General features: G+C 42.0%; 5 protein-coding genes and 1 long non-coding RNA gene across 7 annotated transcripts; 2 read left to right on the forward strand and 4 right to left on the reverse strand.

Moving 5' to 3' along the window:
• Nucleotides 1-24,644: 24,644 nt before the first annotated feature.
• On the reverse strand, nucleotides 24,645-32,452 carry LOC141802435 (uncharacterized). The gene is made up of 2 exons (XM_074685998.1): nucleotides 32,162-32,452; nucleotides 24,645-26,176 (listed from the first exon to the last, which is right to left on the reverse strand). Exons 1-2 carry the CDS (start codon nucleotides 32,328-32,330, stop codon nucleotides 24,846-24,848), a joined length of 1,500 nt encoding a protein of 499 aa, XP_074542099.1. The 5' UTR covers nucleotides 32,331-32,452; the 3' UTR covers nucleotides 24,645-24,845.
• A 7,015-nt stretch (nucleotides 32,453-39,467) lies between these two features.
• LOC141802445 (uncharacterized) lies at nucleotides 39,468-42,638 on the forward strand. The gene is made up of 3 exons (XR_012599482.1): nucleotides 39,468-39,835; nucleotides 42,179-42,310; nucleotides 42,420-42,638. It is a non-coding gene; the product is annotated as an uncharacterized LOC141802445 (long non-coding RNA).
• Nucleotides 42,639-46,167: 3,529 nt separating this feature from the next.
• On the reverse strand, nucleotides 46,168-55,280 carry LOC141802432 (uncharacterized). The gene is made up of 2 exons (XM_074685993.1): nucleotides 54,960-55,280; nucleotides 46,168-49,791 (listed from the first exon to the last, which is right to left on the reverse strand). Exons 1-2 carry the CDS (start codon nucleotides 55,060-55,062, stop codon nucleotides 47,678-47,680), a joined length of 2,217 nt encoding a protein of 738 aa, XP_074542094.1. The 5' UTR covers nucleotides 55,063-55,280; the 3' UTR covers nucleotides 46,168-47,677.
• A 3,934-nt stretch (nucleotides 55,281-59,214) lies between these two features.
• On the reverse strand, nucleotides 59,215-67,238 carry LOC141802433 (uncharacterized). Of its 2 annotated transcripts, XM_074685996.1 has the most exons (3): nucleotides 66,967-67,238; nucleotides 62,507-62,657; nucleotides 59,215-62,470 (listed from the first exon to the last, which is right to left on the reverse strand). In XM_074685996.1, the coding sequence occupies exons 1-3, from the start codon at nucleotides 67,067-67,069 to the stop codon at nucleotides 60,664-60,666; spliced, it is 2,061 nt and encodes a 686-aa protein (XP_074542097.1). In that variant the 5' UTR covers nucleotides 67,070-67,238; the 3' UTR covers nucleotides 59,215-60,663. The 2 variants fall into 2 exon arrangements, with proteins under 2 accessions (XP_074542097.1, XP_074542096.1); XM_074685995.1 differs by having other exon boundaries at nucleotides 59,215-62,657.
• A 9,136-nt stretch (nucleotides 67,239-76,374) lies between these two features.
• Nucleotides 76,375-84,090, reverse strand: LOC141802438 (uncharacterized). Its single transcript, XM_074686001.1, has 2 exons — nucleotides 83,736-84,090; nucleotides 76,375-77,882 (listed from the first exon to the last, which is right to left on the reverse strand). Exons 1-2 carry the CDS (start codon nucleotides 83,899-83,901, stop codon nucleotides 76,807-76,809), a joined length of 1,242 nt encoding a protein of 413 aa, XP_074542102.1. The 5' UTR covers nucleotides 83,902-84,090; the 3' UTR covers nucleotides 76,375-76,806.
• A 9,092-nt stretch (nucleotides 84,091-93,182) lies between these two features.
• Nucleotides 93,183-102,985, forward strand: LOC141802434 (uncharacterized). Its single transcript, XM_074685997.1, has 2 exons — nucleotides 93,183-93,515; nucleotides 100,682-102,985. Exons 1-2 carry the CDS (start codon nucleotides 93,362-93,364, stop codon nucleotides 102,232-102,234), a joined length of 1,707 nt encoding a protein of 568 aa, XP_074542098.1. The 5' UTR covers nucleotides 93,183-93,361; the 3' UTR covers nucleotides 102,235-102,985.
• The last annotated feature ends 37,110 nt before the right edge of the window (nucleotides 102,986-140,095 follow it).

Consider the following 140,095-nt stretch of genomic DNA (forward strand, 5'->3'; position numbering starts at 1 on the left):
GATCCCACAGGTGCATCAGTTCTGGCCACTACACACTTCTTTGGTAGCCTGCACCAGCACTTCCAGGCTCAGCATGTTCTGGCAGGGTGCAGTCCTCCCGTGCTTTGTACCTTAATTTCTGTATTGATCTCTTTTTTTAGTTCAGTTCGTTTTGCTTCAGTTGAGAGTACTTTTGAATTTAAATTTTGTTAAGATATTTATCCTTTTATGACATTAAAACCATACATCTCCATGTCTATTTTATGGCCTAGAGCTTGGGTTGATAAAGGGTGCTGTTGCAGTTGCTGGATCTCAGGTATAGCCCTTTGCTGGCTGCATTCCTGAGGCCAACTGCAACAGCTGCTTTGGCTACCCGTCTGAGGGGACCATGTTTTGGGGTGCTGTTGCAGTTGCTGGATCTCAGTTATAGCCCCTTGCTGGCTGCATTCCTGAGGCCAACTGCAACAGCTGCTTTGGCTACCCGTCTGAGGGGACCATGTTTTGGGGTGCTGTTGCAGTTGCTGGATCTCAGGTATAGCCCTTTGCTGGCTGCATTCCTGAGGCCAACTGCAACAGCTGCTTTGGCTACCCGTCTGAGGGGACCATGTTTTGGGACGCTGTTGCAGTTGCTGGATCTCAGGTATAGCCCTTTGCTGGCTGCATTCCTGAGGCCAACTGCAACAGCTGCTTTGGCTACCCGTCTGAGGGGACCATGTTTTGGGGTTGTCACAGCCTCCTTCCACCTGGTCTGCTGCAGTTTTTTGTTCTTCCATCTCTGTGTATTGTGTACTTGCAGGCCCTGTCAGGGGCGTTAATGCGCAGGTGGATCCCACAGGTGCATAAGTTCTGGCCACTACACACTTCTTTGGTAGCCCGCACCAGCACTACCAGGCTCAGCATGGCCTGGCGGGGTACAGTCCTCCTGTGCTTTGTACCTTAGTTTCTGTATTGATGTCTTTTTTTACTTCAGTTCATTTTGCTTCAGTTGAGAATACTTTTGAATTTAAATTTTGTTAAGATATTTATCCTTTTATGACTTTGAAACCATACATCTCCATGTCTATTTTATGGCCTAGAGCTTGGGTTGATAAAGGGTGCTGTTGCAGTTGCTGGATCTCAGGTATAGCCCTTTGCTGGCTGCATTCCTGAGGCCAACTGCAACAGCTGCTTTGGCTACCCGTCTGAGGGGACCATGTTTTGGGGTGCTGTTGCAGTTGCTGGATCTCAGGTATAGCCCTTTGCTGGCTGCATTCCTGAGGCCAACTGCAACAGCTGCTTTGGCTACCCGTCTGAGGGGACCATGTTTTGGTGGTGCTGTTGCAGTTGCTGGATCTCAGGTATAGCCCTTTGCTGGCTGCATTCCTGAGGCCAACTGCAACAGCTGCTTTGGCTACCCGTCTGAGGGGACCATGTTTTGGGGTTGTAACAGCCTCCTGCCACCTGGGCTGCAGCAGGTTTTTATTCTTCCCTGTCTGTTCATTGTGTACTTGCAGGCCCTGTCAGGGGCGTTTGTGCCTGGGTGGATCCCACAGGTGCATCAGTTCTGGCCACTACACACTTCTTTGGTAGCCTGCACCAGCACTTCCAGGCTCAGCATGTTCTGGCAGGGTGCAGTCCTCCCGTGCTTTGTACCTTAATTTCTGTATTGATCTCTTTTTTTAGTTCAGTTCGTTTTGCTTCAGTTGAGAGTACTTTTGAATTTAAATTTTGTTAAGATATTTATCCTTTTATGACTTTAAAACCATACATCTCCATGTCTATTTTATGGCCTAGAGCTTGGGTTGATAAAGGGTGCTGTTGCAGTTGCTGGATCTCAGGTATAGCCCTTTGCTGGCTGCATTCCTGAGGCCAACTGCAACAGCTGCTTTGGCTACCCGTCTGAGGGGACCATGTTTTGGGGTGCTGTTGCAGTTGCTGGATCTCAGGTATAGCCCTTTGCTGGCTGCATTCCTGAGGCCAACTGCAACAGCTGCTTTGGCTACCCGTCTGAGGGGACCATGTTTTGGGGTGCTGTTGCAGTTGTTGGATCTCAGGTATAGCCCTTTGCTGGCTGCATTCCTGAGGCCAACTGCAACAGCTGCTTTGGCTACCCGTCTGAGGGGACCATGTTTTGGGGTGCTGTTGCAGTTGCTGGATCTCAGGTATAGCCCTTTGCTGGCTGCATTCCTGAGGCCAACTGCAACAGCTGCTTTGGCTACCCCTCTGAGGGGACCATGTTTTGGGGTGCTGTTGCAGTTGCTGGATCTCAGGTATAGCCCTTTGTTGGCTGCATTCCTGAGGCCAACTGCAACAGCTGCTTTGGCTACCCGTCTGAGGGGACCATGTTTTGGGGTGCTGTTGCAGTTGCTGGATCTCAGGTATAGCCCTTTGCTGGCTGCATTCCTGAGGCCAACTGCAACAGCTGCTTTGGCTACCCGTCTGAGGGGACCATGTTTTGGGGTGCTGTTGCAGTTGCTGGATCTCAGGTATAGCCCTTTGCTGGCTGCATTCCTGAGGCCAACTGCAACAGCTGCTTTGGCTACCCGTCTGAGGGGACCATGTTTTGGGGTGCTGTTGCAGTTGCTGGATCTCAGGTATAGCCCTTTGCTGGCTGCATTCCTGAGGCCAACTGCAACAGCTGCTTTGGCTACCCGTCTGAGGGGACCATGTTTTGGGGTGCTGTTGCAGTTGCTGGATCTCAGGTATAGCCCTTTGCTGGCTGCATTCCTGAGGCCAACTGCAACAGCTGCTTTGGCTACCCGTCTGAGGGGACCATGTTTTGGGGTGCTGTTGCAGTTGCTGGATCTCAGGTATAGCCCTTTGCTGGCTGCATTCCTGAGGCCAACTGCAACAGCTGCTTTGGCTACCCGTCTGAGGGGACCATGTTTTGGTGTTGTCACAGCCTCCTGCCACCTGGGCTGCTGCAGTTTTTTGTTCTTCCCTCTCTGTGTATTGTGTACTTGCAGGCCCTGTCAGGGGCGTTTGTGCGCAGGTGGATCCCACAGGTGCATAAGTTCTGGCCACTACACATTTCTTTGGTAGCCTGCACCAGCACTACCAGGCTCAGCATGGCCTGGCAGGGTGCAGTCCTCCCGTGCTTTGTACCTTAGTTTCTGTTTTGATCTCTTTTTTTAGTTCAGTTCATTTTGCTTCAGTTGAGAATACTTTTGAATTTAAATTTTGTTAAGATATTTATCCTTTTATGACTTTGAAACCATACATCTCCATGTCTATTTTATGGCCTAGAGCTTGGGTTGATAAAGGGTGCTGTTGCAGTTGCTGGATCTTAGGATAAGCCCTTTGCTGGCTGCATTCCTGAGGCCAACTGCAACAGCTGCTTTGGCTACCCGTCTGAGTGGACCATGTTTTGGGGTTGTGACAGCCTCCTTCCACCTGGGCTGCTGCGGTTGTGTGTTCTTCCCTGTCAGTGTATTGTGTCCTTGCAGGCCCTGTCAGGGGCGTTTGCGCCTGTTTGGAACTCACAGGTGCATAATTTCTTGCCATTTCACGCTTCCAGGGTAGCCTGCACCAGTACTACCAGGCTCAGCATGGTCTGGCAGGTTGCAGTTCCCCTCGTTTTGTACCTTAGTTTCTGTATTTATCTCTTTTGTTAGTTCAATTCATTTTGCTTCAGTTGAGAATCCTTTTGAATTTAAATTTTGTTGAGATATTTATCCTTTTATGACTTTGAAACCATTCATCCCCCTGTCTATTTTATGGCCTAGAGCAAGGTTGATACAGGGTGCTGTTGTGGTTGCTGGATCTCAGGAATAGCCCTTTGCTGGCTCAATCCTGAGGCCAACTGCAAAAGCTGCTTTGGCACCCGTCTGAGGGGACCATGTTTTGGGGTTGTGAAAGCCTCCTGCCACCTGGGCTGCTGCAGATTTTTTTCTCCCCTGTCTGTGTATTGTGTACCTGCAGGCCCTGTCAGGGGCATTGGCGCCTGGGTTGATCCCCCAGGGGCATAATTTCTGGCCTTTACAGGCTTCCTGGGTAGCCTGCACCAGCACTACCAGGCTCAGCATGGCCTGGCAGGGTGCAGTCCTCCCTTGCTTTGTACCTCAGTTTCTGTATTGATCTCTTTTTTTAGTTCAGTTCATTTTGCTTCAGTTGAGAATACTTTTGAATTTAAATTTTGTTAAGTAATTTATCCTTTTATGACTTTAAAACAATACATCTCCATGTTTATTTTATGGCCTAGAGCTTGGGTTGATACAGGGTGCTGTTGCAGTTGCTTGATCTCAGGTATAGCCCTTTGCTGGCTGCATTCCTGAGGCCAACTGCAACAGCTGCTTTGGCTACCCGTCTGAGGGGACCATGTTTTGGGGTGCTGTTGCAGTTGCTGGATCTCAGGTATAGCCCTTTGCTGGCTGCATTCCTGAGGCCAACTGCAACAGCTGCTTTGGCTACCCTTCTGAGGGGACCATGTTTTGGGGTGCTGTTGCGGTTGCTGGATCTCAGGTATAGCCCTTTGCTGGCTGCATTCCTGAGGCCAACTGCAACAGCTGCTCTGGTTACCCGTCTGAGGGGACCATGTTTTGGGGTGCTGTTGCAGTTGCTGGATCTCAGGTATAGCCCTTTGCTGGCTTCATTCCTGAGGCCAACTGCAACAGCTGCTTTGGCTACCCGTCTGAGGGGACCATGTTTTGGGGTGCTGTTGCAGTTGCTGGATCTCAGGTATAGCCCTTTGCTGGCTGCATTCCTGAGGCCAACTGCAACAGCTGCTTTGGCTACCCGTCTGAGGGGACCATGTTTTGGGGTGCTGTTGCAGTTGCTGGATCTCAGGTATAGCCCTTTGCTGGCTGCATTCCTGAGGCCAACTGCAACAGCCGCTTTGGCTACCCGTCTGAGGGGACCATGTTTTGGGGTGCTGTTACAGTTGCTGGATCTCAGGTATAGCCCTTTGCTGGCTGCATTCCTGAGGCCAACTGCAACAGCTGCTTTGGCTACCAGTCTGAGGGGACCATGTTTTGGGGTGCTGTTGCAGTTGCTGGATCTCAGGTATAGCCCTTTGCTGGCTGAATTCCTGAGGCCAACTGCAACAGCTGCTTTGGCTACCCGTCTGAGGGGACCATGTTTTGGGGTGCTGTTGCAGTTGCTGGATCTCAGGTATAGCCCTTTGCTGGCTGCATTCCTGAGGCCAACTGCAACAGCTGCTTTGGCTACTCGTCTGAGGGGACCATGTTTTGGGGTGCTGTTGCAGTTGCTGGATCTCAGGTATAGCCCTTTGCTGGCTGCATTCCTGAGGCCAACTGCAACAGCCGCTTTGGCTACCCGTCTGAGGGGACCATGTTTTGGGGTGCTGTTGCAGTTGCTGGATCTCAGGTATAGCCCTTTGCTGGCTGCATTCCTGAGGCCAACTGCAACAGCTGCTTTGGCTACCCGTCTGAGGGGACCATGTTTTGGGGTGCTGTTGCAGTTGCTGGATCTCAGGTATAGCCCTTTGCTGGCTGCATTCCTGAGGCCAACTGCAACAGCTGCTTTGGCTACCCGTCTGAGGGGACCATGTTTTGGTGTTGTCACAGCCTCCTGCCACCTGGGCTGCTGCAGTTTTTTGTTCTTCCCTCTCTGTGATTTGTGTACCTGCAGGCCCTGACAGGGGCGTTTGTGCCTGGGTGGATCCGAGGGTACATAAGTTCTGGCCACTACACACGTCTTTGGTAGCCTTCACCAGCACTACCAGGCTCAGCATGGCCTGGCAGGGTGCAGTCCTCCCGTGCTTTGTACCTTAGTTTCTGTATTGATCTCTTTTTTTTAGTTCAGTTCATTTTGCTTCAGTTGAGAATACTTTTGAATTTAAATTTTGTTAAGATACTTGTCCTTTTATGACTTTGAAACCATACATCTCCATGTCTATTTTATGGCCTAGAGCTTGGGTTGATAAAGGGTGCTGTTGCAGTTGCTGGATCTTAGGAAAAGCCCTTTGCTGGCTGCATTCCTGAGGCCAACTGCAACAGCTGCTTTGGCTACCCGTCTGAGGGGACCATGTTTTGGGGTGCTGTTGCAGTTGCTGGATCTCAGGTATAGCCCTTTGCTGGCTGCATTCCTGAGGCCAACTGCAACAGCTGCTTTGGCTACCCGTCTGAGGGGACCATGTTTTGGGGTGCTGTTGCAGTTGCTGGATCTCAGGTATAGCCCTTTGCTGGCTGCATTCCTGAGGCCAACTGCAACAGCTGCTTTGGCTACCCGTCTGAGGGGACCATGTTTTGGGGTGCTGTTGCAGTTGCTGGATCTCAGGTATAGCCCTTTGCTGGCTGCATTCCTGAGGCCAACTGCAACAGCTGCTTTGGCCACCCGTCTGAGGGGACCATGTTTTGGGGTGCTGTTGCAGTTGCTGGATCTCAGGTATAGCCCTTTGCTGGCTGCATTCCTGAGGCCAACTGCAACAGCTGCTCTGGTTACCCGTCTGAGGGGACCATGTTTTAGGGTTGTGACAGCCTCCAGCCACCTGGGCTGCTGCAGGTTGTTATTCTTCCCTGTCTGTTTATTGTGTACTTGCAGGCCCTGTCAGGGGCGTTTGTGGCTGGATGGATCCAACAGGTGCATATGTGATGGCCACTACACACTTCTTTGGTAGCCTGCACCAGCACTTCCAGGCTGCTTTGTACCTTAGTTTCTGTATTGATCTCTTTTTTTAGTTCAGTTCGTTTTGCTTCAGTTGAGGATACTTTTGAATTAAAATTTTGTTTAGATATTTACCCTTTTATGACTTTGAAATCATACATCTCAATGTCTATTTTATGGCCTAGAGCTTGGGTTGATAAAGGGTGCTGTTGCAGTTGCTGGATGTCAGGTATAGCCCTTTGCTGGCTGCATTCCTGAGGCCAACAGCAACAGCTGCTTTGGCTACCCGTCTGAGGGGACCATGTTTTGGGGTGCTGTTGCAGTTGCTGGATCTCAGGTATTGCCCTTTGCTGGCTGCATTCCTGAGGCCAACTGCAACAGCTGCTTTGGCTACCCGTCTGAGGGGACCATGTTTTGGGGTGCTGTTGCAGTTGCTGGATCTCAGGTATAGCCCTTTGCTGGCTGCATTCCTGAGGCCAACTGCAACAGCTGCTTTGGCTACCCGTCTGAGGGGACCATGTTTTGGGGTTGTGACAGCCTCCAGCCACCTGGGCTGCTGCAGGTTGTTATTCTTCCCTGTCTGTTTATTGTGTACTTGCAGGCCCTGTCAGGGGCGTTTGTGGCTGGATGGATCCAACAGGTGCATATGTGATGGCCACTACACACTTCTTTGGTAGCCTGCACCAGCACTTCCAGGCTGCTTTGTACCTTAGTTTCTGTATTGATCTCTTTTTTTAGTTCAGTTCGTTTTGCTTCAGTTGAGAATACTTTTGAAATAAAATTTTGTTTAGATATTTACCCTTTTATGACTTTGAAATCATACATCTCAATGTCTATTTTATGGCCTAGAGCTTGGGTTGATAAAGGGTGCTGTTGCAGTTGCTGGATCTCAGGTATAGCCCTTTGCTGGCTGCATTCCTGAGGCCAACTGCAACAGCTGCTTTGGCTACCCGTCTGAGGGGACCATGTTTTGGGGTGCTGTTGCAGTTGCTGGATCTCAGGTATTGCCCTTTGCTGGCTGCATTCCTGAGGCCAACTGCAACAGCTGCTTTGGCTACCCGTCTGAGGGGACCATGTTTTGGGGTGCTGTTGCAGTTGCTGAATGTCAGGTATAGCCCTTTGCTGGCTGAATTCCTGAGGCCAACTGCAACAGCTGCTTTGGCTACCCGTCTGAGCGGACCATGTTTTGGGGTGCTGTTGCAGTTGCTGGATCTCAGGTATAGCCCTTTGCTGGCTGCATTCCTGAGGCCAACTGCAACAGCTGCTTTGGCTACCCGTCTGAGGGGACCATGTTTTGGGGTGCTGTTGCAGTTGCTGGATCTCAGGTATAGCCCTTTGCTGGCTGCATTCCTGAGGCCAACTGCAACAGCTGCTTTGGCTACCCGTCTGAGGGGACCATGTTTTGGGGTGCTGTTGCAGTTGCTGGATCTCAGGTATAGCCCTTTGCTGGCTGCATTCCTGAGGCCAACTGCAACAGCTGCTTTGGCTACCCGTCTGAGGGGACCATGTTTTGGGGTGCTGTTGCAGTTGCTGGATCTCAGGTATAGCCCTTTGCTGGCTGCATTCCTGAGGCCAACTGCAACAGCTGCTTTGGCTACCCGTCTGAGGGGACCATGTTTTGGGGTGCTGTTGCAGTTGCTGGATCTCAGGTATAACCCTTTGCTGCCTGCGTTCCTGAGGCCAACTGCAACAGCTGCTTTGGCTACCCGTCTGAGGGGACCATGTTTTGGGGTGCTGTTGCAGTTGCTAGATCTCAGGTATAGCCCTTTGCTGGCTGCATTCCTGAGGCCAACTGCAACAGCTGCTTTGGCTACCTGTCTGAGGGGACCATGTTTTGGGGTGCTGTTGCAGTTGCTGGATCTCAGGTATAGCCCTTTGCTGGCTGCATTCCTGAGGCCAACTGCAACAGCTGCTTTGGCTACCCGTCTGAGGGGACCATGTTTTGGGGTGCTGTTGCAGTTGCTGGATCTCAGGTATAGCCCTTTGCTGGCTGCATTCCTGAGGCCAACTGCAACAGCTGCTTTGGCTACCCTTCTGAGGGGACCATGTTTTGGGGTGCTGTTGCAGTTGCTGGATCTCAGGTATAGCCCTTTGCTGGCTGCATTCCTGAGGCCAACTGCAACAGCTGCTTTGGCTACCCGTCTGAGGGGACCATGTTTTGGGGTGCTGTTGCAGTTGCTGGATCTCAGGTATAGCCCTTTGCTGGCTGCATTCCTGAGGCCAACTGCAACAGCTGCTTTGGCTACCCGTCTGAGGGGACCATGTTTTGGGGTGCTGTTGCAGTTGCTGGATCTCAGGTATAGCCCTTTGCTGGCTGCATTCCTGAGGCCAACTGCAACAGCTGCTTTGGCTACCCGTCTGAGGGGACCATGTTTTGGGGTGCTGTTGCAGTTGCTGGATCTCAGGTATAGCCCTTTGCTGGCTGCATTCCTGAGGCCAACTGCAACAGCTGCTCTGGTTACCCGTCTGAGGGGACCATGTTTTGGGGTGCTGTTGCAGTTGCTGGATCTCAGGTATAGCCCTTTGCTGGCTGCATTCCTGAGGCCAACTGCAACAGCTGCTTTGGCTACCCGTCTGAGGGGACCATGTTTTGGAGTGCTGTTGCAGTTGCTGGATCTCAGGTATAGCCCTTTGCTGGCTGCATTCCTGAGGCCAACTGCAACAGCTGCTTTGGCTACCCGTCTGAGGGGACCATGTTTTGGGGTGCTGTTGCAGTTGCTGGATCTCAGGTATAGCCCTTTGCTGGTTGCATTCCTGAGGCCAACTGCAACAGCTGCTTTGGCTACCCGTTTGAGGGGACCATGTTTTGGGGTGCTGTTGCAGTTGCTGGATCTCAGGTATAGCCCTTTGCAGGCTTCATTCCTGAGGCCAACTGCAACAGCTGCTTTGGCTACCCGTCTGAGGAGACCATGTTTTGGGGTGCTGTTGCAGTTGCTGGATCTCAGGTATAGCCCTTTGCTGGCTGCATTCCTGAGGCCAACTGCAACAGCTGCTTTGGCTACCCGTCTGAGGGGACCATGTTTTGGGGTGCTGTTGCAGTTGCTGGATCTCAGGTATAGCCTTTTGCTGGCTGCATTCCTGAGGCCAACTGCAACAGCTGCTTTGGCTACCCGTCTGAGGGGACCATGTTTTGGGGTGCTGTTGCAGTTGCTGGATCTCAGGTATAGCCTTTTGCTGGCTGCATTCCTGAGGTCAACTGCAACAGCTGCTTCGGCTACCCGTCTGAGGGGACCATGTTTTGGGGTGCTGTTGCAGTTGCTGGATCTCAGGTATAGCCCTTTGCTGGCTGCATTCCTGAGGCCAACTGCAACAGCTGCTTTGGCTACCCGTCTGAGGGGACCATGTTTTGGGGTGCTGTTGCAGTTGCTGGATCTCAGGTATAGCCCTTTGCTGGCTGCATTCCTGAGGCCAACTGCAACAGCTGCTTTGGCAAACCGTCTGAGGGGACCATGTTTTGGGGTGCTGTTGCAGTTGCTGGATCTCAGGTATAGCCCTTTGCTGGCTGCATTCCTGAGGCCAACTGCAACAGCTGCTTTGGCTACCCGTCTGAGGGGACCATGTTTTGGGGTGCTGTTGCAGTTGCTGGATCTCATGTATAGCCCTTTGCTGGCTGCATTCCTGAGGCCAACTGCAACAGCTGCTCTGGTTACCCGTCTGAGGGGACCATGTTTTGGGGTTGTGACAGCCTCCAGCCACCTGGGCTGCTGCAGGTTGTTATTCTTCCCTGTCTGTTTATTGTGTACTTGCAGGCCCTGTCAGGGGCGTTTGTGGCTGGATGGATCCAACAGGTGCATATGTGATGGCCACTACACACTTCTTTGGTAGCCTGCACCAGCACTTCCAGGCTGCTTTGTACCTTAGTTTCTGTATTGATCTCTTTTTTTAGTTCAGTTCATTTGGCTTCAGTTGAGAATACTTTTGAATTAAAATTTTGTTTAGATATTTACCCTTTTATGACTTTGAAATCATACATCTCAATGTCTATTTTATGGCCTAGAGCTTGGGTTGATAAAGGGTGCTGTTGCAGTTGCTGGATCTCAGGTATAGCCCTTTGCTGGCTGCATTCCTGAGGCCAACTGCAACAGCTGCTTTGGCTACCCGTCTGAGGGGACCATGTTTTGGGGTGCTGTTGCAGTTGCTAGATCTCAGGTATAGCCCTTTGCTGGCTGCATTCCTGAGGCCAACTGCAACAGCTGCTTTGGCTACCTGTCTGAGGGGACCATGTTTTGGGGTGCTGTTGCAGTTGCTGGATCTCAGGTATAGCCCTTTGCTGGCTGCATTCCTGAGGCCAACTGCAACAGCTGCTTTGGCTACCCGTCTGAGGGGACCATGTTTTGGGGTGCTGTTGCAGTTGCTGGATCTCAGGTATAGCCCTTTGCTGGCTGCATTCCTGAGGCCAACTGCAACAGCTGCTTTGGCCACCCTTCTGAGGGGACCATGTTTTGGGGTGCTGTTGCAGTTGCTGGATCTCAGGTATAGCCCTTTGCTGGCTGCATTCCTGAGGCCAACTGCAACAGCTGCTTTGGCTACCCGTCTGAGGGGACCATGTTTTGGGGTGCTGTTGCAGTTGCTGGATCTCAGGTATAGCCCTTTGCTGGCTGCATTCCTGAGGCCAACTGCAACAGCTGCTTTGGCTACCCGTCTGAGGGGACCATGTTTTGGGGTGCTGTTGCAGTTGCTGGATCTCAGGTATAGCCCTTTGCTGGCTGCATTCCTGAGGCCAACTGCAACAGCTGCTTTGGCTACCCGTCTGAGGGGACCATGTTTTGGGGTGCTGTTGCAGTTGCTGGATCTCAGGTATAGCCTTTTGCTGGCTGCATTCCTGAGGCCAACTGCAACAGCTGCTTCAGCTACCCGTCTGAGGGGACCATGTTTTGGGGTGCTGTTGCAGTTGCTGGATCTCAGGTATAGCCCTTTGCTGGCTGCATTCCTGAGGCCAACTGCAACAGCTGCTTTGGCTACCCGTCTGAGGGGACCATGTTTTGGGGTGCTGTTGCAGTTGCTGGATCTCAGGTATAGCCCTTTGCTGGCTGCATTCCTGAGGCCAACTGCAACAGCTGCTTTGGCTACCCGTCTGAGGGGACCATGTTTTGGGGTGCTGTTGCAGTTGCTGGATCTCAGGTATAGCCCTTTGCTGGTTGCATTCCTGAGGCCAACTGCAACAGCTGCTTTGGCTACCCGTTTGAGGGGACCATGTTTTGGGGTGCTGTTGCAGTTGCTGGATCTCAGGTATAGCCCTTTGCAGGCTTCATTCCTGAGGCCAACTGCAACAGCTGCTTTGGCTACCCGTCTGAGGAGACCATGTTTTGGGGTGCTGTTGCAGTTGCTGGATCTCAGGTATAGCCCTTTGCTGGCTGCATTCCTGAGGCCAACTGCAACAGCTGCTTTGGCTACCCGTCTGAGGGGACCATGTTTTGGGGTGCTGTTGCAGTTGCTGGATCTCAGGTATAGCCTTTTGCTGGCTGCATTCCTGAGGCCAACTGCAACAGCTGCTTTGGCTACCCGTCTGAGGGGACCATGTTTTGGGGTGCTGTTGCAGTTGCTGGATCTCAGGTATAGCCTTTTGCTGGCTGCATTCCTGAGGCCAACTGCAACAGCTGCTTCGGCTACCCGTCTGAGGGGACCATGTTTTGGGGTGCTGTTGCAGTTGCTGGATCTCAGGTATAGCCCTTTGCTGGCTGCATTCCTGAGGCCAACTGCAACAGCTGCTTTGGCTACCCGTCTGAGGGGACCATGTTTTGGGGTGCTGTTGCAGTTGCTGGATCTCAGGTATAGCCCTTTGCTGGCTGCATTCCTGAGGCCAACTGCAACAGCTGCTTTGGCAAACCGTCTGAGGGGACCATGTTTTGGGGTGCTGTTGCAGTTGCTGGATCTCAGGTATAGCCCTTTGCTGGTTGCATTCCTGAGGCCAACTGCAACAGCTGCTTTGGCTACCCGTTTGAGGGGACCATGTTTTGGGGTGCTGTTGCAGTTGCTGGATCTCAGGTATAGCCCTTTGCAGGCTTCATTCCTGAGGCCAACTGCAACAGCTGCTTTGGCTACCCGTCTGAGGAGACCATGTTTTGGGGTGCTGTTGCAGTTGCTGGATCTCAGGTATAGCCCTTTGCTGGCTGCATTCCTGAGGCCAACTGCAACAGCTGCTTTGGCTACCCGTCTGAGGGGACCATGTTTTGGGGTGCTGTTGCAGTTGCTGGATCTCAGGTATAGCCTTTTGCTGGCTGCATTCCTGAGGCCAACTGCAACAGCTGCTTTGGCTACCCGTCTGAGGGGACCATGTTTTGGGGTGCTGTTGCAGTTGCTGGATCTCAGGTATAGCCTTTTGCTGGCTGCATTCCTGAGGCCAACTGCAACAGCTGCTTCGGCTACCCGTCTGAGGGGACCATGTTTTGGGGTGCTGTTGCAGTTGCTGGATCTCAGGTATAGCCCTTTGCTGGCTGCATTCCTGAGGCCAACTGCAACAGCTGCTTTGGCTACCCGTCTGAGGGGACCATGTTTTGGGGTGCTGTTGCAGTTGCTGGATCTCAGGTATAGCCCTTTGCTGGCTGCATTCCTGAGGCCAACTGCAACAGCTGCTTTGGCAAACCGTCTGAGGGGACCATGTTTTGGGGTGCTTTTGCAGTTGCTGGATCTCAGGTATAGCCCTTTGCTGGCTGCATTCCTGAGGCCAACTGCAACAGCTGCTTTGGCTACCCGTCTGAGGGGACCATGTTTTGGGGTGCTGTTGCAGTTGCTGGATCTCAGGTATAGCCCTTTGCTGGCTGCATTCCTGAGGCCAACTGCAACAGCTGCTCTGGTTACCCGTCTGAGGGGACCATGTTTTGGGGTTGTGACAGCCTCCAGCCACCTGGGCTGCTGCAGGTTGTTATTCTTCCCTGTCTGTTTATTGTGTACTTGCAGGCCCTGTCAGGGGCGTTTGTGGCTGGATGGATCCAACAGGTGCATATGTGATGGCCACTACACACTTCTTTGGTAGCCTGCACCAGCACTTCCAGGCTGCTTTGTACCTTAGTTTCTGTATTGATCTCTTTTTTTAGTTCAGTTCATTTGGCTTCAGTTGAGAATACTTTTGAATTAAAATTTTGTTTAGATATTTACCCTTTTATGACTTTGAAATCATACATCTCAATGTCTATTTTATGGCCTAGAGCTTGGGTTGATAAAGGGTGCTGTTGCAGTTGCTGGATCTCAGGTATAGCCCTTTGCTGGCTGCATTCCTGAGGCCAACTGCAACAGCTGCTTTGGCTACCCGTCTGAGGGGATCATGTTTTGGGGTGCTGTTGCAGTTGCTGGATCTCAGGTATAGCCCTTTGCTGGCTGCATTCCTGAGGCCAACTGCAACAGTTGTTTTGGCTACCCGTCTGAGGGGACCATGTTTTGGGGTGCTGTTGCAGTTGCTGGATCTCAGGTATAGCCCTTTGCTGGCTGCATTCCTGAGGCCAACTGCAACAGCTGCTTTGGCTACCCGTCTGAGGGGACCATGTTTTGGGGTGCTGTTGCAGTTGCTGGATCTCAGGTATAACCCTTTGCTGCCTGCGTTCCTGAGGCCAACTGCAACAGCTGCTTTGGCTACCCGTCTGAGGGGACCATGTTTTGGGGTGCTGTTGCAGTTGCTAGATCTCAGGTAAAGCCCTTTGCTGGCTGCATTCCTGAGGCCAACTGCAACAGCTGCTTTGGCTACCTGTCTGAGGGGACCATGTTTTGGGGTGCTGTTGCAGTTGCTGGATCTCAGGTATAGCCCTTTGCTGGCTGCATTCCTGAGGCCAACTGCAACAGCTGCTTTGGCTACCCGTCTGAGGGGACCATGTTTTGGGGTGCTGTTGCAGTTGCTGGATCTCAGGTATAGCCCTTTGCTGGCTGCATTCCTGAGGCCAACTGCAACAGCTGCTTTGGCTACCCGTTTGAGGGGACCATGTTTTGGGGTGCTGTTGCAGTTGCTGGATCTCAGGTATAGCCCTTTGCAGGCTTCATTCCTGAGGCCAACTGCAACAGCTGCTTTGGCTACCCGTCTGAGGAGACCATGTTTTGGGGTGCTGTTGCAGTTGCTGGATCTCAGGTATAGCCCTTTGCTGGCTGCATTCCTGAGGCCAACTGCAACAGCTGCTTTGGCTACCCGTCTGAGGGGACCATGTTTTGGGGTGCTGTTGCAGTTGCTGGATCTCAGGTATAGCCTTTTGCTGGCTGCATTCCTGAGGCCAACTGCAACAGCTGCTTTGGCTACCCGTCTGAGGGGACCATGTTTTGGGGTGCTGTTGCAGTTGCTGGATCTCAGGTATAGCCTTTTGCTGGCTGCATTCCTGAGGCCAACTGCAACAGCTGCTTCGGCTACCCGTCTGAGGGGACCATGTTTTGGGGTGCTGTTGCAGTTGCTGGATCTCAGGTATAGCCCTTTGCTGGCTGCATTCCTGAGGCCAACTGCAACAGCTGCTTTGGCTACCAGTCTGAGGGGACCATGTTTTGGGGTGCTGTTGCAGTTGCTGGATCTCAGGTATAGCCCTTTGCTGGCTGCATTCCTGAGGCCAACTGCAACAGCTGCTTTGGCAAACCGTCTGAGGGGACCATGTTTTGGGGTGCTGTTGCAGTTGCTGGATCTCAGGTATAGCCCTTTGCTGGCTGCATTCCTGAGGCCAACTGCAACAGCTGCTTTGGCTACCCGTCTGAGGGGACCATGTTTTGGGGTGCTGTTGCAGTTGCTGGATCTCAGGTATAGCCCTTTGCTGGCTGCATTCCTGAGGCCAACTGCAACAGCTGCTCTGGTTACCCGTCTGAGGGGACCATGTTTTGGGGTTGTGACAGCCTCCAGCCACCTGGGCTGCTGCAGGTTGTTATTCTTCCCTGTCTGTTTATTGTGTACTTGCAGGCCCTGTCAGGGGCGTTTGTGGCTGGATGGATCCAACAGGTGCATATGTGATGGCCACTACACACTTCTTTGGTAGCCTGCACCAGCACTTCCAGGCTGCTTTGTACCTTAGTTTCTGTATTGATCTCTTTTTTTAGTTCAGTTCATTTGGCTTCAGTTGAGAATACTTTTGAATTAAAATTTTGTTTAGATATTTACCCTTTTATGACTTTGAAATCATACATCTCAATGTCTATTTTATGGCCTAGAGCTTGGGTTGATAAAGGGTGCTGTTGCAGTTGCTGGATCTCAGGTATAGCCCTTTGCTGGCTGCATTCCTGAGGCCAACTGCAACAGCTGCTTTGGCTACCCGTCTGAGGGGACCATGTTTTGGGGTGCTGTTGCAGTTGCTGGATCTCAGGTATAGCCCTTTGCTGGCTGCATTCCTGAGGCCAACTGCAAAAGTTGTTTTGGCTACCCGTCTGAGGGGACCATGTTTTGGGGTGCTGTTGCAGTTGCTGGATCTCAGGTATAGCCCTTTGCTGGCTGCATTCCTGAGGCCAACTGCAACAGCTGCTTTGGCTACCCGTCTGAGGGGACCATGTTTTGGGGTGCTGTTGCAGTTGCTGGATCTCAGGTATAACCCTTTGCTGCCTGCGTTCCTGAGGCCAACTGCAACAGCTGCTTTGGCTACCCGTCTGAGGGGACCATGTTTTGGGGTGCTGTTGCAGTTGCTAGATCTCAGGTATAGCCCTTTGCTGGCTGCATTCCTGAGGCCAACTGCAACAGCTGCTTTGGCTACCTGTCTGAGGGGACCATGTTTTGGGGTGCTGTTGCAGTTGCTGGATCTCAGGTATAGCCCTTTGCTGGCTGCATTCCTGAGGCCAACTGCAACAGCTGCTTTGGCTACCCGTCTGAGGGGACCATGTTTTGGGGTGCTGTTGCAGTTGCTGGATCTCAGGTATAGCCCTTTGCTGGCTGCATTCCTGAGGCCAACTGCAACAGCTTCTTTGGCTACCCTTCTGAGGGGACCATGTTTTGGGGTGCTTTTGCAGTTGCTGGATCTCAGGTATAGCCCTTTGCTGGCTGCATTCCTGAGGCCAACTGCAACAGCTGCTTTGGCTACCCGTCTGAGGGGACCATGTTTTGGGGTGCTGTTGCAGTTGCTGGATCTCAGGTATAGCCCTTTGCTGGCTGCATTCCTGAGGCCAACTGCAACAGCTGCTTTGGCTACCTGTCTGAGGGGACCATGTTTTGGGGTGCTGTTGCAGTTGCTGGATCTCAGGTATAGCCCTTTGCTGGCTGCATTCCTGAGGCCAACTGCAACAGCTGCTTTGGCTTCCCGTCTGAGGGGACCATGTTTTGGGGTGCTGTTGCAGTTGCTGGATCTCAGGTATAGCCTTTTGCTGGCTGCATTCCTGAGGCCAACTGCAACAGCTGCTTCGGCTACCCGTCTGAGGGGACCATGTTTTGGGGTGCTGTTGCAGTTGCTGGATCTCAGGTATAGCCCTTTGCTGGCTGCATTCCTGAGGCCAACTGCAACAGCTGCTTTGGCTACCCGTCTGAGGGGACCATGTTTTGGGGTGTTGTTGCAGTTGCTGGATCTCAGGTATAGCCCTTTGCTGGCTGCATTCCTGAGGCCAACTGCAACAGCTGCTTTGGCTACCCGTCTGAGGGGACCATGTTTTGGGGTGCTGTTGCAGTTGCTGGATCTCAGGTATAGCCCTTTGCTGGCTGCATTCCTGAGGCCAACTGCAACAGCTGCTTTGGCTACCCGTTTGAGGGGACCATGTTTTGGGGTGCTGTTGCAGTTGCTGGATCTCAGGTATAGCCCTTTGCAGGCTTCATTCCTGAGGCCAACTGCAACAGCTGCTTTGGCTACCCGTCTGAGGAGACCATGTTTTGGGGTGCTGTTGCAGTTGCTGGATCTCAGGTATAGCCCTTTGCTGGCTGCATTCCTGAGGCCAACTGCAACAGTTGTTTTGGCTACCCGTCTGAGGGGACCATGTTTTGGGGTGCTGTTGCAGTTGCTGGATCTCAGGTATAGCCCTTTGCTGGCTGCATTCCTGAGGCCAACTGCAACAGCTGCTTTGGCTACCCGTCTGAGGGGACCATGTTTTGGGGTGCTGTTGCAGTTGCTGGATCTCAGGTATAGCCCTTTGCTGGCTGCATTCCTGAGGCCAACTGCAACAGCTGCTTTGGCTACCCGTCTGAGGGGACCATGTTTTGGGGTGCTGTTGCAGTTGCTGGATCTCAGGTATAGCCCTTTGCTGGCTGCATTCCTGAGGCCAACTGCAACAGCTGCTTTGGCTACCCATCTGAGGGGACCATGTTTTGGGGTGCTGTTGCAGTTGCTGGATCTCAGGTATAGCCCTTTGCTGGCTGCATTCCTGAGGCCAACTGCAACAGCTGCTTTGGCTACCCGTCTGAGGGGACCATGTTTTGGGGTGCTGTTGCAGTTGCTAGATCTCAGGTATAGCCCTTTGCTGGCTGCATTCCTGAGGCCAACTGCAACAGCTGCTTTGGCTACCTGTCTGAGGGGACCATGTTTTAGGGTGCTGTTGCAGTTGCTGGATCTCAGGTATAGCCCTTTGCTGGCTGCATTCCTGAGGCCAACTGCAACAGCTGCTTTGGCTACCCGCCTGAGGGGACCATGTTTTGGGGTGCTGTTGCAGTTGCTGGATCTCAGGTATAGCCCTTTGCTGGCTGCATTCCTGAGGCCAACTGCAACAGCTGCTTTGGCTACCCGTCTGAGGGGACCATGTTTTGGGGTGCTGTTGCAGTTGCTGGATCTCAGGTATAGCCCTTTGCTGGCTGCATTCCTGAGGCCAACTGCAAAAGTTGTTTTGGCTACCCGTCTGAGGGGACCATGTTTTGGGGTGCTGTTGCAGTTGCTGGATCTCAGGTATAGCCCTTTGCTGGCTGCATTCCTGAGGCCAACTGCAACAGCTGCTTTGGCTATCCGTCTGAGGGGACCATGTTTTGGGGTTGTGACAGCCTCCTGCCGCCTGGGCTGCTGCAGGTTTTATTCTTCCCTGTCTGTTTATTGTGTACTTGCAGGCCCTGTCAGGGGCGTTTGTGCCTGGGTGGCTCCCACAGGTGCATCAGTTCTGGCCACTACACACTTCTTTGGTTGCCTGCACCAGCACTTCCAGGCTTAGCATGGCCTGGCAGGGTGCAATCCTCCTGTGCTTTGTACCTTAGTTTCTGTATTGATCTCTTTTTTTAGTTCAGTTTTTTTTGCTTCAGTTGAGAGTACTTTTGAATTTAAATTTTGTTAAGATATTTATCCTTTTATGACTTTGAAACCATACATCTCCATGTCTATTTTATGGCCTAGAGCTTGGGTTGATAAAGGGTGCTGTTGCAGTTGCTGGATCTCAGGTATAGCCCTTTGCTGGCTGCATTCCTGAGGCCAACTGCAACAGCTGCTTTGGCTACCCGTCTGAGGGGACCATGTTTTGGGGTGCTGTTGCAGTTGCTGGATCTCAGGTATAGCCCTTTGTTTGCTACATTCCTGAGGCCAACTGCAACAGCTGCTTTGGCTACCAGTCTGAGGAGACCATGTTTTGGGGTTGTGACAGCTTCCTGCCACCCGGGCTGCTGCAGTTGTGTGTTCTCCCATGTCTGTGTATTGTGTACTTGCAGGCCTTGTCAGGGGCGTTTGCGCCTGGGTGGATCCCACGGGTTTATAAGTTCTGGCCACTACACACTTCCTTGGTAGCTTGCACCAGCACTTCCAGGCTCAGCATGGCCTGGCAGGGTGCAGTCCTTCCTCGCTTTGTCTCATAGTTTGCGTATTGATCTCTTTTGTTAATTCAGTTCATTTTGCTTCATTTGAGAATCCCTTTGAATTTAAATTTCGTTTAGATATTTATCCTTTTATGACTTTCAAACCATACATCTCCCTGTCTTTTTTATGGCCTATTGCCTGGGTTGATACACGGTGCTGTTGTAGTTGCTGGATCTCAGGTATAGCCTTTTGCTGGCTGCATTCCTGAGGCCTACTGCAACAGCTGCTTTGGCTACCCGTCTGAGGGGACCATGTTTTGGGTCGCTGTTGCAGTTGCTGGATCTTTGCTTGCTGCATTCCATGTGGCCAACTGCAACAGCTGGTTTGGGTGGGGTTGATGGATGGTTTTTTTAGAAGCACAGGGATCATTTAACATGTTTAATGCATCATTCATATGTGTTTGTTTTTTCAGCCTCTATCCTTAGCATCCTTAGCATCTGATAGCTTAAAATACCCACTTCATTACAATTTTTTTTTGGGTGTGTGTCTTTTAGGCGGTATTAGTTTTAATTCTCAATGAAAACAGAAATTATACTTTAAATGTTCGGGAACTGTAAAGGAAATGCAACAAGTATATTGTTCTGACACAAAGAGAGTAAGAATGAATCTTTCCTAAGAGGGGTTCTCTAATTTGGGGGACATTTCATGTCCATGGGATATACTAATTAATTCTATGAAGTATTGTTTACATGCAATGACCAATTTTACAGAGGGTCATTTGGGTGATATTTCACTTTTATTTATACAGAAAGTGAACAGGTTCTATTAATTATTCAACTAAAAATGCAAATCATGTATTGAAATTTGCAATGTTTGAGCTGATCCACTTTTCAAATGTCAAGTTTGCTCTTCAAACTTAACACAAGAATACATGTTAATGAATATTATTTTCAGTATTATTTGTTTAGAATAATCATTTAAACATGATGAAGATTTTTCAAAAATTATTTTAATAATGTATATGGATAAATAATTCATTTTGTGTGTTTCCTAGAAATCAGTGTAAGCCTTGTTACCCATTGTAAAAAGGCAGATAAATCAGCAATGGTCTCCTTCAAAGTCACATGACTTAAATCAATTTAAGTCACATCCTTTTTGGTGGGAACCATGAAGAATATGAGGCATGTTTCAGCTCCTCATCAATATTTCATCCAGATGATTGTCTGTACATAGGGCGCTTTAATTGTTCTTCAGGTGTGTTATCAACATTTTCTGCTGTTCTTACTATAGATGTTATAAAGACCAAACTGTGAAGAAAATAAGCAGAAATATGAGGGGATGGAGGTCAGATGGTTCGATGTTCAAGGTTTGCAGTTAGCACAGGGACAAAAAATAGAGGAAATGTCAGCTGTGTCATCTGTCAACCATGTCACCCATCACAAAATTTAATGTTGTAGAGACAGGTTTGTCTTGTAAACCATGTTACTTGTGATGTTTGTGCCGTAATTCTTTAAAATTTTGGCTAAATTGTGATATAAATGATGACATTTCTAGGGAGCGTAGTCTTGCATAGAAACGTTGAAAAACTGCGAATTCAGTGTATTATGGATTTATGTTGCAAAAATAGTCACAACTTTTGTCCATAACACGGTTGATAAAATCACAAAATGATGCTCAAAATTTTTTGGAACTTAATTTAAGAATTCATTTGAGCTTGAGCTTGCCAACTAATGAATTAAGTACATTCCAGGTCTATCATTTGCAATTAAATAGAATATGAAACAAAAATAAACATATTTTTTCCCCTTTTTTGTAAATCTGATATGTACCACTAATTATAGAATCACTCCTTAAAAGTTACATAAACTGGGTATTGATCTCTCTGTTATAATTATTTCACGATGGTTGTTTTCAGTATTTTGTGCTTCAAACCCACATCAAATCTTCTTTTAAACCCAGCTTTATGGCCTGTTTCAGAACCATCCTCATTGACTGTTTTCAGCTTGTCTTTTCTCTCTCATTAAACTCTGTTTGTGAAGTTTCATGTTGAGAAATTGGAGCTGCTGCAGCATCCAACCAGTGACTGATATCTCATATGCAGGCATGCTTGTCAGCGAAAAGACTGCTCTGATGTTTTCTTGACCAGCGCTCCTCCAATCAGTCTCCTCTCTCCTTGGAGCACAGTTATTGCTTTGGGACATCCTTTAATGTAAGTACCTGCAGAGAGAGAAAACTGCAGTTTATCGCTCAGAGACGCACCAATGGTAATCAGGGAAACTCAAAAGGTCCTGAGAGTGAAGATCAGGGAGGCTAAGGACAACTACAGGAGGAAACTGGAGCTGGATCCAAGTAAACCAAAGCAACTGTAATATAAAACAAGCAGTGAATACCATACCCTATTTTATTTTCAAATGTGTTTTTGCATGAATTTCCAAAATGGCTATGACTCTGTCAAGGTTGGGGCCTGACTGTAGAGGTCTGCAGCCAGACAGTCCTGACATCAATGTTAAGACTGGTGAAGAGCAGCCAAGACACATGGAAGCTGTGATCAAAAATCATCGTTATTCCAGCAAATGTTGATTTTTGAACTCTTCCTACATCAAAACATGTTCTGAAAAACACTGCATTTTTGATATTTAGACTATTTCTGAGATCATCTCAAGCTTTTGTCACTCTTTTCACTTCTTTGTGTTGCTAGGCCCTGCCCAAGTAGTTGCCTGTCGCAGCAGCTCTCTCTTCTTCTCTCTTCTCTTCTCTCTTCTTTGTTTCTTTGTTTCTTGTGATTTTTTTCGTCTCTTTTGCGTCATCTTTGTATTTGGAGTGGATCATTACTCTGTATGGTTCATTGTTGGTCATGGACACCAAACTTTTTGTGGCTTCAGTGATATTTTTACTACTTTTCTCCTGTGTTTGTCTGGAGATCCTACATGTAACCATGGCTGCATTGTTTACATGTAAAACTAGCTGTTAGCAGCCTGTAGCATGTCAATGCTAACTAGTGTAAGGCTTGATGATTTCACTCAAGGTGAGGAGGAGGAGGTGAGGATGACGTGCTGGTTCTCGGGTGTGAGCTGGGAGGTGAAGACGTGGACCTGTCCTTCCATCCATCGTTGTTGGGAACGTGGGATCTATCTCTGGTGGGATGGACGAGCTAGCTGTGCTAGCCCAGTGGCAGAGGGGGTGCCAGAGGGCAGAGTGGCATCGTGCTGTTCACGGACGTGGCTGACGGAGCTGAAATCTCACGCCGGCGCCACATTGAAGGAGCTTTGCCTGCTGTGGGCAGACAGGATCCAGGAGACAGAGACTGAACAGACTGCTGGGGAGGCTCAGTCCTGGACCCTGTGGAGGTGGAGACTGGCTGGGCTGGAGAGTGGTGGACGGGCTGTCTTCATCTATTTTCTTGTAGACCTTTTTGCACTTTCTGTACACTTTCTTACTTTTGTTTTCTTGATTGCTGCTGACTCCTGAATTTCTCCTCAGGGATGACTAAAGTATTTTCTTTCTCTTTCTTTCTTTCTTTCTTGATTTCAAGACAGCACTTTGAAACTGTAATCCACACCTTTTTCACCACTTGGCTGGATTACTGTAATACCTTGTATGTTGGGCCTAGTAGATCTTTCATTGCCCATTTCCAGATGGTTCAGAATACAACTGCACTTCTCTTACCTGGCATTCATAAATACAACCACATTTCCCCCATTTTAGCCTCGCTCCACTAGCTGCCCATAAAGTTTTGTGTGAATTTTAAAGTTCTTTTATTTGCTTTTAGATCTCTCCATGGACTTGCCCCGCCTATCTCTCTAAGCTTCTGCACCCGTACACACTTACCCGTTCTTTCAGGTCAGTAGATCAGCTGTTCCTGAGGGTGTCGAAAACCAAGCCGAAAATCAAAAAGTTTAGAACAAGTTACCGCAGAATGTTAAGTAAGCCTCTTCTCTGTCTTGTTTAAATCTCTACCGAAATCACATCTCATTTTCTAGCCTTTAGCAAACAATAGTCATAGATTTTATTTACTCATCCTAATTATTTATTTGATTGCTCTTCTTTGTGCCTTTTGATAAGGTTTCAGTTATTTTATGTTTCTATTTTATTTTACATTTTATCTCATTTTAACTGCTATGTATCTTACTGATTTTATTTATTTTTCTGTACAGCACTTTGGTTCACAGTGTCTTTTTTACATGCTTAAAAAATAAAGTTGGCTTGGATTTCTTGTTTTCTGCAAATTTAAGTTCTGGATGACAGTATTATTATGTGAAATTTGACAGGAAATGTTGTCAGTAGTTTATAGAATAAAACAAAATGTTTCTTTTCAAATGGAGAACTATAAAGCCCAAATCAGGGGAAATGATCATCATTTAATGGTCTCTTACTTTCTTCGGAGCTGTATATAGGTAACTATGTATTTTAATGCTGTAAATATTAGGGCTGTCATTTTAACCCGTTAATTGGATTAATTAATTACACCGCAAATTAACGCATTATAAAAATTAACGCCGATTAATCTGGATCCTAAAACCGCAGGTGTTCAAAGACGCACTTATTTTCAAATGTCTGGCATTTACAAACCGTTTGTCCTATTCAAAAGCTGTAAAAAAGTGGTGTTCTCGTCAGATTCTCAAATTTCCGACGGTCCCTGAATGTATCACACGTGACCTCGGCAACATGCTTGTCGACGTCACGGCAAGCATGGGGAAGCGAGAGTCATTTTTGTGAGACTGCCGGCCACATCTCGTTTATTCACACGTCCTTTTTGAAAATCTGCAGAAAATCAACCGTTTGCTCTAGCTCAATTCCGTAAAAAACAGGTAATTCTACACTCTTTACTGTATTAAACAAGCCCTGAATGATCAATATATATCCTGTATCTAAATCTTAAGAATTCTTTGAAAAGTTCCTTCCATCTTCCTAGTGTCATGTTTCAGCTTGGGGCCGCTCTGCACCAATGAGCAACAGTTTGTGTGTTCAGAGCATGTAAAACTGAAAATTCTTCACTCCTCTTTGATCCAAGACTTGAATAAAGTGTTTTGTACATAGTTCATTACAGTCTTTAGCAATTAGCCCTGGTTTTCCTGACCTCATAGAAGTATAGAAGTTCATATTGCAGTGAAAATTGAGTCCACATTGAGTAAAAATGTGGCAGACGCAAAAACCGTCCTAAAAATCAAAACAGCTTATCTTACGTGCAGGACTGTGTAGATATTGTAAAGCTAGAACCATTACACTTTTTTCATGTGTTCCTCATGCATCAGGGTACCTAAAATTGTGTTGTATATATTCCCACCTTATTTTTACATGTTTTTTTGTTAGTGTCTTTTAATGTAATTTTAATGTCCTGGAATTCATATTCTTCATTTTGGGACCTTAAGCAGATATGAGATTAAAATGTGATTAATTTCATTAATTAATTACAAATCCTGTAATTATTTGGATTAATTTTTTTAATCGCCTGACAGCACTAGTAAATATAGTTATGTAGTGTCTCGTAAAATACAAGGGCACACTAAACTGCATTATAAATAAAGACGTTCATATGTATCATGTTTACAGCCACACAAATTTATTTAAATATTAATATACCTTTCACAAACCTTCAATAAGTTACAATAACACATACTTAATAACTCTGAACACAATCAGAATCTGATTCATTCAGAGCAGCTGAATGAATCACCCCCAAACTGTGGGTCTCTGCGTGAAGCTCCAAAGTCTGCAATCTAACACCACACTCGGATTGCCTGAGTAATTTTTTGTTTATGAACACTGATGTGCAGTCAGACTCGGTTTGTGGTAAAATCCTTTTCCACATTCAGAACAGCAGTAGGGTTTTACTTTTGAGTGAACAACCATATGTGAAGTGAGGTTTCTTTTGCGTTTAAATGCTCTCCCACATTCAGCGCAGCTAAAAGGTTTTTCCTTTAAGTGAACAGATACATGTGAAACCAGCTTATCTATCTGGTTAAATCCTTTCCCACAGAAAGAACAGCGAAAAAGTTTTTCATTTGAGTGAATTAACATATGTGTCTTCAAATGTCCCGTTTGTTTAAAGGTTTGACCACACTCCAGACAGCAATGAGGTTTTTCTTTAGTGTGAATTAACATATGAGCATTCAGATTTCCTTTGTAGTTAAATCTTTTCCCACATTCAGAGCAGGTGAAGGGGTTTTCTTTTGAGTGAATAACCATATGTGCAGTTAGAGTTCTTTGGTGGCTAAATCTTTTACCACATTCAGAGCAGCTAAAAGGTTTCTCTTGTGAATGAGTGAACATGTGTCTTGTCAGTTTTCCTTTAAAATTGAATCTTTTACCACACTCAGAGCAGCTGTAAGCTCTTTCTTGGGTGTGAACAAACATGTGTGCATTTAGGCTTCCTTGTTGGTTAAATCTCTTACCACATTCAGAGCAGCTAAAAGGTTTTTCTTTGGTGTGAACTAACATGTGTCTGCCCAAATCTGTTTTACGGGTAAATCCTTTCCCACACTCTGAGCAGCAGAAACGTCTCTTTTCTGCCAGAGAAACTACATGATTAGTTTTACCAGGCTCAAGAAAACTGTGTGATGTTACAGTCTCTGTTGTGGTAGATTTAAAACTTTTAAGACAGTCTCTGGTCTCCTTCCAATCATCTGCCCCATCTTCAGTCCCTGATTCAGTACTTGAGGAGGCATCAATCTCTGATCCAGTATCTAGGGAATCTTCACTTTCTGATCCAGTGTCTGAGGAGTCTTCGATCTTAACCTCAATCTCTGGTTGGAAATTTCTTTCTGGATCTGAGCTCCTCTCTGGTTCTGGTCTTCCACAGTCCTCTCCACCAGCTGCTGTTTCCATATGGTCAGTTAGTCTCTGATGAAGCAGTGAGGACTGAGGTTCCTCTCCATCATTGTCACTCTTCATATGGACTGAAGGAAACAGGACGTTGGTATCAGCCTCCTCCAGTCCTTGAAGCTGGTCTCTGCCCTGACCGATCCACAGTTCCTCCTGTTCCTCTTTAATGAGTGGGGACTCATTATCCTCCTGGTCTGGATAGGGGCTCCACTCCTGCTGCTCAAGGGGAAGCTCCTCTTCCTTCACAATAACTAGCTGAACATCTGCAGGACACAGTGAACAAATATTAATGAGATATTAGATCATCTTCTTAATGGAAAAACAATTGTGAAAGAAAAACACTCAGGATCTTTATTTTTAGCACTGCTGCTGAACTGTAAAGACAATCTCATATACTGGACAAATGATTACAGGAGCCTCCTGCTTGTTGAGACATTGATCTGAAAGAAGAACAAAGTTCGGACTGACCATGACTCGAGTTACCATATTTGCTGTGAATATGAAGATAGTCTGCAACAAATAGGTTATTTCTTTGATATGATTTAAAAAGAAGACGAAAAAATGTTTTCGAATGAAAGCAAAACATAAAAACAGGTGTTCTGTTGTATATTTTTTTACTTTTCATTAATTATTTTCTCAAATCAACTTAACAGCAGCATATCTGTTGAGGGATTACTATCATCTAACTGCTAAAAAGAAGACAGGAGGGGCTTAGTGTTTAGGTCCCAACAGGTTTTGTGTTTCTTTCTAGGGCTGGGCGATATATCCAATTTACTCGATACATCACGATTTTTGCACTTAAGATGTATAAAATGACTATATCCCAACCACTGAGTACAAATAGTCAAGTTAATGTTTTCAACTCTCCTGCGCATGTGGGTTTTTATATTGGGAGAGGAGATTAAAAAGTTGCTTGCATGTCTCATCAGTTGCGGGTTGTGGGTTCTTAGGGCTTGTCTTCTAGAGTTTAGTTGCTAATTTGGGTTTGCTAAGCTTCCCGTATGATCCCTTCCTGATTCTCTTCCAGCTCTCTACAACAACAAGCAAACGGGACATTTTCTTGACTTTCAATTTTCTGCGCACTCTGCCCTCCCTCATTTGCTGTTCAGTCGTGGCACTCAGCTGTGCACTGCTCGAAGCATGATGGTAGAGGAGTTTAGCGTTATTTTCAGAGGTGTCCCAGTCCGATATTGATATCGGTCCGATATCAGCAAAAATACAAATAAGGGTATCGTATTGGAATGCATCTAAAATCTCAGATATAAGCACTCCGATGTAAGCAGTCCTTTCCAGACTTCGCTCCTGCTGTTTTTATTTGATCTATTTAGGTTATTTTCTAGGTCTTCTAATTTATTCTTTATTTTATTCAATTACTAGTATTTTTTATGTTTAATGTTAAAATTTCTGTTACCCATTGGTTAATAATAAATGGGTCAGTTTTTCCTCATACCTACTGTTGCTGACTACTGCTGTTTGTTTGAATAATATCACTTAATCAAGCCTTTTCTAACATGACAGACATACTAGAGAATAAGTAATAAAAGTATGAATGTTTAATGCCGATACTGTATTGGATTAATATCAGTATCGGCCAATACTCGATGCTGCAGTATCGTTATCGTATCGGAAACGAAAATGTAATATCGGGACATCCCTAGTTATTTTACAGCTAAATACCAAAATAATGTAAGCAGAGACATTTTCGGAAAGCAAATAAGGTTCTGTGGCAACACCACAAGTTTATACAAACGTGCAATAACACACCATAAAGAGCACTCCAAGCTGCAAAGTAAACAGAGTGAGGGGGTGAATCAATTAAAAAACAACCAGACCCCAGGCTAACAGATAGAAGTCACGAGCAAGATGAGCATGCGTGACCAACAATATCCAATATCAACACAGTCCTTTTTTCTTCACCTGCTTGTCCTGCTGCTGCCCTGTTCTTTTCATCATCATTACAGTCTAATTTGGCACCTTTTGCTGGCTCTCCCTCACCACTATCATCCTCCCTCTCTCCTTGTTTTTTTTTTTTTTAATCAATCAGTGATAGACCGCTTCATTTGTGGAAATAGTGAAACGCCTGTTGTTGTTGGGTGGTGGGCTGTCCCCCCAACGGCAAAACCAAAATTTAGAGTTTCCTCTCTCATAAATCAGGTCCATACCCTGATCTTTTTTTTTTTCAGACTTAATTGCCTGCTGGGATGTCATTTACCTGTGTCTTGTTGCGTTGGTATTTCTTGCACCCACACAGCAAAGTTCCACCCTGATGTGTTCACAGGCACACAAACACGTGTATGCGCACACACACACTAACAAGCTCACTCTGTATAGCATATGGCAAACAGAGAGACGGGAGACAAGGAAACCACCCCAAGATACATAGTAAAAACGTCCCCCATTGCTCATTACTTCTCTGTGAGGATGCAACACTTTCTCCAAGATGTAAATTAACTTTTATTGTTTTATTATCAGGCACTTAAACATCAGGAGCTGTCAGCCTGTCCAAGCCAGAGATGCAGAGCCTCTGTCAGCACGCAATGCGGCCAGGGCACAGCACAGAGATATTTCCTCATAAATATTCCTCAGCTATGGATTTAGTGATCTTTTCCCACAAAAGTATCCAATAACACAGCACCTCATGCAGTGAACTTAAGGTAAAGATGAGCATTTGCTGCCTGATATTTGATTTCACTGTAGAACAACAAAAACAAAAGTATGACGTGTCAACTGTTAAAATTTGCATCCATGAATTTGTATAACTGTCATTCTCAACTAGCCCTACATTGACTACAGTCAATGCATTAAAACCCATAATAACCAATAACTGACTGACTCAGCGGTAAGCAGTAATAACCTGTGATTGTTTATCTGTGTATATGTATATTTCAGTTACTTGTTTCACAATTATACGAATACTCACAGAATAAACTGGGTTGACAGTGGGATGATTGTGCATTAACCAAAACTGAGGTTGTAGGTTTAATTGTAAAATTGTTTTTTTGCCCAGCCCTATTACAATCACTAATTTGCCCAATTGGAGGAACAGCTCTGTTGACTGACAGGCAAGCGCCCTGTGGATGTCAGTGAGGGGGCTCAAAGTCTCCCCATTTCAAATTTATTTTTTTTATTTTATTGTTTATTTGACATGGACACGCAGTAACATTGATGCTGTGATGTTCAAATATACACAGGTCCCAGATGCACTACTGTAAGTGTTTATAGCACAGTGCTAATTTTCAACACCAGTCCATGGGAGGCTTTTATAGAGAAAAGAATGTACAAAAGATAATTAAAAAACAGAGATACCTAGACACAGTTCATTAAAAAGTGCATAAGAATTAAAATATCCAGAAAATAAGTTCTAATAATAATAATAATCTATATGTGGGAACAGTACTGTTGCTCTTTCAGCCATGATTTAATACCTTTGTTGAAACTTTTTAAGTTATTTAGCATTTTCATACCGGTAGGGAGATTATTCCAGAGTTTAGCTCCTGTGACAGAACAGGCCGATTGACCAAAGGATGTTTTGCATATTGGAATTCGACAGTAACCGTTATATATATAATAGAAGCCCGTGTGTTCGCTCAACTGGAGTTCTGATTCCTGCAAGCAAATTCACCAAGCACGGATGGAACTAGATAATGTAGGCATTTGTAAAACATTTTAAGATTACAGTAGGTAATGAAACTTTTAAAGCTAAGCATACTGTGTGACTCTAATACGAGACAGTAATGCCATCTAGCAGGTTTTTTGTCCATGATTTTTATTGTCTGGTTGTTTATGGATATGATTGGTTTTAAAGTTGTTTGCGAGGCTCGGGACCAGGAAGTGAGGCAGTATGACAGATGTGAGAATATCATAGCGTGCATGTAGAGTTTGGCTGTGTTTAAAGAAAGACATATTCTGATGATCCTGAAATAGTTTATATTAGATTTAACTTTTTTGCAAACATAGTTCACTTGTTTTTCAAACCGTAGGTGTGAGTCCAGGGTGATTCCTAAGTACTTTACATCATTAACCACATTAATAGGCTCATTTTTGATATAAATCAGGAATGATTCTCCGCGGTGTTGTTTATGTATAGAGAAACATATTGAGACAGTTTTTTTTAATGTTCAATGTTAGGTGAGAGGACTCAAGCCAATGTGCTACAGAGTGCTACTACTCATTTAAAGGGGACAGATCATGCTTGTTTCTCCTTTTCACTATGCCAGACTAGGATGCCTGTAAAGCATTTCTGCCCTCAGTTCAAGTCATTTAGTTCCTTCATTTCCCCACAATAGCGTTCTCAATATCCTCAGTTTAGGCCATTCTGAAGATCTCATTGAAACGCTCCGTTTCCAGAATGACCTCCAGTAACCTCGCAACGTCACAGCCCTTTGTGCTCTGATTGGTCAGTTCTATCAGAGGGGCGGAGGGGGTAAAGCCAGGGGGCGGTTTTTGCAGCATGGCAGTATTTACAAAATCGCCATATTGGATGGGGCAGACCGAGAGAGTTTGCTGTTTGCCAAAACTTCACCGTAAGGCATTGATAGCACTAATAAAATGGCAGAGTGTAGGATACGTCCTTTTGTATTGGACCCCGAGTCAGACCCTTACGGTTCTGCAGCTCAGGAGGAAGAAAATCCACCTCGACACAGATCATCTCAGGACGCTTCAGTGTGGTGAGTCAAAGCGGTACTGTAACATGTATAGTTTATACGTTTATACTCGGCTCTTGGTGGGTGTATCCCTCGGTGGCGGTTGTGTGACTAACTGACATCACAAAGGAGGAGCTGCTTTATCAGATTACTCCAATAAAAAGAAAGGATCCTCGTGTCGTCACAACTGTCGAAATCTCGCGGCCATCTGGCAATGACCTATTTTCAGAAGCATAAAAGCTCGTTCTAAGATATCAGAAAAAAAAATCTCGTTTTTTGAAATTTTGCAAATTCAGGGGGTGTACTGTCTTGTTTTTAACTTTATTATATTATATGTAAGTATTAACTCAGGCATCAGCATGATATGTCCCCTTTAATTGCTCTGCAGCTTTCTTTGTTGATCTAGTTGCTGTGTATAAGACCGTGTCGTCAACATACATTTGGCAACTGACAGCAGGACAAATTTCAGGTAGGTCATTGATATACATGCTAAAGAGCAGCGGACCAAGAACTGACCCCTGGGGTATCCCGATGCATGACAATATGGCTCCCATTGATGATAAGCTTGGTGGGTGGCATCACAGAGACAAAGAAGCCAAATGTTCATTCGCGCCTTCTCTGTGTGATTAGCTCCAACCAGCTAAACTCACAGATAACGACACACAAGCTGCATTTTAACCAGAGGGTCCAGGAATCTAAACTCCCTGGCAAAACATCTTACCTATGGCCCATTGTTTGAATGCATTTTCCTGGGGTGCATTGGCCTGAGTTGATCAAGTAAAACAAGACAATGACATGTTAAAAAAAAAACATTAAAGTAATTGCAAAAATTAACCGGCCAAGTAAAGAGCAGAAAGACAACAACGTATGCCATTCAGAAAAACTACACCTCAGGAGGAAAAGACAAGCCGCCATCTTAATGTGTAGCACTACAGTTAGCCTGTTAGCATGGAGGATATTCAGGCTGCGCTGGTTTTGATTGTTATTTATAGCCCTGTATACGGATTTGTTGACACTTCAGAGGAGACAAGCAAGAGAAGCAAAGTCTTCACCGGTCGAAGCCGTTTCAAAAAGCCTGAAACAGCGTCGACCGCAGAAACACTGAACCACTGGGCAGTCTCAGAGCATGAAGATGACAGAGATCGACCTGAGTCTCTGCTTCAGAATGAGAATAAGGCCTTTAATTGACGACGCTTCATAAACACACAACACAACACAACACATTAAGCATAACTGAACTAGGATGCAATCCCGAGAACTTCTTCCGTGATTCAACAGAATCATGAATCATTCGGTAAAGAAAATAACATCCTCATCAATATTTTTGGCAACTGACTGTATCTTGTGTATGTAGGCAATGCAAAGCGAACGACTCAGATATTTATTTTGTTTAGTTAGCTAATATTCGTAACACTAACTGTGTTTTGTCCACACAGAAACTTGTATAAACCTTCTGTTTTGTGTTGCATACAGTAAATCCACATTAGATTTCACATTCCCATAGGAGCCTATCGTGAATTAAACCGTAGTAGGTCAAAGCTTCCGTCTACGCACCTCAGCTTCTAGCTCTATTCCCCATATATTATTTTAATTTCAGAAACAAACCTCCTCTGTGTAGCATTGTCTCAGATATTGAAACCACATCCAACGCTTTTCTTTGGCACTGGAGCTCCTCTTCGTGTCCAGATGTTGTTCTTTGTTCACCGATGTCTCCGCTAACCGCCGTGAGCTTACGCCGCTCGGATATATCTTCAATATTCTGAAATCTGGACATCTCCTCACATCCTAGAGTCAAAGAAGAGAAAGAAAAACAAAAGCTGTCGTGTTTTTTCAGAGGTGATTTTCTGTGTTGGCTACAGTGAACCTTCTTCTTCTTGTTTTACATCGGGTGGCAACCAACGTTAGAGGTGCATTACCGCCACCTACCGTGCAGGGGTGTGAGCCAGAGGGCCCTGCTTGTTCCCGTTAGGAAATCTTCTTCTTCTTCTTCCGTAAGATTTCCGGCAGTGTGGACGCTATTTGCGTATTACTGCCCCCCACAGTTCAGAGCAAAATTGCACTCCTTAGAGTTCTCTCATATCCTCTGATAGAGGCCAGTGGAATGAAGGAAAGCCAGCACTCTCCTCTCCACAGCTCGACTCTCCTTTCCCCGACTGAACAGAGTTTTATAATCCAATGTGGAGATTCCGAATCCTTCCAGTTCTTCAGCCAGCTGATCTCTCTCTACCCTATATTTCTCACATTCAAAGAGGGCATGCACCACAGTCTCTTCTGTTCCACACTCGCATAGCCCATCTGGATGTTTCCCAACTATTTCTAGGCAGCTGGCCAGCCCACAGTGTCCAAATCTCAGTCGGGTCAGTTTGACCGTGTCTCTCCTGTCATTTCCCATATACACACTCTTTTTTTTGACAGATGGTTGTGCTAAGTAATACAGCCTCCCTCTCACTTCATTACTCCATTCTTCCTGCCACTGTTTTTCGAGCCCCTCCTTTATGACACTATAAAACTCCGGTTTGCCTAAAGGCATTTTAACATTTACATTTTCTCTCCGGAGCGAGTTCTTTGCGAGCTTATCAGCCACTTCATTCCCCTCTACACCTGAATGTGCTGGGACCCATAGGAACGCTACATCACACCCCCCTTTTTCTACCCTGAGCAGGCTTATCAAAACTTCATTTATGAGGTCAGCCCTGGCTTGTGATGTTCTGCTCCTCAAGGCCATCAAGGCAGCAGCTGAATCAGAGCAAATTACGACTCTGTCTGGCTTGACTTGCTCAACCCACCACAGTGACCAAATTATTGCCATGATTTCAGAGGCAAACACAGATGTCCCATTTGTTACACGAAAACCTTGATAGACTTGAGGGCCCGCCACAAATATTCCACACCCAGTTCTTTGACTGTCTGGGTCCTTAGAGCCATCTGTGAAGATCTGCAAATGCGCCCCCCATGTAGTGTTTAGGTAGCTTTCAACCTGCAGGCTAGTGATGCCTTCCTTCTGCTTCCAGTCTAACAGTGTTAAGTCCACTATAGGCTCTGGGAGCAGCCACATTGGCACAACTGACCAGAATGCATATATCAGGCCTTTGTCTTTGTCTAGTCCCACTTTCTCAGCCAATTTTCCAACTCCAGATAGGAAGTTTCCTTTGTTCCACCCACCAGAAAACTCCCTATTTTCATTTATTAGGCACTTGGCTGAGAGACTCAGGCTACTACCATTTAGTTTCGCCCAATAATGCAATCCTAGTTTGCTGCGCCTAATTCTAAGTGGCCACTCTCCCATTTCAACTAGCAGAGCAGGAATAGGCGTTGTACAAAAAGCCCCACAACATGTTCTTAAAGCCCTCGCTTGGACGACATCTAGTTTATCCAAAGTGGATTTTGCAGCAGACCCATAAACAAAACTCCCATAGTCTATTGCTGACCTGATCATTGCCTGGTATATCATGAGCATAGTGCCCCTCTCTGCTCCCCATTCACTACCAGCCAGACACCGAAGGATGTTTATCACCTTTTCACATTTACTCTGGATCTTTCCTATGTGGATTTTCCAGGTGAGTCTTTCATCTAGCCACATTCCCAGGAACTTGAATTCTTTAACCCGTTCTAAGGGGGCCCCATACAGTTTTAATTGTGTTTGAGGGACTTTCTTTTTAAAACCAAACACCATGAAATTGCTTTTAGTTACAGATATTTTAAAACTCCACTTATTTGCCCATTCCTCTATTGCTTTTAACCCTTCCTGTATTTTCTTGAATAAGAACTTCATATTCCTGCCTCTTTTCCATATGGCCCCATCATCTGCAAAAAGTGACCTCCCGAACCCCTGCCCCACATTTTTAAATATATCATTAATCATGATGTTGAAGAGAACTGGGCTGATAACTGATCCCTGTGGGGTGCCATTCTCTATGTCAACAGTCTCAGAGTAAGTTCCCCCCACTCTAACCTGTATTGTTCTTCCAATGAGGAAATCCTTAATCCAGTTAAGCATCCTCCCCCTTACTCCTGCATCGTATAGCTTAATTAATACACCTTCCTTCCACATTGAATCATAGGCTTTTTCAATGTCTAAAAACACTCCAACTAAAGCTTCCTTGTTTACCATGGCTTTTCTTATCTCAAGGTCCAGGACTGCTACAGAGTCCATTGTGCCTCTTCCAATTCTGAATCCATTTTGATAATCAACAAAAAATCCTCTTGTTTCTAAAAAATACACAAGTCTGTTGGTTACAATGCGTTCCATTATTTTGCACAGTACCGACGTCAGCGCTATTGGACGATATGAATCAGGCTTTGACGCATTCTTTCCTGGCTTCAGAATTGGAATAATTACAGCATGCTTCCATTCCTTAGGTAAGCTACCTGCCTCCCATATAATATTAAATAACATCAATAATTCTTCAAGCACAGTGTCATTTAGATGCTTGAACATCTCATAACACAGCCTATCTCTTCCTGGGGCAGTGTTGGCCCCGGCCTGGATAGCATCCCTCAATTCTTTAAGTGAGAAGAACAGGTTGAAGGAGTCCATGTTTTTATGACAATAACTTAGCTTCCATTTTTCTTGTCTTAATATTTCAGCTTTCCTCCTCAGCCCTTCTTCTCCTAATATAGCTGAGTTGTGAACTGCCTGAAATGCTTTAACAAGCATACTAGCTCTCTCTATGTTGCTTACAGCCTCCCTTGTTCCATCATTCAGAACTGGCATTATATACTTTTTAAATTTTCCTGACATTCTGTGAACTCTGAACCATACTTCCTTAATGGGAGTGTCAGGGCCCACAATACTTCCTACAACATCCTCTCTTGGCATCCTTAATAGTTCTCCTAGCAGCTGCTCTTAACCTTTTGTATTCTATTGCATTTATTAAAGAAGGGTATTTCCTTAGCTTTCTATAAGCCCTGTTTCTATTTTTAATGGCTGCACCACAGTCTTTATTCCACCAAGGAACAGTTACTCTGCCTTTGGGACTCTGTCTTAATGGAATTGAGTTTAGTGACGCTCTCAGCACCATTGAGCTAAAGGACTGATTAAAGGAGTCAATTGTCCCTTCACTTTCAACTTCCCCCACTAGGGCCGCTGTCTCCTCTTCAAACTTTTCCCACTGTGCAAAAGCAAAATTAAACACATTAGGTTTGTCATCTATTTCCTCTGTTAAATTCCTGCCAAACCTACTCCAAATAGGAAAATGGTCACTGCCCATAATGTTTTCATCTAAGGGTTCCCACTCCCCAACTCTAGCTAGCTCTGGTGATGCAAGAGTAAGATCAATACATGTCAATTTACCTGTCTCTTCCTGAATCCTGGTGGGCCTTCCATCATTCATGACTACTAACCCATGTCTATCTAAAAAGTTCTCTACTATTACTCCATTTCTGTCCCTCTTGTCACTTCCCCACAAAGGATTATGGGCGTTGAAGTCCCCTGCCCAGATTACTGGGGATCTTGTTTTTTCCATTATTTTGTCTAGCTCTTCCTGTATTATTAGCTCACAAGGATTGTAGAAATTAGCAACCGTGATTTTCCCCTCCGAACTCCATATTTCAATTAAAACACATTCAAGGCTGGAATCTGTGTCCACTACTTTGTGCTGAACTCCTGTTTTAATAAACACAGCACATCCACCACCAGTTGAGTCTGCCCTATCCTTCCTTACCCCCACATAGCCTTTTACAACGAAGTCTAAACAAGGTTTTAACCAGGTTTCTTGGATACATATCAGGTCTGGCTTATCCTCTCCATCGGCAACATATTTCTTGAGTTCTTGACCATTTGCGGTTAAGCTTCTTGCATTCCATTGCAAGATGACTAACATAAAAAATAGTTTAATCATCATTGTTTTCCCCTTCATCAACCTCAAATTCCTCAGTCTCCCTCTCCCGTGGCTTGGGTGTTTTAACCTGACTATCTGTCACAAATCTGTGCAGAACTGCAGGGTCATAGGATATTCCCAGAAACTTCCCTGCTGCCTCAACCACTGCCCTTGTTACATCTGAACAGCTCAGTTCTTTGCCTTTGGCAGCCCTGTAGCTGGTAGCATATACCACATCAACCATGAACGCCAGTAAATTTTCCTTTTTCATCACAATCGAATCTGATGGCACAGAAGAGACAGAGGAAACTGGGGACACTGATTGGGTCATCTGGGCATGAGAGCCTACATAGATGGATACTTCATCACTTCTTCCTTCCACCTTTTTAACAGCCTCTGCATATGAAATCTTATGCTGCTCTTTCACCTCCTGGACCTGCTTTGCCTTTTCAAAGTATGGGCATCCCCTGGAGGATGCCATATGAGTGCCTCCGCAGTTGCAACATTTTGTTTCAGTCACTTCACATTTTAACAGATCATGCCCGCCCCCACATTTAGAACATCTTTGAGTACCGCGACACGACGCAGCTACGTGGCCAAATCTTTGGCATTTAAAGCACCTAAGCGGAGGTCTCTCATATTTCTTCACTTGGAAGGACAGACAGCCAAAGAAAATTCTGGGCGGCAGACTATCCCCTTCAAAAGTTATCAACACAGGAGCATTCTGGTTTCCCCCTTCCTGTGCTTTGAAACGTTTAACCTCATTCACTTTTGCTCCTCTGATCTGCTCTTTCATCTCTGCCTCTGTGATGTCGGCACACACGCCATAAATCACTCCTTTGACCCCCTCACTTCTGTTTAGTAAGGATGCTTCCACACTTAGCCCCGCTATCCTTTTCACCGTGCCCGCTTTCTTTTGTGCATCTGCATTTTTACATGTCACCATAAGCTGACCATTCGCGAGGATCCTTGCCTCCACCTCACCCGCTCCCCTAAGAGATTCAGCAATTTTTAGTGGATTAACAGCTCTGAACCCCCCGGTCCCCTTTGGATCCTTCAGCTTGAAAACTACTTTTAGCTCATCCGTCTTCCTCATTTTTTCTCTAGTTACACCTCGTTCTTCCTCAGCGCCACGCTTGCGTCCAACTTGCAACCCCCCTTCCCCTCCCCTGGCCGTAGCCATGAACAGTCCTTTTCCTCCTCTAATCAATGCAACTTGTTCTGTACAGTTCAATGATGAGAGAGGTGAGAATATATCTGAAGTGTCAAAACAGTCCGAGATAGAATTCTACTCAACGGTCGCTCTCTGACAATCCAGTCAAACCGGCGTCCGACGTCACTTCCTGTTGTGCTCCAACCCTCCCCGTTAGGAAATTAAACGCATATTTACTTTAAACTTAATTCTGTTTATTAATTCTATTTGCTTAAAAAAAATCAAACACTGTTTTTATATTTTCCTAGAATAAATAACACTCTCATTTCTCTTTTCTTTAGATTTCTTAAAAGAATTTCTTGTTGATTATTATACCTTTCTTATCTGTCTCATCTCCCTGTTGGATGTTTTCCAATTAAATGCATGGTTTTATTTAATCCAGTGTGACCTATTCTTAATCTGGTCATAACTGTTTGTTCCCTGGTAGATTTTCCTATGATTTCCATTCTACCTGCTTTTTGCTTGATTTCATAAAGATGTTGTCCTTTATTACCTACATTGCAACACTTTTGCCATTAACTCATGATTCTGTTCTTTATTAATGCATTTGCTTCAGATTACCTAAATGTTATTTCCATTATTCTATAGTGTTTCAGTGCTTGTTTTGCAGGAAAATCTGCATTTTCATCCCCCTCAATGCCTCTATTTCCTGGTACCCACATGAATCTGACCATTGTCTCTTGATGGTATAATCTGAATGATGTTTCATAAATTCCACATAGATTATCTGGTCTACTGTGAGATGACATGGACTGTAGTAATTCAAGTGCTGATAATGACTTTGAACATACAATGATCTTTTTTAAATGTATTATGCTCTTCCCACTGTGGTGTCATTGCAACAGCTAGCATCTCAGCTGTATATACTGATAAATGATCAGATGTTCGTTTTTTGACAGTTACATTAAGACACGGTATAACAAAAACAGATCTGGTACTTCCATTTTTAGGCTCCTTTGATCCATGTGTTTATATTGCAATATGTAACTCATGAGCAGTTTGTAATCTTTTTTCCACTATCTCTGTCCATCTTCCTTTTCTTCTTTTCACCTTTTTATGCACAAAGAAGTCTATAATGACAGGAGATCAAAGCCATGTGGGTGTCACTGGGAAAGGAACAGTGGAAAAAAAAATTCCCCTTTAAGTCCCATTTCTACTGCCAGATTGCGCAGTCTGTCTTTGCTCCTCCACTTTTTTCCAAGCATGGTGCTGGAGCTACAGCAGGGTTGTCATGGACACTGCTGTAGCTGTCTGCTCCTCTTAGCCCCCACCCTCCTGCTCATTCTCCTGCTCCCTCTCATGGACAATGCTGAAGCTGTCTGCTCCTCCTAGACTCCACCCTCCTGCTCACTCTCATGCTCACACCTGTTACCCATTTGCTAATCACCTGCCAGTATTTTACCGAGTCAGTTTCTGTTGTTGCTGCCAGTTCGTTGTTAGTTCTTGTGCCTGCTTCATTCCAGCCTTTTTGTATTGTTTCAGCTTTGTATGACCTCTGCCTGTTTCTCTGTTTGGTAGTGATGGTGCGATGAAGCCTCATGAGGCATCGAACCACTTGAACCAAGTGGTTCAAGAAAGGGTTCATCTCTCGAAGCTTCATTTGCACACGAAACCTATGGAATGAATATCCTATCTTAAATCAAAAAAAGAGCATTTTAAATTGGTTTGAGAGCAGTGTTATATTGATTTCACGCTCAGATTTTGTGATATTGTCTCTCAAAACTATGCTCTTGCGCTCAAATTTGCTCTATGCGTGCTCAAACTGTCTCCTCGTGCTCAGTTATGCTGCGCATGCTCAACTGTGTCCTCGTGCTCGGTTATAATGCTGCGCGTGCTCAAACTGTGTCCTTGCGCTCGGATATAATGCTGCTCGCGCAGATTTCCTGCGCTCACACTCCGGTTCTTCCTCTCGCGCTGAGGGAATTTGTGCTCACAGATCTCTGGCTGTTTCCCAAAGCCAAGGTACCTTGCCTTGCCTTGGTCTGATGTGGGCGTGGGGTGGGCGTGGGCAGGCATCCACATCATCAGTCGCTGCCCAAGTGCTGTTCCAATGTCCATGTCCTCCGGAGGCATATGTCCTCCGTTTGGTTAGCATGTGGCTAATTGACCAAGGATACACAGGTGTATCCTTCGCTGCCTTGCCATGGCTATAAATACCCAACATGCAACGCGTGAATCTACAAAAAAGGAAAAAAAAATGGAAGGAAAAGACGCACCAGCGGAGGCGCGTGGTAAAACAAATTAAATGTAAGTAACAAAATATACCTCTGAAAATAACAACTTATACCATGTCCACCACTTAACTCTTTTGTGTGTCACTCACGTAACTATAATTACTGAGAAGCTGCACCTGCAGAGTGTCAATGATGTGACAAGTAAAAAGCAGAAAGTGTAGAAAAGTGGCAAGCTATGACAATATTTGAAGCCGTCTGAGCTCCTCTCAAAATATGCCTTTGTAGGCTGTTCCATTAGCATCTCCTTTTGAGCAGAGGCAGGACACTTGCCTTGGATTGGAAGGAAGTGGCTTCGGAGCCACTGCCTTCCAAGGCAAGGTAAGGCAAGGTACCTGGGCTTTGGGAAACAGCCTATGTGTGCACTCGAAATTTTTTGTGGATCAACCAATAGGAGGCTGACTAGTATTGACCAATCAGATTATCCCTGTTTGTTTATGGATGTGTTTGCTGTTGTTCACGGAGCGTCACATACGGGCGGGCACTCTTTCAACCTGGTTTATCAGCCCCTGACCTCCAGGGCAGTAATAAATGTGATTTCTTTATTTTTTTTGTCCAGTGTTTAAATCAAATATCATTCAATAAATACACGAGCACCCGTGTTTTTAACTGAAATGTATAGCTGCATGACACAGTGCTCTTTGCGGTGTGCTGGTGGAGAAAACAGTGTCACCATCATGAAGCTAGCGAGACAACAGCTCTCACAAAAAATGGACCAACAGAGTCAAGAAAATCAGGCAAGTTGTTTTGAATTCATTTTAATGAAAACTATATTGGGCTGTGCACTGAATATTTGATCATATACCTAGCATTATGTCTGAACAATACTACACCTGTATGACAGTCAATAAGCTTCCTTACCTTGATTAGCCAATGCTGATGATGACACTGAGCAGCATTATATCCAAGCGCAAGGACACAGTTTGAGCATGCGCAGCATTATAACTGAGCACGAGGAGACGGTTTGAGCACGCATAGAGCAAATTTGAGCGCAAGAGCAGAGTTTTGGGAGACAATATCACAAAATCTGAGCGTGAAATCAATATAACACTGCTCTCAAACCAATTTAAAATGCTCTTGATTTAAGATAGGATATTCATTCCGTAGAAACCACCTGCTGGTCAGGTATATAATCACAGGCAGTTATATCTTAACCACACAATGTGTGGTTCATTGAACTTCTGAGTCTGTTTTGGCTTTTGGGAACAACTGGTAATTACAAAAGTAAAATAAAATAAAAAAATTTCACTATTTTTTTTTAAATAATTGTTAGATAACTGATCTACATAAATGATCACATATTACACCGTACACGGTTTGACGACGCTGGTTATCAACCTCATAAGTGGATCCAGCTTGGCAATGAGCACGTGCCCGCATATAAGGCGGAGCCTGCTGCATCTGACCAATCATGAACATGGAGCAGTCTGGAGCGTCAGAGCAGGCCGGAGACAGAAGGACCGCATACTTCACACAGGAGGAGCAGGAGGTGATCATGAGGAAGTATGATGAGGTGAAACATGTAATTAACGTTAAAAGCAACACCGTCGCCACTGCTAAAGCACGGAAGGAGTGCTGGCAGAAAATTGCTGACAGTCTAAATGCGTAAGTGTAGTGCAAAAAAAAAAACATTTTGTGCCATTATCATCCTGAAATAGCACTGTTCAACATGCACTTTTACTGTAACATGCAACATACCTAATTTATTTCTTACATGAATTTATTCATTTGTTCATTCCTATCGTGTTTACATTTTTTGTGTGATATGTAGCCCACATGAGCCCTACATGAATTCCTGTCACACTTTTAATACGGGCGATAAAATATTGTCATGGAACAGAAGTGTTGGCATTGAGGATCTTATTACGGCAATGAGAGTTCTTCATTCTCTTTAACTACCTGTAGAAAGTGTCATGTACGACCAACCCCTCCCTGGAAAACCGGTGCCTTTCATTAAGGTGGTCATCCGAAAAAGAGAGTGGGTCGGGCTTAGATGTCCATAGGATCCTCTAAGAATGGACAACCCATTTTTTGGTGAGGGCTCATTGGTCAGTGGGCGGGGTTTTTATAGTCCGCGAGTTCAATCTGGAACTTAACCTGCCCCCGAGCAGGTTAGCCGTTCAGCACATGTTGCCATGGAGACTCGCCTCGCTGAGGAGTGATCCCGTGTCTTAGAACAGGAAATCCTGAACCTATCCTCAAAGCTATCTCGCTAGGCAGTAATCCTGCTTCGTAGAACAGGGCCCAGGAACAGGGTTGGGTAACACTGTTTTAGAGTGTTATTTTAGAACCACACACAATATATCAATCACAGATCTTATTGGGGAAATATAAAAGTTTTTTTTCTTTTTCTTCACAGAGATTGGGCAGTTTACTTCTGCACTGGCTCCTCATCCACCTGCTCACCTGTTTCTCATCCAGGCAATCAGCACCTGCATTTAAGATCTGCTCACAGACTGTCCAGTGCCAGAGTATTCCAGCTTTTCAAGTGGTATATGGTTGACTCTCTTCAGAGTTTTTTTGAGTTTCTGCAGAATTGTATCTACCTGGATTTGCCTTACCTGCCTTGTTTACTCTTTTTTTTCTTCCTTTTTCCTCAGTGCCTTCACATGCCCCTGCGCAACTGCCCAATTTCTGCCATACTCTCTCTGGATTCACACCAGCACCCATCCACGGATCTTCTCCTTTCGGACCTGGATTTACACCCCTCCTCCCCCTACTCACAATAAATTCTCTTTAACTGATTATCAGCCTTTGGAAACTGCTTTTGGGTCCAATTGAAACTACTGGTTGCTAACCATAACAATAAAAGCTTTATACACCAGATTAATACAGTCAGTGTTTGATAATGGGTGTGGTGTTTATGGATCAGCAGCAAGCAACACTTTTTATATGATTGTTACTTTATTTCTTTTCCAGCAAGAATAACGAAACAAAACACTTGTACCCTACTTATACATTAAGTACAAGAAAGTAAATGTAGACTACAACTACAACTACACTTCAAAAGCACACATCAAATTTAAAAGTTAGAAACTGTTTACAGTACTGTCAATCTCCAGTTTCATATTGTCTAAAACAAAACAAAACAAAAAAAACGTAAATGTGCAATCGGAAAGAAAATAAACTGTAGTTCAAAACAACGTGGGACAAAATTAAGAACAAAAAGATCACCAGCATGCTAGGTGAGCATGCTTTTTTTTTTTTGTTACAACAATTTTATTGAAATTTTCAAAAAATATAACAAAAGCGATGAACACAGACACAAACAAGACAAGACCATAACAGAAAACAAACTGAAATAGACAAACATTTAAAACCATAAAAGACAAATAGAGTTAGACATAAAGCACCTCATTTCCTCATCGTGCTCACTTCAAGGTTTTATTAACCTGCCTAGTCTATCAAATTTAAACCCAGTTTAGATAGGTGTGTTCAGTGTATCCAGTCCAGAGGGTTTCCAATTCAGGTAACAGAATTCTTGGTTAATACATCATATTGAAATATAGGAGAACCTCGATTCTAAGATGACCCCCATCTTTTCAAGATAAATCTTCAGAAAAAGACTCTGATATCCAAAAATTATTTTATTCAAAGCAAATATTTTTTATTGAAATTCTGAGAAAATCATTGAAATAACTTTCAGAGACTGCTTTCATTTTGACTTTGAATCCAATCACTAAGATCTGTGTTTTGAATGCAATTCTGATGACACCTCTGTTGATGGGCATGGCTTCGTTACGTTACTTGATAAACTCACACACTCTCATATCAGTCTCTTGCAAATAGCTGCTTTGCGGACCACGATAAGCTTTTTCTATTACAGATTGGATTTTTCAGATGCTGTTTTAGGACGCATGATCTTCGGACATTACACTCCGTACCTCCCTATTTTTGGCTGCCTGACAGTTATTGAAAGTCTCTGCTGCATTGACCATCATTATCTTGAAATTAACATGAAACATAACGTCTTCTTTCATAAGGCAGTTTAGCGTACCCTTGCAGTGGTGACTTGGACAGACTTAATTGTCACCCTGATTGCAGCAGGTGTATACAGAACTAATTTTTTAGCCACAATTTTTGGTATAAAGATACAGTGCAAAAACAGTGTCAAGATGCAAATAATAAAAAAAGCACAAGTGGTAAGGTGCATAGTAGTAGCAGCAGTAGTGCAGTTGAATATGTACTATGCATGCAGTACATCTGCTTTGGTGCCATTTTGGTCATTGATGCAGTGTGTGAAACCAAGTGAGATCAACTGTGACGTGCACCCTCCATAGTTGTGTTGTATATGAGAAGTGAGGCATGGCTTCCTGAAGTTAAACTATGATCTCTTTGGTCTTGTCCATATTCAGGATCAGGCTGTTGTTCTTGCACTGGACCACCAGCTGCTCCACTTCCGCAGAAGCCACAAAGTGGTTTTAGGTTTTTCAAGTACTACCTTACATTAAAGGTATACTTGGCAGTTTGATTTAGATACACTTTTTGTTATACTGGTTAAAATGATCTATATGTTCTGGTGGCAGCAATACATGATGTGTTCTTAAATGAGAGCGAATAATATCTACAGCAGGAGAAAAACCCAGGAAAACATCAGCCAATCACATTGATTAGGATTCAATCTGTTAAACCAATCAAATCCCGTCCTGACGTTTTGCCCTCCTCCTGCACGTACGTTTCACCGGCGCGCACTGCCCCTGACTTAATGCGTGTTCTTGAGTTTACACTGTACAGGTTCGTACTCAGCAGAAGAATGGTAGAGAAACTACCCATACCCCGATTACTAGTAACCGCTCCTCAGGCTAAACTTAGCAAGTAAAGAAAGACAGAGGCTTTCTTTTCTTTTTCTGTTCCCCTGCCTCTAACTACTGCCCCTCTCGCTCGACCTCGGGCCTGTCCCCTCTGACCCGATGAGGTACTTGGCTCTGGGCTGTAGTCTGGATTAGAGTCTAAGGCCCCGTTTACACGGAGACTCCCGCAAAGATTCTTCCTTTGTGTTTCCAAAAGCCACCCGCGTTTACATGAGGACGGCGTGAAAACGATCCGCGTTCATACGACTCCAGGAGGACAAGCAACAACGATGTAGTGGCCATGCCAGGCCAGTAGTTGGCGATGTGGACAGTAAGCAGCATGTATGTTGCTCGGAAATCCGCCATCATTGTTGTGGTTGTTCTTTCTTTTTCTGCCGTTTTGTTGTGTGAGACGGTTGGCAATCCAACCATGACGCGCATTACCGCCACCTACTGGCCCGGAATGGCTCAACTGGAAGCCTTCACCTGAAACTGCGAGTGCGCATGCGGTGATGTCAGCGTTTCACCCTGAAACGCTCTGCTCTGTGTTTACACGAGGCTGGATGGAGGAGCGGATTCAAATCTTTCCACCCTGGGGAGCGTTTTCAAAAGTTTGCGTTTTCACTGAAAACGCAATGTGGTCTCATCTAAACGGAAGGCCAAAACACAACGAAATGTTTGCGGAATTGACCGTTTTCGCCGTCATGTAAACGGGGTCTAATAAACTCTCACCACAGGGGCTCTGACAAGCAAAGCGAGTACCAAAAAAAAGTCACGTTTGTTTATTTGTTTTTTATATTTACGTTTCAACATTTTGGTGTTTCTTCACCTCTAAATGAGACTTATGAGGATGATGTGCCGAGTCTGTCTTTCAGTCATTCACAATCATAGTAGTGAATTAGCGGCGCTTGCGCATGTGAGGGCGTTGCTTTGGAGGAGCTCCAAGAGGAGGGGAAGGAAGGGCTAGGGAGAGTCCTGACAAGATGCTGCATTCAAATTCATGCTAGTTTCTCAGGACTGCCAACCCTGCCTTTAAGGTGCAAGAACAACTTTTGAGAAAGAGACTGAGCAAGGAGGGCAACATAAAGAGGGCTGCAAAGCTTTCAGAGGGTTGGTTTTGACTAGAAAACAAAGTTATTTTCATCAAAGTTTGGTATTGAATTAAAATAACTGTAGGAGAACTGGAGAGTGACAGAAAGTGAGGTACAGAACTAAGGAAAAGTGGTACAAGAAGAAAAACTGCCTGTAAACAGAAACTTCTTTTTTATAAACTCATCTGAGGCTTTGGTTTTTTTAGAGACTACCTATATTATTGTATAATTAAATTATTAACCATATACATCTCTGGAGGAAAAAAGTAAGAGCACTGCAAGTTGACCTTTTTCCTAGATTTTACAATTTATTGGTACTCATTTGAGCATGAACTTTTTATAAATTACAGACAACATTTCTACCCCCCCCCCCCCCCCCCCAAAAAAAAAGAAAAAGAAATGAATAAATAAAATAAATAAATAAATAAAAATAAACAAATAAATAAAATAAATAATAATAATGTCATTCAAAGCATTTATTTACAGAAAATTGCTAAATTTTCAGAACTCAAATAATGAAAAAAAAGTTCATATTCATTTTCAAACAATAAAACACTCATATTTTGACTTAGGCAATTCAGAAATCAGCATTTGCTGGGATAATCCTGATTTTTGCTCAAAGCCTTCATGTGCCTTGGCTGCTCTCCATCAGTCTTTCACAGTGATGTCAAGACAATCTGGTGGACAGTTTGCAGGCCCAAACCTCTACAGACCTCTAAAGTGCATCGTCTCAATAGCCATCTAGGATGCAGGGTCAAAGGTGGCTAAAGCCAGTTTAGATCACACGTACAGACATTTTACTGTAACCAATCTACCTGGTGAGCAGGTTTTTGGACTGGAGGAAGCCAGAGAGCCCAGATGCACAGGGGGAACATGCAAATGCCACACAGAAAGGCCCACTGTTCCAGCTAGGCTTAAGCGACTTGTGACCTTCTTGCTGTGAGGCTGTAGCACTATATATATATATATATATATATATATATATTTTTTTTTTAATTACTTACTAGTACCTCTTACATAGCTGACATACAGCCGCTCTTCCAATTGGAGTGCAGCAATCTCCCATTAGAACAATCCCTGTTCTAGAACCTGGGGCCCAATCCCTGTTCGCTCTGGTAGCCAATCCCCACTCTTCACACTCGCAGCAGAGAAACAACAAAGGCACCCTCAAACATCACATATACAAATGACCGCAAGATTTAACAATTTTAACAAAATGAGCAATAACACCAAAAGTAGGGTGAATAGAAAAATAGAGCAATATTTGCATAATGAGTGTGACAAGGTGAGCTAAGTTAAAGATATTGTAATCATGAATTATATTAACCAGACAATGCACTTTATAAGCAATTGCAGACAGACTGTTTTGAAGGTTAAATTAAGTATGTATGAATGATTGAGAAGGGTTTAAACGAGACTGAATTGTCTTGAAATGTGCAAATTGTGAAGATTCTGCCAATTATTTCAATTGGACCAGAATCATGTAAAAAGTATAGAAGTATCATATCTTGGAAAGTATTTGCGAAACAGATGTAAACAGTCATAGAGCAGTAGTCCTGAATGAGCTGAACATTTCAGAGTTTGAATGATTTAAATCAGCTGAAATTTGTTGAAGAAGTAGTAAAAAAAGAGTGAGTAGAAGAGAAAGAAGACATTGTAGATGAACATTTTGTTGGTGCCTTCCACATTCACAGCAAAAGAGAACTCTTTTCTAATGTTAGACAGGACTCTACAAACCTAACCCTTAAAACAGCCTTTGCAATGGAACACTGATCTGCCTTATAAATGAAAACACTCCTATTTACATTTATTTGAATATTTTATACACTTCACACAAACTTTCAATGACTTTCAAAAACACATACATAATAACTGAACATAAAGAGATTCCCCCAACTTGGGTTGCCGTAGGAAGCTCCGAGGTTGGTTTAAAGGGAACACTTACACCGCAGCCAGAGCAGCTGAGTAATTGGTCATTTATGAGCAATGATGTGTGTTAAGACTTGTCTTGTACTTAAATCTTTTCCCACAGTCAGAGCAGCTGAAGGTTTTTTCTTTGGTGTGAACAGCTTTGTGTCTTGTCAGACTACTTTTGATGTTAAATCTTTTCTCACACTCAAAGCAGCTGAACAACTTTTCTTTTGAGTGAACTATCATGTGCCTTGTCAGATTTTCTTCAGAATTATATCTTGAATCACATTCAGAGCAACTGAATGGTTTTCTTTGGAGTAAACACACATGTTTAATCAGACTCATTTTGTGCCTGAATCCTTTCCCACATTTGGGGCAACTGAAGGGTTTTTCCTTTGCGTGAACTATCATATGTTTTGAAAGAAATCTTTTGTGCTTAAATCCTTTCCCACATTCTGAGCATGTGAAAGGTTTTTCTTTGTTGTGCACAACCATATGTACAACCAGATGTGCTTTTTGGTTAAATCCTTTCCCACAGTCAGAGCAGATGAAGGTTTTTTCTTTGGTGTGAATAGCTATATGTCTTGTCAGATTTGATTTAGAACGGAATTTTTTCCCACAGTCAGAGCAGCTGAAAGGTTTTTCTTTGGTGTGAACTACCATGTGTCTTGTCAGATTTTCATCAGAATTATATCTTTTACCACACTCGGAGCAACTGAATGGTTTTCTCTGAAGTAAACAAACATGTTTAATAAGACTAATTCTGTGCTTAAATACTTTCTCACACTTAGAGCAGCTGAAAGGTTTTTCATTTGAGTGAACTATCATGTGTTTTGAAAGAAGTATTTTGTGCTTAAATCCTTTCCCACATTCTGAGCAAGTGAAAGGTTTTTCTTTGTTGTGCACAAACATATGCACAACCAGATGTGCTTTTTGGTTAAACCCTTTCCCACATTCAGAGCAGATGAAGGGTCTTTTTCTTAAATGGACAATCATGTGTCTTTCTAGATTTGATTTAGATTTAAAACTTTTACCACATTTCAGGCAATTGCACAGATTTCCACTGGCATGAAAAACCAAATGTGCAGTCAGATTTTCTTTTGAACTTGATCTTTTACCACATTCAGGGCAGCTGTATGGTTTTTCTTTGCGGTGAATGGCCATATGTCTTGTCATATTTCCTTTGATGTTAAAACCTTTTCCGCATTCCAAGCAGCTGTAAGGTTTTTCATTTGAGTGAACATACATGTGTTGAGTAAGATTTTCTTTGGAACTATATCCTTTACCACAGTCAGGGCAATTGTATGGTTTTTCTATGCTGTGAAGCAACATATGTCTTATTAGACTTCCTTTATGGTGAAACCTCTTACCACATTCAGAGCAGCTGTAAGGTTTTTCTTTTGAGTGAACAAACATGTGCCTTGTCAGATTGCCTTTAGAATTAAATCCTTTTCCACATTCACGGCAACTGTATGGTTTTTCTTTGCTGTGAACAAACATATGTGTTGTCAGAATTGATTTTTGGTTAAAACATTTTCCACATTCAGAGCAGCTGAAAGGGTTTTCTTTGTTGTGGAGCAACATGTGTCTGCCCAGATTTGCTCTCAGTGTAAATCCTTTTCCACATTCTGAGCAGTTGAAATGTCTATTTTTTGTTACAGAAACCACATGATTGGTTTTACCAGGATCTGGACAATTCTGTGATTTTACAGTCTCTGTTTTTTTGTTTGTGGCAGATTTTAATCTTTTAAGACAGTCTCTAGTATCCTTCCAGTCGCCTGCCTCATCTTCAGTCTCCGATCCAGAATCTGAGGAGGCTTCAATCTTAACCTCAATCTCTGGTTGTAAATTTATTTCTGGATCTGAGCTCCTCTCTGGTTCTGGTCTTCCACAGTCCTCTCCACCAGCTGCTGTTTCCATATAGTCAGTAAGTCTCTGATGAAGCAGTGAGGACTGAGGTTTCTCTTCATCATCTTCACTCTTCATATAGACTGAAGGAAACGGGACCTTGGTATCAGCCTCCTCCAGTTCTTGAAGCTGCTCTCTGCTCTGACTGATCCACACTTCCTCCTGTTCCTCTTTAATGAGCGGGGACTCATTATTCTCCTGGTCTGGATAGGGGCTCGTCTCCTGCTGCTCAGGGGGAAGCTCCTCTTTCTTCACAATTACTAGCTGAATATCTGCAGGACACAGTGAACAAATATTAGTGAGAAATTAGATCGTCTTCCTGATGGAAGGTGAAGGTGTTCACCTGTTTAAAAACATCAGTTTACCAAAGATATTGATTCACATATTTCAAAGTTACAGAAAACTCTCTCACTGAAGTCTAACACTTTAATATTAACCCCACCTATACCATAATATGGACAGTGAATAATTGTGTTAATGTCGTAAATGGATTAAAATTCATTTTTATCCATGACAGACTGACACCTAGGGATGAAACGATTATAGATTTTGACTGTACGATTATTGTCTTAGGAATAATAATGATTTCACGATTAACAGGACTATTAGTCATTAATTCAGGGGTTGGCATGAAGGTACATGTTACTGGCCCCAACTCATTAACCACTGGCTCAGGAACATTACTTTAGATTTGAAAAATAAATGTGTATAATAGGGATGTCCCGATCAGCATTTTTTCCCACCGATCCCAATTATCTAATATTAAGTATCGGCCGATACCGAGTCCCAATCCGATTTTTGGGTTTGGAGATAAACTTTGCTAAAGTGAGAAAGTGAAGCAGCACAGTTTTTCTGTGTTAACAATACTGAATAGAAAAAAATAATAGTTAAAGCTTATTAAGTCTATTTAACTTAGTCCAGGTTAGGGATGGGTACCGAATTAGGTACTTTTATAGGTACTGACCAAATTCTGTCAAAAGTACCGGGTACCAATTTGTGTTAAAATCAAAAGGTACCATGTTTAGGTACCTGAATGCATCTTTGTGACTGTAAGGGAGTGGAAGAGTAGATGACTTTCCATGCCGGACATGAACACAGCATTGCAAGGTTAAATATAGAAGAATTAGCATGTTAAATTGAAAAAACATATATATTTTATTGATAAACAAATTGATATTTTTTTACCACATAAACTCTAAAAAGCACCAAAAAGTGGTACCGTTGAGTACCAGTACCGATTGCCAGGTACCGGGCATCGGTACCGTTTTGTTTCAAATGTGAAAGGTACCCATCCCTAGTCCAGGTAGTTTTGAAGTTAAAACCCTCTGGATCCCAAACCTGTCGGAGGGATCAAAATACCACTTATTTTTAAATGACTGGCAATTACAAGCAATTTGTACAATTAAAACACTAGCATAAATGTCACACTCTCGAAAGAAAATTATCAACATTGCTTTGAATTTCATGTCTTCTCAGAACATTCGCAGGGAATGACTGGTTTGCTTGCTAAATTTAGTTAGTCGCTTCTTACGGCTTTGGGCAAACCCTGAATGGTGGACAACTATGCAAGTAATACAGCACTCTAAAACCAGAGGCTGCCCTGAACGCAACTCTGCGGAGACTGTGAGACTTTGAACGTACATAGTAGACACCAACAGGATTATCTCATGTTTTTTCCTCTGTCATGGAAATATTTATTTTGCTACAAACTGTTTTTTAACTTCGACTGACCTGAACTATCCATGGCAAGGAATCGTTCTAGTCCTGTAGGGTGCTGTAAAGCAGATGTTATTGCTGTAACATATCTGGTTGTGCTAGTGTTCTGTAAAAAGCTAAGTGTGGCTGCTGCTCTACGTCACCGTACCAAACCTTATTTTATCGTTCTCTCATCAACTGTATGAGGTTGGGCACACTTATAGCGCTCAGATTTACTGACGCGTTGGCGTTCAGCAGCAAATTTGCCTATATGATGGCTAACGTGAATGATTGGTTGAGAGGATCGGCTAGAATTCCTGATCACTGATACTTTAAAAAATGCTAAAATCGGCCCAATCCCGTACTAGGGATCGGGACATTAACCTTGTTATGCCAATATACACCAGGAGCATCAAACCTTACCTGACACAACAGGCCACACAGGTTCAGGAATAAGTGTGTGTAATTTCACACATCAACTACTGCAACTCTCTTCTAGCAGGCCTCCCTGCATGTACATTTAAACCACTGCAGATGATCCAGAATGAATCAGCACGCCTGGTCTTTAACCAGCACAAAGTTGATTAATTTTTTTTCCATATAGCGCATGATCACAGCAGAAGTAATGTAGAGGTACCTCTCTCATAAATCAGGTCTTTACCTTTTTGTTTATCAAACAGACTAAATACCCTTGTTTTATTTATCTAATTTACATGACAGGATGTTATTTGTGTGTCGTTCCCATCAGTGCGCTAAAAACAACAGATTAAACAACTCAACATGGATTGCGAAGCCGGCTTTGTCTCATTCATTTTACTAGTAAAATGTTTTTTTAAACTTCCAGTTTCCAGTAAAAAGCTGGAGATGGTCCCTCAGAACATCAACAAAAGAAAATCAGCGGAACAGAGGAAGGAGAATGACAGAGCTGCAGATATATGCAGATACTAAGTTGAGCACCTACTGAAAAGATACGGTAGTGTAACGCTGTGACTATCTCCTTTTAACCGTTAAAGCTTAACAGCATTAACTACAAACTTAATACAGCCATACTTGAGGGCTGTGTGGAAGAAAAAGCTCAGGACAACTTCTGCAGTACGCCCTGACGCCTTTAGTCACAACTATCGAGGGAAAAAAGAACATCAAACTAACGTGACACCTTTATCAGAAGAATCACAATCAGAATCCGAATCAGCTTTATTCACCAAGTATTTCCAGAATACAAGGAATTTGACTTTGGTTTAAGCTGCACTCACTCAGTACATACTTTACATCACTGTCAAAACCACATCACCCTAAGCAACCTTAAAGAGGCAGTGCAGTTTATGAAGTACAAGTCTTTTGAACTTGATTAAAAAAACTGAATGATAAAAATAAAATTAGAATTACCGTATTTTCCGCACTTTAAGGCGCTTCCAAGTATAAGGCGCACCTTCAATGAATGGCCTATTTGGAAACTGTTTCGATATATAGGGTGCAGCGCATTATAAAGCGCATAGAATAAAAGCCATAGTAGTGGCTGGGGTTGCGTTATGCATCCACTAGATGGAGCCGCGCTAAAGGGAATGTCAACAAAACAGTTGGATAAGTCAGTCAAACACAGACTACATCCACACGGACCGTCACATTTTTCTATTTTCTGTGCCGTTTTCAAAAAAAGCGCGCTGTAAAAACGAAGCAGTTCCTGTCATCAACAAAAGCCGTTTTCAGAGATCAGTTCAAATGCCAGACCTTTGGGGGGTGCTGTGTTCCTTTAACAATAAACAAGAAAAGAAGCCTGGGCCAGCCTGTGAGCTAATGTTAGCACTTACAGTAATTCCTCTTTACCAGTTCTTACCGCTATTACTTCGTCAACTACTATGGTAGCCATGATTGATCAATATTGATCCATATATAAGGCGCATCGGATTATAAGGCGCACTGTTGGCTTTTGAAAAAATTGAAGGCTTTAAGGCGTGCCTTATAGTGCGGAAAATACAGTAAATAAGGACTATTGGGTGACACTTGGAAAAAATGAGACAAAAATAAATCTCATCTGACAGTAGTTTATAGGAATAAATATGTGCTCTCCTCTGGTATGTAGATTAATCAGGAGATCTGTTCATTATTGGCATTGGGAGATCAATTTACATTACTTAGGCCTATCTACATCATATGAGCACAGCAAAGTTAAAAAGCAACAGTAGGTTAAACATTAAAATTATTCATATTATACATATTTTTCCAACCTAAGCTACTGTTCCTGGGCCAGTGGTTTAAGAGTTGAAGCCAGTAAAACTGATTTGCCTCCGAGCAAATTTACCTTAATGTCAACTTCTGAAGTAATGCATAATAATCCTGGAATTTGTGATTTTTTTCTCAGACAATAATCTATAATCAAAAACCTATAATATTTGCATGCCTATTTTGGACATAACATCTGTGACAGTAACAGATGGGCATCATGGAGATGGAGAAGCCAAATAAAGTCCCAGGTCCTGCTCAAAAGCCCTACACCGCCACACCAGAAGAAGGCAGTAACAGGACGTCGAGGGCGATTCAGCAAAAATGTCACAATAGGAGGAAAAGACAAGTCGCCAGCTGTGTCCCAATTCAGGGGCTGCAGCCTACGGAGGCTGGATTTGAAGACCAATTACGTTACAGCGGTGCGTCGGAGGCTGTCCCAATACAGAGGCTCCTCCAAATGCGGCCGACGAATCCGTCCTCCATTTCGGGGGCCGCGAAGGACAGGTTCGGTGAATCCTTCATGGCCTCACATATCCCAAGATTCATTGCGCATGAATGCCGAACATGATGGACACGGCCGAACTCCAAAAAGAATCCTGTTTTATCCAGATATGAAGGATTTCTGGCAACAGAATGTGATTGTGTTTCTAAAGCGTGAAAGAATATTTTGTTTTTCTGTGTAAAAATGTGTTGTTTGGGCTCTTTTCAAGTAATATACTGAGGAAAAATAGTTCTTTGGAAATCTTCTCATTATTATATAAAAATTTGTTCATAAATGTAAATTCTCTTGGGAAAAAAACGTACTTGTTTTGTTTTTATTTTATTTTTATTTTTTTTACAGGGAATTCAAAAAAGACATGAAATCATTTCAGCAGCTTGTATTTTATACCTCTTTTAATCATCATCCCCCCAGCACTTGATCAAATGTTGAAAATGTACGTTGTTGCCTTACTGTCATGTAAATGGTGGTTCTATACTACATCAGTAGGGATAATAATAATAATAATAATAATAATAATAATAATAATAATAATAATAATAATAATAGTAACGCAAAGAAATAAAAAGATAGTAAAAATCATCCTGTTTAAATGTGAGGTTTTGGTTTACATGTGTTTAAAAGTAATGTAAGCCTGACAGGTAAGGGCGGCACTGTGTGACGTCGAGGGTGGCAAACAGGAAATGCTTTGTAGACCAGACTGTCTCAATTCAGTTCGGCCTTTGCTGTCTACACAGGCTACAAAGGCCGGGTCCTCCGAAGGCTACAGCCTCCGTAGGCTGCAGCCCCTGAATTGGGACACAGCTGCCATCTTAATGTAAAGCACTGCAGTTAGCATGTTAGCATGGAGGATATTCAGCCCGTTCTGGTCTTGATCGTGATTTATTGCACTGCGGATGCATTTGGGGGATTTTATACTGATTTTCGCATGCGTTGATTGTATTGGGTCATAGGTTACGCCTGTAAACCTTAAGTTCTGGCTCGATTCCCCGAAACATTATCACACATATTTCATAAACCAACCTTCACTGTGCAGTTTGATCTCAGGTAATGGAATCTCATCCAGCAGTTCTCTCTGATGCTTGAGCTCCTCTTCGTATCCAGACGGTGTTCTTTGTTCGTCCATGTCTCTGGACGACCGCAGCGAGCAGCCGCCGCTCACAGAAACCTTCAAGATCCTGAAATCTCCTCACATCCAAGAGTCAAAAAAGAGTAAAACCAAACGTTGAAGGCTTTCTCTGAGGGGGTTTTCTCAAGACAGTTGCAGACATTTGCTCTCAACCACTGAGGCTCCACTCCTCCAGCATCAGAAGGAAGAGACGTCAGCATATCAAGCAGGAGTGTTGTGCGAATCATAAACGGATCGTTCAATACCCGAGAATCACTATACTGACTCGAGAACCATGATTCTTCGCCCCAAATGACTCATTTAGTGACTCAGTACAAAACTCAGGGTAGCCCAGCCCCTCACTCACGTCACGGGAGAATGGCTGGTAAGTAGAATGGCTCAACTCACCCACAGTACATACGGATCACTAACTCACTCACAGTATTCATATATATATGGATCACTAACTCACTCACAGTATTCATATATATATATATATATATATATATATATATATATATATATATATATATATATATATATATATATATATATATATATATATATATATAAATACATACTATCAATATCAGGCTTGTAAACTATTGTACTGACGAACTGATCCCTGTAGATGGCAGCAGTGCTATGTTTGGGTGAATGATCAGCTTAAATGATGAGAGGAAGAGGCCTGATGATAGAGTGACAGTGTGAGAGGAAGAAGACAGAGGATGGCAAAATGTTTCAAGACAGAAAAGAGGCTCACACTTGAGCAGATTAGTGGTTTGAAGAAGTAGTGTGTCATGATTGTGTGGGGGGGGGGGTCGTCGTCAAAAAGCCTTTGATGAAACTCAGTGTAGCTCATGGTGCGTGTCACCTAAGGTTATAATAGTTAACTAAAACGAAAATAAAAAGGAAAACTAATATTTAAAATACATTGCAGTTAACTGAAACTAATGAAAACTAGAAAAGAAAACAAAAACGATAAATAAACTAAAACTGTATCTTGTGTTCACAAAACTAACTGAAACTAACTAAAATTAAAGACAAAATTCCCTTAGTTTTAGTTTTTGACAATATTAATAGCCTTTAGGATGTAAATTAATCTGACACATTTTCCCAACCAATTTTACGACAGTTTTCGGCAGTTGTCAGCACCGTACGCGAGTTTTTTTTTTTCCTAGGATGACATTGGGAAATCCACACCCCCAACGCATGTAATTGGTTCCTGCAGCATCTCTTCTTCTTCTGTATAATCCTGCTGATTTGACATAGAGTGCATTACATGCGCCACCATCGGTCTCCAAGGGAAATAAGGCGCCTCACAGGTAGTTTACATTTACCTATCAGAATGATATATAAAATCAGAACAAGAAGAAACGCGCTCTCGTTTTCATCGTGTCTCTTCGTCCTGGCAGGCTAACTGGGTTTTATATCTTGCACGCCGCGTGCGGACTGATACACTAAGCGGCGAGCGTCTTGTAGCCAGCTGTGGCTCTGCAGAGGTAGCGCCGTTTTACGACACAATGAGAACTAGAACCTAATTTAGCGGTGTTTTTGTGTGAAAGTAACGCACTGAAAATTCTCTAAATAAAGCGTGAATGCAGACCGATATCAGATTCTGCCCTGCCTGCTGACTTTCTGAAGCTCTTCCTGACTGATAAGCTGCTCCAACATATCGCAGATCAAACCAACCTGTATGCTCGGCTGTATTTACAAGCCCACCCTGACAATCTGTGTGTTTTACAGCATATCACAGAAAGGTGAACTACTCTGTCCAGAGTTGAACACACACACACACACACACACACACACACACACACACACACACCCAAACATCCCCCCCACACACACACCCTTGTCACACACACACACACACACACACACACACACACACACACACACACACACACACACACACACACACACACACAAAGAGCAGAAATCATACTTACCATAAAGTTCATACATTGGTGTCAAATGAAATTGCATACAGTTAAATGTTTGTAAATAAACGATTATTTTTTCCATCAAAAGCCCTTTATCAGTGTTGTTTTTGTTGTTATATTGAAAGAGACCACTGCTGAGATGTTCGAGCTGTCACTAAAGCAGAAATTTTTAGCATTAAAGCCACTGCCCTGCTTCACATGCTTGTTTTCACAAAACGCTTGTTATCTCAGTTTTCTGGTCAGAAACAGGTGTTTTTGGTGAAACCAGCCTATGTTCTACAGTCAATTACTAAAGTACAGAAAAGGGTAGAGACAATCTTTTTTTCTGATGAAAGAAGAGAGTCTACTCTTTATTTTGGTAGTTTCTGTGTTTACATAGTCATAGAACTCAATATTCTGTGGGTCTTGAAAGATAGGTCAAAATGCGCTAAAACAGCTGGCAGTATGAAGCTCTCTGCTCTGAAAACGGCTGGCAGTGTCTTGTACATCGTTGAATCGGGACCGAAATGCACACAGAGGTTCAGTGTCACAGCTTCAGTGCATTTCCATCACTGGTTGCACTAACATTAATGCTCCAGAGTGCCACCCAGGGGCTCAAATCTGCAGCCTATCCAGCTACTTTGAGCTACCGGCATCAAAACTTTTGGGCTAAACCCTCATGCCTAGCCCCCGGCATGTAGACATTGCAAGGGACATTTGGGATATCCTGTTAAAAAATTATGACATTTAAATGTCATATTTCCATTGGGCTGTGGAAAGTTACACTATTTTCTACCATTTTGCACTTTTGCACTTGGTATTTGTTTGTGTTTTGAAAAGTGCAGCGTTTGCACTGACTTAGAGTGAATATGTTTGTACTTTATATTTGTTTCTATTTTTGAAAACTGGCAAGTTTGCAGTGACAAAGTGTTTTCGGAATATTCTTGCACTTGATTTTTGTTTGTTTTTTTGAAAATTGTTGCTTTTGCATGTGTGTTTTTTTTCAAGCCAAAGCAGCATATATTTGAATTGCTTATTGTTCAATAATAGTGCAAACATACATTTTTACAATGAATATATGAAGATTATTCAACAAATGAAGCTTAGCGAAAGTTCAGTCAGGAAGACTTGGGGCACACTCACACACACTTCTGTTCACTCATTCTTTCCCGCTTTGTCTATCAGCTGACTGGGAGGCGCGTCAAATTTTTTTTTTTTTTTTTCTCTGTCCAATCACATCATTTCCTCTTCAATCGTTAGCCAGTCATTTCATAGCTGTCAAAGTTTAAATGCCATCTCTTCTGCTTGTCAGCTGTCTTTCAGGCTCGCGTCTCGACCCTCCTCCTCCCCAGACACCCCCAGTCTCTATGGCTCAGTCCTCTTTCTTCAGCCCAGCAGTCGTCCGCCCTGCAGCAGCAGATTGCAGTTCGCAGCCTCGCAGTCGCAGCCCAGCAGTTCTCAGCCCAGCAGTCCGCAGCCCGAGTCCGAAGTCCGCAGCCCGCAGTTCTCAATGAATCACAGATCAAGCCTCTTAGGACTTTCACCACCACCAGTGTCTAGACTCCATCGGGGGATATCATAATTCTCAATGTCATTGCACCCCCTTTCATTTATTAATTGCTCAATGATTGATGGGGTCTAACCGCCAAACTATCTTTGCATGCATTTATTCATTAAATTGGTTCATAACTCTTTATGGTGTTTAAGTCTCTCCTGATTGAATTGTTTCTGTGGTCTTGAGCATTTTTTTACATTTACATATTTTTCTATGAGAAAAATAAAGCCATTTAACCCTCTGATTTAATGCAACCCTGTTACTCTAATTTCAACCCTGTTACCATATCATTTTAATCAAAAATAATTATAAATGATTTCCTAAGCTCACAGGGGTTAACCATATTGGCATTTAAGCAGTTTAAGTAAAGATATGCATGAAGTTTTAGAGCAAGTATTTGAAAATAAATGTCGAAATTAGTAAAGTGACACATGCCATTTTTTAAAAGTTGGGTATTGTACTTTTTTAAAGTTGTTTATATTAATTTAAATCAACTAAAATCTGTAGTCAAATGGTTATTCAGAGAGAATTGTATTCCCTTAACCTAATGGTAAAGAAATTATATTTCAAAAGTAAATTAATGTGCCTTTTCAGCTTCCTGAGTGTTGGTAACAGGGTTGTGCTAGATATAGCTTTCATCAAATAAAACATGCGATAAATGAAAATCCTTTAATGCCTGAGATGCACCAATCAAGCTTTTCATAGTTTAATATATACCATTGATAAATATATAACAGATCATTGTGAAACAGAAAGTAAATTTTTCAAAAATTCTAAAGCCCAAATGTCCTCCAATATGATAATGACCTATATATACAACAAAACAAGGTTTTCAGGAGCTGTGCTCAAACAACAAACAGGCCCTGCGCTGACCTAACCAAACCAAGATCCTCAAAACAAATGACAAGATTGTTTGCCTGCAAACTAAACAAAAAACAGGAGAAAACAGGGTTAAACAAAAAGAGGCTTCTCCCACCTACTTATTATTTTATTATTGTAGTGCAGATTTAGGAACCATTCAGCTTTCTGCAGCCAGATGGATGGCCTTTGTTCAAAGCAGCAGAGGTGCCAGGAAGAGAGGGCAGGGATCCAACAAAGTACCTCTTACATAGCTGACATACAGCCGCTCTTCCAATTGGAGTGCAGCAATCTCTCAATAGAACAATCCCTGTTCTCGAACTTGGGGCCCAATCCCTGTTTGCTCTGGCAGCCAATCCCCACTCTTCACCTGCGTCTTGCACCCCTCCTCCACACACACACACACACATACCCCTTGCACACTCGCAGTGGAGCAGAAAAAACAAAGGCACCCCAAACATCACATATACAAATGACCGCAAGATTTAACAATTTTAACAAAATAAGCAATAACACCAAAAGTAGGGTGAATAAAAAAATAGAGCAATATTTGCATAATGAGTGTGACAAGGTGAGCTAAGTTAAAGATATTGTAATCATGAATTATATTAACCAGACAATGCACTTTATAAGCAATTGCAGACAGACTGTTTTGAAGGTTAAATTAAGTATGTATGAATGATTGAGAAGGGTTTAAACGAGACTGAATTGTCTTTAAATGTGCAAATTGTGAAGATTCTGCCATTTGTTTCAATTGGACCAGAATCATGTAAAAAGTATAGAAGTATCATATCTTGGAAAGTATTTGCGAAACAGATGTAAACAGTCATAGAGCAGTAGTCCTGAATGAGCTGAACATTTAAGAGTTTGAATGGTTTAAATCGTCTGAAATTTGTTGAAGAAGTAGTAAAAAAAGAGTGAGTAGAAGAGAAAGAAGACATTGTAGATGAACATTTTGTTGGTGCCTTCCACATTCACAGCAAAAGAGAATTCTTTTCTTATGTTAGACAGGACTCTACAAACCTAACCCTTACAACCGCCTTTGCAATGGAACACTGATCTGCCTTATAAATGAAAACACTCCTATTCACATTTATTTGAATATTTTATACACTTAACAAAAACTTTCAACAACACATACATAATAACTGAACATTAAGAGATTCTGCTTCATTCAGAGTAGATGAAATTTCCCCCAACTGTGGGTTGCTGTAGGAAGCTCCGAGGTTAGCTCAAAGGGAACACTTACACCGCAGCCAGAGCAGCTGAGTAATTACTCATTTATGAGCAATGATGTGTGTTAAGACTTGTTTTGTACTTAAATCTTTTCCCACAGTCAGAGCAGCTGAAGGTTTTTTCTTTGGTGTGAACAGCTTTGTGTCTTGTCAGACTACTTTTGATGTTAAATCTTTTATCACACTCAAAGCAGCTGAACAACTTTTCTTTTGAGTGAACTATCATGTGCCTTGTCAGATCTTCTTCAGAATTATATCTTGAATCACATTCAGAGCAACTGAATGGTTTTCTTTGGAGTAAACACACATGTTTAATCAGACTCATTTTGTGCCTGAATCCTTTCCCACATTTGGGGCAACTGAAGGGTTTTTCCTTTGCGTGAACTATCATATGTTTTGAAAGAAATCTTTTGTGCTTAAATCCTTTCCCACATTCTGAGCATGTGAAAGGTTTTTCTTTGTTGTGCACCACCATGTGTCTTGTCAGATTTCCTTCAGAATTATATCTTTTACCACACTCCGAGCAACTGTATGGTTTTCTTTGGATTAAACAAACATGTTTAATTAGACTAATTTTGTGCTTAAATACTTTCTCACACTTAGAGCAGCTGAAAGGTTTTTCGTTTGAGTGAACTATCATGTGTTTTGAAAGAAGTATTTTGTGTTTAAATCCTTTCCCACATTCTGAGCAAGTGAAAGGTTTTTCTTTTTTGTGCACAAACATATGTACAACCAGATGTGCTTTTTGGTTAAACCCTTTCCCACAATCAGAGCAGATGAAGGGTCTTTTTCTCAAATGGACAATCATGTGTCTTTCCAGATTTGATTTAGATTTAAAACTTTTACCACATTTCAGGCAACTGCACAGATTTCCACTTGCATGAAAAGCCAAATGTGCAGTCAGATTTTCTTTTGAAAAGCTGTATGGTTTTTCTTTGCGGTGAATGGCCATATGTCTTGTCATATTTCCTTTGACGTTAAAACCTTTCCCACATTCAGAGCAGCTGTAAGGTTTTTCATTTGTGTGAACATACATGTGTTGAGTGAGATTTTCTTTGGAACTATATCCTTTACCACAGTCAGGGCAATTGTATGGTTTTTCTATGCTGTGGATAACCATATGTCTTATCAGATATCCTTTATGATGAAACCTCTTACCACATTCAGGGCAGCTGTATGGTTTTTCTTTGCGGTGAATGGCCATATGTCTTGTCATATTTCCTTTAATGTTAAAACCTTTCCCACATTCAGAGCAGCTGTAAGGTTTTTCTTTTGAGTGAACAAACATGTGTCTTGTCATATTGGCTTCAGAATTAAATCCTTTTCCACATTCAGAGCAACTGTATGGTTTTTCTTTGCTGTGAACAAACATATGTGCTGTCAGGATTGATTTTTGGTTAAAACATTTTCCACATTCTGAGCAGTTGAAAGGTCTATTTTTTGTTACAGAAACCACATGAATGGTTTTACCAGGATCTGGACAATTCTGTGATTTTACAGTATCTGTTTTTTTGTTTGTGGCAGATTTTAATCTTTTAAGACAGTCTCTAGTATCCTTCCAGTCGCCTGCCTCATCTTCAGTCTCTGATCCAGTATCTGAGGAGGCTTCGATCTTAACCTCAATCTCTGGTTGTAAATTTCTTTCTGGATCTGAGCTCCTCTCTGGTTCTGGTCTTCCACAGTCCTCTCCACCAGCTGCTGTTTCCATATGGTCAGTTAGTCTCTGATGAAGCAGTGAGGACTGAGGTTTCTCTTCATCATTTTCACTCTTCATATGGACTGAAGGAAACAGGACCTTGGTATCAGCCTCCTCCAGTCCTTGAAGCTGCTCTCTGCTCTGACTGATCCACAGTTCCTCCTGTTCCTCTTTAATGAGTGGGGACTCACTATCCTCCTGTTCCTCTTTAATGAGTGGGGACTCACTATCCTCCTGTTCCTCTTTAATGAGTGGGGACTCATTATCCTCCTGGTCTGGATAGGGGCTCGTCTCCTGATGCTCAGGGGGAAGCTCCTCTTTCTTCACAATTACTAGCTGAATATCTGCAGGACACAGTGAACAAATATTAATGAGAAATTAGATTGTCTTCCTGATGGAAGGTGAAGGTGTTCACCTGTTTAAAAACATCAGTTAACCAAAGATATTGATTCATATATTTCAAAGTTACAGAAAAGTCTCTCACCGGAGTCTAACACTTTAATATTAACCCCACCTATCCCATACTATGGACATTGAATAAATTTTTTTGCTGCTGTCAATGGATTAAAGTTCATTTTTATCCATGACTGACTGACACCTAGGGATGAAACGATTATAGATTTTGACTGTACGATTATTGTCTTAGGAATAATAATGATTTCACAATTAACAGGAGTATTAGTCATTAATTCAGGGGTTGGCATGAAGGTACATGTTACTGGCCCCAACTCATTAACCACTGGCTCAGGAACATTACTTTAGATTTGAAAAATAAATGTGTATAATAGGGATGTCCCGATCAGCATTTTTTACCACCGATCCCAATTATCTAATATTAAGTATCGGCCAATACCGAGTCCCGATGTGATTTTTGGGTTTGGAGATAAACTTTGCTTGAAGTGAGAAAGTGAAGCAGCACAGTTTTTCTGTGTTAACAATACTGAATAGTAAAAAATAATAGTTAAAGCTTATTAAGTCTATTTAACTTAGTCCAGCTAGTTTTGAAGTTGAAACCCTCTGGATCCCAAACCAGTCGGTGGGATCAAAATACCATCCATCCATCTTCTTCCGCTTATCCGGGTCGGGTCGCGGGGGCAGCAGCCTAAGCAGGGAAGCCCAGACTTCCTTCTCCCTAGCCACTTTGTCCAGCTCTTCCGGGGGGGATCCCAAGACGTTCCCAGGCCAGCCGAGAGATGTAGTCTCTCCAGCGTGTCCTGGGTCTGCCCCGGGGTCTCCTCCCAGTGGGACGTGCCCTGAACACCTCACCAGGGAGGCGTCCAGGAGGCATCCTCATCAGATGCCCGAGCCACCTCATCTGGCTCCTCTCAACGCGGAGGAGTAGCGGCTCTACTCCGAGCTCCTCCCGGATAGCCGAGCTTCTCACCCTATCTCTAAGGGAGAGCCTGGCCACCCTACGGAGGAAGCTCATTTCGGCAGCTTGTACCCGCAATCTTGTTCTTTCGGTCACTACCCAAAGCTCATGACCATAGGTGAGGGTGGGAACGAAGATCGACCGGTAAACAGAGAGCTTCGCCTTCCAGCTCAGCTCCCTCTTCACCACGACAGACCTGTGCAGAGTACGCATTACTGCAGATGCCGCACCGATCCGCCTGTCGACCTCTCACTTCATCCTTCCCTCACTCGTGAACAAGACCCCGAGATACTTAAACTCCTCCACTTGGGGAAGGATCTCATCCCCGACCCAGAGAGGGCACTCCACCCTTTTACGGCTGAGGACCATGGACTCTGATTTGGAGGTGCTTATTCTCATCCCAGCCGCTTCACACTCAGCTGCAAACCAATCCAGAGAGAGTTGAAGGTCACGGCTTGATGAAGCCAACAGCCAACAGGCTTTGCTAAATGACTGGCAATTACAAGCAATTTGTCCAATCCAAAAAATGGAAACACTAGCATAATTGTCACACTCTCGAAGGAAAATGATCAACATCGCTTTGAATTTCATGTCTTCTCAAAACATTTGCAGGAAGAGACTGGTTTGCTTGCTAAATTTTTAAAAAATTCTACGCTTCTTAAGACTTTGAACAAAACCTGAACAGTGGACAACTTGTAGGCATGTAATACAGCGCTCTAAAATCAGAGGCTGTCCTGAACGCAACTCTGCAAAGACAGTGAGAGACTTTAACAGACATATTAGACACCAGCGGGACTATCACATGTATTTCCCCTTTCTTGGAAATATTTATTTTGCCACAAACCAGATTATAACTTTAACTGACCTGAACTATCCATGGCAAGGAATGAATCTAGTGTGTTGCGAGGCTCAGCAGAAACACCGGACAAACTTCTGTTGTCAAACTGATCGCGCCATCATCACATCCTCACTTGACATCAGTGTATGACACTGCGGACTGTGCTATACAGCTTCAGTGAAGCAGGCTGTTAAACCAAGTGTCTGAACGGAGGGACAAACCGTGGATAACTGAGACGGCATAAACCTGTGTCCCACCTTCTTCTCTGAGCTTTGTGGGCGCTGTCGTCCTCTCTGTGTGGATATTTATCAGTTCTGTTAAAGCCCAGAAACAGTGGAGCAGCCTCTCCTCTGTACGTGTAAACTAAACGTACAAAGTATCGTCAGTGAATCGCTCGTTTCACTCTCAGCCGATGCTCCTCTCACAGTGAGCACCACGCTCCCCCGCCCACCCAGGAAAATTCTACACGGCATGTTTTTAACTTTCACTTTCGCTTCTGCGCACTAAGTGCTGTTCGGTCAAAGCAATCAGCTGATCACTGCTCGAAACATAACGGCAGATGAGTTTGGTGCTATTTTACAGCTGAATACCAAAATACAGCATGCTGGGATATTATCAGAAGACAAACCCAAATCCAATACAATTCAATCAGACCCCAGGCTCAAAGACAGAAGTCACTAAAGTCTTTTCAGCATGACCAACATTATCCAGGTAGCTGATTTATGAATGTGAAAGTAGTATTATCTTCAACTTTAGTTCATTATATTTTCAAACTGTAAGACAATATAATATAATATAATATAATATAATATAATATAAAATAATATAATATAATTTAATATAATATAATATAATATAATATAATATAATATAATATAATATAAAACAATATAATATAATCAGCCAGTTGAATAAATCTGAATGCTTTTTTTTTTTACTGTAACTAAAGATATATAACTACATAAAGTTTGGTTTAGAATAAAAGATTTTCACCTTTTTGCATTAAATTTTTTTTAAATCCAACTCAAAGGTCTGCTTGAATCATTATTCTGATGTCATTTTATGCATTAAAGGGTTGGATTTAACATTAATATAGTGATAATATATACAATATAGAATATAATATAATACAAATATCGAGGTATTGGATTTTGGCCATATCATGCAGCCCTAATGGACATTGAGATTATTGTTTTATTTTGGTTGTGATTTATTTTGGAACGGGGAATACGCACGGGCTGCACAGGGGTTTAATTTATTGAATAAAAGATTAACATCGAGTCCGGCTCCTGGGTATTTTCCTTTAGGATTATAGAACACACACACAAACACACACACACTGTGCAAATGAGCGCTCCTTACCTCCACAGAATTTAAGTACATTTCAAAACTGTAAAAGTTTGATGTCATGGATAAATCATTATTATCTCCTTTGTAAATTGCTTCCTGCCTGTCAATCCACTCGTGACTGATTAGATGGTGATTTTACATTATGTTCATGCTTTAAATTCAAGTTGAACAACAGCAAGCAGCTGCCGCTGTGAAGTCCGCTGTGCAGCTCCTTTAAATGACAAGCGTGATTTTACTCTGACGTCAGTCACGTGACGAGCGGCCAAGGCGGCTAAAATATTTAGCCGCTTTGGCCGCTGTCTGTTCACGGGCGTGCTTGCTGCTTTTGCCTCTTTTGGTGTGAACGCACAGTTACAGTAGTTTATAGGAATAAATGTGGGTTCTCCTCTGGTATGTAGATTAATCAGGAGATCTGTTCATTATTGGCATTGGGAGATCAATTTACATACTTAGCACAGCAAGGTTAAAAAGCAACAGTAGGTTAAACGTTAAAATACATATATAATAGTATTATACATCTTTTTCAAACCTAAGCTACTGTTCCTGGGCCAGTGGTTTAAGAGTTGAAGCCAGTAAAACTGATTTGCCTCCGAGCAAATTTACCTTAATGTCAACTTCTGAAGTAATGCATAATAATCCTGGAAACTGTGATTTTTTCTCAGACAATAATCTATAATCAAAAAATCTATAATATTTGCATGCCTATTTTGGACATAACATCTGTGACAGTAACAGATGGGCATCATGGGGATGGAGAAGCCAAATGATGTCCCAGGTCCTGCTCAAAAGCCCTACACCGCCACACCAGAGGAAGGCAGTAACAGTACGTCGAGGGCGATTCAGCAAAAATGTCACAATAGGAAGAAAAGACATGTCGCCATCTTAAAGTAAAGCACTGCAGTTAGCATGTTAGCATGGAGCATATTCAGCCCGTTCTGGTCTTGATCGTGATTTATTGCACTGCGGATGCATTTGGGGGATTTTATACTGATTTTCGCATGCGTCGAATGTATTGGGTCATAGGTTACGCCTGTAAACCTTAAGTTCTGGCTCGATTCCCCGAAACATTATCACACATATTTCACAAACAAACCTTCACTGTGCAGTTTGATCTCAGGTAATGGAATCTCATCCAGTAGTTCTCTCTGATGCTTGAGCTCCTCTTCGTATCCAGCCGGTGTTCTTTGTTCGTCCATGTCTCTGGACGACCGCAGCGAGCAGCCACCGCTCACATAAACCTTCAAGATCCTGAAATCTCCTCACATCCAAGAGTCAAAAAAGAGTAAAACCAAACGTTGAGGGCTTTCTCTGAGGGGTTTTTCTCAAGACAGTTGCAGACATTTGCTCTCAACCACAGAGGCTCCACTCCTCCAGCATCAGAAGGAAGAGACGTCAGCATATCAAGCAGGAGTGTTGTGCGAATCATAAACGAATCGTTCAATACCCGAGAATCACTTTACTGACTCGAGAATCATGATTCTTCGCCCCAAATGACTCATTTACTGACTCAGTACAAAGCTTATGGTAGCCCAGCCCCTCACTCACATCACGGGAGAATGGCTGGTACGTAGAATGGCTCAACTCACAGTGTATACAGGTCATTAACTCACACACAGTACATACGGATCACTAACTCACTCCCAGTATGACTCAAAGCACATACGAGTCACTCGCCAGCTCGAACATACGTAACATGGCTCGACTCTTAGCACATACAGGTCGCACTTACTCACTCACTGAATGACTCATACGAGTCAAGCTGGTGAGTGACTCATATGATCTTTCACTCTTTTTTTCACATTGGAGTGTATTAATTGTCCTTTTCTGTCATTTCGCTGGTATGAATCTCCCTGAAATATAGATTTCCATGCACTTTCTGGGTAACTGACTCGAGTGACTCAAATGACTCAAAAACATGATTCACTTTGGTGAGTGACTCATTTAAACTCAATTCAGTAAAAAGAATCGAGTTTCACATCACTATAAAGCAGAATTTGCTTCCTCTTCTTCGTGTTGTTTAATGGCGGATGTTCTAACGTTAGATGTGCATTACCGCCACCTACCATGCCCGAGTGCATATTTTCTTTAAACTAAATTCTGTTTGCTTCAAAAATTCAAACACTGCTTTATATTCCCCTTTTTCCAGACTAAATACATTCTTCAACACTCTCATTACACTTTCCTGTATCTTTCTTAAAAGAATTTCTTTATACTTTTACTTACATATAGCATGCTCCACTGTTTCATCTTTGACTCCACAGTCTCATCCCCGTGTTGGGTGTTTTCCAATTGAATACATGGATTTATTTGATCCAATGTGACCTTGTCTTAATCTGGGCATAACTGTTTGTTCCTTGGTAGATTTTCTTATGATTTCCCTTCTACCTGCTTTTTGTTTTAATGCCTTTGCTTCAGATTAACTAAATGTTATTTCCATTATTCTATAGCTTTCAGTGCTTGTTTTGCAGGAAAATCTGCAATTTCATTCCCCTCAATGCCTTCATTTCCAGGTACCCACGTGAATCTGACTGCTGGCCCTTGATGGTATATTCTGGATGATGTTTCAAGAATTTCACAGAGAATATCTGGTCTGCTGTGAGATGACATGGACTGTAGTGATTCAAGTGCTGATAATGACTCTGAACATACAATGACCTTTTAAATGTATTATGCTCTTCCCACTGTGGCACCATTGCAACAGCTAGCATCTCAGCTGTATATATAAATGATCAGATAGTCGTTTCTTGACAGTTACATTTAGACACAATAAAACAAACGGAAATCTGGTACTTCCATTTTTAGGCTCCTTTGATCCATGTGTATAGATTGCAATCTGTGTTTCATGTAAGGTTTGTAATCTTTTTCCACTATCTCTGTCCATTTTCTTTTTCTTTTAAATCTTTTCATCTCACCAGCTCAGAAAGGGGGGTAATGCTGGGGCTGCAGCGCCCCCTGGTGGCAGCTGCGGGCTGTAGCACCTTACATTTCGCACTGACTGTAAACTTTCAGAAATTCAAGAAATAAAACTACAAACTATAAAATATTACAAGTATATGCAGAAGGAATTTAAATAGAGTTTAAGATGTGTGGAAAAATATTTTTTTAAAATAAATAAAAATGTTGACGAGTCCTCCCTCACCAGGACGCAGCTTCTTCGCTTTCAAACAACAATGTTGAGAGACAGCACACAGAAGAGACCACACAGAAGAGAGTATCAGATTTTTCTTTTTTTGCAAGTAATGTGTCTAGGACACCAAAAACAAATGTTACTGATGATGGCAAGGGTGAAAGAATAACAACTGCACCAGCTGAAACTGCAGGCAGCCCTGCTATAGAACAGTTTACCAGCTAAGCAAAACCTGTTTTACCAGGAGACGTTTTACCAGTGGTGGAGACGATGAAGAGCCTTTTCAACCAAACATAAAATTTACTGGGGGAAGGTTTGGCTCTGAAAGTTTTGAGAGATCATTCCAATGAAGATAGTTTGAAAAATGGAGATGATACATTATGTCTCAGAAACAGACTTTGTGCTCTACTTTACCTGAAACTAAGCCATGAAGAAGGAATAATTAGTGCACTCTCACAGTGACAGCTCATTTTTTAAGGGCGGATTTGCAACTGGAAAAAAAAGCAAGAGAAAAGTTTGCTCTACACGAGTTGTCAGACCTGCATTCTGATTCACTGCATGCATTAGTGACACTGAAAACAACTATGGTTTCTCATTTAGCATCTCGAAAATACTGCCAGGGCTGTGTTGGAACTTTTATTCAGATCCATTAAATTTGTGGGCCAAGAGGGGATGCCATTCAGAGGACACAATCGTCGTCCACCATTCCTGAGCATGGTTCGCATACTTGCCCAACAAACTAGATTTAGGGTTGAAGCATGCTTGGGCATGGTACGGATGGCCAGTGTGACCAAGGAGGAGCTCCTTAAGAACCATTTCAAGGTCCTGGAGCGGCCTAGCCAGTCTCCTGACCTGAAACCAAAGAAAACTGCCCCGAACACAACAGATACGCCTGTAGTTCTGCTCCACTGTGTTGCATGTTGACTGCATTTGCAAACTCACACCGGCCGCGTGTTCATTCAGATAAGCTGCATGACTAACAGACAGCTGAGTCAGCTGGAGTCACAGACAGAGAAGTTCCCAAGCTTTCCACTCCATTGATAAGCCTGTCTTCATTCATGTTGGGCTGTAAAACCTCACACCTGTCGACTTCTGGTCCGGCTCTTTTCATCATGTTTGTGGCTCTGGTTTTTACATGGTTTGCTTTATTTTGAAAGGCACTAGGTAGCCACTGTGCACTACTTCTTGTCCTGATGCATTATTATATATAGCATCTTGCAAAAATAGGAGGGCTACTATAAGCTGAGATCTTGCAGACCAGCCAAGAAGACAGACCGTTATGTGTGAGCTGACACATTGACTTGAATGGATACCTATCTGATACAGTGCCTTGACAGAGTGGAGACACATCTGATGTACTACAGCCATTGGGGGGGGGGGGGGGGGGGGAAGAAACTCAATGTAACCTAGCAACAGCCCTGAAACTTGAAACTATATATATATATATATATAATATAAATATTCATCTATCTATCTATCAATGGATAGATAGATGAACATATATGTGTGTCCAGCCCTGAAACTTGAAACTATATATATATATATATATATATATATATATATATATATATATATATATATATATATATATATATATATATATATATATATACATATATACATATATACATATATATATATATATATATATATATATATATATATATATATATATATATATAATATAAATATTCATCTATCTATCAATGGATAGATAGATGAACATATATGTGTGTCCAGCCCTGAAACTTGAAACTATATATATATATTGTGACGGCCCATGAAGCCGTCCATGCTTGTGTGGCACTGTTGAGCTGCCCTGCTCTCTCTCATAGGTGACGTCTGGAGTAGGTGGAACATGCATGATGGAGCAACCCGAAACACCTGGCCAGTGTGAGGGTTGGGCCTCCTACTTCTTCGAGCCTGCAGGGGGGCTGCGGGCTCTCTTGTGTGTGGACGTGGTCGTCGTTCTGGATGTCTCTGCGCGGCTGCGCCGAGTAGCTCTGATTTCAGAAGAGATATTATGGACTTTTGCTTTTTAAATAATAAAAACAAACGTAAACCGGTTTAAACCTTGGAGTTGTCTCCTACCTTTGGTGCGCCTGAGAGCCGGGCGTAACAAATTGGGGGCTCGTCTTTTGATTTCGAAGGGATAAATTAGTGCGTCAGTGCGATTAGGTAATTATGTTGCACGCGGGAGAGGGAGATTAGGCTCCGGTGTGTGTGTGACGTCATTCCCTGGGATTTCCTCTGCTGCAGGTAGTGAGTGATTGCGCTCCGGTGTGTGGAGGCTCACTTCAGCTGATTGTCTTGCTGTGCCAGCATGCGTAATGCGCTTAGGGGGACGCGCTAAGGTTTAAAATTGTGATAACCAACCCGTTCATTTTTTTTTTTGGAATCAACAGGACCGGTGCGGTGTTTCTTTCTACGGAGATTTGGAGAAGGTAAGTGTAGTGTGTGTGCTTTTGTGTGCGCGCGTTACCTGTCGGTGTTTCCCCAGGTAGGTCTAAGCGGCGTCTCTCCTTTGGGATTCGTCGGGGGGGCTTGGTAGTGCTGAGGTACGGTGGTTGAGAGCATCCCTTTCCCTTTTTCCTACCGCCGCTCGGGAGCACATGCGTGGTTTCGAGGGGGGTGAACATCACCGGGATCCTCTCTCGGGCCACCGGGCTGCAGTGCGTAATTACCCACCGCCACGCCTCATGAAGACTAGGGGGGAGTGAGCTAGTCAGATTTCGGTTAGGCAGTCAGACAGGGGGAAACTCCGGTGGAGGCAGTTCATGCTTGGTGCACGCAGTACGTACCTACACTTAACAGTTCTCAGTTCTCGTAGTGTGCTTTGTTTGTTTGAAAATGGATCCTGTGGTAAAAGCTTTCGTTGACGCGCCGGATGAGAGTTTTCTGGATGATTGCTCTAAGGATGAGTTAATTAAAATAGTTGATCACTTTGCGATCGATGTCGGGGACAGACGGCGTAATGTAGAGACGGTGAAAGTGAGTTTAAAATCCGGTTTGGAAAAAATGGGAGTCCTGGGTGCTGGAAAAGCTGAGCTTGGCGCTGCCGGTAAGGATGTCCCTCCTTTCCCACAGGTATCAGGGCCCGCAACGGGGTTAACATTCGAGCAACAGAAAGAATTAATGCGTTTACAAATAACACTAGAGACGCAAAAGGAAGTGGAAGTGGAAAGGCTGAGGCAGGAAAAGTTCATAGCAGTGGAGAAGTTGCGACAGGAGACGGAGCAGGCTAAGATTGAGCTGCAGAGACAGAAGCTTGCGTTAATTGGCGACGGAAAAGTTGGAACAGAGGTGTTGCTGAGTGACGGTCCGACTCTCTCTAATGGTGTTGCGAAGCGCGATGAGTTAGGGGATTTGAGGCTCGTACCTAAATTTGACGAGGGGGATCCTGAAACGTTTTTTGTTTTGTTTGAGCGTTTGGCGAGTTTAAGAGAGTGGAGTGATCCTGTGTGCACACTAATGTTACAATGCGTGTTGACCGGCAGAGCTCAGGAAGCTTTCTCGGCTTTAAGTAGCAGGGGGGAGCTCACTTACGACGCGGTGAAGTCTGCCGTTCTTAAGGCGTACGAGTTAGTGCCGGAGGCCTATCGTCAGCGGTTCCGCGGCTGGAAGAGAGGCAGTAAGTCCCACCTTGAATTTGCGCGTGACCTGTCAGCACAGTTCGATCGTTGGTGTGCTGCTTCAGATGTCCACAGTTATGAGGATCTGCGCGATCTACTAATCTTGGAACAGTTTAAAAACTCTGTACCCGAGGCAATTGCGGTCTACATCAGCGAGAGTAGGGTTAAGACTGCGGCTGAGGCTGCTGCCTTGGCAGATGACTACACTTTGACACATGGTGGAGAGTCCTGGCATGCCAGTGCGCAGAGTGCAGGGGCGCACAGAGGACGTCAGTCGGCTGTGGGGGCCTGGTCCTCCCGCCCAGGGGGGAACTGGGGAGCCGACCATGGGAAAGAACGTGGAGTTCGTGAGTGTGATAAAATTTGTCACTTCTGTCAAAGAAAGGGTCATATAAAACGAGACTGCTTTGCTTTCAAATCTAGGCAGAAGCAAGCTGGAGCTTCTGTAAATCCCAAGCCAGTCATGTGTGCAGCGCCAGTGGCTGGGCAGCTGAAAGGTGTCACTGGGGGGGAGTCGAGACCTGCGGTAAGTTGTCAGGAGCTCACTTCTTACCTGCCCTTCATTAGAGAAGGCTCTGTGTCTCTGGTGGAGGGAGGAGAACAGGTAGCTGTACAGATATTGAGAGACACTGGTGCGTTCGACTCTTTCATTGTTGCATCTACCTTACCTTTTTCTGATGTGAGTAGAACAGGGGCTTGTATTCCAGTGCGGGGCATGGGAATGGAAATCTTGTGTGTTCCCCAGCATAAAATGTGGTTGTCCTGTGAGTTGTTTCAGGGTGAAGTTGCAGTTGCGGTGCGGCCTGCGCTGCCTCTGGAGGGCATCCAGCTGATTTTGGGTAATGACATTGCAGGAAGCCAGGTGTGGTCGGACAAGCAGTGCCCTGCTCCAATCCACTCTTCTGCTGGTGGTCAGGGGTGCTCCAACCAGGGAGCAACCCTTCCTGTGATTGCTCCTACACCCCTGATAAGGAAGGTGCCTGAAGAGAGTGGAAGTGAGATTCCAGGTGTCTTTGCTGCGTGTGCAGTGACACGGGCAATGGCAAAGGCTCAGTCAAAGGAAGCAGGTGGTACAAATGGAGACTTTTCTCTGGATGTTGATGTGTTCAGTGTTGATGCTCCTTGGTTGGTGTCTCGCAGTGATCTGGTGTTGGAGCAGCGAGGGGATGAGTCTTTGAGGCCCTTGTGGGAAGTGGCGCAGCCCGTTGGTGAGGTGAAAAATCATGCACAGTGTTACTTTGTGAAGGATGAGGTCTTGATGAGGAAATGGGTGCCACAATGGGAGGACTTTGTCGGTGAACCTGTGTACCAGGTGGTGGTGCCGTCTAAGCTCCGCGATGTGGTGTTAAAAATTTCTCATGACCAGTCTGGCCATTTAGGAGTAAGGAAGACCTATGACCGCATCTTGAGGTACTTCTTCTGGCCTAAACTTAAGCGTGATGTTTCCTCTTACCTCAAGTCGTGTCATGTGTGTCAGGTAACAGGTAAACCCAATCAGGGTATTAGCCCAGCACCCTTGTGTCCAATCCCAGCAATAGGACAGCCATTTGAGCATCTCATAATTGACTGCGTGGGTCCGCTGCCGCCTTCTAAATCAGGTGCCAAATACCTTTTGACTGTAATGTGCCAAAATACCAGATACCCTGCTGCTTATCCCTTAAGAACAATCACAGCTAGAGCTATTGTGCGTGCCTTAACCCAGTTTGTTTCTGTGTTTGGTATTCCCAGGGTGATCCAATCTGACCAGGGGTCGAATTTCTCGTCACGTTTGTTTGCACAGGTGCTAAAACAGTTGCAGGTCGCTCACAATCAGGCATCCGCATACCATCCACAGAGCCAGGGAGCCTTAGAGCGCTTCCATCAGACGCTAAAGTCAATGTTGAGGGCATACTGTGTGCAGATGAACCGAGACTGGGAGGAAGGCTTGCCCTGGTTACTTTTGTCAGCTCGTGAGGTGGTCCAGGAGAGCACTGGGTTCAGTCCAAACGACCTTGTGTTCGGTCACAAGGTTCGGGGGCCTTTGGCCTTGGTGCAAGACGGCTAGACTGATGCTCCACCTCCCCAGAACCTGCTAGAGTATGTAAATGGCTTCAGGTATAGGCTGTATCGGGCTCAGGAGGTGGCTCGGGAGAAGCTGGTTGCGGCCCAAGGGAAGATGAAGAAGCTTTTTGACCGTCATGCAGAGAAGCGAGTGTTCCTTCCAGGCGATCAGGTGCTAGCTTTGCTACCCCTTGTGACGTCTCCCTTCCAGGCCAAGTTTTTAGGTCCTTATACAGTGATGGAGCAACTGTCAGAGCAGAACTATGTGATTGCTACTCCGGATAGAAAGTCACATACTCAGCTCTGTCATGTTAATCTGCTTAAGCCCTATCAGTCATCTGACCGACAGTCAGAGAGTGAGAGTGGGGGTGCAGAGGGTGTCCATCCAGCCTGCATGGCAGTGTCAGGGTCTCATCTGGTTGAGGCAGCACAGGTGAGTGAGGATGTTCGGGAGCCTGATGAGATGGGTGTGGATAGGCCTGTGTGTTTCTTTTCCAGGAAGTTTAACAAACATCAACTGAACTATTCTGTGATAGAGAAGGAGACACTGGCTCTAGTGTTAGCATTGCAACACTTCCATGTTTATGTCAGCTCTGGTCCAGTGGTGGTGTTTACAGACCATAACCCTCTAACATTTTTAAGTTCTTTACAGAGTCCAAACCGGAGGCTTGTACGTTGGGCTCTGTTCCTGCAGTCTTATAGTCTTAAAATCTGCCACATTAAGGGGCGGGACAACGTAGTTGCAGATGCGCTGTCCCGGGCTCCTCAGGAATGAGTCTGTGTTTATTTTTATTCCGCTCTGTCAGGGTTTCCTAGGCATTCCTTCCTGCTCTTAAATGCTTCCAGGATCCAGTTGCTGAGGAGGATGGGTGTGTCGAGGAGACCCCAGATGGATGCGGTGAGGTGTTTTTGTTTTGTTTCCTGTGTTTTTGTCCTGCATTTTTCATAGGGTTAAACCACATGGGTTACATTACGGTTCCCTTTGGGACCCTGTCTTCATGAGGGGGGGTGTGACGGCCCATGAAGCCGTCCATGCTTGTGTGGCACTGTTGAGCTGCCCTGCTCTCTCTCATAGGTGACGTCTGGAGTAGGTGGAACATGCATGATGGAGCAACCCGAAACACCTGGCCAGTGTGAGGGTTGGGCCTCGTACTTCTTCGAGCCTGCAGGGGGGCTGCGGGCTCTCTTGTGTGTGGACGTGGTCGTCGTTCTGGATGTCTCTGCGCGGCTGCGCCGAGTAGCTCTGATTCCAGAAGAGATATTATGGACTTTTGCTTTTTAAATAATAAAAACAAACGTAAACCGGTTTAAACCTTGGAGTTGTCTCCTTCCTTTGGTGCGCCTGAGAGCCGGGCGTAACAATATATATATATATATATATATATATATATATATATATATATATATATATATATATTATATATATATATATATATATATATATATTCATCTATCTATCAATGGATAGAAAGATGAATATATATATGTGTGTGTGTTTTATAAAAAAAAAAAGTCTAAGTTTACATGTAATATATCTTCTTGAGCAACTTATCTATAGTTCTTTGTCTGACTTTCTGTCCCTCTTCTGCTACAGTTATTTTAATTGAATTTCAAAAGCTAAAGAAAACAACTGTTCTCAAATAAAAACCAACCTCCTAAAATTTTTGTAACATCATTCATATTGTCCTAGGACTAAGACTCTGAAAATCTGACCCCTCAAACCACCCCCTCAAGGGTACGCTAAACAGCCTTATAAATGAAGACATTCATACGAACCATGTTGACAGCCACACAGATTTCTTTATAATATTTATACACTTTTTACAGTTTTTCATGGCTTTCAATAACACATTTCCATTTCTTCTTAACTTTAAACTCAAATAAAATGTGCTTCATTCAGAGCAGCTGAGAAGGCTTCCTTCCCAACTGTTAATTGCTTTGTGAAGTTCAAGGTCAGTTCCAATTGAAACTGTCTGTTGCCAGATGACTTTAGCGGTAAATTCTTCTTGAAGTAGGTAAGTAAGGGTTTTTTTGTCTGGAAGGTCACATGTTTTGTCAGATTTCAGTTACAGTTAAATCTTCTCCCACATTCAAAGCAGCTGAAAGGGTTTCTTTTGAGTGAACAGGCACATGTTTAGTTAGATTTGACTTCAAGGGTTAATTCTTTCCCATACTCAGAACAGCTGTAAGGTTTTTCTTTGGCATGAACAAACATGTGTTTCTTCAGATTTGAGCTATAGTTAAATGTTCTCCCACATTCAGAGCAGCTGAAAGAGTTTCCTTTTGAGTGCACAGCCATATGTTTAGTCATGTTTCCCTTAAGGGTAAACCCTTTCCCACATTCAGAACAGCTGTATGGTTTTTCTTTCATGTGGACAAACATATGTCCTGTCAGGTTTACTTTATGTTTAAATCCTTTCCCACACTCAGAACAACTATAACGATTCTTTTTGGTGTGAACTAACATATGTGTAGCCAGATTTCCTCTTTGTCTAAATCCTTTCCCACATTCAGAGCAGCTTAGAGGTCTTTCTTTTGAGTGAACAAGCATGTGTGTTTTCAGATGTCCTTTAAATTTAAATCCTTTCTCACATTTGGGGCAGCTGAAAGGTCTTTCTTGAGTGTGAACTAACATGTGTCTGTTTAAATACTTGTTTTGGTCAAACCCTTTTCCACACTCAGAGCATTTGAAAGGTCTTGTTTCTGCGAAAGCATGATTGGTTTGATGATGCTCTGAGATATTGTGTGACTGTACAGTCTCTGCTTCATCTTCATCTGCCACTTCTTCAGTCCCTGGTCCAGTATCTGAGGAGGCTTCAGTCTCTGATCCAGTATCTGACCAGGCTTCGATCTTAACCTCAATCTCTGGTTGGAAATTTCTTTCTGGATCTGAGCTCCTCTCTGGTTCTGGTCTTCCACAGTCCTCTCCACCAGCTGCTGTTTCCATATAGTCAGTTAGTCTCTGATGAAGCAGTGAGGACTCAGGTTCCTCTTCATCATTTTTTTCACTCTTCATATGGACTGAAGGAAACAGGAACTTGGTATCAGCCTCCTCCAGTTCTTGAAGCTGCTCTCTGCTCTGACCGATCCACAATTCCTCCTGTTCCTCTTTGATGAGTGGGAACTCATTATCCTCCTGGTCTGGATAGGGGCTCCTCTCCTGCTGCTCAGGGGGAAGCTCCTCTTTCTTTACAATAACAAGCTGAACATCTGCAGGACACAGAGAACAAATATTAAGGAGATATTAGATCATCTTCCTGATGGGAAAGAAAATAGGAAAGAAAAAAAAAAACATGCTCTTTATTTTCAGCTCTGCTGCTGAACTGGGAGTCTTTACGAGGTGATCAATAATCATCTGGCTCTCCTTGGTGACAGACTGCAGTGGTTTCCAAAACATAATGACAAATTAAAACAGTTGTTGAATATTTTTGTGAACACATAAATAAATATGTGTAAAAAGTGAAGCTGTGTGTACGTTTTTCACTCAGAAAATGTATCAAGTCTTCAAGAGAAGCAGTTATTTCATGTCTTTCTTCAGTTTGTATTTTGAAATATGCTTCATACCTTATGCTTACTAGAGAAGCTGCATTTACCATACATAAGGATTTATTTAACATCAAAGCTATGACATTTTCAAATGTCCCAAAGTCAAAAGCTTATGACAACAAACTCAAAAACAAACACGGTGACTGTGGAGGAGTTTTGTTGATGTACTTCTAACATAAAGACAAAGTGAAGCAGCATTGTAGGAGGTGATGGCTGGTGTTTAGCCATCATTATTTCTTCTTCATGTGGCCCTGAAGCTGTGTATCTGATAGTAACAGGAACACTGCCCTCTGTGTTTCTGGTGGTACTGCTCTGTTTGGTCTGTATCTGAAAGCTTTCTGGAAATATGCAGAAATACGAACCAAATGAACACAGAGCACAGATAGAAGGTTCTGTCTGAAACCGTACTTAGCCTTGAGCATAAATGAGCCTTAAGTCCCAAAGAAGTACTAGAGGTTAGAGGTGTCCCAGTCCGATATTTATATCAGATATTGGCCCGATATCAGCAAAAAAACAAGTATGGGTATCGTATCGGAATGCATCTAAAATCTCCGATATAAGCAGTTTCTGTTACCCACTGGTTAATAATAAATGGGTCCTTTTTCCTCATACCTACTGTTGCTGACTACTGTTCTTTGTTTGAACAATATCACTTAGTCAAGCCTTTTCTAACATGACAGACAGACTACAAAATAAGTAAGAAAAGTATGCATGTTTAATGCTGATATCATATCGGATTAATATGGAAATGAAAATGTAATATCGGGACATCCCTACTTGAGGTGGAGTCCACCTGTTTATACACAACTGCCACCCACAGATATGGATTCATATATTTCAAAGTTGCATGCAAGGAACTAGATCATTCTTCAGGAGGTGCATGTGTTGCATTGAATGCTTAGGGCATGCGTTACTCAGGGAGAAGCTGTGCCCCAACAGCCTCTTAAAATAAATGTGAAACAACATTTGAACTCAAGCCCAGGGGCGTACCTACAATTAGGCAAACACAGGCAATTGCCTGGGGCCCAACGATTCCTAGGGCCCCCAAAACATCTCATAAAAACTGATTTGTTAAGTTTCTTTCAATTAAAGCATTTTTTTAATCTTACTTCACATGCTTCAAAATAAATCAAAATGCTTAATCTTTCCAGATCATTTTGGGTACTCCCCCTCCCTTCTCATTCAATGGGCTGTAGATTCAGCAAGAAAGTGGTTTAAAACAATTTCCTTTTTCTTTTTTTTTCTCAATTTCAACAAGTTGCAATACAAACAATGTTGCACTGACACCTAAAATAAACACAAGACTTCTAGCATTTCAAAGACTTCATCTAACTCAGGAAATAGGATAATTTTCTTAAATTCAAACTTTTTGGCAGAGAACATACTACAACATATTAACTGTAACATAAAAATGTTAAATACCATAACTATCATCAGATTTTTTTTTCAGTTTCATGTTATGCTTGATATGTAAATATTGTTTCTTAACTGAATTATTCTATTCATATTTTACCATTGTAATTTTTTTCACTTCATACTTTTTTGCTAGCTACTGTATTTCTGTTAATTTTTCTCATTGAGGGACAAATAAAGAAATACCTCAGCTTATCGTATCTTATCTTAAACATGGTTATGTAACTAGTAACATAAGCTGTCAAATAACTGTAAAAGATTTTAAATGCAGGGAAATGTGGCTTAAATAATTTATTCACCTTTTTTCAAAATCCAAATTAAGTACAGAACTTAAGTAACTGCATTTAGTGTTATTACCATGTACAAGATTTACACTGTTAAATGCCTTGATTCTCAGGAAGAGACAATCGACCTGCAGGGGAAGGCCAGTAAAGCTCTGAGGATGATGAGTTACAAGGACATAGAGGCGCTAATGACTTGTTTGCCTTGGGCCCCCAAACCATTAAATACACCCCTGCTCAACCCAGACAAATAATCTAATGCCGCGTTTCCACCAAGCAGTCCGGGTCGGTTCGTCTCGGTACGGTGCGCTTTTAGCGGCGTTTTCACAGACTCATCCCGGGACGGATCCCTAAAAACCGAGACGAGCCGTCCCACTTTTTTGGGACCCTTTCGTATGGGTGCCAGACTGAACCGATCCGCTCTCGGGAGGTGGAGCAACACACTGCAGACGGTTGATTGGTCAACAGACTCGTCACTCACCCCGACAGCGGCTGCATTTCTCCTGGCGGCTCACAGACTTCTCTGAAACGAAGCTTGATTGCACTTTGTAACAGAGAGCTACATGAAAATCACAGAGAGGACCAAATGCTGCATGTCTTCCATCCGTGCTCTTTGTTTACTGTGTCGCGTTTTCTTCTTTGTTGGATTTAATAGCGGGGTAAGCTACTATGGCGTTGCGCTATTGTTTATCAGCTGTGGCTTCTGGCATCCAGCTTACACGCCGCCCACCACGAAAGGGCACAGTTTGCTGTGGAAACGCAAATGGGATGAGACTCTACTGTCCCAAACCGTCCCAAACCGTACTGAACCGACCCGTACTGCTTGGTGGAAACGCAGCTTTAGGTGAGGCCGAGTTTGTCAGTGTGAAAACTGGGTAGGGGAGATAACTGCAAAATACCACCAAACCAGTAGAGGGCAGAAAGACAACAATAACAGGGATTCAGGAATAATGACACCATTTATGGTGGGAAAAGCAGCTCTTTTCAGCACTGAACCAACTCAGTAAAGTGTTAAGTTCAAAGACTTGTTCACAAAATTATTTAGTACTTCTCTGCAGCTCTGTAACGCACAATGTTAAGCTCTGCTTGACATCGTACTGAGAACAGCTGGTTGTGAATGAAAAGCCAATGAGCTTAGTGTGAGAAAAGCTGCAAACTGAAAGATTTCAGTTTGTTACCCCTTGTTTTTTTCTGTGTGCATAACTTCTAATAGACATACTGTTTAAAATTTTCAATAAAATTGGTGTAATTAAAAAAGAATATAAAAAAAACAGAAACAAAAAAAGCACGTTCACCTGGCATGCTGGTGTTCTTTTTTTCTTTATTTTTGTCTCTTGACTTTGTTTTGAAGTAAAATTGTTTTTCATTTCCAATCGCACTTTTACGTTAATGTTTTGTTTTAGAAAATTTGAAAAACAGTGATAAACAGTACTGTAAAAAGTTTCTACCTTGTCAATTTGTTATATACGTTGGCAGTGAAGTTCTGGTCTACATTTACTCTTCTGCATTGTCCTTTTGAGAGCCTAAAGGGTTTTTTTCAGTCCTCTTTTGAGGAATGTTTTTCAAATTACACTGCACTTTGTGTTTTTTTTATTTATTTTTTAAGTTTTAATTTGATCACATTAAAAAAAAATTAGTAGCCCAAAGTTTAATTGTGTGCCTCTCTCATCTGCATAGTGAAAACTACAATGTGAAAAACAACAGTCAAAGTGGTTTGTGTACTGATTCTGAATGTACTGAACAAGGGGCTTGAGTCTCTGGGTGCGTCTTAATGTGTTAGTTTCGTGCCTCCTCTGTCCTATCTCCTTCTTGGCACTGGAAGTACTTTTTCAGTCGCCATTATGAGGACTGTCCAAAAGCGATAACTGTGCTCAAAAGAAAGAGGAGAGAGGATGGAGGAGACTGATCAGAGGAGCTATCATCGAGAAAACACGAGAGCTGGCTTAGCGGAAGTCTTTTCTATGACAGAAACACCCCCATATTGAATATCACTCTCTGACTGGACGCTGCAGCAGCTCAGACATCTCTACATGCAACCTCACAAACACAACAGAGTTTAATGAGAGAAAAGACGAGCTGAGGACAGGCTCTGAGGATCGTTCAAAAACTGATCATAAATCTGGTAATAAAGTGTTTGTTGTGAGTTTAAAGCACGAAACACTGAACACAACCATCATCAAACCAATGTAATGAAGGATTAATACTGCCTTTCTTCTAATTCACCAACTTATTCTTCTTAAGTGGAAACACTGTGCTCCTCCTTCACATGCTTGGTGGGTTAGAGATTTAACTTCACATCTAAAACAAGAAGAGTTGAGGTATTGTAGCCAGGGCTCTGCACTCCTTCCTGGAGTATTCAAACAATCTGCCGTGCACAAACATATCTGACTGAGACCCTCATGTAAGCTCCCCCCTCCCTTTTTTGGTCTGTCTCCTTTTCTTACCCATCTATCATATATCTATTTTATTTTTTCCCCCTTTTTTGATAAAGTGTTTGTGTATACTTGTTCATATAAATTGTACTGTTTTTGTACTTTTTAAATTTTATTTATTTATATTTTTGTACAAGCTATGGTTATGTTTGTCCCAAAGTGATAATTATGCTCGGCAGAGAGGGGAGGGAGGAGACTGATCAGAGGAGCTGTCATCGAGGAAACATGAAAGCTGACTTTGCAGAAGTCTTTTCACTGACCGACACGCCCCCATATGAAATATCACTCTCTGATTGGACGCTGCAGCGGCACAGACTCCTTGACATGAAACTTTACAAACACAGAGTTTAATGACAGAATGGACAAGCTGAGGACAAGCAGGAAGGATTATTCAGAAACAGGTCATGAAGCTGGGATTAAAAAAGTGTTTGTTGTGAGTTTAAAGCACAAAATACTGAACACAGCCACCATCAGAAATCAATATAACGGAGGATTAATACTGAAAACTGAAAGCTGATAAATAAAATCTCCTGAGACACAATAAACAAGGTTATATTAATAAGTTTCAGAGTTCACAATCAGATGCGCTCTAGATAAAGGCTAAATAGTTCATGAATAATCTCACAATTACGCATTTTACTGGTAAAGTGATTCATGAGCTTCTAAACAGCACACAGAATAAACAGAGAGCAGGTTTTCTTCATGGTAACGTGTTTGTTAAACAGGTGAGGTTACTGTTTATGTTTGATCAGTTATTACAGCGCACATGTGCAGACACACAAACAGCTGTTAGAGCTGACTGACAGATGATCCAGAGGTGATCAGCTGATGCTGTCATCACTGAAACACATCGCTTCATGTGACGCTCCGAAGGAAAGGATGTCCCATTGCTCAAAAAACGAATCTCCTCCATTCCTCTCTCCTCTCTTCATTTCCTCGCATCTCTCCCATGCACCTCTCATCATCTCTGCTGGGAGGGACCATACGCAAGTGGAGGAAGGAAGGATGGAATTTGGGAGCTTTGGGACGCACCCTAGACCGACCGAACCAAGTTCGGCCTTCGATGTCTACGCTGGCTACGAAGAGGTCCTCCAGACCCTCAATTGGGACACAGCTAGCAACTTTTAGCACTTTCGTATAGGCATTAGTCAGATGTTGCCCCTTACGTAACACTTACTTGAGGAGGATATTGTGAGTCTCTCTCTCTCTCTCTCTCTGTCACACACACGATTAACGGATATTATTAAACTAAGACAAAAACGTGCATAAACCCTTTTCCACATAGCAAAACCCCACCACATTTCCAGAGGAATTTATGATTTTTTTTCTGCAAACCTTAGCTATTTGCTCAATTCCTCTAAACATCATCACACACATGTTCAGAAACCAACCTGCTCCTTGCAGCTCTATCTCAGGTACTATAACCACATCCAGTAGTTCTCTTTGTCGCTGGAGCTCCTCTTCGTATCCAGACGGTGTTCTTTGTCCCATGTCTCTGCTAACCTCAGTGAGCAGCCGCCGCTCGAATAAATCTTCTTCATCCTGAAATCTGGACATCTCCTCACATTCAAGAGTAAAAAAAAAAAAAAAAAAAAAAAGAAAGAAAGAAAGAAAGAAAGAAAAAAAAGAGTAAACGCTGATGTCTTCCTCTGAGGGAATTTTCTGAATTGTCTGACGTGGAGCGTTTCAGAGCCTCTTTTCTAAGGTTAATAACTTCTTCCTGCTCTTTCTTCTTTGGTGTTTATTTGGCGGTTAGCAAACAACGAAATAGGGCATTTCTGCCATCTACTGGTAAGAAGTATGGACCGGTATATCTAGTACCAACACTGGAACTAAAAAAAAATCACAAATAAAGTTAAAAAAACATTTCTCTCCATCAGCTGTCTGTTTGAGGTATTGAAATAATCATGTAACACTGACTCTTTCTGTAGAATGCTAACAAATTAGCTGCCCTCTTTCAGATTTAAATGTCTGACAATGCATTACAACATGTTGCATTGTTTCCTGTTGTTCACGGTAATCACACCTACAACCTTGATGCTTTGCCATTTTAAACAAAGTAGTATTTAACCTGCAGTGTCCAAATCTTAATGTTGATATAAGTGTTTCACTTTTCCCATTAACCTCGCTCTTCTCATTTTCCCAATCTTCTCTATACTCTATATTACCACCTCCCAGTCTTTTTTTACTCCCGTTGTTTTTGCCATCTTTCTTTCAATCTCATCTTCACCAAAGAAAAAAAGGAAATAGTTAAATCAACTTAATTGAGTTGTTTCAATTAGTAAGACCTAAATGAATTTTGTTCTTTAAGATTAAGTTTATAATTTCAATTAACAAAATTTATTAAGTCAAATGTACAAAAAAGTGTTATTGTTCCCAAATCAATATTTTGCATTACCTCAACTTAAACTTTTTATTTATTTAAACTTACCCAAAAGTAAAATAGTGCTCCTCTCTTACTTAATAAAATGGTTTCATGAAAATTAATTTGTGTGATAACCTTACAATAAATGTGAAGTTTGTTTAATATAGCTACAATTACAGATTTAAGTTGGCTTAAAGTATGAAAAATAATCCTCAAAATCTGGGTGCCAGACTGAACTGATCTGCTCTCAGAAGGTGGAGCTACAACACAACAGACCGTTGATAGGTTGGTAAAATCGTCACTTACTCCAAAAGTGGCTGCATTTCTCCTGGCGGCACACAGACTTCTCTGGAACAGAACTTGATGCACTTTGTATCAAAGAGCTACATGCCAATCACAGAGAGGACGAAATGCTGCAGGTCTTCCATCGTTGCTCTTTGTTCCTGTTTTTCTTCTTTGTTGGATTTATTAGCCGGGTACACTTTGTTGCGCTCATAGATTGTATATAGAGTGGCCACCATTTATAACTGTATGGTTTTGAAGCAAAATTCCCCCGTCGCAGGCGCAGCCATTGAAGCAGTTGTGCAGCCAGAGTCTGCGCAGTAGAGACTGTGAGGGATTCTGGGAGAATCTAAGGGAAGCCGGATGACAAAAATTTAAATTATTTTTTTAGGGCTGTCACTTTAACGCGTTAATTAGATTAATTAATTTCACCCCAAATTAATGCGTTAAAAATATTCAAGGCAAGATTAACTCATTGGCTGCCAGCCATTTTCAGAGCATCTTGAACAATCTTTCAAGACCCAAATAATAATGTTTTCTATGACTCTGTAAACACCAAAACTACAGAAGAAAAGTAGACTCTCTTCTTTTATGTCTCTCTTTCTGTTTTTGATCCAAAAAAAACAGACAAAAACATACTTTTCCTGATCATGTTCATCCAGGGTGCTTCATCCTTTGATCCTCTCCATGATCTCCGTCGTCTTTTCTCATGATGACATTGCTCTTTCTTGCTGAACTACTGCAACACATCCTCAGCTCGAACGTTGCCTGAACTTTTCTGACTTGCAGTGTCTCGTTATGTCTCTGTCATCTCACATCTTCTCATATCCATGCTGACCTCTCATCCACACAGTAGTTTATGAGCATGATTTTAATTGACAAGCTCCACCAGATCCCGCCTCCCCCCGCTGAAAAACATGATTTACTTCTATAGATGCAGTAAACGGTAACACAACATCAATGGCAGCAAACACAGACATTTTGATATTGGCCAGTTGATAAAAATGTGGATTTAGAAATCTTCTCTTCTTCATGTATTCATCTGATTAGTCATGCATTACAATTTTGTAATGTCCAAGAATTCAAATTCCTTATTTGGGGACCTTAAGCAGATACGAGATTAAAATGCAATTAATTAGATTTATTAATTACAAATCCCAAAATTAATGAGATTATTTTTTAATCCAAAAATGAGTACATGAATACAAAACAGCCAAATAATATCTTTGAATCACTACAATAATCAGACATGAAAAACATTTCTACGAGGTGTACTGATTTTTCAAAGTTTGACCACAGCCCATCTGGAATGACTGGAGAGCTGCATTTTTTGGACTTATACTGCAACCAGTCACCAGGGGGAGCAGTTTTCCTGGCGATCACAAGATGGTGTCCAATTTTTTTTACAGCCTATGGTTGCACTGCTATGGTGTCACACTACATTCGGCTGTCCTCAACCAGCTTTTACGCCACCTACCTTAAGGGGGCACTGTCGGCTGTGGAAATGCAAACAAGACCTAGCTTAACAAGCCAACCCATACCAAACTATACTGATCTGAACCGGACGCAAGATTTTTTTTCCCTACACTGTAAAAAATTTCACCGTAAAATTACAGTAAGTTACTGGTTAATAATTGCATTACTTTCACAGCAAGTTGCTGTTAATATTTTCACAGCAATTTACTGTAAGTAATTCACAGTAGTTTACTGTAGTTGTTTCAGAGTAGTTTACATTAAAACAACAACACTTTACTTTTAATTCACGGTTAGCATGGACTGTGTACCTTTAAGAGTAATAATGAATGAGATGTGATGATGGGCTAAAATTTTGATCAGAAATGACAAACTGGGTTTTGTCTTCAGTTATATTCGAATTTCCTTTACTGAAAGAGTATTTGGAGCCCTCACTGCTGTCGAGCACAGGCAGCCAGGACAAGCAGCCTATGCTGTGGAGCACAACCAGGCAGCCAGCGCAGTGGCCCATAGACAGCTAGCTGGTCCATGCCATGGAGCACAGACACACTGGCCCGTGTGGTATCTTAATGTGCATCAGGGTCTCATATCCACAGTGTTGCCTCCTCACCCATGGTTTTCCTTTTGGGTTTTGCAGATTATTGAGTTGAAACAACTGAAAACTTTAAGTTGGATTGATGCAAAATGTTGATTTGAGAAGAATTAAAATATTTGGTTTATTTGACCTATTAAGTTGTGTTAAATGAACTAGTTAATTTCATTTCAAAGAACTTAATTTATTTAGGTGTGACCAATTGAAGCAATTCATTTAAGTTGGTCCAACTACTTATTTTTATTAGTTGTACTAACGCAGAATTTCAAGTTGACATGATCCACAAAAATACATTGGAAACCTTAATCTAAAAATTTTGAGTTGGATTGATAAAAAAAATTACATCACCTCAACTGACTAGAGATTCCCTTTTCACAGTGTAAGCTGACATACAGTCTTTGTTTCTAACCTGATCTAAAAAAGATTTTGTACTCCTATTATTGACAAAGGAACAGTTTACATCTGTGCTGGGAGCTGGCCCACACGGTGACGCGCTTCATGGCCTCTGATGCGCGCCCCGATGGTCAGTCTGTTGTCCTGGTTGCTGAGGTAACAGAGGCTCCGGCCGTCTCGGCTACCGGGTCTTTCCAGCACACTTTTTCCGTGCTGGCATGGATCATCCAGACCAAGCAGTCACTGCGCCTCGGCCGCAATAAAAAAGCTTCAGAAAAGCAAATAAAAAAGCGTCAGAGAAAAGAGGAATTAATATGGTGAACTTCACACTAGTTCAAAATGACAATATGTAGATAAAGCAAAGGTGGAAAACAAGGGTACAATAACTTGACAGAATATGTTAAACTTACTTTGGTGGCATCAACCTTGAAAATGTTGAAAATCTGCTGCACGTCCCACAATTCAGTTCATGGAATTTGCTGTGTTTTTGCAGTGGATAGTCTTAAAACAGCATTTCATGGTGAAATAATGCAATAAAATGCTGTAAAATCCTGGTAATAATTGAAACAGCAAATATCACAGCAGTTGACTGTAGTAATACTGTTGTTATTGTAAATTTTAAAATTACAGTCTTATATTGTAATTATTACAGTTAAGTCCTGTAAAGTTGTAATACAGCAATTTACTGTGAGAAAATACAGTGAAACATTGTGAAATCCTGGTAATTTTTTACAGTGTAGGATGAAATCAGGAAATCCACGTCCCCAACCTATGTGATTGGTTCCTGCAAAGTCTCTCACTTCCACATGCTTCTACCTGGAATACGACCCCTCCTGGTTTTTAGATTTTTAATGCAATTACATCACCGCTCCCACCACGCTGTGTTCTTTGAATGGAAATTTAACATGTGGTAATTCTATAGTACTTTAAGTGAAATGTTAAATGTTATTAATCCTTGACGCTTTATTCGTTTCATGCTTTTACTTTTCTTTTTTTTTTTTAAATCAGCTTCATTAATCATTTCTTTTTTCTGTAAAACTCTGAAGCACTTTGAGCTGCATTTCATCTCATTAGAAGTGTTCTACAAACAGGCCTTGTTTTATTATAAATATATACACTTCATCATCACGATTATCACCACCATAACTACTTACCCATATTGCATAACTAGATAATAATGCATAGATCTTCAATTAATAGGATACTACATGACTTCCTTAAAGTTGGACTACCAACATCAACCCACCACAAAATAAAATCCATAGTTACCTACATCACCATCATCACCATCATCACCACAATACCACAATAGGAAAGCACAACATTGCAGTTTTCACAACACAAAAATGTATTACAATTTTATTCATATATTTCATTTGGCCCCAACATACATTTTTTCATATATTTCATTTGGCTCCAACATACATTGTTTTTCATATATTTCATTCGGCTCCAACATAAACACCAGGGCCATTATGGTAGGAATAGTGATGACCATGTGCTGTCCTCTACACATTTGGCCAATGAGTGGCACTTTTCTTGCTTTTTTCTTTGAAATAATGATGCTCCTTTCTGGAACTCTTTGGGGGGTGTCCTGGTATCGAAGCACGTCTCCCCCTAAGTGCTGACTTTCTCCTGGCAATTGCTGTTGGTTGATTACACTAATCATTTTTGAGGACTAAAGACATTTGGCTTTGAGCTGTGATGCCTTCCCAAAACTATGCAGAGCTGAAATGTTAGCACTATCATTCATTTTTACTGAAGGCTGCAAGAAAGGAGTGACACGGTGCTGTGAAGGTTTGGGGGTCATCTCTGAGCTTCTTTATCATGCTGCTGCAGAACAACTGCAAACTTGCCTGCAAGTCTTCTTCAGATGATGAGCCTTAAAGAAAAACCCAAACACCAATTAAATCTAACCAAATAATTTGGGTTATCGTTTTTCTTAAAGAAATGTTACATGGTTAATGTTACACACTGGCATATTTATTTATTTATCTCTTTATTTGAATGGGACAATGCATATTAATGAACAGGCAACAATGCTGTAAATATGCCGGATTTAGCTCAAGGCTAGTTTCCATCCGCAGTCCCATGGGGTAAAAACATACCACCAAGACAAGAACATTCAAAAGACATGACAAAATACACACAATACAAAAAAACAATAAACCACACAAAACCTAAAATGTGTATATTTTACATCAAATAACACACATCCAACTTTTCCTCCTCCTTCCACACCACTCTCACTCACACATTTACCTGCTTATAAAATATGCTCCAGCCTTCTAATGCTGACAACTTTGCTGTCCATGAAGCCATTCTCTCAGTTGTCTTTTAAATGTCACATATGTGGTACATTCTCTAATTGTCATTGGTAGAGTGTTCCAGCTGGAAGAGCCCTGAACAGAGAGCACATTTTGGGAAAACGTGCATTTCCTGAACTGCACTTCACAGTCCCCCCGAGATGTTGATCAAGTGCCAGTCTCACAGTTTCTTATTTTAACGAAGTTGTTAAAAGGTGGAGGGGCCAGACCATGCAACACTCTATATACAAGACGGATGTTTTTAAAGATTTTCAGGTTTTCAAAGTTTAAAAATTGTATTTTTCAATTAAGATACATATATGAAAAGAGTGGGGTTTTTTATCCAGAACCTTGATAGCCTTTTTATACAGCTGCTCGAATGGTTTAAGTGCTGTGGTACCAGCAAAAGACTAAGTTGTTAAACAGTATTCAATATGTGTGAATATCATGCAATGAAGGTATGACTCAGCTGCTTCCGTTGTTATTGAGGACCAAGTTTGTTTGAAGTTTTGCAAACCAAATTTGATGGTGTTGGTGACCATCTTAATGTGCTTTTTGAATATTTGTCACCAACCTGAGGTGTTAGGTCTGCTCATTGAAGGGACCTTGTCCATGTCACCGCCTTGACAACCACCCTCCTGATCAGTGCCAAAACCTATACACACAGTACATTTGAATACCTACCACAGAATATAAAATTTATTGTCTGCTCACATGGCAAATAAACTACAATGTGTCAAATATTCTTTAGAACCACTCAAATGGGATTGGTGCAGATGCAGTGTCATTTGATGATAAAGGGTCAAGTTCCAATGTCTGGAACCAGTCGTCTTCAGTACATTTGAATACAAAGTGCTACCCCTCTTATCTAGAAAACCATAGAAGAAATTGGTCAAGTGAACAGGCATTTTTGCAGAGGCATTTATTTCACTCATCCTGCAAAGAAGGGAGACACATGGCTTTAGAAATAAGCACAGTTAAGTTCAAAATGTGTTTTACCTTCCAAAGTAAAATTTCTATGATCAAGGTTTTTTTTATTGTTCTGTTTGAACAATTATTGACAAGTTTGACAATACTTCACATGTTTTACTGCTTCAGTAAGCTACACTGTGAGTCTGAACAGTTAGGGTTATGCAAGTTCTAAACAGCTGGATGATGCATATTCAAAATAGTGGCTGTGGGGTAAGTTGTGCCAAAGAGCCTGAGGTAATTTGTGCCACTGGCAAAAATGCCCCTCACTTATGATTATTACTACATGTTGTTTTGTTGTATTATATTGTCACTGTGTATTGTATTCTTATATTTGATCACTGAAACTATGTGACAAAGTCAATCATGCCACGCAGTTACAAACATAAGACAGACAGAGCTTCAACTCCTCTTGAGGACTTGGGCTGAGCTGTGAAAGAGGTGCAACAGGGAAGACCATACGTCAGGTGGAAAAGGAGATAAGAGTCATCCCTCAAGGAGCCATACCACAAAAACTTGTTTGTACAGCCAGAAGGGAGCTTAGGTTCATATTCCCATGCAGCACTGACAAGAGGAATGTTAAGTTGAAGGCCAGATTTGTGAGGAGAACTCCAGTTGATCAGGTGCTCACTTTGAATTTGATTTTGTTCTGGTTAAAAATGTCTTGGTGAAGAGAATAGGATGCTGATTTGTAGCTTGGTTTTGAGAACTGCAGCTGTGCTCAGTTGGTGCTATAAGAGAAATTGTCTTTAATGTTGTTAAGTCTTTAAATTAACCTTACATATTTAAGTATGTATTTAATGTTTCTTACCTTGATAGAGCCTTTCTGTTTGTGAGATTAAAATGATTTGTTTGCTTCAAAAATCAATGGCACAATGTACCACACCAGGGCCAAGTTGTGCCAAAAGATAACTTTTTTTTTCTAAAGCTATATTTTTCAAACTGTTTATTTAAGATCCAAAGTGGTAGTTCCCAGGGATGCTCTGCGTACTAAAATGTATGTATATATTCTAGTTGGAGGCATTATTCTCATCCCTTTGCTTTAAAGACACTTAAAGTGAAAAATGGGACAACTCTCCCCTATTTGTTGTTCAGTGTTGTATGATCTCCATTTAAACAAACTTTGGGTCAACCTTTTAGTTTAGTTGCCCTTGTGACAGAGAATATGTACTATTTTTCATTTGCAAACATCAAATAATTCTATACCCCATCAGTCAGAACCATATGTAGCCGAAACGTTTTGAAGAAAAACCGCATTAGCTTCGGAAGGTAGGCGTGCATTTCCACTAAATGCAAAATAGCATACAGTTGATGCTGTTACCGAACGTGATTTAAGTGCAGAATATTTTACTTCAACATAATTTCTAACCTCCAAAAGCGGACTTTTTAAGTCTTCGCCTCCTGGCCGCTTGCAATGCTGACAAAAGTTAGCCATTGCAACAGGAAAATATTCCAAATCAGAGCGATTTTAGTGTGTTTCTTCTTGTTCTGATTTTTTATATCATCCTGATAGGTAAATTTAAACTAGTGTTGTGCGAATCATGAACGAATAGTTCAATACCCGAGAATCACTTTACTGGCTCGAGAATCATGACTCTACGCCCCAAATGACTCATTTACTGACTCAGTACAAAGCTCACGGTAGCCCAGCCCCTCACTCACATCATGGGAGAATGGCTGGTACGTAGAATGGCTCAACTCACAGTGTATACAGGTCATTAACTCACCCACAATACATACGGATCACTAACTCACTCACAGTATGACTCAAAGCAGAAATTAGTCACTCGCCAGCTCCAACGTACGTAGCATTACCGTCTCAGTCCTGGAAAGGTTCGTGAGATCATTTACCTGAATGCCAATTTGTTGTGAGGGCAATTCATTTTAAAGGAGGGGTGACATTTTGATGACTGCTGACACTTTATTTTTTATTCACTATTGTTTAAGCTATTTCTTTTTTTTTTCATATTTGGCAAGAGGCTTTATTTTACTTTAGATTTATTGTACATAATTATTTTTTCTAATGTTGCACTGTTAAAAATTAGTAATTTTTCCTCAGTTATATTTATCTAATTTAGTGTTTTTTTATTCGTGAGTTAGAAAGATAAAAGTTTCTTTAATATATGTTGATCTTTCACTCTTTTTTTCAAATTGGAGTGTATTAATTGTCCTTTTCTGTCATTTCGCTGGTATGAATCTCTCTGAAATATAGATTCCTATGCACTTTCTGGGTAACTGACTCGAGTGACTCAAATGACTCATAAACCCGATTCACTTTGGTGAGTGACTCATTTAAATTCGATTCAGTAAAAAGAATCGAGTTTCCCATCACTAATGTAAACTACCTGCAATGCGCCTCATTTCCCTCGGAGACCGATGGTGGCGCATATAATGCACTCGATATCAAATCAGCAGGATTACACAGAAGAAGAAGAGATGCTGCAGGAACCAATCAAATGGGTTGGGGGCGTGGATTTCCCGATTTCAACCTAGGGAAAAAAAAATCTCGGGTGGAGGAGTGGTGCCCCCAGGCTAGTCGATTGAGAGTGGAGGTATGCACCTGGAATGTCTAGGCAAAACCATCTCAGAGAAAGCGTTTAGATTTCGTTTCCTTCTTTGACTCTTGGATGTGAGGACATGTCCAGGTTTCCAGATCTAGAAGATTCATCCGAGCGGCGGCTGCTCGCTGCAGTTAGCGGAGATGTAAGACGTGGACACGAAGAGCAGCTCCAGCGTCAAAGAAAACCTCTGGATGTGATTTTGATGCCCGAGATAAAGCTGCACACACCAGGTTGGTTTCTGAACGTACGTGTGACAATGTTCGTTGGAATTGATTCTGTAGCCAATCTGGAAATCTAAAGCCTCATGTAGATTTGCTGCTTGGTAAAAGTTTTACGTTTTCTGCGTAAAAAACAAAGATTGCAGAGCGTATGTCAGCACACTGAACAAAAAGCTGCGTTGTCTGCTTTGCGTCGACTAGCACCTCAAGATTCAACCCGTTGGCAAATATTTGAGAGCATAGGCCTGTGTATATATATTTTTTATCGAATGATTCATTTTATAAGAACCCCGCAGAAATCCCCGGTAATGCATTCCCACGTACTTGTGTGTATGTGTGTGTTGTGTTATGTGTGTTTGAAACGTCAATCAAAGGCCTTCATTCTCATTCTTGAGCAGAAACTCGGGTCGATCTCTGACGTCTTTCTGCTTTTTTTTCTGCACAGTGGTCCAGTGTTTCACCGGTCGAAGCTGTTTTAAGCTTTTATAAACGGCTTCGACCGGTGAAGGCTTTGTCACTCGGGCTTGTCTCCTCTTTAGAGTAAACAAATCCATCTGCTGTGCAATAAACCTCGATCAAAACCAGCACAGGCCGAACATCCTCTATGCTAACAGGTTAACTGCAGTGCTATACATAAAGATGGCGACTTGTCTTTTTTTTTCCAGAGTAGAATAGAACTTTATTTGTCATTGCAACAAGTGCAACGAAATTGCAAAAGCCCTTCAGACAGTGCAAAACAGTTTAAAGTGCAAAATAGCTACCATGATCAGGTGCATTGATGACACAGAGGTAATTGTTATATTGTAATTATATGACGACAAATAAGGTAGTGATTTTAGCCTTTGTTCAGGACTCTTACTGCTGTTGGGTAGAAACTAGAGCTGCACGATTTGGGGAAAAGGTGCGATTTGCGATTAGGTGGACAATATTGCGATTGCGATTGTGCTTGCGATTTAATAAAAAAAGTTGTGTCATGATGAGTCTACACGCTTGCTTGGTTATCATGGAGAAAAATCTGAATTGCATGTGCTGACATTGCGATTACGATTGCGATATCCTCTTTTGCGATTACATAATTGCGTGTGCTGACATTGCGATTGCGATTGCGATTGCGATAATCGTGCAGCCCTAGTAGAAACTGTCTCTGAACCGGTTTGTCCTTCTGTTGATAGACCTGTACCTCCTGCCTGACGGTAACAGATTACACATGGTGTCCAGGGTGAAAGGGGTCCTGGGTTATTTTTCCAGCCTTTATTGAATTTTGTATCAGTAGAAACAAAAAGACATAGATCAACATTGTTAATACAAACAAATAATATTGGTTGAGAAAATTCAAAGAAAAATTTCAATCGAAAGTGTCATAAAAAGTAACATGAACATAGAGGAAATGAAAGAAAAGAATAAGAAAAGAAATCACTTAAATAGATAAAAATTCAAATAACCACCTGAGGCTAACTTAAAGCAAATTAAAGGCATTCAGTAATGAACATAATTTCATGGCTTTCTTATCGTTTGCAAATTTCAAGGGTTTTCCTAAAACTTTCAACTCATTCTTTCAATTATACAAGGTGGGTTCATTTTGAAGTATGTACATTTGTGAATAAAAATAGTGTCTGTTTAAAATCAAATAATTAAATAAGAGCTGAAACAATTCCTCGAATAATTCGAGATACTCGATAACAAAAAATGATGGAGGGATTTTCTCTGCCTCGAGGAATCGTTGAATTTTAAAAAAGATCAAAGAGTGGTATTTCAAATAAAGCTGATGCTACACTTAGAGCGTTTTCATACCCCTCAAGTTATCTCTTTCAAAACAGGGACTGACAACAAATCTAGCTTCTTTTCTGGAGTTTGGAGACTGATATGAAAGCATATATTGATCTGCATCAGCTGCTTGTCAACGAGCCGCACGTGCTGTGCCCCTCCCCTACCCAAAATCACTCACTCATCACAGACGGACGTCTCGCTCGCAGCAGTCTCTCGTCACGGTCACACTGGCTATCTGAACTGTTTTCATGCACTCTTCAAAGTCCATTTGATTTGATCAGTGTGACTCACTTCTCTTTGGCACCTTTGGAGAGGTGAGCTTTTGCCCAGTACACTTCATACACGCTCACAAACGTGGATACTCCATATGATCAATGACATACGATCGCTGCGACCGCTTCTCTCAACAGTCATTTTAAACAATAGTGGGGGTGTCAGAGGGCTGTGTTCCACCTAAACGACTTAATATGAGCGTAACAGTCACTGAAGTTGTAGCAGTGTTCTCTCGCTCCAATACAGCAGGGATCATCATTTTAGTCTGAACACTGCAAAGACTCAAAATCTTTCAAAAATGTCTTAATCCTAGTTAAAATGTCTCATATGTAGTCAGAACTTAAAACTTATCACCCAAAGTGACTTGATTTTACACTTGCTTAAAAAAAATCCATTTGAAAAATAATTGCTGTTTAAGTACACAAAAATGTGTTTTGTCCGATTACTCCTCTACTCAATGGAATTTTCAGTAGAATACTCGAGTACTAAAATATTCGATAGTTGCAGCCCTATACTGATGATAACATTATCGCTAGGCGCTGCCTCGTTGTGGCTGCCTGTTGCAGCAGCTCTCTCTTCTTTGTCCATTTCTTGCAATTTTTTGTCTCTTCCTGGTACGTCAAGATTGATTGTGAACATGGTTTGATATGAGCTGGATGGTCTGCACAATGCTGGAAGGTATTGGATCGAGAGGCAAGGTTGTAGGTTTGGAGTTCAGGAGAAGTCTGGAGACCCAATCTTCACTCAGAGGAGCAAAAGAGAAGAGAGAAGCACCATTAGTAGGCAGGAGCTGACTGAGCTGGCCAGGCTCAGATAATTGTTTGCTGATGGTTGCCATCTTCTCAGAGAAAAAGGCAGCAAACATGTCCTGAGTCAGAGCAGTGGAGGGCTGAGTAGTTGGAGGAGAAAGTAAAGAGTTAAATGCAATAAACAGTTTTCAAGTGTCAGGAGCAGCACAGATCCTGTTCTGATAAAAGGCTTCCTTTGCAGCCTGTAGGCAAGAAGTAAAAGGTGCAACCATTAGCTGGTAGGAGGACAAACCAGTGCATTTTGGGATTTACTCCACTTTCTTTCTGCTGTTTATTAGAACTTCAGACAGCCATGGAGTTCAGGGGATTTTTTGGGCTGGTTTTGACACCAGGGGGCAGAGTTCGTCTAGAGTGGAACATAATGTGTTTGCAGCTTGTTTGACAGACAGTCAATAGGAATATGAGTGGTCAGGCATTGTAGGGCAAACCTTATACAGCCATGTCGCTGTGAGGGACTTCAGGTTTCTGTGGAAAGAAATATCTATTCGGGGTGTAAATCACCAGTTTCATGATGATACGATACAATATTGATTCTTTGGACAACAATATGATATTTGCCAATATCACCAAGTCTGTCATGATACGATACGATACGATACGATACCATTTTCTATCAAACCAAAAATGTGAAGCTTTGATTTTAATTAAACCCAAACATTTCTATTGTTCAAAATTAGAACTAACTAAACATTGATAGTTTTTTTTTACTGTGATTCCTGATGACCACAGTTTGTATGTCAGTGTGATCAGACTTTGTTTCACTGTGTAATAGTCGATGTGGAGGAGGAATGACACTAAGCTCTCGCCATTTTACTTTTTAACTTTGTGAAATTTCATGAATCAGTGCACTACAAAATCAAATTATGAGATAACTCACTGCAGTCGTGTGATGATGCACTCCTGTCGTGTGTGCAGCATGCATCCTCTGCAGTCAGGTCGACCGGATCTTACCCGGATACAGGAGAGCTGTTTACGATTGGCCAATATGTCTGGCTAACTTTAGCTCTGTGATGCTAACAGTGTCTTGCTACATGTTCGCCTACAGCGTTGTGACTCGGTGGGCGCTAAACAGTCCATTTTACAGCAGGAGAAATATCAGGCGTGGCGTGTCAGAGAGTGAAAAGGTTCAAATGTGTGTCTCATACGCTGAGTGTGTGAGGCTTGAGGAAACTTCAGAACGACTTGCGGTTGGCCGGAAACAGACATGTGTGTCCGGTTGGGATTTCAAAATAAAGGCGTACTTTAAAGATCACGATGTTGATCGATGTTTAGACTAGGGTTGTCAAAAGTATCGATACTTTAAAAAGTATCGATACTAAAATGTATCCGGATACAATACTCACTTTCAAAAGTATCGATACTACCCCCCACCCCCGATGCCGAGCCGCTGACGCTGCGTCCCTCTCTCTCTGCCACCTCACACACACACGAGAGCAGGCACTCTCCCCCTCCCCGTGATGCACTCAATAACAAAACAGCATGGCTAGTGCTGCTGCAGGCGGGCCAAATCAAGCCGTTTTGGTCAAAAATGAAAAAGGTAAAAGTGTTGTTTGGAGGTATTTCGCCTTCGAGGCTAACGAGCTTGGAAAACCGAAGGACACAAATAATTGTTAGCCATGAGCCACAACGAGCGATTAAAGGCTGACGTAACGTTAATGATTATAAACAGGGCTACCAACTGTCACGCATTCGCCGTGAGACTCACACATTTGGATGGTTTCACCCGCACTCATGCCACACCTCCGATTTCTCATGCTCAAGTCAGAGGCACAGGAGCACAGAGGACGCAGAGGTCGTGTTGTGTAATATACAAGATGCGCAGGTATGCACCCTATACCCACTAGAAACTCCCAAGAAATACCATATAACCACTATAAGTAAGGATTAAACAACGAGGGAGCGTGCATTAGACCGTTCTATGGCACGACGCGGAGTGGGAACACCATGACGCGCAGCGGAGTGGTGTTACTCCGCGGAGTGCCTTAGAACGGTCTAATGCACGCTTCCGAGTTGTTTAATCCGCTTATACCATGGTCCCACAAACTGTAAACTTTAAAAAAAATAATGAATAAATAATGCGTGATGGACCACATGTGCTCAGTTGTTTGATCTGAGGTTTTTAGCGCACTGGTGGGACAGGAGGAGAGAGAAGTGGAGCTGTCTGCAGCGGTGCCTTTCATCCATTACGCGCACGCAGAGGGACAGAGGTGAAACTGTTGCTCTATCAGCCAATAATGGCATGATCTCACACCGATCACTGATAAAACAACAGTTTGCTACTGTATGAAAATGGCGTGATTATGTGTTATTTTTAAAGGCATTATTGAATTGGCTCGAGTGGGCCAGTGGAGCGCGCAGTCAGCTGACCCGGAGCCTTTCAGTTTCACTTGTTTGGTCTCTGTGGCTCTTTCTAATTGTCTGTTGTCATCCTCAGTGAGAATGAATGTTGTAATCATCCAGATTAATATCAAACATGTTTGAAAATCATCGGGGCGGCTCCGACGAGTCTGTGAGACGATTGTGGGGCTAAAGATTCATCTGTCAACCGCTCACACTAGAAGATAATCTTGCCCGAACGTCGGGGCGGATTTTTGTCCCCGACCAGATTTCTTCCCCGATTGTCGGGAGGACCAAATCTGGGTTAAATCGGGGCGTGAATCCTGTAGTGTGAGCCAGGCTTTATAGAAACGGGGCCCAGTAGGAGCGCAGGCTGCCCTCACATGCGTTGAAATGTGTGTGACGCGTTGCTATGGTAACGCGCACAGCGGAGTGATACAACGGTGATTTAACTTGCCGAACTAACTTTTCAACTGGCGTGCATTAGACCAATCTAAGGCACGCCAGTTGACATTGGAATTCTCACTGACCATGGTATAAAACATAATTATAGGATGGTTGTGTAACTTTAACTTTCACTTTCCGTGTACTCGCGCTCCTCTTTGTGCCGGTGTGCGTAAAGGCGCAGATAGACACGCATCCCAGCAGACAGTGAGAGATCGTCAGTCACTATGTGTGATTTTATATTTCAAACTGTGTCTTGATAGCTCATGAGCACATTTTAAATGAACACAGAGACTTAAAACAGACGAGTCAACATTTTGATGACTCAAAATGCAGCATTGTTCATCAGTCCATCTGAGCTGCTGTTTTCACTCACTCACTGTTTTCTAAATGATAAATTCATCCTGAGGTTCCCTGGGTCACATATTGTTCAGGATGTGAGCAATCTTTTAAGGATCAAGCTTCAAATACAATCTACTAGTGCAGTGGTTCTCAACCTGTGGCTGGAGGCCCATAAGTGGGTCTCAGGGCTGTTTTAAGTGGACAGTACATAAATCAGGCAAAAATTTGGTCAAAATGTCTTCAGTGTGTGCTCAGGTCTGAAACTTTCTTTTTACACAACGGTTTGTTGTGTGTGTGGTACTGTTAATTGTTACATGTTGCAACAGAGGTTATATTTGCATTTTTTGTTAATAAAAATGTTTCTTTTAAATATTAGGTTCTTTTTTTTTATCCTTGTGGTATCGAAAATAGTATCGAGTATCGAATGTTTTCCTAAATAACGGTATCGAGTTGAAAATTTTAGTATCGTGACAACCCTAGTTTAGACTTTCCATCGATGTGATTGGATGGATGGATGGAGTGGGGGAGCTGTCACATTTGCTGTGGAGCAGCTATGAGCCAGAGGAGAAGGAATCAGATGGAGATCAAAAGAAGAGAGGAGCGCCAAAAGTCAATGTCAGTGTGATTGTCCATGCCATGACAAATGTCATTGACATGAATGTCTTCTTAAGTCAACCAAAGTATTGGCGGGAGACCCCGAATGTGTTAATCTCACCTTGTGGTACAGGCCCCAGGTCTGGCTCTGCTCATTATACCCATTTGTTGTTGTGGTTTAGCTAAATATGATCTGGTTTTGACAAGATGTGTTTCATTTTGAAAGTCACAGCGTGTTTTCAGGTAGTTTCCGTGCAGCACTTCCTGTCCCACTCTATCTTACCTAGAATAGAGCTTTATTTGTCATTGCAACCAGTGCAACAAATTTGCAAATAGTATATAAAGTGATCATGGCAAAAATGGCATATGTCACATTAGCTGCAACCTTGCAGCCAGACTGCAACAGAGCAGTTGTTTCTTGTGGGGGTTGTACTATACGGAATGAACTTTGAATGTCTGTGTGTTAAAATGTGCGCGCGCGTTTGTGTGTCTATCAACACGTTGGGGTGAATATCAACAAAAATTAAAGACCCTGAGTTTTTTTTCTTTCAGATTTGCTTTTCATCCGGAAGATGATCTAATATCTCAATATTTGTTCACTGTGTCCTGCAGATATCCAGCTAGTAATTGTGAAGGAAGAGGAGCTTCCCCCTGAGCAGGAGGAGAGGAGCCCCTATCCAGACCAGGAGGATAATGAGTCTCCACTCATCAAAGAGGAACAGGAGGAACTGTGGATCGGTCAGAGCAGAGAGCAGCTTCAAGAACTGGAGGAGGCTGATACCAAGGTCCTGTTTCCTTCAGTCTATATGAAGAGTGAAAATGATGAAGAGAAACCTCAGTCCTCACTGCTTCATCAGAGACTAACTGACCATATGGAAACAGCAGCTGGTGGAGAGGACTGTGGGAGACCAGAACCAGAGAGGAGCTCAGATCCAGAAAGAAACTTACAACCAGAGATTGAAGTTAAGATTGAAGCCTCGTCAGATACTGGATCCGAACCTGAAGAATCCTTAGACACTGAATCAGAGATTGAAGCCCCCTCAAGTACTGGATCAGGGACTGAAGATGAGGCAGACGACTTGAAGGAGACCGGAGAGCGTCTTAAAAGATTAAAATCTGCCACAAACAGAACAGCAGAGACTGTTAAGTCACATAATTGTCCTGAGCCTGGTAAAACCAATCATGTGGTTTCTCTCACAAAAATCAAGCCTTACATCTGCTCTGAATGTGGTAAAAGCTTTAACCAAAAAGCATATCTGAGAAAACATATGTTTGTTCACAGCAAAGATAAACCATACAATTGCTCTGAATGCGGTAAAGGATTTAATTCTAAGGCAAATCGGAGAAGACATATGTTAGTTCACTCAAATGAAAAACCTTACAGCTGCTCTGAATGTAGTAAAGATTTTAACACAAAAGAAAATCTGACAAAGCATATGTTAGTCCACAGTAAAGAAACACCATACAGCTGCTCTCAATGTGGTAAAAGGTTTATCCGAAAAGCATATCTAAGGTCACATATGCTTGTTCACAGCAAAGAAAAACCTTACAGTTGCCCTGAATGTGGGAAAGGCTTTAAAATTAAAGCAAATCTGAGAAGCCACATGTTAGTTCACTCAAATGAAAAACCTTTTAGCTGCTCTGAATGTGGTAAAAGTTTTACCCTAAATGGAAGTCTGTCAAGACATATGTTAGTTCACAGCAAAGACACACAATACACCTGCTCTGAGTGTGGTAAAAGATTAAATTGTAAAGAAAATCTGACAGCGCATATGGTTGAGCACACCGAGGAAAAACCTTTCAGTTGCTCAGAATGTGGGAAAGGATTTAACCAAAGAGGGAATCTGATAAATCATATATTAGTTCACTCAACAGAAAAACCTTTCAGCTGCTCTGATTGTGGAAAAGGATTTAACCGTAGAGGAAATCTGGAAAGACATATGTTAGTTCACTCAAAAGAAAAACCCTTTAGCTGCTCTGAATGTGGGAAAGGATTTAACCAAAAAGGAATCCTGACAACACATATGTTGGTTCACTCAAAAGAAACACCCTTTGGCTGCTCTGAATGTGGGAAAGGATTTAAGCGAAAAATGTATCTTTCGAGACATATGTTTGATCACATAAAAGAAAGACCTTTCAGTTGCTCTGAATGTGTTAAAAAATGAAATTATAAATCAGATCTGAAAGACACATGATGCTCCTCTCAGTAAAACAAAAACTCTTCATCTGCGCTGAATGTGGGAAAGGATTTAACCAAAAAGGAAGTCATGTTATTCACATTATTGTTCACATAAAAGAAAAACCATTTAGTCTCTCTGAATGTTGGAAAGGATTTAAGCATGAAAGATTTATTTCAAAACACATGATAGTTCACTCAGAGGAAAAACCTTTCAGCTGCTTTGAATTTGGGCAGGGATTTAAGCATAAAATGAGTCTTAGTTAACATGTTTGTTTCCTCAAAAGAAAACCTTTCAGTTGCTCTGAATGTGGTAAAAGCTATACTTCTGAAGGGAAATTGACAAGACATATGATAGTTCACTCAAAAGAAAAGATGTTCAGCTGCTTTGAGGTGTGATAAAAGATTTAACATCAAAAGTAGTCGACAAGACATACGGCTGTTCACACCAAGGAAAAACCTTCCAGCTGCTCTGGATGTGGTACAGGATTCAAGCACAAATCAAGTCTTACAACACATCAGTGCTCATAAACGAGTAATTACTCAGCTGCTCAGCTTAGTGTGGTGTTAGATTTCCCCTTGAGCTAACCTTGGAGCTTCTCATGGCAACCCACAGTTGGTGACAAACCACAGCCATTCTGAACAAAACAGATTTTCTTTGGGTTCAGAGTTATTGATTATTTGTTATTGAAAGTCTTGTAAACTTTGTTAAAAGTGTGTAAAATATTCAAATAAAAAGCAGTGGCTTGAAAACATGATTAATAAAAGTGTCTTTATTTATTAGGTAGATTAGTATATCTTTTCAAAGGTGGTTTATGGGTTAGGTTTGTAGAGTCCTGCACTGTTAAAAGGGAAAGTCAGTTGAAGTAATGTAATTTTTTTAATCGATCCAACTCAATATTTTTTAGTTAAGGTTTCTACTGTATTTTTGTGGATCATATCAACTTGGAATTCTGCGTTGCTACAACTAAAACAAAAGTACTTGGACCAACTTATATTAATAACTTCAAATGGTCACACCTAAATAAATTAAGTTCTTTGAAATGAAATGAACAAGTTCAATTAACACAACTTAATAGGTCAAATAAACTAAATATTTTAATTCATCTCATATCAACATTTTGCATCAATCCAACTTAATTTTAAGTTGTTTCGACCTAATTATCTGCAAAACCCAGAGGGAAACGCTAATGAGGGAACGCTGTGGATATGAGTCCCTGCTGCACATTAACATACCACACGAGCCAGTGTGTCTGTGCTCAATGGCGTGGACCAGCTGGCTGTCTGTGCTCAACGGTATAGGCTGTCTGGCTGTGCTCCACGGCAGTGAGGGCACCAATTAAAATACTCTTTCAGTAATGGTTATTTGAATATAACTGAAGACAAACCGAGTTTGTCATTTCTGATCAGAATTTTAGCCCATCAACACATCTCATTTATTAACATATAAAACAGCCGTCTGTGCCCTGTGGCACAGGCGGCAGGTCCATGCCATGTAGAGCACAGAAAGCCTGTGCTCTTGGCAGGTTAACATCTTAATGTACAGCGGGGTCTAATATCCACTGCATTCCCTCCTCACTCAGGTTCTGAAATAAGTCAATGCAAAATAGGCTGTAAAGTAAACTTTACAACCAGACAAAGTAAACTCAACTTAACACTGTTAGTTATATTTACTAACCTTTTTAGTGCAATTGTTTTCCTTGATTCTTGCAAGTGAGGTTTTGCAAATTATTGAGTTGAAACAACTGAAAACCTTAAGTTTGACTGATGCAAAATGTTGATTTGAGGACAATCAAATTATTAGTTCATTTGACTTGATTAATTGTGTTAATGTAACTTATTAACTTCATTTCAAACAACTTGATTTATTTAGGTGTGATCAATTGAAGCAATAATTTAAGTTGGTCCAACTGTTTTCTTTTTAAGCGTGTCTTACAATAGAAATGAGTTCTCTATTGCTGTGAATGTGGAAGGGACCAACATTATGTTCTACATTTTTGTCATTTTCTCCTACTTACTTTTTTATTTGCTTCCACTTTTTAAGATATTGTAGTTTTTTTCTATTTACATAATTCTGGTCCCATTGTAATGAATGGCAGAATCTTCAAAATTTGCACATTTCAGGACATTTTCAGCCTCATTTAAACCCTTCTCAATCATTCATACATTCAACCAAAACACTTCATGGAACCCTCAAAGCATCCTGTCTGGTCAATATCTGGTTAATATAATTAATGGGTGCAATATCTTTAACTCCGCTCATCTTGTCATGTTCATTATGTTATAATGGCTTTATTTTCCAAATACCCTGCTTTTGGTAATATTGCCAATCTGATTGCACATTTTATTTATTTTTTGTCTTTTTTTTATTTTTATTTTTATTTTATTACCCTACTCTGTTTTACTTCTATTTCACCGCCCTGGCCACATTTCTGGATCTACAGACATGCAATTCACATCTGCAGCTTCTTCAGAGACTTTGAATGCTCATGGTCCAATCCCTTTGTGTGGTAGCACTTACAGTTTTGGCACTAACACAGCAGCTCAAGACCATAATTTCAGAGGAAATCAACAGTCCAAACCCACCCTATGATGCAGTTGGTAAGCTATGTTCACCATGGCAACACCTGGCTACAAATGGGCCTCAGCTGACATGTATATGAACCATTTTTGAAAACTATTCAAAATGCTGTGCCACAATGAAACTATCAAAAAAATGTTCAGACCTTTGCATTCATACAAACGTGATGTAATGAACTATTTTTTCCACATACCTTAATTAAGATACCATAAAAAAGAACACACGCAAACACTTAGCTTAGCTGATGGTTGTCCATCGGCTCCAATGATGACCATGATCACTTGATCACTCACAATGATCCACTTATGTCCTTAAAGGTGAGTTTGTTGGTGGCGAAAGAGTCCAATCCTGGAGCCACATAATCTATTGCAGGTGGGGCATGGGTAGATTATGATGGTGGTGGTACTGGCAGTCATGGGTGTGGGTATGTTTCTCCTGAGTCTTTTTTTGGTGTCCTGTCCTCCTCTAGCCTCTGAGTTCCTTCATAGCAGCGCTGCCGCCATGCGTCACGGTCAGCAGCAGCAGTTTCAAGGGCCTCAGGTCTGATCTTACACTTCTTCAATGAAGTCCTCAGATGGTCATTATAGCGTTTCTTAGGCCCTCCTGCCAAGTGCTGGCCATGGTGTAGCTGGCCATACAGCACTCCGCAGGGTAGTCAATCTTGGGACATCCGGATTACATGTCCGAGCCAGTGCAGTTGGTGCTGGATGATCATGGCCTCAGCGCTCCTGCAGTTGGTCTTGGCAAGTATTTCAGTCTGAGGGACATGATCACACCAGGTAAGGCCCAAGATACGCTGGAGGCATCCAATACGGAAGCGCTCCAGAGCCTTACTGTAGCGGCTGTATATGGTCCACGCTTCGCAGCTGAAGAGGAGGGTGGTGATGCAGACAGCCTGGTAGTCAGCAACTTTGGTGTGTAGGTGAAGGTTGTTGTTCTGGAAGACCCGGCGCCGCAGTTTCCCAAACGCAGCTGATGCCCGCTTGATCCTATTTTGGATTTCACTGTCAATGCTGTCCTCAGAGAGAATACTGGCCAGGTATTTGAAGGATGGGGTTATTGCTAGTGGTTTGTTGTCAATGGTAAACACGGGCAGTGTGTGTGGTGTACTTTAGCTCCATTGGCAGACCACGTCTGTCTTGGTGGTATTGACAGATAGCCCCATTCTGCTGTAGGCCTCGACAACCACAGCAAGGATGGACTGAAGATCCTGTGGTGAGTCAGCCACACAAGCACAGTCATCTGCATATTACAGCTCCAGGACCCACACTCTGGACAGCTTGATTTTTGCTTGCAACCTCCTGGTGTTGAAGAGGTTTCCGTCCAGTCTGAAATCCACTGCAAAGCCACAGCTATACTCAAACTCCTCATGAAGAAGATGGGTGACGCACAGGAGGAAAACATTAAAGAGCACAGGTGCCAGCACACACCCTTCTTATCCCTGTGTGTACAGGGGAAGATTCTGACTCTTGTCCTCCAATGACACAGCCATCATCCCGTCCTGGAATCAACGGAGGATGTGGAGGAGTAAAGCTGCATCAGTTATAATAAACTTTTTGAGGTTTTCTGTTTTTTTTTAATAAACAATCATTCATACACTTCAACAATAGCCTGTTTCTGTTTTTTTCTTTTGCACATTCATTTTTCATTTTTCTATTGCAAATTGCCATTTCCCTGATGTCTATTCAGTGCACTATTTTTAACTTAAATGTGTATTTATTTTTCAATATCCTACGTACAAATTTCGTATTGTTATAATAATAATAAAAATAAAAATTTAAATAATAACAACAACAACAATAATAATAATAATAATAATAATAATAATAATAATAATAATAATAATAATAATTATTATTATTATTATTATTATTATTATTATTATTATTATTATTATCATTATTATTGTTATTATTGTTGATTGTTATTATCTTACTACTCAATTTTTTCAATGTTTGTAATATTTAGTGATTATTTACAATAAATTCACATGAATTCACATGAAATGTGTGTTAATCTTACTCAGAGAAAGGCTGCAACCTTGAATGACCTTGAATGAGTACTTCACAATGAAGTGTGAATTGCTCTAAATGATAATCTGCCAAGTCTATTATGGATCAAGTGATAGAAGTAACATTTCCTATTGATGGAAGGAGTGGAGAGCGTGTCTGAATAGTCAATCTGATCGTCAGCATGATTGTCTTGTACAGTGGCGAACCGTGGCCCCAGCCGCTGGGCCTTCAGTAGGACCATGGGACCACACGTGGCAATAAACAATCAAACAAAGAAATAAAAACAATAGCCAGAATCATGTGACATAGAAGTTTAGTATATTGATAGTTTTGTGGGATTACAAATTTATCATGTGCCTGAACACTGCAACACCTAACACAACTTCAAACAATTAAAAAAAAATAAGGTATAAAATTGAAAAAAAAAAAAAAAACGGAGTTTCAAGTAACCCAGCAACCGCACAGTCTTCTGCATTACTTTCCGCCATTTCTCTTCACGTTCTGCCAACTAGATCTTCTCTTTTCTCCTCACTCGCTCACAGCTACAGTTCAGCGCTTATCCATTAAAGTGATACTCCGGGATGGAACAAGTTGGGTCCTATCACAAGGTTTAGGGCAGAAATTACCCCTACAGCAGTGTTTTTGTGCAGCAGAAGCCCACGCACCAAACACCCCCTCCCTGCTCGTCAGGTTCTTTCCTCTGCACTCAGACGGGGCATATTTTACTTGACCAAAAACACAAATAAACGGACTCCCACCAAAAAAATCTGATATCTGTCTGCATTCACGCTTTATTTAGAGAATTTTCAGCGCGTTACTTTCACACAAAAACACCGCTAAATAAGGCTCTAGTTCTCATTGTGTCTCTTCGTCCAGGCAGACTACCTGGGTTTGTTTATATCTTGCACGCTGCGTGCGGACTGATACACTAAGCGGCGAGAGTCTCGTAGCCAGCTGTGGCTCTGCAGCGGAGGTAGCGCCGTTTTACGACACGATGAGAACTAGTGCCTTATTTAGCGGTGTTTTTGTGTGAAAGTAACACGCCGAAAATTCTCTAAATGAAGCATGAATGCAGACCGATATTAGATTTTTTTGGTGGGAGTCTGTTTATTTGTGTTTTTGGTCAAGTAAAATATGCCCTGTCTGAGTGCAGAGGAGCAGGGAGGGGGTGTTTGGTAGGTATTTGCGAATACCCGGAAGATGTCAGGAAATGATCCCACTCACAACTTAACAAAATATGATTGGCTAAGACAGCTGTCATTGTCAAATTGTGGCCACATTTGCTTGAGTTACACAGGCATTCGTTGCTGTTACTGAAGGCCCTGCCTGCCAGAATGTGTCGCTGATTTACCCAGATACCATCAAAAGGAAAATTGTGATCGGTCCATTTTCCATTTAGTTATATTAACCCATTGTTGCCAGGACAAGTTTATAAAAATAATATAAAACTCATTGCTATGGTTTCATTGAGTAAAATGAATAAATAAAAACAAAATAAAACAAAATAAAGAAATAAAATAATTATTTAGGAGTACAAAAATTCTTTCAATATTTTTTATTAGGCCTTCACTGAATACCTTGAAGGCCCTGAGGGTTCCCCACTGGTCTTGTAGACTGGAAGAGAAAGGGCCTGTGTCCACTGATAACTTTTTTTTTTAAACCCCCCACCCCCGCTTCCCTCAGTGTTCCAACTAAGTCCAGTTCATGTGACTCTGTATGCTTAATATGTACAACGTCAACACCTCAATAACAGTGGCTGGTTGTTAGTAAGTAGACTAGTGGTGTAAGGGCCTGTGTCCATAGACAGCCTGATTTCAGAGTGTAACGAGATGCTTATGGATGACTAACACATGTAGAGTTTAAGTTTCCTTGCAAGAACCAAAAAGGTCTGCTTTAAATGACTATTTATGCTAAATATGAGCTACCGGACCACTACAAAAGTACCTGATTTGAATATAGTTGTAAACTTGCAGAGTTAGAGCCTGTATCCACTGACAGGTTTTTGAGTTTGTGTTTTGTTTGTTTTTTTAAAACACCTTTGGAGTCATCTGCTGTCCTCAGAAGTGCCTATAAAGTTTTAAAAGACTTTGCATATTAGATAAGCCTTGCTAGAACAACCCTAGAATTAGAACTGGTAAAACAGTAAGGGCCTGTGTCCACTGTCAGCCACAATTTTGTTACAAGTGTTATAAAAAGCTACAGAGGTTTTGAAGTGTGGCACATCAGTTTTTCCCATAATGCCTTTGGGACTAGTTTAAATGACTTTGCATGCTTAATCTGAGCACTGCCACAATAGTGGCTGGTATATAAAAAGTGGTGGACTGGAAGAGTGAGGGCCTGTATCCACTTTGAATGACTTTTGATATAAAAGACGATTTTACAGAAAATACAACAGCAACCTCCTTGATTTGGATTGATCGACATTGGTGAAGGCAGTGTTCCTGAACATTCATCTTTTCTTTACTCAGATTTGCCTTTATGTCTAATAATCCAGTGCACACAGCAGGCCTCATATACCTTACTGAAGCTAAAACTAACACTTGGACATGAAAATACACCAGGAGACCCAGAGCCTTAAGGAAACATTCCTCTGGCTTCTGATTGGCTAAAACACCTCTCTATGTTTATGCAACACTTGACCAAGAGCACATTATCAAAGAATATCTTTAAGTTAAATTCTCAGAAGGCCTCCCACACAAAACCACATCCTTCTTAATAGATTTTAATGTTGATTGTAACTAATCAACCCACAGTTTTTCCTCTGCGTGAGTGAGACCTGATCCATCAGAGACCTGCGAGCCAGCTAACTGAGCAACAGCTATGACTTCAGCAGCAGCAGTGACTGGATTTATTCTCCTACTTCTCTCTGTGGAAGGTAATGTACATCAACGTTAATATCAGGAGGCAGATTTTCCACTGCAGATTTACAATGAGGGATGGATTTCATAGATCTAGACGCACTAGATGTTGGAGCGACATCTCTGTACACACTTCATGAACTTTATAAACTAAACCCACTGAAGTTTTTTTACACGTTAAAGAAAGTTGACTTTTTTTTTCTTCAGCTTGTCTTTGTGTTTGATGAAGTTTAGAGGCTTTTATCTCTGATAGATTATTATCAGTTGTTACTAAGAAAAGAAGAAAGAGGACAAGGAAGAAAAATTTGCTGATGATAAAAATATGTTTAAATTTAAACCTATGTTTAAGGAAGAACATGTCTTTGGCAAAACTTTGTAACTCAGGAACTCAGTCTTTGATTAATGAAGCTGATGTCACACTTTGAACTGAATCGACTGATCAAAACAAGGAGGTGTGAATGTGTTTCAGGTAAAGCTGATAAAACTACAGAGTTGATGTTTAGGTCCTGTTCCTGTGTCAGGTTTGGTTTGTTCCATGAGGATGGGTTCACCTCCTGAATCATGGTGAACATTTTGTGTCAGGGTTTTAGACCAGTGTGTTGTCACTGATATTCTTGGCCAGTGGATGAGAAAATCTGGAGGCGCTTCTCCTTCTCCGTCTCGAGTGTCTTTCTCTAGACCGTAAGAGTCGCCCTCTCTCTCCCTTTTCTGTCAGTGACACGCACTGACTGAGCCACCAGGGCGTAGTCGGCTAGGAGGCCTAAGTTGCTCAAGCCCCTTCAGTCATTTTTCAGTTTATCAAATTCTAATTCGCAGGCAGAGCTGTGTAAGGTAATAAAAGATATGGTTAAAAAATCTTTTAAATGAATCATTTACTGAACTGATTCTACTGATTCAGTTCACTGAAAAGAACGGCTTTCCCATCACTGGACAGTAAAACATGACTGTAAATTTAGGGGGAAATTTCAGGACTCATTTTCTGGTTAGATCCAGGACAACCCTATGTAATAATGATATTTCACTGCATGATCGCAAATAACTCAACACAACATTAAGCTACCGAAAGAGGTAGGTGCTGGTGGGCGACATTATAATGTCTTGAGACCCTGCTGTGCATAGGTGCTTGCAGGAGGGCCCAGGCCATCTATGCTACATACAGCATGGACCAGCTGTCTGTGCTCTACGTGTCATGGACTGTGGCAATTAATTTTTAAATCAATCTTATATACTGGCAGCAGGGTTGCTAGTACTCTATAATTTCATATTTATATACTGTAATCCAATATACAGTATCATACTGTAAAAAATAAATTACAATACATGCACTGTAAGATAACTGGAAATTACTGGCCATTTTTGCTGCCTGTGCTTAACAGTTGTTTCACACCACCGCTGGGGGGTGGGGGGTGGCTGGGGTTGCCTGGGCTGGGCCCCTACAGGCCCATGGGGCCCGAGGCTGCCATATTGTGTTATATTTAAAGTGTGTGTGTGTGTGTGTGTGTGTGTGTGTGTGTGTGTGTGTGGGGGGGGGGGGGGGGGGGGTCCACGTCCCCTCCGCCACTCCTCATACCACTAATATTATATTATATTATATTATATTATATTATATTATATTATATTATATTATATTATATTATATTATACTTGTTGTTGTTCATGTTTATTATAATTATTATTGTTATTATTATTATGCTTATTATAGTTCTTTTTTTTATTTTTTTTTTATTTTTCTTTTCTCTCTTCTTCTTAACTATTGTTATTATTATCCATGTCACAGTATCAACTCAACCTTTTCTTATCATTAAATTAATATTGTCTTCAGAGTCCTCAAAAAACCCCCGCAAAGTTTTGTTGTTCACACCTGGTATGTCCCTGTATTGTCTAATTGCACAAATAAAACAAAAAACAGTTCAGAGTCTCTCTCTCTTTCTCTTAGTCAGTGAGTGATTCGTTCACTGAGCGTAGAAAACAGAAGGGTCAGGGAAAATGTGATTGTTTTAGCAGCCTTCAGTTTGTAAACTATCTTTATCCCATTACATAATCAGCTCATTGGCATATTATTCACCACCACACTCAAAAAAGGAACAATGGTGTTTGTTCAATCAGCATATATAAAACATGTAGCTTCTACTAGATTATTTCATGTTCAGTGGTTAAACATGATTAAAACATGTTGTTTCAGCATGATGTGCAAAATTGTTAAAACAACAAGATCACTTTATGTTAACTCAACCTAATTGGTTTAGGTAGGAATCCCATCTGCAACACCTCTCCAGAGCAGGAGGTGGCAGTAATGTGCAATAGGCCCTATTCATCAGAGAGCAGAGCCAGGGGATAACCTGCACTGTAAAAAGGGAATCTTCGATCAGTTGAAGTGAAGTAGTTTTTTAAATCAATCCAACTCAATATTTAAGTTAAGGTTTCCAATGTATTTTTGTGGATCATATCAACTTGAAATTCTGCGTTGATACAACTAATAAAAATAAGTAGTTGGACCAACTGAAATTATTTAACATGGATTTAGTAGTGATCTCTAAAGAAATTTGAGTAAAGTCTACTATGTGTATTTGAGTTACAATAACAAATGTTATTAAATTGAAATAACTTAAAGATAACATGTACATTAAGATGAAATAAATTATCTAGATCTAAATAAAGATATTGCGTGCAACTGCTAAAATCAATGACATTGGGTAAATTCAACAAAACATTTTTTTTTCAGTGAAGTCATAAAAAGAAGTCGTTGGACCAACTTAAATTAATTGCTTCAATCGGTCACACCTAAATTAATTAAGTTCTTTGAAATAAAATTAACAAGTTCAATTAACACAACTTAATAAGTCAAATAAATTAAATATTTTAATTCTTCTCAAATCAATATTTTGCATTAATCCAACATAAAATTTTAAGTTGTTTCAACTTAATAATCTGCAAAACCCAAAAGGAAAAACCATGGGTGAGGAGGGAACACTGTGGATATGAGACCCTGATGCACATTAAGCTACCACGTGGGGACAGTGTGTCTATGCTCCATGGCATAGACCAGCTGGCTGTCTGTGGTCTGCTATCTGGCTGGCTGGCTGGCTGGCTGTCTGTGCTCCATGGCATTGGCTGCCTGTGCTCCATGGCATTGGCTGCCTGGCTGTGCTCCATGACATAGGCTGCTTGTCCTGGCTGCCTGGCCATCTGTGCTCCATGACAGTGAGGGCTCCAATTAAAATACTCTCTCAGTAATGGTAATTTGAATATAACTGTAGACAAAACCCAGTTTGTCATTTTTGATCATAATTTCAGCCCAACAACACATCTCATTTATTAACATATAAAATATTAAACATGCTTCAAGGTACACGATCCATGCCACAGATAGCAAGTCCATGCCATGTGGAGCACAGAAAACCAGTGCCCTTGGCCGGTTAACATCTTAATGTACAGCTGGGTCTAATATCCACTGCACTCCCTCCTCACTCACGGTTTGAAATGAGTCAATTCAATAATTCAATACAATTTAGTTCGATGAACATGGATTTAGTTGTGATCTCTTAAGAAATTTGAGTAAATTCTACCATGTGTATTTGAGTTACAACAACAAATGTTATTAATTTGAAATAACTTAAAGATAACATGTACATTAAGATTAGATAAGTTATCTAGATCTAGATAAAGATATTGCGTGCAACTGCGAAAATTAATAAAATTGGGTAAATTCAACAAAACATTTTTTCAGTGCAGCTGTAAACTGCTTTTCTTATCACTGATGTTATTTCCAACTGCTGTACCTGGGGTCTTCATGTAGTTCTGGGGTCACTGAACTACCCCTTGAAATGGTTCTGCTCTGAGGATAGTGCTTTGCAGAGGTCCAGGAACTTTGCAGAGTGGGGCCTGTGAGCTAAATGTTTCTAATTGGTGAAGCACCAACAGTGTGTTTATATCACATCACATCACATCCTCCCACAGTTTTTGCTGAGGAACTTTATCTACATTCTTATCAGATTCATTTAAGCAAGTTTAGCTTCTGAGCAGGTGTTCTCACAAACTGCATCACTCCAGCTCTTGCATCACACTTCTTCTGCTTAAGTGAACTACAAAACATTCCGTCAAAGCTTCTCCTATGCCTCACATCTGAAATAGACACAAACTGAGATAGAAGATTCAATAAGTCACAGCCACAGCAGGCTTTCATCTGCCAGTGTCTACAGTAACTTCTCTTATCATTTGGCCCTCCTGAATTTTTTGTGCAGTGATCTCCACTACAGAGTCACACAGTCTCTCACAGAGTCTCCTGTTGTGTCTGGTTGATGTTCCTGATGTGCTCTGTGTTTCAGTGGTTCATGGTTTTTGGGAGGTGGAATGCTCCAAGTCTTCATTTTGCTTCTTCAAAGGATCAACAGTGGAAGTAATCTGCAGCATCGAGTATCCTCCTGGTCTCACAGACAAAGAAGAGCGAGTGTTCTGGTTTACTAAAGAGCAGAATGGAGAACCTGTAGACCTCCGTACAGACCCACAGTACAAAGATCGTGTGTCGGTCAGTTCTGGTCCTGGACGACACACTTTGATGATCAACAACCTGAGAGAGAGCGACTCCGTTGGATACTACTTCAAAGTGGAAACAAACTTCACAGGTGGAACTTACAGCAGTGTGACTGGAGTCATTTTTTCAGTTCAAGGTAAAATTTGGTAACATGTCATTATATTCATAAAATTCTGTTTCAATGTGTGTGTGTGTGTGTGTGTGTGTGTGAGAGAGAGAGAGAGAGAGAGAGAGAGAGAGAGAGAGAGAGAGAGAGAGAGAGAGAGAGAGAGTAACCTTTCTTTTACTTCTCATAAATCCAGGTCCTCTGGTTCAGTTGAATAGAGACCCGTCTGCTGACAGGTCTTCTCTGATCTGTCGTGCCTGGTGTCCTCCATCTGGACAACTCTCCTACATCTGGTACAAAAATGGAGAAGAAATTCACAAAGAAAGATCTGACATTTATAATCTGACGGACTCAAGTTATGGGAACATCTTTTCCTGTGCTGTCATAGGACATGAAGACTTCCCCTCTCGTCCACTCTGTGAGTTGACTTCAAAATCTGTCTCTGCTAGCATAACAGCATCAGGTGGAGCTTTATACCTAAACACTGTTTCACCATTACTTTTAACATCAGGGGCCCAGTGTTAGGTTCTCAGTGTGATATATAAGACAGGATGTATTAGGATAAAAGAATTATATTCACATTTTCTTATGGCTGAAATACACCAGATGTGTCTCCATTCTGTCTGGTCTCCATCACAACACCAGATCAGATAGGTTTCTATGCCAGCTCATACTGGATCTGCTCCGTTGTGGTCTGGCCACAAGGTTGGTCCAGCAGGCCGCAGGTAATGCGCAACTATCCCATTTTTGCCAGATGCAGTAGCTGTGACATAAACTCAGCCTAGGGAAGCCTAGGGAAGCGTGACAGGAAGTCGTGCATAATTTCACTATCAGCACACACTGTAGGGGAATGAATTTTCTTCCAACTCAGCAGTTTGGAACAGGGTTTCTCAACCGTTCTCAGTCACTGCCCCCAATTTAAAGTACACTGGTGTCCACGACCCCCCGTCACCCTCCCAATCACATGTGTGTGAATGGATAATGAGCGCTGTCCATAGTGCTGAGACAAAAAAGGTGCAGGTACACTGAAAAACCAAGTTAAAAAATTCTACTTCGAGCTCTACTCCATTAATAAATTATCTAAAACTCTGGCTCTACTTTCACTTTATTGCCAGTTGAGAAATGGAACGACAGTGGAAACAAAACTAAGTGAAGGGGTAGTCAACAAGTGTGTGAGAGGGAACAAAAGCAGCTTGCCTCTGGAAACGAGCTTCAGCTAGAATAGAATAGAATAGAAAATACTTTATTTATCCCCAAGGGGAAATTCAGGAGTCACCGCAGCATTTAAGAAAACAAAAGTAAGAAAGAGTATAGAAAGTGCAAAAAGGTCCATAATAAAATAGATGACGACATCCCGTCCACCACTCTCCAGCCCAGCCAGTCTCCACCTCCACAGGGTCCAGGACTGAGCCTCCCCAGCAGTCTGTTCAGTCTCTGTCTCCTGGATCCTGTCTGCTCACAGCAGGCAAAGCTCCTCCAATGTGGGGCTGGCGTCGATGTCAGCTCCGTCAGCCACGTCCGTGAACAGTACGATGCCGCTGGGTTAGCACGGCTAGCTCGTCCATCCCCCGGGGCTAGATCCCACGTTCCCAACAACGATGGATGGAAGGACAGGTCCACGTCGTCACCTCCCAGCTCACATCCGAGAACCAGCACGTCGTCCTCACCTCCTCCTCCTCAGCTCGAGGGAAATCATCAAGCCCTACACTAGTTAGCATTGACATGCTACAGGCTGCTAACAGCTAATTTCACATGTAAACAATGCAGCCATGGTTACATGTAGGATCTCCAACCAAACACAGGAGATAAGTAGTGAAAAATACCGCCAAAGCCACAAAAAGTTTGGTGTCAGTGAACCATACAAAGTGATGATCCACTCCAAATACAAAGATTACGTAAAAGAGACGAAAAAAATTACAAGAAACAGACAAAAACGAGAGAGCTGCTGCAACAGGCAGCTACTTGGGCAGCACCCAGCAACGGAAATCTAGAAAAAAGCTAGAGGTATTAAGGGACATTTCTGAACATGATGAATAACATGCACATCAAATCCCATTAGATATTTGATTTTTTTGATACTCTGTTTAAATCTATAACTTCTAGTATTTTGAAAGCGTTTCCTGTCTGTCTTTAACATGCCTCACAAATGTAGCCTACACTGTAACAATTCAACTTTATCCCTTTGAATATAGCAAATTGCACTCACTAGGGCAGGCGGACAGCTCAGGCCGCCGGGTGTAGCCAGGGCCGACTCTTAAATGAAAAACTAAGATCTTGCCGATCCCGAGCCCTCTGCTCGTATTTTATAAATGAAAAGGAAGGCAAAAAAATAAGCAAGAATGAAAATTCAACTCGGTGCTTGAATTCGATTACTTATATTTGTCAAAAGTTCAATTGAAAACATGCCCAACCTGGGCGGACAAACCTGTAGCACGAAACTCAAAACAAAATGAAAAAGTTCTCAGTCCAGTAACGAAAAGAAATAGTCCATGCCACCCCCGAGTTAATTGAGTCCTCTCTCAGTTCCAGCAATATAATCCAATCGGAACCAAAATAATCCAAATGAGAACAAAGGAAAAAACCGACGGCGCCCACCGACCAGCAAATTACTGTGAGGAGTTTGCATGTTCTCTCTGGGCACTCCAGCTTCCTCCCACAGTCCAAAAACATGCTCATTGGGTTAATTGAACACTCTGAATTGGCCATAGGTGTGAGCGTGTGTGTGAATGGTTGTGTGTCTATGTGTCAACCCTGTGATTGACTGGCAACCAGGCCAGGGTGTGCCCCGCCTCTCGCCCAATGACAGCTGGGAAAGGCTCCACCCTGAACAGGTTGATTAAACTCATTCAGGCACAACACTGCAGCTCAGATCATACAAAGTTGATACAGTAACTTTTGAAAAAATGAATGAAGCAGAAAACAACTGAAAAAATTTCCTGTCTGGATTTCTGTAATTTAAAATTAGATACAATTTTTCAAAATTATATCTCATATCAAATTAACCCCAAGAAATTATTTTGTGTCAAGGCCCAAAGGTTGCGAATGGCTGGTCTAGAAAATTTTGACATCGCAAGGTCAGAGGCACGGTTCAGCTCATATGACTGACAGGGGGCTCTTTAGCTGTTAGCTTAAAGACTCCAAACCCGCATTACTTCTAACATGGCCGTACCAGACAATTTGCTTCAAAATTCTATTTCAGAAACAGATGGGCGATGTCAGAGAGACTGCATCCATTAATTACACATTCTTTGGTCATGCCACACAACCTATCAGATTCTGTGTTGCCATAACAATAAAACATAAACATGTCAAAATAATGAAACTGTCAATAAATCAATCTGTATCGAATCACAACAAATCTTATTAAAAGACTTTAAAGAAAATAAAGCAAAAAATAAGCAGGTCTATAGAGCTGCGAATGTTTTGCTACAGGGACTGTGAGGATGATCCGCTCAAAGTGGATTGGAGCGACACCTTTTGGGCCGAAGTCTAGCGCACTATGTCGAAATAACAAGATTTTTACCATGGAGTTTGGGGTAGACAACTTTTTACTTCTTTAGTTTCACTGTTACAGTGTACCTGACATAACCTTGCTCTTCATTTCACTGATAGACTCTTAAGTTTGAACAGACCACTGCAGAACAACTGCTGCATGTGGGTTGGAGTGAACATTATCACAAACAGCTTAGCCCCTGCTTTAGCCTTTTCCCCATTATTTAACCTTTAGCTCTTGTTTTACCCTTTACCTCGTGTTTTAGCCTTAAGCTTGTGCTCTATCACCCCGTTCAGCTTTCTTCTGCTCTTCTGTCTCATCCTCTTCTGGGGGCTGACAACAATCTCCCCCACTGACTAAGGAGAAGAGGGGCAGCTCCTATCCTCAGTGTGTTGGTAAGGTACCCCTCGATTCATCATCTCAAAGAGAAGAAAGAAGAAGAAAGGTAAACCAGCATTCCAGAGAGGAGTTGAGGACCTACTCTACTCACCCAGTTGGTTGGTGAATAGCGCTGATTTACCTTCGGTGATCACTCACGTCTCCATCACAGTGGAGTCATTCATTCATTCATTTTCTGAACCGCTTTTCCTGTTCAGGGTCGCGGTGGCTGGAGCACAGAGACAGACAACCATTCATGCACACTCTTAGTGGAAATCAATGAATCAGTAAATACAACCTGGTCCTTAAGTAGCTGCAAGGGGCATGAGGGTAGCTATGTTGCAAAATAGGAGAATTTATAAAATGTGATGCCATGTGGTGGGTCTCAAAGGCACTGCTGAAGGACTACATGAATGCTGCAGCAGAGTCAGTCTCATATTTATTTTAGTGATGAACCTTCTGCTGTTAGAGACCAAGAAAATGTACTCTGTGCTGAGTGTCTGGTTGATGTTATTGGTGTGCTCTGTGTTACAGTGATTCAGGACCAGGATATGTGGATGGTGAAATGCAGATCTTCAGTCTGTGGCTACAAAGGATCAGATGTGGAAATGGAGTGTAGCTACAGGTATACTCATTACAGACATGAGCGACTTTCCAGGGCTCTGACCTCAACCTGGTTCACTACAGACATTAATGGAGAACCTGTAAAACTCGGCCCAGAGTACAATGGACGTTTATTGGGACATAGGGTTCCTGGGCATGATACATTGATAATCAGAAACCTGAGAGAGAGCGACTCAGGTGTTTACAGCATCAGACTGGAGACAAACCAGACAGTAGATACCACTGATGGGAGGGTCTCTCTGACTGTCACAGGTAACAGTTTGTAATGAAGTCATTACATCTATAAACAGCTGTTTCAGTGTGTTTATGTTTGCTAACAGTGTCAGGAAAAATAACCTTCCTGTCTCTGCTCAGATCCTGATCTGCAGGCTCAGGTGAGAGGACGTCTTTCTTTGGAATGGGCACATCTGAAGTGTCACAGCCGTTGTCGTCTAACTAAACGAAACTCCTTCATCTGGTACAAAAATGGAGAGGAAATTCAGGCAGAAACATCTGATTCTTATCTTCTAAAGAGCTTTAGTGCTGCAGACAGTTATTCCTGTGCTTTACACGGACACAAGGATTTCCCCTCTCCTTTAATCTGTGAGTTCACTTCAAACCCATAACAGCAGCAGGTGGAGACTTCAGACCACTTGTGTTTTTAGATTGTTAAAGCTGACCAACTCTGGTTTATTAATGGTCATCACTTCTTCATATTTCCAGGTGTGTCTGGTTCTTCATGCAACAGAGTGACGTACTCTGACAGAACAATCTGCGCTCCCAAAGGCTCATCACTGGAGATTTCTTGTTACTACAACAGTTATGAGAACATCACTTCCAAATTCTGGTTCAGTCCTGGACTTCATCACCACTGGCAGAATCCTTCTCTACCTGAGGACCTGAGTGAAGACTCCCAGTATGCAGATCGTGTTCAGGTCCTTGAAACAGAGAGAGGACGTTCCACTCTCAGAATCAGAGACCTGAGAGAGAGTGACTCAGCAGATTACCGTTTCAAATTCCAAACACAGAGTTTTGAATGGAGGAGCAGTCTACCTGCTACAACTGTGAGCGTCACAGGTAAGGACTGAGGACACAGAGCACGTGAAGACTGCAAATATTGATCTGCTTAGTTCAAATCCTGCCCTGTGACTCCATCATGCTGGCTGTGTTTTCAGTGAATGGAGTTCCTGCATTTACAGGAGCATCTCCATGAATCCAAACAATGTGAAAAAGTTCAATATTTTCCATCAGTCACTGAAAAACTGACAACTTCATATATTCACTTGACTTGTTACATATTCACTAAAATGATTCAAACATTTTTCCATTTTCATTTTGATAACTAAGGTTCACAGCTCAAAGATAAAAATATCCAAATATTTTTTCATCTTTGAAATGTTTCAGATGTTTTCATTCACAGGTGATTTACAGGTGCAGGTGAGAGGAATAACCAGCAACCAGTCTTCTACCTATGCAGACCTGAGGTGTCTCAGCAGCTGCAGTCCAGCTGCTCCTCTCTCCTACACCTGGATCAGGAATGGAGAAACAGATTCCAGCGGAGCAGAGACCTTTATCTACAAAGGCTGGTTTTCTCTTGAAGAAGAAATCTCCTGTGCTCTAAAGGGACATGAGCAGTTTCTCTCTCCTCCAGTCTGTAAGTTAACATCCTGTGTCAGGACCAAAAACACACCTGAACACTCACTGACCATTACACCTTACAAGTTCAGACCAGACCGTACCTGGTTCCTGATGTCTACCTCAAAGCAGGGTCAACACAAGAACTGATTAAAGGAGACAAAAGGTTTGAGCTGCTGCTAAAAGATGATCCTCAGGTAGACAGAAAGGTTTGATGCAGGATTTAGAAGTTAGATCAATAATTGATGTGGATTAACCCTTTAGGGTACCTTTGCAGTGATCTCCACTACAGAGTCATGTCTGTTTTTAATGCAGTGCTGCCTGAGGACCTGAAGATCTGGTCCATCCAGTCTTGGTGTTGGTCCTTGTCCCTTTTGTCCAGAGAGTTCTTTAGATTCTCCAGTGTCTTTTCTGACTTGTGTAGAATTATTTCAGGAACAGGAAGTGATCTTCCAGCTCCATTGTCAGTTCTTTAGCTCTCTGACACAAACTGGTGGAGATGATTAGAAAAAAGTTCAAACACATTTCAATCCTGGCTCTGAAGCCAGAACACACCAGCTCTTAATGCAATGCATGATGGTCTCTTCCTCAGATGCTCCAAAGGTTCCCTCAGTGGTGTTGAGTCCCTTTGGGGAGATACTGGAGAATAGTTCAGTGACCCTGACATGTAGCAGTGATGCTAACCCAGAGGCTAACTACACCTGGTACAAGAAGAATGGAGATCCAGACTTTCAGCCCCTCAGTGCTAAAGCTGAGCTGGTCTTCAGCTCCATCCAGTCCGCTGACTCTGGAGAGTATTACTGTGAAGCTGAGAACCACCTGGGAAAGAGAACATCCAAGCTCTTCATGGTTGATGTGAAATGTGAGTTTAACAGCTTTTTCTTCACTCATACTGAAATTGTCCCTGAATGTGGCCAAATGAGGGCGCTGGGAGCCGTAGATGAGATCATTTGACATCAAACGTGTTTCAGAACAGTATGTCTAATGACTCTTTCTCTATATCTAGATAAATCAACACTGATCATAAATGCTGTCCGCTTGGCTCTCATGGTTGTGATCCTGGGTCTTGTTCTTCTTCTCTATCTGTGGATGAGGTGGGATTATTCCATTAAACAAACTCCTTTGCTTTGACTGTTTGTAGTTTGAGAAGTTTTAACTGAACTGTTGTTTTTCTTTCTTTATTCCAGAACCAAGACCGCTGTGAGCTCCATCACTGAGCCAAATGAACCTGAGGAGACTGTGGAGGTCAGAAAGATACACTGAAAAAAGAAAACAGTTGGACCAACTTAAATTATTGCTTCAATTGGTCACACACAAATAAAGTTATTTGATTTAATAAGTTTAATCAACACAGTTTATTAAGTAAAATGAACTTAAATATTTGATTGTTCTCAAATCAACATTTTGCATCAGTCCAACTTAAGGTTTTCAGTTGTTTCAACTCAATGATTTGCAGAACCTCAAAGTAAAATCTGACAAGGTGTTTTTATACTTTATTGCACTGTAAAAATGTGACAAGTTGAGTTTACTTAAAAGAATTTAGGAAAAAAAATGCACTAAAAAGGTTAGCAACTATAACTTATGGTCTTAAATTGAGTTTGTTTTATGTCTCTATGTAAAATTTACTTGACAGCCTATTGTATTCACTTATTTTAACCATGAAGTGAGGTGGGAATAGCTCACTGTGCACAAATGTCAGTGACTCTGTCAAATAAAGTGAAACTTGCAGCATACAGCATAAGTTGCACACACTCATGAGATAAAATCCAGCTCCACTCATGTTTACAAATACTACAGCCAAAGAGCTCTGAGACTGCAGTTTGTCTGTGTTAAGGCTCAGATCTCATTCATAACATGAAGGAACCAAACTTCTTCATCACTGGAGCTCAACATGACAGATAATAAGTGAGAGGGCAGCACCAAGAAGGGACTCCTGGTGAGAACCTACAGACATGAATTTCCAATCACTGGACCATGGTCTCAGCTCATTGAAGACTTGAGAGTGAGAAAAAGTGACATTAGCTTTAACAGAGTTTACAGTCACATTTCCTGGACATGCCTCTGTAGCTCAGGTCAATAAAAAGCTGAGTCATAATGCAATGTAAGTGTTTTAAACCTCCATTTATGATGCCTTTGACTCTCATCCTAATGTGGCTCTGTGGCAGTTGGAGTCCCATCCTGACGACATCAACCCCTCAGCTTTGAGAGGCGTACCTGCAGTCCAGACACCAGACACTGAGGAGCAGGAAACCCCTGTGTGAAGGTCAGTGCAGTTTCAACCTGCTGCATGGAGTTAAACTATTCAACCTTTCATTTACAACAAGTCATTCATTCAACTTGTTGGGACTTCCTGCAGAGACGTCAAAGCAGAGTGATGGTGTGTGGATGGAAACAGAGCGAGGTGGAGTCAGCTGAGGGGGAACTGAAGGAAACAGAAGATTTGAATTAGATACAATCAGGGCTTGACATCAACTTTTTTGCTCAACAGCCACTGTAGCTATTGGTTTTCCAGCGTTACTAGCCATTCAGCAGTTTCACAAGTCACAATTTGTCGCAGGATAATTATTTTCAATATGATTAAAACAGATAATAACATGTTAAAGTTTACTTGGACTAGATTTAAAACCCTTTTAAATGTACTCAAATCAAGACATTTCATCATCTCGCAGCAGGTCATTACACTGTCTACCTTAATATTTATTTACAGCAGTAAGTTTTCTGCACCCATGTAAGTACTGTATTTTTGGTCAATAAGACGCTCTGAATTATAAGTTGCATCTGTGTAGAAAAAAAAGAATTGTGAAGAGGAGAAAAAACATATATAAGTCACACCGGACTTTAAGTCACATTTATTTAGAATGATTTGATTTGTTTACAGTATTTCCAGAGAGAACTAATTACATAGAACTTTGATCAGTAAGTATTTAAGGTTTGAACATTTGTCCTACACTGTAAAAAAAATAAAATAAAAAAAATAAAAAAAATCTTACAGAACTGTAAAAAATACAGTAGAAATGTAAACAGTTGTACAGAAGAACCTTTCAAGTTTACAGTTTAAAACCGTTGTTATTTACAAACAAATTACATTTTAAACCATTCAAATTAACAGCTATTCTTTGTAGAACTAGCATGACCTAAATACTGCACCGTAAATACCCTGATGTTGAACTTCCAGTCCCAGGTCAGTTCAGCGTAAACTGTTACATTTTTGACTGAAATGAGACTGAAGGGTTTTTTTTTTTCTCAAACAATTCTATAAGATGAAATATCAAGGGGGCTGCACGGTGGCGCAACAGTTGGTGCTGCAGTCTCACAGCAAGAAGGTCACTGGTTCAAATCCGGGCTTGGCTGGTGGGCCTTTCTGTGTGGAGTTTGCATTTTTTCCCCGTGCATGCGTGGGTTCTCTGTGGGTACTCCGGCTTCCTCCCACAGTCCAAAAACATGCTCATTAGGTTAATTGGTCACTCGAAATTGCCCATAGGTGTGAGTGTGTGAGTGAATGGTTGTCAGTCTATAGCTGCGTTTCCAACAAGCAGATCGGTTTGTCTTGGTACAACGAGCATTTTGTGGCGTTACCACTGACTTATCCCAGGACAGATCCCCAAATAACCCAGACGAGCTGCCCCACTTTTTGGGACCCTTTCCTATGGGTGCCAGACTGAACTGATCCGCTCTCAGAAGGTGGAGCTACAACACTGCAGACCATTGATTAGTCAGTAGAATTGTCACTCACCGTGCGACAACGGCTTTATTTCTCCTGGCGGCACACAGACTTCCCTGGAACAAAGCTTGATTGCACTTTGTATCAAAGAGCTACATGTCAATCACAGAGAGGACGAAATGCTGCATATCTTCCATCTATGCTCTTTGTTTACTGTGTCGCTTTTTTCTTCTTCATTGGATTTATTAGCGGGGTACACTGTGTCACGCTGCTCCGGGGTCAAGCTATTAAATAACAGCTGCGGCTTTTGGCATCCGACTTACACGCCGCCTACCACGAGAGGGCACAGTTGCTGTGGAAACGCAAACACGACCAGGCTTAACTGTACCACACCGTACAAACCGTACTGAACCGACCCGGACTGCTTGGTGGAAACGCGGCTTATATGTGAACCCTGTGGTTGACTGGCAACCAGTCCTGGGTGTACCCTGCCTCTCACCAAATGACAGCTGGGATAGGCTCCAGCCACCCGTGACCCTGAACAGGATAAGCTGTTTAGGAAATGAATGAATGAATGAAATGTCAAGGAACAGACCCCATCACTACTGAAACACAAGGTAGCCCCATAAATGCTGTTCCCTTCTCACATGGTTGAAATGTTTGTTCTGTTTTTACAATTAACCATTATTTGTTCTGCACTGTTAACCCAGAATTGTTTGCAGGGTGCTTTCACAACTGGAACTGGTTCTGGACCAGGGTCTGTTTGGACCTATGTGAGCACAGCAGTCACACTCTGAGTAAAACAACCGAGCTGGAGCGGTTTGTGTGCAGTGAGATCGACCAACCTGGAAGCCTGAACAGAGCCAACACTAGTGTCTGTAGGCTACAAGTAACAGATGCTGTGAAACAGCTAGCAGGCTATTTAGATTCTGACTGCTAGCTTCAAATTAGCAACAGGCTAACATTATTCAGCATCTATGGCATCAGTTTACCCTCACAGTGGGACACCTCTGAGACGCTGTGAGCTTTGGCCAACTTTACAGCATCTGAGTGTGAACACAAAAAGATCTGAGGGGAAAACCAAGCAATGGATCATTTGATCATCTGAATCAGAACAAAGCAAAGCAGTTACAGGTGAAAGCACCCTGACACCCATTTGAAGCCGTTCCTCTCTTTAGTCCATGAATAAAACTTTGATTGTCATCAACTCTTTTTGTCACTGCTGTGCAAAATAAAAGCTTTTTAATGTGCTTACTATTTTTTTTTCTTAAAGATAATTCAAAAAGAAAATTGTGATTACTGTTACTTAGCTTGCAACAGGTGAGCAGACGGACCTCTGTGTTAACGTTACCTGTCACAGCCCGATGTCATGAAGTGAGCTCTGGAATCCCAATAACTGTCTGAATAAGATCAATATGCAGACGGTTTAACTCCTCAGTCCTCAAAGAGCAGAGACGCATTCACACACTGGCGTAAACATTAAATCCTGTTCAAAGATATTTAGCTCTTTTAGCAAGAAAAGGTCTGGTTGTAGAGTTTTTCTGTCTGAAACAAACTTCAACAGAAAGTCTTTGAGCCACATTCACAGAAGAGGAGCTACTGTAGACACATGCAGATAAAATTCTTGCTTTGGCTGTGACTTATTGAACCCTCTATCCCAGTTAGTGTCTATTTCAGATGTGAGGCATAGAAGAAACTTTGACTGGATGTTTTGTAGTTCACTCAAACAGAGGAAGTGTGATGCAAGAGCTGGAGTGATGCAGTTTGTGAGAATACCTGCTCAGAAGCTGAACTTGCTCAAATGAAATCTGATAAGAAGGCAAATAAAGGTCTTCTAACCCTTTTCACTGCCATTCATACTGTGTGCTCCCTCCTTTCTCACTCTCACTCAGAGCTTCTGCATTTGAGACATTCTCCATTATTTTGACTCTCTCTGGGCTTCCCTTGCTTCTCTCTGTTATACACATCCTTCGAAGTCAGCCAAAGGCTTTCCCTCCTTTGACTTCTTGTTTTAATGTCATCCATAGACACGCTCAGACAAGATTACTCTTCTCAACCTGGCACGTGCTGCAGGTACATATGCCTTCATCTTTTCCCCAACCAGTGAAGTCATCTTAATGATCTTCTCCTGCTGTTGTTTGCTCACTGCATGAATCAGGACTCTCTTTTTATTCAGCAGCTTTGCTAACTTGATTTTACCCATTTCCTGTAGGATTGCTTTTGTTAGTTTGATCTGGTTGAAGTGACCCCCTTCCAATTAAGTTCAGCCATCACTTTCTTCTCATCTGTCTGATTCAGCTCCACTTGCACTAACTTATTTGGAGAAGTCCTTGTCTTCTTACTGAGACTATTCCATTTTTTTCTGTCCAGCTCTTCGCTCTTCACTGCTCATCTCTAAGTGCTCTTTTCATTCTGGCAGATCTAGAAAACATCCACTCCATTTCATCCCCACTGTGTCCCCCTGATGAAGAGGACATGACATTACAGTCAAAGTACACACTGTTTAAAAAAAATGTAATTTTACAAGAAATGGTCTGTAGCTTTTAACACATTTTCCTGTTTTTTGTTTTTGTTTTTGTTTATATATATATATATATATATATATATATATATATATATATATATATATATATATATATATATATATATATAACAACAAAATGCTGGTAGATTTACAGATGTTTTCACTAATTTTACACGGTCAAAACAAAAAATTCCAAATTTTACTGTTATTAACCCTTGATTTTAAAGTGTTTCTTTCTGTTTTTCAAACACATTGTACAAAATTGGAAAATTACAGAAATTATCTGTAAAAGGACAATCTGGATGTTTAATTTTTTTATTTTATTTTAACTATTTCTTTATTTATTTGTTTGTTTGTTTGTTTGTTTATTTATTTATTTAGGGGGGGGATTATGCCCATAGCTGAACCCTGTACCCTCCTCACTCGTGGTTGCAATTCACTGGTTTAAAAAAAAAATTGTAGAAAAAAAATGGTAAAAGCACTGGTTTTCAGACAGATACAAACACTGTAAAAACATGGAACTACATGAAATAACTGTAAAAAATACTGGAATGATTTGTTTTTTGATCAGAGACAATTTTTTTAAAAAACAATAAACCTCCACACAGAACACACTTCCCTTCTCCTAAAAACACTTTCCTCTCATGCATCTGGTCATTTTGTACTCAATCAGTTTTTGTCCTTAATTTTACTATTTTCCTTTTATTTCACAGCAAAGTCATTTCTATTGTGACTTTGATTGTATCCACACTGTGGATATGAGACCCTGCTATACAGGGGGCACAACATGTCTGTGCTCCCCGGTGCTAACTAGCTATCTGTGCCCTATGGAGCGGACCTGCTGTTTATGCTCCAGGGTGATGGACTGGCTGTCTGCGCCCCAGGAGGCAGACCAGCTGTCTGTGCCCAGTGCCATTGACTGGCTGTCTGTGCTCCACCAGGCAGACCAGCTGTCTGCATTCCAGAGGGCAGACCGGCTGTTTATACCCAGTGGTGTGGACCGGCTGTCTGCATGCCAGGTGGCGGACCAGCTCTCTGTGCCCCGTGGAGTAGACTGGCTGTCTGTGCTGTGAGAACTGAACACATGTTAAAACCTGACTATTTTGTTATTACCCCATGTGAGAGTCTGACTTAATGTATGACCAAGGGATTTAAATTGGGGGCAATAAGGCAGACAGGGGATAGCTTTAACAGTAGGGGGTCAGTTTGAGGCAGTGTAAACCCCCCACTGGAGTTTGGACGTGTTTTTTTGAATCTTAACAAATGTCATTTGTCGGGCAGCTGTCCTGTGGAATATTCATCACCTCAGCTCGAACTGTATATTCAACTGTATATCCTGTATAGCCAAGAAAACTTCTCTGTTGGGAGAGAACACCTAGCAGAGGTCTTCTCTCCATGCTGCATGTGAATTAAAGGAAATGATTCATCACACCGTGATTTTGTAATCCTTTAAATTATTTCGAGTACAACAGGTAAAATTTCCCTGACAGTGCTCCATACTGGGACCCTGTACCCAGTAATATTTACATAGTTCTTAGTAAAGATGTGTTGGTCTTAGCTGTGTTGGTTAATTTTTAATAATGTTATTTGAATTACACAGCGGGTCCATGCAGTGTTGCACAGGCAGCATGCTCCTCCAATGCAATACTTTAATGTTCTGCAGAGTCTTATATCCTCTGTGTGCCCTCTTCACTCACGGTTACAAAACATCATCATAACAAAAAAGTATTTTGCTGTAAAATAATGGTATTTTTCTGAAGAACTCTTTGGATTGTCTCTATATTGAAGGTGTTTGACTGTAATAATTTAACAAAAATCTGTTTAGAATCTATTTCACAGATAATGACTGTAGATTAATTGGACTGTTTCCTAGAATAAATAATTCATACCGTAAAATTACAGATTAACCTTAAAGAAATCTGATTTAAATGTGTTTTGACTGAATTTATTTGTTATTTTACTGTAATACTGTGCTTTAATTTATTTTGACTGTAAAATATAGTCCTGTGTTTTTACAGTTATTTCACGTGGGTCCATGTTTTTACAGTATTTGACTGTAATTTTACAGCATTTGTCTGGAAAACTTTGCTGCCAGTGCTTCTAGCATTTTTTTACAGATTTTTTTAAAAATTGTAGTTTATATAAACTGCCAAACAATTTTCATTCCCACAGAGAAATGAGCCTGCTTCTTCTACTCAGAAGTGATGGGGGAGTGTCTCTGAGAAAGAAAGAAAAAAAGGGAAGTAATTTTTGCCCTGATGTTGATACAAATGTTCTCATATAGCATCCCTCCAGAGCTCAGACTACAGCAATCCCAATTTATGATAGGTTGAGGATGCAGCCGTCAGAATGTGTGACCTCTTGCTTATTTGAGATTATGTTGGGTCTTGGGCCTGAATAAAAATGAAAAATGGATTTACAATTGTAGGAGGCAGGAGACCGCTGACTATTGAGACCAACTAATGTTCACTTTGTTCTGCAACACTAACCTTGAACCTGTTTGATTTGGCCATTAAACAACATTTTTACAGACAAAAAAGGCAAAAGCAAATGTTTTTTTAAGTAAATAAATATGTGGGAGGCAGGTCTCAAACAGAGATGATGTTTTACAGCCGTGGAAAAAGAAGGTGATCCAAGAAATAACTTAAAACGAGTTAAATGGACTTAACGGGTTTAACAGGTTACAGCTAACTAGGCACGTAAACAATGAGAAGACTTGGGTCTCAAGAACATCCTTAAGTTGGCACCTTGGACCTTGAATCTGTCTGTCAACTGCTCCAAACAGAAAAGTTTCACAAGATTCTTCCCCAGATCTTCCTGAGACTTGCCAGAATGATGTGGTCATCGGTGAAAGATCTCTCCAAGTGGTTCTTTACACAGTGGTGAATTTAGCCTCAAACACCAAGGTCTGCCCATAGCTTACCCCCAACAGGCCACCAGTGAGCTGGCCAATCAGGATGAAGGGGGTTTGTTGAAAACAAATTGTTTTAGACAGAGGCTGAATAACGGTTCTTCAAAACACCAGAGAGAAACAGAACAGTCTGCATAATGAGAAGATTGAAGGCTCTGTGAGGAGAATCCGGTTGGTATTGCAGTGATACCTTTGGCCAAAATCAGTCGTAACTGTCCCACATGAAGCAGTGGGGAACAATTTTTGGTGACCATGCTTAAGCCGTACCTCACATGCTACCTTAGACTAGTTCACTATCTTTGCCCAGAAAGCTGCAGACTGCTTTGTTTGATGCCCTGCCTTCCTGCTCTTTGGCTTCTCCAAGCACCATGTGTCTCCAGCTGACAATGTAATATTGGTGGAACTATCCCTCAGACAGTGTGGCCCCTAAAAAACCATACTAATGTACAACACATGGATAGAATACCTCAAAACACATTGGAGTGTGTTTGCGCTGGATGAAAAGGGGCGGGGCTCCATAGCAGGGACTATCTAACAGGAAAGAGTCTACTGCTCACATCATACAGTCATGGGGTTTTTTATGAGATCGAGGGCATGGACACTGTTTGCTTTCCTGAGCTGGATGTTTGCGGGTCAGGTTGTGGCAGATCCGTAAGTTTGTTGACCTGTCTGAAAAAAATATAACTTGAAACTTTAGCTTTTCTGCAGATTGGTTCAGTGAAGTGGTATGCTTGACTGTGTCGCTGATTGAGGGAAGTGAGTAAAATATAACAATGAAAAAGCTTCACTGTCTGTTTTGCTGTTCCAGCTGGAAATTCAGCCTTGTTCATAAGGGCATTGTGGTTCTAGTAGTTCATACTTGCCAGTTTTTCTGGAGAAAACTATGACACTATTGAAAGTGCCGGTGAATTTAAGGCAAGAAAAGTTTGATTGTGGCTGTTCTGGGCAGAGTAAAGGCTTGGTTAGACTTCTGTGTTGATTTTACACTATAGATCTGCACAACCTTGCACCAACACAGAAGCCAGTACATGTAGCTAGATGTGCATTTCTTAAAAAAAAAAAAAAAAAAAAAAGAAAAGATAAAAATGCATCAAAACAACTCAGGCTGGATGTCTTGTGGCTGGTCTGCCGGGCAGCTGCTCATTTTTATAATCCCCTTTCACTGACTGTTTATTCCACCTCCTTTGTAATATCACGAGCGATCAAACTGCCACCTAGTGTTGGGGTGCAGAATGACACAGACACTCTTACACAGAAGTGTTAGATAAAATGCTTTTGATGGGCTTTCGACCTCTGTGGCCTGGAGTCAACCCAGCAGCAATAATATGGTCCCATGCAAAATTGCTAAGAAATGCAGTTCCTCAAGAGTCCATTTAAGGCTGGCAACAGAAAGACCCCAAACCACAAATACATTGAGCTTAAGATCCATTTAATCAGTTTAATATGGATCATTGATGTCTTCATGAAATTGTAGTAACATGTTTTGGTCCAAAAAAGCCAATAAATCCAGCACAGCAGCATTGTTTCCACGCTCTCATAGCCCCTCTGTTCAGAACGCTCTGATTTAGTGGGCGTGACCGTCATATGTAAATGAGCCACCGCTGATACCACCCCACTCTTCCGTGTCACAGAGTGGCGCCATGACTTCGAGTGCACAATGTTTAGAAAACAGCGAAGCTCGTTTACTGTTACATAACAACAAAACAACAGGCTAACCGCAGCTAAAGTTAGCATCCTGAAGCTAACGCGGAGACAGGGGGGACACTGAGGAAAAGCTCTTACATCTGCTCCACAGCACACAGCATTTAAAATACTCACATTTCCAGGGTCCGAGGTTTGTTGGTGGATGGTTGGTAATGAGCCTGGATTCAGGACCAGTCTATTCGCTAGCCCTCTGTTGTACTGTCCAAAGTTGGAAAAGCAGTCAGCCGTGAAGTGACTAGCTCACACATGCACAGTTTTACTCAGTGTATCTGGCACATTTCCTTAATAAATGAACTCTAGCCACTTAGTCTTGTCTTCTACCGAGATGGGAAGCTTGTGTATGGAACTATGTGGCGGTTTACAGCCAAAAACATTGCAGTGATGGCTATTCAACTTCGGCATCGAGTGGGCGGGGAGGGGGTTCCGGGTATCTTCCAGTGGACCAATCAGGTCAGATTTGCTCCTGATTGGTCAAAAAAGGGAACCGCTGACGTCGGCAAATCCCCAAAATCCAAATAGCTTGTTTTAGGTCAGGATTTTACATTCACAAGCACTACTATGTACAGGTTTTGTCATTAAATATCACATTTTGTGGGCTGGCAGGAAAGCCAAAGACCCACAATTTCCACTAAAATACTTATATATAAAGTAATTTTTGCACAATATGGGACCTTAAAAAAAATAAAACCAACTATTTTTACAGCGAAGATAAATGTCTATAAAGAGGCCAAAGATTGTTTCTTTCCTGTATCGATTTTCAAACTTTGTTGAGTTTAGGTTGAGGTTGAGTTTAGCTTTTCAACAGTAGTTTTATAGGCTTCAAAACTCTATGCTAAAAACAAGTGGGTGATGTCATGGAAGCCACATCCATATTATACTGAGTCAACGCAGAAGCATAAACCAGGCTTTAGCACAAAGAGTAAAACTATTTGATATGAATAAATATGTAAAATACTGTAGCAAGCCAGAAGGGGGCACTGCAATGGTTTTAACTTCTCTCATGTTCTTGTGGCTGCAGGCAGTACTTTGTCTCCGTTCCTGCAGTCCTTGAGGCGGGAGCAGAAACCAAATTCTGTATGAGTCTTCTGCAGCCTGACGAGCTTCTGGTCATAAAAATCACACTGGACTCTACAACCCTCCTTGAGATAACATCTGGCGAGGAATTTCACAGATGCTTCACATTTCAGGTCAATTTGTTTAACTGTTTGTTTTACTGGTTTATTCAGTCCTTACTGCATATGTAAACCTATGTGCTCGTGAAATGTGTCCAATTTTGAATTATTGAAGAGCTACATAGAAAGTGTTGTTGTCTCCTTACATTTGATGCTGATTGCTCACTACTTGATTGTAGCCATAGACTGTACAATAAAGCTAAATGAAAAATTTATATAAAGTGGGGAAAATAAGCATTGAACACGTCAATTTTTTTCTCATTAGATTTATTTCCAAAGCTGCAATTCAAACAAAATTTCTACCAGACATTGGTATTAACTCAGATAATCCACACATGAAAATAATTCATGACATTCAAGTCCATAAATAATGATAATGTGGAATTAAGTACGATAATTAAGGAAAAAAGTATTGAACACTCCATGGAAAGGCTGCATACTTTGGCAAGGAAATGCACCATACCACCTGAAATCTGTCAGTAACTATTACTTGAACTTCCCATTAGTGCAAACCAACATCAGCTGGGCTAGAGCAAATTGATGATCCTATGAAAAAGGTTGTTTTTTCACCAAGCAGTTAAATACCACACACCTTATGATGGGTAAAGGCAAAGAGCTTCGAAGACATTCGCAACCTGATTGTTGCTCAGCATCAGAATGGAACTGGCTACAGACTTATATCAAAGCACCTGAATATTCCAGTCAGCACCATTGGGGCCATTATTCACAAGTGGAAGAAGCACCACCTTACCATCAACAGGCCACGTCCAGGAGCTCCTTGCAAGATTTCTGACCAGGGAGTCAAAAAGATAGTCAGAAGAGTCCTCAACGAGACAAGTACCACCCTGAAAGTGCTTCAGAAAGACTTGGAGGCAGCAGGTACAATTGTTACAGAGAAAACAATAGGCAATGCTCTCCACCGCCATGGCCTCTACGGGCGCTCAGCCTGCAAGACTCCATTCCTCAAGAAAACACACAAGAAGCATCTGGAAGCTGTCATGCAAACAAAGGCTTCTCCACTGAATATTAGATGAGTCTCAGATAGCGTGTTCAATACCTTTTTTTCCTGTTACTGTACTTGATTCCACGTAATCATTATTTATGGAGTTGAATGTCATGATTTCTTTTCATGTGTGGATTATTTGAGTTAATACCAATGTCTGGTAGAAATTGTGTTTGAATTGCAGCTTTGGAAATAAATGTGAAGAGAAAAAAGTTGACATGTTCAATATTTTCCCCACAGTAAGTAAATAAAGGCCCATTAACCAAGCCTTTATTTAATTCTAAGTAGCATACAGCAGCTGTCTGTTAAACAAGGTCTATATGAGATAGGTTATCTTACTGTTACCCATATCATTTATCTGTTTGATATTAATTATCGGACTTCCCTTAAGCTCCAAATGTTGAAATAAATAACCTTCTGAAGTCTTGTAAACATTTCCTGTTTTTTTTTCTTTTTTTGTTAGTTTTGTTTTTTGTCACTTCACTTAGATATCTCAGCTTTGTTTCTGCCACAGGCACCAGTGGTGCAGTTTTCTAAGTTCCTGGTCTTCAAGGTGTTAGTGTATGGAGACAGATTTGACTCAGAAGAAATCAGAAGTGTTTGGATTCAAGCCTTCACTCCCATGACCTTCATCCAGATGGATAAACCATTCTACCTACCAGGTCAAACAGGTAACGAGAGTATGATGAAAATGTGATGATGTGTCTTTTTTCAAGAAGATTTCTGTTTTATTGAAGGGAATCCACAGACAGCCAGCATAGCATCGATAGACACATTTTGAGCTTTTTCTCTGTGGGTTATCAGCTAGAAAAATTAAGGTCTTTGTAAGTCTCCCTTACAACTAGAGCCCGACCGATTCATCGGTCGAGCCGATTAATTGGGACGATTATGTCTGTCACCGGTTAATCGACATCGGCCAAAATGTAGCCGATATTAAAAAATTTTGCTCCACGGAGATTCTGTGGCTCCTGCTCCTGTGTGTCTGTGTGTTGGGTTGCACACTCCCCCGAGTGCCTGCCCCCTCCGTCCTCCATTATCTAATGTAAGAACGGCGTTTTAACATCGTGTTAGTTGCTTTTTAGTGAGATAAACAGAGATAAATGGTACTGTTAATTCACACGTCCATCATTATCTAATGTAAGACTTTAATACAGCGTTTTAACGTCGTTTAAGTTGCTCATTGTGTGTTTACATTTTTGATTTTTTTTTTTATACTTAATGTGTTTAAAGTTTGACTTATTTATTAAAGGTATTTACAGTTTGACTTCTTTATTTATTATTGTGTTTACAGCTTGTTCTTATTTATCATTGGTTTACACTACAGTTTTTATGTTGACAGTTTTATAATTAGTTCCTTGTTTTAATTGCTGTGAATGCAGCAATGCATTCACAGTATATGTTCTTCTGTGACAAAAAAATTTATTCTTCTTCTTCTTCTTCTTCTTCTTCTTCTTCTTCTTCTTCATTCTTCCGCCCGCTTTTTTGGACCGCTAAAACTCAGGCAAACTTCAACCGATTTTCACCGTTCAAACTTCAAAACGTGTGTTTCAGTTGGGACAAGGGGGCTATGACTCTTCAGACACTTTTCACAAATACTTTTCGAGATATTTCAGAATTTGTGCGTTTTTTGGTCTCATAGAGATGAATGAGGAATTTTCAAAATTTTCTCCTTTCAGGACATTTTTTCAGCCTGCTTCAAACGCTCCTCATTCAGTCATACATTCAGCTACAAACTCCATTCAAACTTTAAAATATTAAGCTACCTTTTGGCTTCATTCAGTTGGTTTCAAATGTTTCCTAGCATTCATAGTTTCTTCACAATGACCCTTCAAAGGTCATGATGCATTTCAGCTCTTCGAGCCGTTTTAACATTGGTGTGTATTGGACGGAATGTTTCGGCTTAGAGCAGGGAGAGGGTGAAACCAAACCTGAAAAATTTCTGGGTAAACTGCTCTTTTGGTCACAATGTTCGCTCCACATAGGCATTTTATATATCAAAATGGAGGAGGGCTTGTCCTGCTTCTGACAAAGTGGTTTTTAAAGCAAAAGGATGGAGCACTTTTTCACAAAATGGCCAACTGTCATGAGAAGTTCAAAAAAATCCCCATATACCTCCATGTTAATTCCTGAGGGGTTTTCTCAGATATCAGTAAATTTTCCCTCATCTATCTATCGCTCTCGTGGGTTCGTTTCTTGACCTTCATGCATGAAATTTAGACGGACAGCTTCCTCTGGGTCTCAGGATTCCTACGGTGTGTTCATTTTTATTCTAGCCCTCACGGTTTTGGCAAGGTGACAGGAGATTCGGACTCTTGCTTTGCCACAAAATCTTCATAAGATTACAGTAACAAGGGCAAAGTTGTGCACCTGCACCTGCTGCCCTTGACGAGCTGGTCACCGTGGAAACCTTTGATCTCATGCAGCTGTTTATAGTAACTCATCAAAACATCCAGGAACAAAGACAAGCATGTGTCTGTTAATTTATCATTGATCACCAATATAAAATCTGGCTTCAGATAAGCCTCAGCAGACAGGTTGACATGATTGAACACACACACACACACACACACACACACACACACACACACACACACACACACACACACACACACACACACACACAGGGCAGAAAGTATCACACTTTAACAGCATTTGACTTCCATTTCCCTGAGTCAGCTCCTTATTTTCCTAGATTTTTTCCTTTAAATTTAAATTCCTTCCCTTAATTCCTGAATTGATTCAGCCATTCAAACTTTTAAATCCAATTTTGGATCACACTGATTCATGCTTCATGATCATTCTTTTTGTCAGAATTGCAAGCACCTTTACACCCTGATTTCAAAAGGGGTGTTGGGAATCAACAGACTCCACCAGCTCTCTGATGGCAGTTGGTAAACAATGATCACCATGGCAACATCTGGCTTCAGATGGGCCTGAGCCTACAGGCTTACATGGTTAAAAAACTAACACATAGGACACACAGGATTACATTTTAACAGGGTTTAAGATAGCAGACTTACATTTTCCCTCAGTCAGGTCATTATTTCTATAAATGTTCTTTAAAATTTAATTCATTCCTTTAATTTTTGAATAGACGCAACCATTTCAACTTTAAATTCATTCATCCATTCCATTTATTTGTCCATTTATTTCCTTTCATCCAAGAGTTCATGGCAGGCTAATTCAGCATTCTGCATTAGCAGTTGAGCGCAAGCTTTTACAGGACTTCTTTAAACAATTTTCAGACATATCCTCAGTCATTCTTGATCAGCATTCTGCATCAGCAGTTGAGCACAAGCTTTTAAAGACTTCATTCAACCATTTTAAGACAAATCTTCAGTCATTCATGTTCAGCGTTCTACATTAGCATTTCAGTGCAAGCCTTGCATGACTTCATTCAAGCATTTTCAGACACATCTTCAGTCATTCATGTTCAGCGTTCTGCATTAGCATTTCAGCGCGAGTTATTTAAGACTTTGTTCAGCCATTTTCAGACATATCTTCAGTCATCCATGTTCAGCATTCTGCATTAGCAGTTCAGCGCAAGCTGCTTCAGCATTCTGCATTCACAGCGCAATTTCTTCAGAAATTGCTTTTCTAGTTTAATAGTGTTCTGTCTCTGTCTTGAATCATATGGGTATTATAGTGATTTGTGATTTTATACAGTATATATCCCGTGTATTTCAATTAATTTATTATATATATCAGCCAATATATCGGAAATTGGTTGATATATCGGATATCAGCTGATATATTGGATATCGGCTTTTTTTTGCCCCCAGTATTGGTATCGGCATCGGCCCCAAAAGTCCCATATCGGTCGGGCTCTACTTACAACATCTTCACATACCATGAGGGGAAAGATTAGAGGGCTACACAGTGGCGTAATGGGTAGCGCTGCAGCCTCACAGCAAGAAGGTCACCAGTTCAATTCCCAGCTTGGCTGGTGGGCCTTTGTGTGTGGAGTTTGCAAGAGCATGCGTGGGTCCTTTCCGTGTACTACGGCTTCCTCCCATGGTCCAAACACATGCTCATCTGGTTGATTGAACTCTCTAAATTGTCTCTAGGTGTGAGTGTGTGCATGAATGGTTGTCTGTCTCTGTGTCAGCCCTGCAATTGGCTGGCAACCAGTCCAGAGTGTACCCCGCCTCTCGCCCAATGACAGCTGGGATGACCCCAAATATTAGAGCCAAGCAGATTGTTTGAGGATTGCACAAGATCCTTTTTTTTTTTTCAATAATTTACATATTTCTAAATAACGGCCCATCTCTATGACAAGATGTCTTTTAAGATGTGAAATGAGCATTCATTAAAAATGTCATCTCTGCATTCTTGTCAGTGCATTTCAGAGTCATCTCCCTGGACTCCATGTTTAGACCTATGAGTCGGCTGGTGAGTTTTGAGCTGTCCTCTCTTTGTTTTGGACCCAATTCAAGCACAGTCTGCCGAATGTGTTTACTTTCTGAGCCACAGCATAGACCTGCAGCTGCTTATTCAGAGGACAAGACCAAATTAGAAGTTGCGCAAATATATCCTTTAACCTTTACTTTGCTGACTCAGTCTGTAACTGCTTTAGTTTCATGTCACCGGTGATAAAATAATTTTAAAAAAGTCAGATAAACATCCTCAAGGTAAATGTCTTACAATCTATTTGCCAATTCAGTCTATTTATGCAGTTCCTATTTTTCATACGTTTCATTCTTACGTCATAGTGCTCATACAGAGAACCAAGTCTGGAGTTTCCCACACATTGTTCTTTTATTCAAATCAAAATAAGCTGAACGATGTGTATACTGTCAAAAAGGAAACTCTGACTTGGATGACTAATGGACCTTGTTTGAAAAACATTTGTATCAGCTTTAAATCACTATCTTGAAAATGCTTTGGACTGTTCAGCTTTCATAAATTAAAGAAATGTATAATCTTGATTGTATGCTGCCATTGTTGTTTGGTTGCAATGCATTTTGGGTAATAGCGTCAAATGGTGTGTACCTCTGTGTTGCCGCTGTGGTGCTGTTGCCACCCGGTGAGTCGTTCACTCAATGTCTTCCGTTCAGCCTTCTCAACTTTAACGTGAGCATACTGACAGAGAGAATAATACAGGCTGTGTCCCTGGATTGGTAAACAGCTATTGACAAATCCTGTATCATCACTGTATAAAATGCCAGGGTGATCTGGGAGAGTACTTAACTGTACTTTCCATCATAGTAAGTGATCTTCTTAAGCAGCGCATGGTTAATTGAATATTCATGAGATAAACCGGAAGTAGGAGCCCAGCATGCTCAAGGCAATCCAGGCTCAAAGTAGTGAAGATGTAACTTCAGCTGATGGAGAGATAAACAACCAAAGGACAGCAGTAAACTATCAACAAACTGAGGACAACACTTAACTATTACTCAACCAAAGGACCTCTTTTTCTTTCCACAGCAAGGCTGAAGTGTAATGGCTGGTTGTTAAAGTTAAAAATGAACAGTGGTTGCAGCTGGATTCATCAGCTAATAAGGACCAAAATGGTCAATGAGTGAGAACATAGTTCATTTAGAAATCAGAGTGTTTTATTGGTGTTTTGTGTGAAAGACATGTGAGCTGCTAATGATAGCTAATAAGCTATGGGCTAACTAGGGAAACTGGTTGTTTAATGTGTGAAAAACAGTAAAAGGCAAATAAGAAGCAACTGGCCATACTTTAGGATCTTATTTATCAAACTTGCAAGCAAATCAATGGAAATGTGATTTTTTTCCAGTCATTTCCAAATTACGGTCATGTACTATCTGTGTTAAAAGACTGGTGGTAGTAACAGGACCGTCACCTCATGTTGAGGTTGTGTTTTTTTGTTTTGATTGTCTTCAACTCAGGTCGAGTTTTGTACTGAAATATGTGACTCCAGCCTTGCTCTTGTGAGACATGATACTGGATCAGTGTTTTGTGTGTTTGTAGTTTTTTTTGTTTTGTTTTGTTTTGCATGTTTGTTTGTTTTTAGGAAAGAAAGAAAGAAAGAAAAAAAGAAAAAAGAAAGTTGCTGGAGGGGTCTGAAAAGTCGTTTGATATAATGACAAAGGTGCGAAGTTGGCAACCCTATCTGTATCTCACACAAGTTGTAACGTCATTGTCTCAGAACATACTAAGCAAGCAAAACAACAACAACAACAACAACAAAAATAGCCACCTCTGTAAGAAGTTTAAAAGTAATTGGGAAATTTCACAAATCACTACCAGTGAAATTTAGTAGAACAGAAAAATAGCAACTTATTAAGGCAATTCTTTCGCAGAATTAAAAAGAAAGAAAGAAAGAAAGAAAGAAAGAAAGAAAGAAAGAAAGAAAGAAAGAAATCGGTGCACAAAGAAAAAAAAAGAATTAAATGCTGAGATTTGCAGTGAATATACTGAATACAGCAGAAAATCTGAAAGTGCCATCATTGCACTTCCAACTCAAAATGTATTCTTGAGTTTCTCTTCTTTCTTAGTTCTCTTCTTCCTAGAATAAATTGGAACTTTTGAGCTCCAATTGAGCCATAAAGATGATGGATGGATGGATGGATGGATGGATGGATGGATGGATGGATGGATGGATGGATGGATGGATGGATGGATGTTCTCAGGGTTATTTTGTTGGGTGGCTGTGAAATCAGTTCTTTAAAAATTCTAATATTTCTCTTTTCTTTTACAGTACAGCACTAT

This window comes from Halichoeres trimaculatus, unplaced genomic scaffold (assembly GCF_033239565.1).
Source record: "Halichoeres trimaculatus isolate MK-OKI-2021-1 unplaced genomic scaffold, fHalTri1.1 fHalTri1_scaffold_13, whole genome shotgun sequence".
In the NCBI taxonomy this organism is placed as follows: Eukaryota; Metazoa; Chordata; class Actinopteri; order Labriformes; family Labridae; genus Halichoeres; species Halichoeres trimaculatus.

Excerpts from the sequence above, each read along its gene's own strand:
- LOC141802435 (XM_074685998.1), bottom strand. The coding sequence starts at position 32,330 with ATGTCCAGATTTCAGAATATTGAAGATATATCCGAGCGGCGTAAGCTC. Across the intron at positions 26,177-32,161 it reads GACAATGCTACACAGAGGAG|ATGTTCAGCTAGTTATTGTG; the intron begins GTTTGTTTCTGA and ends TGTGTCCTGCAG.
- LOC141802432 (XM_074685993.1), bottom strand. The coding sequence starts at position 55,062 with ATGGACGAACAAAGAACACCGTCTGGATACGAAGAGGAGCTCAAGCAT. Across the intron at positions 49,792-54,959 it reads GATCAAACTGCACAGTGAAG|ATATTCAGCTAGTAATTGTG; the intron begins GTTGGTTTATGA and ends TGTGTCCTGCAG.
- LOC141802433 (XM_074685995.1), bottom strand. The coding sequence starts at position 67,069 with ATGGACGAACAAAGAACACCGGCTGGATACGAAGAGGAGCTCAAGCAT. Across the intron at positions 62,658-66,966 it reads GATCAAACTGCACAGTGAAG|ATATTCAGCTAGTAATTGTG; the intron begins GTTTGTTTGTGA and ends TGTGTCCTGCAG.
- LOC141802438 (XM_074686001.1), bottom strand. The coding sequence starts at position 83,901 with ATGTCCAGATTTCAGGATGAAGAAGATTTATTCGAGCGGCGGCTGCTC. Across the intron at positions 77,883-83,735 it reads GATAGAGCTGCAAGGAGCAG|ATGTTCAGCTTGTTATTGTA; the intron begins GTTGGTTTCTGA and ends TGTGTCCTGCAG.
- LOC141802434 (XM_074685997.1), top strand. The coding sequence starts at position 93,362 with ATGTCCAGGTTTCCAGATCTAGAAGATTCATCCGAGCGGCGGCTGCTC. Across the intron at positions 93,516-100,681 it reads GATAAAGCTGCACACACCAG|ATATCCAGCTAGTAATTGTG; the intron begins GTTGGTTTCTGA and ends TGTGTCCTGCAG.